Genomic DNA, 122,104 nt, shown 5'->3' with positions numbered 1-122,104 from the left:
TGTCCGTCCGTCAGTACGTCCATCTGTCACAAATCCCTCAGGGCTATATCTCAGATATGGGACAAGATTTCAACGTGAAACTTTCATTAGTGCATCGAAATCAAAGAAAAGCTAAAACGCCACTACCTTAAGGAGGCGGGGCATTTATCAGGGTAAATATATAGAGTGAAAAGCACAGTGTTAAATTCTACTCCAGTCGAAACCCCGTAATAAACGTATTGAAAACGAAATCAACACCAAAACTACGGTTAGGCAAATAATATATGATTGTCACTTGGTAAGACAATATGAAGCCTTTTTTTCGGCATATAACATCGATATAAAGTAATTGGCTTTGTCAAGTCATTAGATAAGGCTAAGTAAATAAAAAAAAGCTTGGGTCTCGGTCTCATGGGGACTCTAAAAGTCGCAGAGCCCATTGGACAGTTGCCTACTTTGCCTACTGAGTAATCCGGGACTGCATAACACAATGGATTTCAATAAGGAGAAGTGACGCATAATACTGAAATACCACGCGTTCTTAAATAAAATTGTTTGCCCTTTGTTGTGTTTGTATGATGTTACTTTTCAGGGCTGTATCTCAGATAGCATACACGATTTCAACATGAAACTCAATGGGTGTAAAGCCATAGCTACCAATTAGGATAAGTGGCCTGCATAAGAACCATAACCGTACACTTTCTTAATTTAAAATTACTGCCCCTTTTTTTGGTAGATGTAACTTTTCAGGGCAATACTAGTATCTCGGTTATAATACAAGATTTCAACATGAAACTTCATATGTATAGGTATCGACGAGCATAAACGGCATTGCAAAGCATCAGAGCAATAACCATACACTTTTGTTATTTTAAAGTTATTTCTCTGTTCAAAAAAGAAATACAGGCTTATCAGAAAATCAATAATCAAAATAAATGTTGTATGCAAGTATTGCAGTACGTACTCCATATTTTTTTACGCAAAGTAATTGTATTCTACTCTCCAACCAGAATTAATGGAGATGTAAATTTAATTATTGGTCCTGACAAAATCTGTGGTTTCCTTAACGGTAAAAGAAAACAACATAGCAGAAGGATAATGTGCTATAGTAAAATTCTACAAAGGCTTGTACATTATCATATGGGACAGTGTCCATTATAAATATGAGTGCCAAGATGGCCCTAGTTTGCTTACCTGAGAAGAGTGTGTTCTTTGATAAATTCCATTTTTGATTGATTTAATAAGAAAATTCTATCAACTTGACCATTATATTGTTTCATGATCCTAGGTGTTAGCTTTCTTGAGTTATCATCCAAAAACCATTTTACTGTGTCAAGTAACCATGACCTTGACCTAGTGACCTGAAAGTCAAAACGGGTCATCTGCAAGGTCATGATCAATGTACCTATGAAGTTTCATGATCCTAGGCATAAGCGTTCTTGAGTTATCATCCGGAAACTATTTTACTATTTCGGGTCACCGTGACCTTGACCTTTGACCTAGTGACCTGAAAATCAATAGGGGTCATCTGCCAGCCATTATCAATCTACCTACAAAGTTTCATGATCCTAGGCATAATCGTTCTTAAGTTATCATCCGGAAACCATTTTACTATTTCGGGTCACTGTGACCTTGACCTTTGACCTAGTGACCTGAAAATCAATAGGGGTCATCTGCGAGTCATGATCAATCTACCTATTAAGTTTCATGATCCTTGGCCAAAGCATTCTTGAGTTATCATCCGGAAACCATTTTACTATTTCGGGTCACTGTGACCTTGACCTTTGACCTAGTGACCTGAAAATCTATAGGGGTCATCTGCAAGTCATGATCAGTGTACCTATAAACTTTCATGATAATAGGCATAAGAGTTCTTGAGCTTTCATCCGGAAACCATTTTACTGTTTCGGGTCACCGTGACCTTGACCTTTGATCTAGTGACCTGAAAATCAATAGGGGTCATCTGTGAGTCACGATCAATGTATCTATGAAGTTTCATGATCCTAGGCATAAGCTTTCTTTAGTTATCATCCAGAAACCATTTAACTATTTCGGGTCACATTGACCTTTGACCTAGTGACCTAAAAATCAATAGGGGTCATCTGCGAGTCATAATCAATGTACCTATGAAGTTTCATGATCCTAGGCGTAAGCGTTCTTGAGTTATCATCCGGAAACCATTTTACTATTTCGGGTCACCGTGGCCTTGACCTTTGACCTAGTGACCTCAAAATCAATAGGGTTCATCTGCGAGTCATGATCAATGTACCTTTGAAGTTTCATGATCCTAGGTTTAAGCGTTCTTGACTTAACATTCGGAAATCATCTGGTGGACAGACATACGGACCGGCATGAGCAAAACAATATACCCCCTCTTCTTCGAAGGGGGGCATAAAAATGTGCCTTCAATAGTGTTCGATCACAGGTTTGACCGAAACCACTTTTGAATTCAACTCTTGTATCAAAGAAACTAATGTTCTGACCAAATTTCAATAAAACCAATATTTTGACCAACTTTCATGATGATTGGACAAACATTGTGACTTCTAGAGTGTTTACAAGGTTTCTCTATAGCCAAATAGGGAAAACTGCCAATATATATATATATATATATATATATATATATATATATATATATATATATATATATATATATATATATATATATATATATATACATATAGAGAAAAATGCCATGTTTTTTCACCAATCTGGACCATTTTCGAACTCATCCGAGATATCAATTAAATCAATGTTTTGACCACCTTTCATGATGATTGGGCAAAATATTGTGACTACTACAGTGTTAACAAGGTTTCTCTATAGCCAAATACGGAAAACTGCCCCGCCCACTTGTGGCCATGTTTTTCAACAGACCGGAACCACTTTTGAACTCAATCAAGATATCATTAAGACAAACATTTTGACAAAGTTACATGAAGATTGAATATAAAATGTGACTTCTACAGTGTTTACAAGGTTTTTCTTTTTTTGACCTAGTTTTTGACCCGGCACAACCCAGTTTCGAACTCGGCCGAGATTTTATTATTCATGAAGATGGGACAAGAAATGTGGCCTCTAGAGTGTTTACGGGCAAATGTTAACGGACAGACGGACGGACGGACGGACGACAGACAAAGACCGGTCAGAAAAGCTCACCTTAGCAATCAGGTGAGCTAAAAACAAATAAACATTATTTGCATTTATAACTCTCTGATTATACTCCTTTAATTGACGTTTCGGCATAATGCCTTTATCAAAACAATGGAAATAATAAGTTAACTACATTTTTACGTCTTTTGACTGCACAATTTAAATAACAAAGAAAAATGTTTTTAAACGTCAAATGACGTTGTAAATGATGACGTCATAAATGGCGTTATATAAAATGGCCCCAAAAAATGTAAAAATTCGCCAAAAATGAAATGAATAAGACCATCAACACTGAAGCGGTGATTGAAATGATTGAAACTGTTTTAGAAAATAATGTGATCGAATTTTGTGGACAAGAATACAGACAAAAAGAGGGAGTAGCTATAGGATCAAAACTTGGGAGAAATTATGCCTGTTGTTACATGAGAAAATGGGATGAACAATTATCTGAATACAATAAACAACCAATATTCTATAAACGTTTCATAGATGATGGGTTTGGACTATGGACACATGGAATTGACGAACTCCTGAAATTTTTCAACTATGCTAACAAAATACATGAAAACATCAAAGTAGAATTAAGATGGAACACAACACAGATAGACTTCTTAGACACAAAAATTCAACTAGAAGATTTTACAAGAGGGCCATGATGGCCCTGAATCGCTCACCTGACTCATTAAGATCAGATGAAAACTATGACCTCTATTGTCTACACAATGTTTTTCTATGATTTGACCTAGTGACCTAGTTCCTGACTCTAGATGACCCAAATACAATCCCAATCCAGATTTCATCAAGATAAACATTCTGACCACAGTTCATAAATATTGGATGAAAACTGTGACCTCTATTGTCAACACAAGGTTTTTCTATTTATTTGACCTAGATTTTTACCCCAGATGACCCAAATACAATCCCACCCAGATTTCATCAAGAATTCTGACCAAATTTCATAAAGGTTGGATGAAAACTGTGATCTCTAATGTCTACACAAGGTTTTTCTAATATTTGACCTAGTGACCTAGTTTTTGACCCCAGATGACTCAAATAAAATCCCAACCCAGATTTCATCAAGATAAACATTCTGACCAAATTTCATAAAGATTGGATGAAAACTGTGACCTCTATTGTCTACAGACGGTTGTTCTATTATTTGACCTAGTGACCTTGTTTTTGACCCCAGATGACCCAAATACAATCCCAAACCGGATTTCATCAAGATAAACATTTTGACCAAATTTCATCAAGATTGGATGCAAACTGTGACCTCTACTGTCTACACAAACAAATTGTTGACGGACGGACGCACGGACAAACGCAGGCACGCACAACGGACGCCGGACATCACACGATCACATAAGCTCACCGTGTCACTTCATGACAGGTGACCTAAAAATATGTGTCGGAGATAAACATGAACAGTTGTGGTTAAAATCCCATAGAAACAAGGGCTGTTTGTAAAACATGCATGCCCCCCTATATGGGCTATAAGTTGTAGTAGCAGCCATTGTGTGAATACGTTTTTTGTCACTGTGAATGGTGGTGGTGGTGGTGGTGGTGGTGGTGGTGGTGGTGTAGTAGTAGTAGTAGTAGTAGTAGTAGTAGTAGTAGTAGTAGTAGTAGTAGTAGTAGTGGTAGTAGTAGTAGTAGTAGTAGTAGTAGTAGTAGTAGTAATAGTAGTTGTAGTAGTAGTAGTAGTAGTAGTAGTAGTAGTAGTAGTAGTAGTAGTAGAAGTAGTAGTAGTAGTAGTGGTAGTAGTAGAAGTAGTAGTAGTAGTAGTAGTAGTAGTAGTAGTAGTAGTAGTAGTAGTGGTAGTAGTAGTAGTAGTAGTAGTAGTAGTAGTGGTAAAAGTAGTAGTAGTAGTGGCAGTAGTAGTAGAAGTAGTAAAAGTAGACGTGGTGGTGGTGGTGGTGGTGGTGGTGGTGGTGGTGGTGGTGGTGGTGGTGGTGATAGTAGTAGTACTAGTAGTAGTAGTACTAGTAGTAGTAGTAGAAGTAGTAGTAGTAGTAGTAGTAGTAGTAGTAGTAGAAGTAGTAGTAGTAGTAGTAGTAGTAGTAGTAGTAGTAGTAGTAGTAGTAGTAGTAGTAGCAGTAGCAGTAGCAGATGCAGTAGCAGCATTACAAGACCAATACTTAAGAATGATCAAATGGGAAAAGGTAACCTAGCACTGGCAGTAAATATGGGGCTCATTTACAGGTCAGATTTGGAATCTCTGCTGTAAAATGAGATTTTGAATGAATTAAAGGGAGGCAAATCTGTAATAAAAAGAACATGCATAAACCGTAGTTGTTTCCCTTGTTTGAACCATGCTAAATCCTTACAAGTTTGGAAAGAATTGGATGAAAAATTTGGACTTCATTGCATAAACACCATTTTCTCAATTCAAGGGGAGGTAATTCTGTACTTCATGGACCAATAATGCTCATTTTTTGTAGGGTTTGTGTCCTCATTGATATAAAGACACTGTGCAAATTTGGAAAGGATCGGACAAAAAATGTGGAAGATTTTTGAAAGTTTTCACAAAATAGGCAAAAACGAATAAACATGCAAAGTTCAACGAGCTTCTGCGGCCATGTTTTTTGACGAATCAAATTTCTTTGAACAACTTTTTCAGGGGAGCCCTCAAAGGTCATCCCTGTGAAATTTTTTGAAAATCTGATGAAGGTTTTTACCATATATGGTCATGGTGGCCATCTTGGTTATGCGATCAAATTTTTTTTAACAATTCTTTTGTCCCATGACCTAGGGATGCTCCACATGAAATTAAGTTGAAATTGGCTCAATGGTTTAGTAGAAGAAGATGTTTACAAATTGTTTACAGACAGACAGACGGACGGACGGACGGACGCCGGACGCTGAGTGATCACAATAGCTCACCTCGAGCTATCGCTCAGGTGAGCTAAAAATAACAACTGATTTATACTCAAAGCCAACCGATAAGCATCAATATGTCCAATATGACTCAGACCATCCAACAAATGTGAAGAAAGCAATACCTTATGGATTAGGAATACGTTTAAAAAGAATATGTTCTGACGAAAACAAATACAGACATCGGAAAAAAGAACTAAAACAGAATCTACAGAAAAGAGGATATCCAAATAAATTTGTTAACCATGAATTATCCCGAGTTGATAATTTAAATAGGAAAGACTTACTTAAGAAGAAAGAAACAAATAAAACAGCCAACAAGAGAGTACCACTAGCTATAACTTATTCTAACAACCTTCCAAATATCCACTCAATAATTCGAAAACATACCGACAAACTATATAAATCAGACAGGATGAAAAAAATATATTTCCAGACGTACCAATAGTTGCATACAGACGAGATAGAAATATCGGTGACATTTTAGTTCATGGAAAAACAAATAAAGAGATAAACAAACGTTTTCAACTAATACCACAATCGTGTAAGACTAATTGTATAGTCTGTAAAATGTTGAAAAGAGGTTTTCATAACAACCCAAAAAGTGAAATTCAAAACGAAGCAATAAAACAGAACTGTAACATTTATAACTTGGTGTATGGTATATTTTGTATTAAATGCCAAAAGATGGTATACGTCAGAGAGACAAGCAGATCATTAAAGGAACGTGCCAAAGAACACGAGGCTGACGTGCGACTACGAAGAGATAAACCAATCTCAGAACATTTCAATGGTGTGGGCCACAGAGTGCAGGATATGGGTGTATCAGTGTTAACACAAATAAGAGACAGTTCCCATTATTACAGACTTATTAAAGAATTGGAATTCATAAAGAAGTTTCAAACGCAATCACCAAATGGACTAAATACAAAAAATCAACTTGATGTCCTGCTACGGGAAACTATCTTGTAAAAAAGATATGTGAAAAACATTTTATATTAATCATCAACATAAATGAATGTAAAAATAATAGTACTTTATGCAATTTATCTTGTCCATAATGTGTATATGATATATAGAATAGCAAGTATGTATGATTATTTAATCAAATATCATTATAATATTTACATAGATATGGATTGAAATAATTAGTCATTAAATAAGTTTACCCTATTTAATTTATGATAATAAGTTTAGGTAGATTATAATTACATATGATGATGATTGTTTTATTGTAAAATATCAATTTCTTAAATATATAAAGCACACATTTAACATAAGATTAAGACACAATATGTAGGTGTTTAACGTCATTTCATTTTTGGCGAATTTTTACATTTTTTGGCGCCATTTTATATAACGCCATTTATGACGTCATCATGTACAACGTCATTTGACGTTTAAAAACATTTTTCTTTGTTATTTAAATTGTGCAGTCAAAAGACGTAAAAATGTAGTTAACATATTATTTCCATTGTTTTGATAAAGGCATTATGCCGAAACGTCAATTAAAGGAGTATAATCAGAGAGTTATAATTATTTAATATCCCTTCGGATAATTCAACTGAGCTTATTTGCATTTAGTTTAAGTTCTTTATTTACGTTGATTCATCACAAAATAATGTTAATCAATGATTAAAATAAACATTACACACACCTTTCAACGAATATTCATGTGTATCGATATAAATAAAGCTGGCAACTTTATCATTACAATTAGCTCTGTAAACAACAATATTATTATGTGAACAAATATTTAAAACAATAGAAAATTGTTCAATTCCACTTCATGCATACCGAAAGGTATGTACCGTAAAAGTAAGTACAACAGAAGGTATTAACAATGTATGACATAAATATATTAAATAAATTAAACGATTATACTGAAATCAAACATAAACATACAAATAATGATGTTCAGATAATAAAGACAAATTTTTGTGAACTTAAAACTTCACAGTCTGACTGAAACAATCACGCACAGCGAATAGATAGGAAGAATACACACATTTTAGCGAGAAACATAATTTTATGGACATTTAAAGTCGCAACGTCAGTCAGTCACGTGAGGTACAATAAAAAGTGATGCACCAAATGGGAATAGGAGATTATCACAAAAAGCATGCTATCATAACTGCACGACTAGATTTGAAATAAATACACATGTTTACCAGTAACAGTGACCGTTCATACTAGGAGAACACAAGTCAACAAACTTAACCCTTTGCATGCTGGGAAATTTGTCGTCTGCTAAAATGTCGTCTGCTGAATTTGTAAAATAAGCATTTTCTTCATTTTTTTTCAAAGAATACTATCAGAATAGCAAACAGTTTGGATCCATATGAGACGCCACGTTCTGTGGCGTCTCATCTGGATCCAAACTGTTTGCAAAGGCCTTTAAAATTCGGTTCCCGCACTGAAAGGGTTAAAGGTGTGCAATTCAAAGTTAACCCATTTATGCCTAGCATCTAGAAAAAAGGCCTTTGCAAACAGCGTAGACCCAGATGAGACACCGCATGATGCGTCTCATCAGGGTCTGCGCTGTTTGCTTAAATAAAATTTCTGTAAAAAATATTCTAAATATAGAAATAAATATACTAGACATCCCTAATTTTGGAAATAAATTGATCCAATTTAGAAGGATGGGTGAGTCCACCAGGCATAAATGGGTTAATGAGGTCCGGCCAGTCGTTAGGCTGCATTATGTGACGAACAAGAGTGTGTCCCACTAGACTGTATGCAAAATTAAACTAATGGTAACTAGAACTTGATTACTTTGGTAAATTTACAATTCGGCCGTGCTCCGTGAAAAGTGGTTTTAATGCATGTGTGTAAATTTTCGTCCCAAATTAGCCTGTGCAGTGCACACAGGCTAATCAGGGACGACACTTTCCGCTTTTTTGCTTAAAGAAAGTCTCTTCATAGCAAAAATCCAGTTTACTGGTAGCCAGAAAGTGTCCCCCCTGATTAGCCTGTGGGGACTGAACATGCATTAAACCCCGTTTTCCCACAGCGTGGCTCAATTTTAAAAGTGTGTTCACCTGATTAATAACATAGGTCACATGTAGTGAATATGATAGCAAATACATGTAATACGAAAAACAGCATACAAAATATTCATGATTTGCGTAGTATGAATACGAATAATACAGATACTATTTTATGTAACACTTTTTTATTCCTTAAAAATACATTTATTGCATAAATTTTACTGCACAACCTGCATATTAATGTAAAGTCTGTATTCATAACATGCATTTATGAATGTCAAGTTTATTATAAACCCATTTATGCCTAGCATCTAGAAAAAAGGCCTTGGCAAACAGCATAGACCTAGATGAGACGCTGCATGATGCAGCGTCTCATCAGGTGGGTCTACGCTGTTTGCTGAAAGGAATATCTGCAAGAAATATTCTAAATATAGAAATAAATATACTAGACATCCATTATTTTGGAAATAAATTGATCCAATTTAGAAGGATGGGAGAGTCCACTAGGCATAAATGGGTTAATAAAGCAATGAGGATGGAAATCCAACAATTCCTGATCAACTTACAACAAAACAAAATACAAGCTAATAGTACTGTGTATTTAATAACCAGTAAAGTTGGAGTAATGAAGTTTAAAAAAATGTTCATCAGGCACAAAAATAAATTGCGTATACATGTAAAATGCCAAGTACATAGGACAGTATTAAGAACATTCAATTGTACATATCCACAAACATTTTATTCTCACACAATGCAAACAATATATTACATTATTATGATAAAATGACACTGAACTTTTTGTTAATCAAGTCTACTGCATAAATAACAAGTTTGCTCTTTTATCGACAAAGACCATTCTATACAGATTGCAACAAAAGATTGTGACTAAGTCTGATGCAGTCCATCAGTACTTAATAATTGTGTGACCAAATTTGTTATCAGAGATGTTTCAATGACAACCCTTTTAAAGATGATTTCAGAAGATCCTGCAATTAACCTGAGGTGTAGAAACCTTTTCTGCTCTGGGCAATAGCACTATTTGTCATTATTTACTTGTTCAGTCTTTAAGTATCAGCTGTTTTAACCCTTTGCATGCTGGGAAATTTGTTGTCTGCTAAAATGTCTTCTGCTGAATTTCTAAAATTAGCATTTTCTTCGATTTTTTTCAAAGAATACTATCAGAATAGCAAACAGTTTGGATTCTGATGAGACGCCACATTCTGTGGCGTCTCATCTGGATCCAAACTGTTTGCAAAGGCCTTTAAAATTCGGTTCCCGCACTGAAAGGGTTAACTTAGGGCAATATCACAACCAATCTCAGAAAACCTCCTGATTACGGTAACAGAAGTTTATTGTGCGACATGTAATTTCACAAAACATCAAAATGTTTCAGATGACTGTTTTATAAGCAAACAACAGATAATTTGGCTAATTCAATTTCACATGATTTAAGACAATAAGAGTTGACAGACGTATAAGCAACAGTTTGGTGGCCATAGAAAATTACACACAATTTTATCCTGATATGAGCCTTAATCGAGCACTATTTTATACAAGTGTCCCATAAATTTGCATATTATTGTGATATGGGCGATATCACACATCACACAGATATCACACATTTTGAGGCGATGAGTTATCAGACTCTTGCACAAGCAGTTTTTAGTCCCACAGCAATAACAAACAACAACTCTCAAAATAGCCCTAGGTTTTCATGGCAAAAGGATTGATGTTTTTAATTGCAGGCAACGTGATGGGCTTCTCCCGTTTGCCAAGTTTAGATCTAGGCGTGAGTGTATTGTCAGTATTCTGTCCATCCAGGGGCGGACTTGTTCGACGCACAGCTTTGGGATCCTGGAAATAGAACACAATTAAATTAGCCTGGCTGTGGTGAAAAAGGGGCTTAATTCTTGTGCGTCTAGTGTAGTTCCCAATAAGCCTGTGCAGTCCACACGCTTTTCACTGATGACACATTCCACTGTTATCGTATTTTTTGTTTAAGGGCAGTCTCTTTTTTGAGAAAATCCAGTTTAGGCAGAAAGTTTTGTCCCTGATTAGCCTATGCAGACTTTACAGGCTAATCTGGGATGACACTTTATGCAATTGCTTTAAACAGGCTAATCTGGGATGACACTATGCACTTGCTTTAAACAGGCTAATCTGGGATGACACTATGCTCTTGCTTTCAACCCTGCTTTCTCAGAGAGAGACTCAAATGATTATTGCCTATAAATAGTTGTGAAGGTTGTATGAATTAATGACTTCTTTTTGTGTTTCCTTATTCAAATCATATAGACAATGAGTACTAGCATAATATTGCTTTCAATATAAAAAGTGTGTATACTGCTAAACGTCATCATCTATACACTCTCTATTTCAGGGTGACATACCGTACAGTCTCTATCCAAGTAAATCAAATATTGTGAACTCAATGGCTCCACATTGACATTTGTCTCGACATTGCACTTATGTCAAAACAAGCTGTTTTAGGGTACAATGTGATTTTTGACTTCAAAGTATGACAATCACATTTGAGGATGTTTCCATTTATGATAAATTATTTAAAAAATCCCTCAATATATGGTTAAGATATAGGTGAAATAGGAATTGTAAGGAAGTTTTATGGCCAAATTTGACTTTTGACCAGTCAAAGTATGACATTAACCTTTGACTTTTGCGGTGAGGAGATGCATGTTACAGGCTACATGCCATCTGAAATCATTTGTCATTCTAGAATTGCATGATGAATGACAAAGTTATAGTCTAGACAAATTTTATGATTGCCACGTTTGACTTTTTGTTGAGACCTTGACCTTTTAGACAAGGAGATGGATGCTACATGCAAAAAATGGTCCCATAATGGTTTACATTTGTGTCAAGTTATTTAAAAAAAGTAAGCTATATATGGCAAAGGTATGGCTGAGCAAGAATTTTCAAGTTGTTTTATGACTTTATGTGAAAATTGACTTGTATGTGTGACCTTGGCTATTAAGGTAAGGAGATGGTTGTTATATGAGACACATTTTCTTATGATGGTTGACACTTGTGCCTTATCATATAAATATTTGTCTATATATGGCAAAAGTATGACTAAGACAGAACGTTTTGCTCAAGCAGTCCCATGAAATGGGTATAAAAATCATAAACAAACTTCTACTACTAAAAGTCATGCCTAGTATCTGTTACTGCAGGTCCAGTATGGTGTACTTACAGTCATGCCCAGAATCTAAGTCTGCAGGTCCAGGATGGTGTACTTTCAGTCATGCCTAGTAGCTGTGACTGCAGGTCCAGGATAGTGTACTTACAGTCATGCCCAGAATCTGAGTCTGCAGGTCCAGTATGGTGTACTTACAGTCATGCCCAGAATCTGAGTCTGCAGGTCTAGTACAGTGTACTTACAGTCAAGCCCAGTATCTGTGACTGCAGGTCCAGGATAGTGTACTTACAGTCATGCCCAGAATCTGAGTCTGCAGGTCTAGTACAGTGTACTTACAGTCAAGCCCAGTATCTGTGACTGCAGGTCCAGGATAGTGTACTTACAGTCATACCCAGAATCTGAGTCTGCAGATCCAGGATAGTGTACTTACAGTCATCAGTGCCCCAGATAATTATTTCGGTAATAGGGTTTTCACCCACTGATTTTGAAAAATAGGGTGATTTCATTCTTGGAATAGGGTGAAATGAGTTATAAGATGCATACAGTAAAACCATTGCTGCTTTACTTCTGTTGAAGCTGCACACAATTGTATTGATTCAATAAAACTGTAAACTAATATAATTAACTTTAATAAACTGATGTTTCATAACATCTTTAATCCTTAAAACTGTCAATAATATAAACTTTAAACTTAAAAAAAATCGATAACACGAATGATTCGGCACTTATTGACTCTTGCTTTCTTGGTTCGATAAAGTTAGCGATCGACACATATTTTGGCGCAACAATTGCGGACGTCTTTCTCTTAGACATTTTTATTTCGCATCGTATTAGAAACTGAAAGTACAGACACTTTACAAATATTTGCACAATGAACGACGGATTAAGTCAGATTGAAAACGCATGTATGTCGTCGTAAATAATTTTGCCAGCCGCTTTATTTAACTATGAAATCTAGTCCGCAGAGCGTTTGAATAGCTTTGACTGTTTTATTGCCCCGTCATCCAGGCGCTTGCTGAATAAAAGCGTCGCCGCGTAACGAAAATAATCACAAAAAATACCGAAAATGAGCAAAGTTTTTTCGATCAAAGCTATTGTATCGTACGCATCAAATAAGACGAATGTGCGTAAAAGGCAAATCGGGTGCGTTTTCAATACGCATGATATTGTATTTCTTTGCGTTTTTAAACATTTTAATAGGGTGAAAGACGCAGATACGCAGCTTATCTGGGGCACTGCAGTCATGTCCAGTATCTGTGACTGCAGGTCCAGGATGGGTGTACTTACAGTCATGCCTAGTATCTGAGTCTGCAGGTCCAGGATAGTGTACTTACAGTCATGCCCAGAATCTGAGTCTGCAGATCCAGGATAGTGTACTTACAGTCATGTCCAGTATCTTTGACTGCAGGTCCAGGATGGGTGTACTTACAGTCATGCCTAGCATTTGAGACTGAAAGTCCAGGAGGGTGAAATTACAGTCATTCCTAGTATCTGTGACTGCAGGTCCAGGATGGTGTACTTACAGTCATGCCCAGTATCTGAGACTGCAGGTCCAGGATGGTGTACTTACAGTCATGCCCAATATCTGTGACTACAGGTCTAGTATGGTGTACTTACAGTCATGCCCAGTATCTGTGAATACAGGTCTAGTATTGTGTACTTACAGTCATTCCCAGTATCTGTGACTACATTTCTAAAATGGTATACTTACAGTCATGCCTAGTATTGTAGACTGCAGGTCTAGTATGGTGTACTTTCAGTCATGCCCAGTATCTGTGACTACAGGTTTAGTATGGTGTACTTACAGTCATGCCCAGTACTGTGACTACAGGTCCAGTATGGTGTACTTACAGTCATGCCCAATATCTGTGACTACAGGTATAGTATGGTGTAATTACAGTCATGCCTAGTATCTGAGACTGCAGGTCCAGTATGGTGTACTTACAGTCATGCCCAGTATCTGTAACTTCAGGTCTAGTATGGTGTACTTACAGTAATGCCCAGTATATGTGACTAAAAGTCTAGTATGGTGTACTTACAGTCATGCCCAGTATATGTGACTGCAGGTCCAGGATGGTGTACTTCATTCATGCCCAGTATCTGAGTCTGCGAGTCTAGTATGGTGTACTTACAGTCATGCCCAGTATATGAGACTGCAGGTCCATGATGGTCTACTTACAGTCATGACCAGTATCTGTGACTGCAGGTCCAGGATGGTGCACTTACAGTCATGCCCAGTATCTAATGCGTTTACAGTCATGCCCAGTATCTGAGACTGCAGGTCCAGGATGGTGTACTTACAGTAATGCCAAGTATTTGAGACTGCAGGGCCAAGATGGTGTACTAACTGTCATGTCCAGTATCTGAGTCTGAAGGTCTAGTATGGTGTACTTACGGTCATGCCCAGTACTAGTATCTGAGACTGCAGGTCCAGGATAGTGTACTTACAGTAATGCCCAGTGTCTGTGATTGCAGGTTCAGGATGGTGTACTTACAGTCATGCCCAGTATCTGTGACTGAAGGTCCAGGATAGTGTACTTAAAGTCATTCCAATTATCTGTGACTGCAGGTCCAGGAGGATGTACTTCCAGTCATGCCCAGTATCTGGGTCTGCATGTCTAGTATTGTTTACTTACAGTAATGCCTAGTATCTGAGTGTGCAGGTCCAGGATGGTGTACTTACAGTTATGCCCAGTATATGTGACTGCAGGTCCAGGATGGTGTATTTACAGTCATGCCTAGTATCGGTGACTGCAGGTCCAGGATGGTGTACTTACAGTCATGTCCAGTATCTGTGACTGCAGTTCCAGGATGGGTGTACTTACAGTCATGCCTAGTATCTGAGACTGAAAGTCTGGGAGGGTGAAATTACAGTCATTCCTAGTTTCTGTGACTGCAGGTCCAGGATGGTGTACTTACAGTCATGCCCAGTTTCTGTGACTGCAGGTCAAGGATGGTGTACTTACAGTCATGCCCAGTATATGTGACTGAAGGTCCAGGATGGTGTACTTACAGTCATACCAATTATCAGTGACTGCAGGTCCAGGATGGTTTACTTAGAGTCAAGCCCAGTATCTGGGTCTGCATGTCTAGTATTGTTTACTTACAGTCATGCCCAGTATCTGTGTCTGCAGGTCAAGGATGGTGTACTAACAGTCATGTCCAGTATCTGTGACTGCAGGTCCAGGATGATGTACTTACAGTCATGTCCAGTATCTGTGACTGCAGTTCCAGGATGGTGTTCTTACAGTCATGCCCAGTATCTTTGACTGCAGGTCCAGGATGGTGTACTTACAGTCATGCCTAGCACCATCCTGGAACTGCAGTCACAGATACTGGACATGTCCAGTATGGTGTACTTACAGTCATGCCCAGTATCTGTGACTGCAGGTCCAGGATGGTGTACTTACAGTCATGCCCAGTATCTGAGACTGCAGGTCCAAGATGGTGTACTTACAGTCATTCCCAGTATCTGTGACTGCAGGTCCAGGATGGTGTACTTACAGTCATACCCAGTATCTGTGACTGCAGGTCCAGGATTGTGTACTTACAGTCATACCCAGTATCTGAGACTACAGTTTCAGAGTGGTGTACTTACAGTCATGCCCAGTATTTGAGACTGCAGGTCCAGTATGATGTACTTACCGTCATAGCCAATATCTGGGACTTCAGGTCCAGAATGGTGTATTTACAGTCATGTCCTGTATCTGAGACTGCAGGTTTATGATGGTGTACTTACAGTCAGGCCCAGTATCTGTGACTGCAGGTCCAGGATGCTGTACTAACAGTCATGCCCAGTATATGTGACGGCAGGTCCAGGATGGTGTACTTACAGTCATACCAATTATCTGTGACTGTAGGTCCAGGAGGGTGTACTTACAGTCATGCCCAGTATCTGGGTCTGCATGTCTAGTATTGTTTACTTACAGTCATGCCCAGTATCTGTGTCTGCAGGTCCAGGATGGTGTTCTTACAGTCATACCCAGTATATGTGACTGCAGGTCCAGGATGGTGTACTTACAGTCATGCCCCGTATCTGTGACTGCAGGTCCAGGATGGTGTACTTACAGTCATACCCAGTATCTGTGACTGCAGGTCCAGGATGGTGTACTTACAGTCATGCCCAGTATCTGAGACTGCAGGTCCAGGATGGTGTACTTACAGTCATACCCAGTATATGTGACTGCATGTCCAGTATGGTGTACTTACAGTCATGCCCAGTATCTGTGACTGCAGGTCCAGGGTGGTGTACTTACAGTCATGCCTAGTATCTATGACAGCAGGTCCAGGATGGTGTACTTACAGTCATGCCCAGTATCTGTGACTGCAGATCCAGTATGGTGTACTTACAGTCATGCCCAGTATCTTTGACTGCAGGTCCAGGATGGTGTACTTACAGTCTTGCCAAGTATCTGTGACTGCATGTCCAGTATGTTGTACTTACAGTCATGGCCAATATATGAGACATCAGGTCCAGGATGGTGTACTTACAGTCATGCCAAGTATCTGTGACTACATGTCCCGTATGGTGTACTTATAGTCATGCCCAGTAGCTGTGACTGCAGGTCCAGGGTGGTGTACTTACAGTCATGCCCAGTATCTGTGACTGCAGGTCCAGGATGGTCTACTTACAGTTATGCCCAGTATCTGTGACTGCAGGTCCAGTATGGTGTACTTACAGTCATGCCCAGTATGTTTGACTGCAGGTCCAGGATGGTGTACTTACAGTCTTGCCAAGTATCTGTGACTGCATGTCCAGTATGGTATACTTACAGTCATGGCCAATATATGAGACATCAGGTCCAGGATGGTGTACTAACAGTCATGCCAAGTATCTGTGACTACATGTCCAGTATGGTGTACTAACAGTCATGCGCAGTATCTGAGTCTGCAAGTCCAGGGTGGTGTACTTACAGTCATACCCAGTATCTGAGTCTTTAAGGCAAGGATGGTGTACTTACAGTCATGCCCAATATCTCAGTCTGCAGGTCCAGGATGGTGTAGTTCTCCAGGTTTTTCTCCAGCTCCTCCTCTTGAATCTGATGTTGTTCTGCATCCTCCAGAAGCTTGGCCCCAGCCTTTACATGCACCATGATGTCTGCGCGTTTGATCAGTGTGGTCTGGCGCGACTTGGTTCCCGGAGTGTGGAGTTGGGCAAAGTTGATGAGTTGTGGATCTGTGCCATTGGTAGGGTGACGCTTTGCGTCGACTGAAAGTGGTTCCAAAATAGCCCTCAAATGCCTAACTACTATAAGAATTGAATCTGGGCTCTCTTGGTTCCAAGGGAGACATTCTACGGCATTGCTATAAAAGCTAGCTTATCAAGCACCGCAATAGAAGTGCTTCTTATCCCTTTCACCCATAAGAAACAAAGTGAAAATGGCTTTTGAAACCAGCATAAAACCAGAAAAGCCTGCGAGTAACTTGCAGACTGTACAGGTTTTATGCTGTTTGCTTCTCATCATTATCTAAGGGTTGGAAATGAAGCCTTTAAAACTTGAATCTAGTAAGAAATGCACTAAATTAAGTTTAACTTTCTAACGGACTACAAATGCATAAGTGGTAAAAAGTTAAATATGTATCAAAGTGGTAAAGGGTTAAATATGTATCTAAGTGGTAAAACCTTAAATATTTATCTAAGTGGTAACGGGTTAAATATGTATCTTAGTGGTAAAGCATTTAATATGTATCTAAGTGGTAAAGTGTTAAATATGTATCAAAGTGGTAAAGCGTTAAATATGTATTTAAGTGGTAATGGGTAAAATATGTATCTTAGTGGTAAAGCATTAAATATGTATCTTAGTGGTAAAGCATTAAATATGTATCTTAGTGGTAAAGTGTTAAATATGTATCTTAGTGGTAAAGGGTTAAATATGTATATAAGTGGTAAAGCATTAAATATGTATCTTAGTGGCAAAGCATTAAATATGTATCTTAGTGGTAAAGTGTTAAATATGTATCTTAGTGGTAAAGCATTAAATATGTATCTTAGTGGTAATGGGTAAAATATGTATCTTAGTGGTAAAGCATTAAATATGTATCTAAGTGGTAAAGTGTTAAATATGTATCTTAGTGGTAAAGCATTAAATATGTATCTTAGTGGTAAAGGGTTAAATATGTATCTAAGTGGTAAAGCATTAAATATGTATCTAAGTGGTAAAGGGTTGAATATGTATCTTAGTGGTAAAGTGTTAAACATGTATTTAAGTGGTAATGGGTAAAATATGAATCTTAGTGGCAAAGCATTAAATATGTATCTTAGTGGTAAAGCATTAAATATGTATCTGTGTTGTAAAGGGTTAAATATGTATCTAAGTGGTAAAGGGTTAAATATGTATCTAAGTGGTAAAGCATTAAATATGTATCTTAGTGGTAAAGCATTAAATATGTATCTAAGTGGTAAAGGGTTAAATATGTATCTAAGTGGTAAAGCATTAAATATGCATCTAAGTGGTAATGGGTTAAATATGTATCTTAGTGGTAAAGCATTAAATATGTATCTAAGTGGTAAAGGGTTAAATATGTATCTAAGTGGTAAAGGGTTAAATATGTATCTTAGTGGTAAAGCGTTAAATACAGTCAAACCTGAGAACAGCGGTAAGTCGAGGGAAATGACCAAAGTCACTGTTGTCCACAGGTGACCGTTGCTTTCAGATCACAATTTTAAGATGCTTGGTCAGTTGGTAGTATTGTTACGTCGTTACCCTACCCAGTCATTTGCATACAGTGTAAAACAAAGGGTCATTGCCAATAACTAAGCATAATAACATAATTAATTTACATTGAATAAAACAGAATAATATCTTATAGATTGATTTAATTTCATATTGTTAAACAAAATCAATGTATTTATCAACGCTAGTATAATTGTTTATGCATGCATCTCCTTCATTCAGTAAATAAAGCTTGTCACGTGCCTTGACGTCACGTCCAAACAAGTCTAAACAGCGGATTCGCTGTCATAAACCGATAGTACAGTGTAACTGCACCGTTCTCATTCAAAGAAAAATACGCAAATTTTGTCAAAATTTATTCGTTCACAAACATCACACAAACAGCATTTTCATTCAACAACCTCATACAAAATACATACATTCATTCATTCTTTATCAAAAAAACATAGCACATCATGAACAAAAAACATAATAACTTATCACGCAAAAAACTTCAAAACAAACACAACCATTCTCACTCGCAACAATCAAAACAATTCACTCCACGCTAAAATAACTCGCTAATCTTCTTTTGAATACTAGAACACTTGACCTGGTGTGCACAGAATTCGTCTTTACCATTCATTATTATCCCATGATTTATTTTTCCGATTGGTTTTAAAAGTGTTGTGTATGCTAGAAATATCTTTTAAAGAATGATTCAAAAACATTATTTTTAAATATATACTCAAGGTTGAAAGTACAATGTACTAATTAGCAGTCATTTAATTAGCGATAATTACTGTAAACGTGTCACAAACTCTGAGATATTTTATTTTGTAGATACCCCGCATAATTATCCCCGGAAAACAAACTTTCTCAACACCCTATTATTTGTTTACTCGCAGCGAGCCGCTTTTATCATGTCAAAGGCAATAACCCCTATCAGACGCTTTACCCGCAAAATAGGTGGACAAATAATGTGCTGTGTTTTTAATTTTTGCAACTCGAAACGACTGACGCGTGATCTTTGTTTTCAGTTCAAACATGAATTTCTGAGATGAATATAGTAGCCGTTGGCCGTTATGGACAGGTGACCGTTATTCTTAAGTGTAATATCCTTTAGGCACCTGGTCGATTTTTGTAGCGAAACGCTGTAGCGTATTGAAGCGTATACAATTTTTCTCTTCTCAGAACTGGGGCTTTTTAAAGGTAACACCTACAACGTTGTTAAACCTGCACACTTTTCACAATTTTTAATATGTACTGTAACGGATTTTCACGTTTTTTTAAATACATTTTACGGTTCACAACAAAAATCTGGCATAAAATAAGTTTTTACCTGTCACAGTTGTTTATCGTCAAACAGTTATCTGCTTAAATATGTTATAATTTGTTTTAGAAAGGGATGCACCATAGCGGTTTCTATCGTATTTTTACGCTTTTATACAACTGAAAAATAGAGTGCATGAGAATACTAAGAAGAACTGTAACGTATTTTTTACGAACAATAAATAGCAAATTAACCTCTGTAAAATATAAACACGTATTTGTGAAAAAATCAATACAGATCAATAAACAATATAACACATGATCTGTTGTATGAGTTGATATTTTTTGCCAAACGTTGTCATATAAACATTCAAAATGCAGAACTTTCTTAAGTTTATAACACAAAAATGACAGAAAATCATTGTTTTCAAAATACCACTCATATGCTTTTTTAAGATAAATTTTGAGCATTTAATTATTTATTGATTTTAACTCTCAATTATTAACAATAAATGGTCTAAAATATATTTTACAAGTTTATAGTCAACAGACTGTATATTGAACATTCAAACGGCGCAGTCTTATTTTATTGTTTTGTTCTCTATTAAGTTTCAGTTCATAAACAAACACTGATACTTGTATTTTTTAAGAAAAAAAGTGTCAGGGTTCCTACGCTTAATAGGGGTCAGGTTTTGAAACAACGAAATTTGTATGCATTCTATAACGTTGTAGTCGTTCACTGTAAAAATCGCCCCGGTTTTGAGGAGAGAAAAAACGTGTATGTTCTAATACGTTACAGGTGTGCAAAGGATATAGAGTGATTTTCGTCTGGGGGGAATCCAGACTGACCTTTGTCTGCAGGTGACCGTTATTCTCAGGTGGCTGTAAGGTCAGTTTCGAGTGTATGTATCTAAGTGGTAATGGGTTAAATATGTATATTAGTGGCAAAGGGTTATACCTCACCTCATTACACAAACCACCTTCATTTTTTAAATTGTTTTACAGATTCTCTAATGCCATGAAATCAGCAGGGTGTCATTCAGACAAATTACCATACTGCTCCCATGGTGCAAAAAGATACCATGTGACATGGAAATTAGAAGGCACATGGTACATTTTGCACCAAGGGGCGATATGTGGGTCATATGTCATATTTGATGCAAATGAAATCTCGCTACAAAAATCCCACACTACAATGGGATTGAACCTGGCTGTCCCGATTCCAAGGAAGTTCCTCATCCGTGTTGCTTTAAAAGTTAGCTCATAGTGCAAGACAGTTCAATACCTCATAATATTAATATGGACAAAAAAGACAAAGGGCCATTATTCATGCAATACTAGTTGCAGCCTTTATTCCTTCTTTAAAAGCGCCTTTTCACAGATTTTGGCATGTTTTGAAGTTTGTCATTGAATGCTTTATATTGATAAATATAAACATTATATCTTAAAAGCTCCAGTAAAAAATCAAAAATGAAATTTAAAAAAGGAAAAAAAAAGTAACCCGCAGCAGGGCTCAAACTGGTGACCCCCGGAACCCTGAAGTAAAAACGCATTAGCCAACTGAGCTATCCTGCCAAGCATACATATAATGCATATTTTATACCTTATATAAGCAATCTTCGTAGTTTCACAAATTTAAACGACAACAACAGAACTCTCCAAGTTATTCAATCGTTTCGTGTTGCAATGCTTTATAATTTTTAGGTTTTTAAATCATCAAAAGACGCATGTAATGGCTATATTAGACCATGGCAAATGTTCAGTAATACTGTGTCCTCACAAATATCATAATTAAACCGAAAATGAAAATTTGCGAATCTGAAACAACTTTTTTCAATTTTGTCAATTCACCAAACCGTGAAAAGATCTCTTTAAAACCATCTACTTAGTAAGGTCATTAAACTGTAAAAGATCGAGCGCAATTCTAAGAGTTGTAACAGAGGATTTCATGACAAATACATTGGGACATAAGTACTTACAGACAAGTGCAATACTTAATGCTTCCCCAGTGGATTTTTTCACCATTTTGGGAATAGGGCCGGGTCCCTTTGGATTGGAAAATTTGTGGCATTTAGACTAAAATTGGGATATTAGTGTTGTTGTTGTTTTGCTTAAAAAAAATCTTCAAAATTGAGAAAACAAGTGTTTTTTGTATTATATTTTCTAAAGTTGAACTTATATGGATGGGAGATGAACACAATATTGAGACCTAAAAAAACATTTTTTTTTTCTTGGAAGCCTTCCTTTGGCAATTATTAGCGCCCATTTGGGGAAAAATATATACTTTTTATCCATTTGGAATGGAGCCGATTACCGGACCCGATTTTTAATGAAAAAAACCCACTGCTCCCACTATGTGAAGAAACAGAATAGTTTGCAAGTACATTATTTTAATATTGATAGTGTTATCATAAAACTTTCTATTGACAGATTAAATAATAAAGTTTATTTGTTGTGTAATGCAATATAAATGGGAAAACCATTGATTATCATTGATGAGCTCAAAAATATGTTGAAATAGTTTGTTTGTACACAGTAGACTATGTAGTTAACTTTCTGAACATCAATATTCCATTTCCCAACTAATCTAAATCTGGTGTAAACGGTAAATGTTCACATGGCTACGAGAGCATTTGGTCTAAATATGTTCAACTGCATATTATTCAATATTAAAAAAAATCACCCTCACACCCCCAGGCCAATTTTGACACAAGGGGCATGATTTGTACAAACTTACAAGAGGATCACTAAAAGATATCAATTTTTTTAAAGCAAAATTGTGTCTGTTTCTCAGAAAACAAAAAACAATCGACTGTCTGCCCCTACCTGTGTCCGAGGTGTCGTCGCTGGTTGACAGGGCGATGAGGCCCTTACGGGGCACCACAGCCACGCCCAGTTTCATCTCCTGCTTCTGCCCTGATGTGGGGGCCGGGCCGCCCTCAAGCTTCTCCCTGTCACCCAGGCTGTTGTGGAACAGTGGCGATTTCTGAGAACAGACAATGTCACCAGCTTTAGATAAGTTGAAACCTATTAAATTATGCTCAATCCAAAGCCCAGGGATTATTGAAACACTTAAGTCCATTTCCCGGGTAGAACCAATACATGGTGTCTTTTGGGGAGGTATAAAAATGCTCCCGCAGTGGGGATCAAACCATTGCATTGTCATATTCTCCTGCTGCTATAACTTGCCAAAATTAACCTTTATTAATGATTATATTTAAGTATTTTAAGAAAGAACAAATAAGTTTTGAAACTGCTGGCAATTTAAGAAACAATACATGAGTATCATTTATACTCATAGAGTTCAATATGGGTGCCAAGTTTATGTGGCAGATCTATACCTTAAACAATGACATTTGTAGAATCATGAAGATTTCTGCACATTGCAAAAGCATGGTCAGATTTCAGGGAAAAATTATAATAGACTAACAGATTATGCAAACATATACAAAGCATCATAGTCAAAGTTCATTGGTGCACCCCACGCTTAAAACTCTTATATACAGATTGTTTAGAATTGTGGCAATTTTGCAAACATATGTACCATTATGGTCATATGGCAAGCGAAAATTTTACCAAGACTGTTGTAGAATAGGGGCCATTTCTGCAAACAATCTTTACAAAAATCTCTTACACCTTTTAAAGCTGAATGTTTTGGAGGTAAAATAACCTTTGCCAAAAAGCAGGGGGGGGGGGGGGCGGTACAGTACCCTTTAGTATATTAACTTATCTGGTACCCTGTATGCAGATATAAAACCTCCTTTTCAGACAGTTTATTTCTGTAACCATAGCAACCTTTTTTTTACAGAACCCTTTAGTGAATAAACTTATCTGGAGCCCTGTATGCAGATATCGTTTTACCCTCTCTGACATTTTCACTTATTTCTGTAACCATAGCAACCACATTTTTGGTACATTACCCTTAAATGTAAAAACTCATTTGTAGCCCTGGCCAGTTTCTTCTGACTTCTGTATTCATAGAAAACACAAACAGTACTGGTATTGAACATCCTTTCCAGACAATTTTACCTATTTATGTAACCTTATTCTGTAACCATAGCAACCCTATTTTTTAATAGTATTCTTAAGCTTATAAAGTAACCTCCTTGAAGAAAGCTCCGCCAATCAGCCCCATTCCACTGATATCTTTGGTCTGGTCCCTTGAGACGTCTAGGTCTGACTTGGACCTCTGCATGCGCAGCACGTTAATAGTCCTCTTCAGCTTCTCTTCAGATTCCTTGAAATTGTTGATAAAACTACTGTATGAGAAATTGAAAAGTTAAGCAGATACACAATTATTGCGAACAAACCTTTAGTTGTAATGTATTGTAATTAATCAAAGCTCTACTTCCAAAAACTGGAAAACTATGAAAGTCATTGAAATTTGGTCTCAATTGAAAATGTTTTCAAATGAAAGTGCTTGGTACAATTAAAATGTTTATTTCATATTTATAACTTGAATACATTGATCAAGACTAACAGGAAAGGCAAGAATGTTTGTAGTTGTTCAGAAAGGTATCAATAAACAGAATAATGAAAAGTCCCAAAAACATGTATATTGCAGGTGTTGAGAAAGGTATTGAATCAAAAGTATACTGACTAGTTCTAAAAATCATGTATTTGTAGTTGCTGGGAAAAGTATCAAATGAACAGAATACTGAATAGCCCCATAAACCTCTATTTGTAGTTGTTGAGAAAGGTATCGAATAAACAGAATAAAGTTCCAAAAACATGTATTTGAAGTTGTTGGGAAAAGTATCAAATGAACAGAATAAAGTTCATAAAACCTCTATTTGTAGTTGTTGAGAAAGGTATCGAATAAACAGAATAAAGTTCCAAAAACATGTATTTGAAGTTGTTGGGAAAAGTATCAAATGAACAGAATAAAGTTCCAAAAACATCTATTTGTAGTTGTTGAGAAAGGTATCGAATAAACAGAATAAAGTTCCAAAAACATGTATTTGAAGGTGTTGGGAAAAGTATCAAATGAACAGAATAAAGTTCCAAAAACATGTATTTGTAGTTGCTGAGACAGATGTCTAATCAACAGAATACTAAGTAGTTTCAAAAACATGTATTTGTAGTTGTTGGGAAAAGTCTCAAATAAAGAGAATACTGAATGGTCCCCAAAAACATGTATTTGTAGTTGCAGAGAAAGGTATCAAATAAAGAGAATACTAAATGGTCCCCAAAAACATGTATTTGTAGTTGTTGGGAAAAGTCTCAAATAAAGAGAATACTGAATGGTCCCAAAAACATGTATTTGTAGTTGCAGAGAAAGGTATCAAATAAAGAGAATACTAAATGGCCCCCAAAACATGTATTTGTAGTTGCAGAGAAAGGTATCAAATAAAGAGAATACTAATTGGCCCCAAAAACATGTATTTGTAGTTGCAGAGAAAGGTATCAAATAAAGAGAATACTAAATGGTCCCAAAAACATGTATTTGTAGTTGCAGAGAAAGGTATCAAATAAAGAGAATACTAAATGGTCCCAAAAACATGTATTTGTAGTTGCAAAGAAAGGTATCAAATAAAGAGAATACTAAATGGCCCCAAAAACATGTATTTGTAGTTACAGAGAAAGGTATCAAATAAAGAGAATACTAAATGGTCCCAAAAACATGTATTTGTAGTTGCAGAGAAAGGTATCAAATAAAGAGAATACTAAATGGTCCCAAAAACATGTATTTGTAGTTGCAGAGAAAGGTATCAAATAAAGAGAATACTAAATGGTCCCAAAAACATGTATTTGTAGTTGCAGAGAAAGGTATCAAATAAAGAGAATACTAAATGGTCCCAAAAACATGTATTTGTAGTTGCAGAGAAAGGTATCAAATAAAGAGAATACTAAATGGTCCCAAAAACATGTATTTGTAGTTGCAGAGAAAGGTATCAAATAAAGAGAATACTAAATGGTCCCAAAAACATTGTAGTTGCAGAGAAAGGTATCAAATAAAGAGAATACTGAATAGTCTCCAAAACATATATTTTTAGTTGTTGAGAAAGGTGTCAAACAGAATAGTTCCAAAACATGTATGTTTAATTGTTGAGAAAGGTATCAAGTAAACAAACCACTGAATACTGTCCGCAAAACATGCATTTTTAGTTGTTGAGAAAGGTATCAAAATAAACAGAATAGTTCCAAAAACATGTATGTTTAATTGTTGAGAAAGGTATCAAGTAAACAAACCACTGAATACTGTCCGCAAAACATGCATTTTTAGTTGTTGAGAAAGGTATCAAAATAAACAGAATAGTTCCAAAAACATGCATGTTTAATTGTTGAGAAAGGTATCAAGTAAAACAGATTACTGAATAGTTCCAAAAACTTGTATTTGTAGTTGTTTGGAAATGTGTCAAATGAACAAAATACTGAATAGTCACCAAAACATGCATTTGTAGTTGTTGACAAAGGTATCGAATAAACAGAATACTGAATAATGTCAAAAACATGTATGTTTAATTGTTGAGAAAGGTGTCAAGTAAAGAGACTCACTGAAAAGTTCCAAAAACTTGTATTTGTAGTTGTTGGGCAAGGTATCAAAGGTAACAGATTATTTCCAAGGTATCCAATACACTGAATACTGAATAGTCAACAAAAGCACGTATTTTTGTTGTTGAAAAATGTATCAAATAAATAGAAAAGTTACCAAGACATGTTTTGCAGTTGTTGAGAAACTATCAAATAAACAGATTAGTTCCAGAAACATGACTTTGTAGTGGCTGGCAAAGGTGTCAAATAAACAATAGGAATACTGAAAAGTCCCCAAAACTTGTATTTGTAGTTGTTGAGAAAGGTATCAAATAAACAGATTAGTTCCAAAAACATGACATTGTAGTGGTTGGAAAAAGTATTAAATAAACAGAATACTGAATAGTTCCAAAAACATATATTTGTAGGTGTTGAGAGAGGTATAAAATTAACATAACAGTTCCAATAACATGTATTTGTACTTGTTGAGGAAGGTTTTGAATAAACACAATAGTTCCAAATACAATGAAGAATGCAAGAAAAACAAACAGCAAGAGGAGTTCCCATGTGGATATCAAAGGAATTCAACAGAAAGATAATAACGATGCCATGGAAGAAAACATTTTTCTGTATGTCTGATTGCGTCTTCATTTGAAATGTGTTTTACTATTAGTAAAAAAGCACAACTGGACATACTTAACTGACAGGGCTTCCCCTGGCTCAAAAATTTCTTTAGCCAAATTCGCCTTGCTATGGCAAAATTCTTCTATTTTTGGCTATTTGATAAGTTTTAATGAAGAAACAGTTGTAGCCAAATTTAATTTCATTAAGCCAAATTTATAGCCATTGGCTAATTTGGCGAATGGCAGAGTAAGCCCTGTTAACAGACAGAAGAGAATATCAAAGCGGACAACAGAGAGCCCGAGCACAAAGAACACGCCACATATCAAGCTTGTACAAACACAAGAACAAAACACCACACGGAGAAGGCTGCAATGTCAATGGATCAAAACAAAGGAGCCAGAAAGAATATTAGTGCCAAAATAACAGAGCAAGCAAGAAACAGTTGGTCATAATAAAACAAGTGGATCAATAAGGGAAAACCAGAGGGCATGGACAAAAAACAGAATAGCAAATTGTACAGTCACTCATAATAGATAACATGTGCATGACATCAAAATATACAATAATACAACAGAAACTTAAGATTGATTTCAAGAAACCCTGGCGCAGTACAATGACCATTCCCAATTTTTTACCTCAACTCAGAAGATAAGATTTGAATATCCACTCAGCTGAGTATTGAGAAAGTCGGTCAGTGCACAAACATTCTCAAATCTCATCTTTAACCCTTTCAGTGCGGGAACCGAATTTTGAAGGCCTTTGCAAACAGTTTGGATCCAGATGAGATGCCACAGAACGTGGCGTCTCATCAAGATCCAAACTGTTTGCTATTCTGATAGTATTCTTTGAAAAAAATCAAAGAAAATGCTAATTTTAGAAATTCAGCAGACGACATTTTAGCAGACGACAAATTTCCCAGCATGCAAAGGGTTAAGAGTGTGCACATATTCCTCCTAGAACTCAGGGTTGAGTTAGACCCAAATGGAAAAACCTTCTGTGAACACAAAATTGAGCAAGATGATCAAATTCATCTCAAAATTTGAGAAAAAAAACTAAAGTTGAGTTTGAATATTGACTTAAGTAAGTTTGTGATACTGGGCCCATACCTTATTGCTAAGCTGCAGATAGTGTATATAGTGAGTGGTGCTTGACTCCACAAAGCGTTTTTTCGGTTTATAGACCTGCTGCTTCTCCAAACTCGACACTTGTGCCAGTAGAGTTGTGTGGCAGCGACGGAGGCCAGACTTTGGCAAGGGCAGCGGCGTAATCACCGGAATGTTTACCGAATAACGCCCATACCCTTGTGTGGCTTTCGTCATTGGCCTCGGAACAATCACAGAGGTTTTCGTGTCGTAACGAGACCAACTGTTCACAGCCGCCCAGTCGTGCATTGTGTCAGAGGTTTCAGGCTTGTTCACACTTTTTATCTATTTATATCCTATGGCAGTCACACATCACACTATTTTCTTGAAATATAGTCGTGTCAAAAATTCATTAAAGGCTTCTCACAATATTTATGCACAGTTATATTTAGGACAGTCACAGCAGCTGCCCGCCTAATCAAACGTTCATTCTCTTTTCATATGTTCAGTTTCCATTCAAACAATTGATTTCCATTAAAACATCGTTTTTTGTTAAAATTCATAATATCTTCGGAATAAATTTTAAACAATCAATTATTTTTCTTGTTTTACAGTGCCCTGAATACCAAACATTTTATGCCATGGTCTCTTAACACTTTGTCACCTTCAAACACTTTGTCACCTTCGCAAGATTTTCATTATAATGTGTTCTTAAAATGATGAGGTGTTTGTCACGAGAACTGATATGTCTAACTAAAATACACAAGAAATGTCTTTTCTTTTATATATCACTCGAATATTATGGCACTTGTTTGCTATTATTGAAAAATTCTTGGTAAGAAGCCAACATTTCTATTTTCATTTAATTTCCGTTTAATCAGAAAGACATTGGCACTTCGAATGGTAAATCCATAGAAACCCATGTCAACTTTCATTTCCTGTAAAATATTAACAACATAAGAATTGATGTTATAAAATATGTTCATACCATGTAATTATTAAAAAATAATTAACCCAAAGGTGTTAAATTTTCTGTTATATTTCACTTAAAAATTTCTTTTTGATTAAGAAATACCTCTTATTTCCTAATAATAAATCTTTGCAGGTATATATATTTTTTCCATTTAGTCTGTGACAAGTTAATATTTGTTCAGCAGGTAAATTAATTAAATTAGTTTCCACACAAGTTGTGTCACTCAATAAAATAACCAAATAAAAGATTACGGGGAAATCTTTTTCGGAAGAGAAACATTCAGGTTTAGTCTAAATGAAAAACATAGATTAAGTGCTTTCGACAATCTTGCTGCACATACTAATATCCTTTTTGATAATAAAAATTGAACAACGTTACAGTAAAAATATCGACAAAGTATTAAAAAAACAAAGACTGAACAATTGGAAAATATTTATTGAAGAATTTTCAATAAAAGCCATTTTATTTGCTTTAGCCAAAGTTCGATCAATTCGATATCTATATATGCTTAAAACTAAAATAGTCATGTTATATTTTAAAAGTAGTAAAATACTTTTCTTATGTACATTTAATTCATTCTGGTACCACATAACAACATGTACTCTGACATTCTATACTACAACAGATTATACATGTTTTACAATAAATTAAAATTGTTTAAAAAACTATTATGAGCTTTGTTCATGGAAAAAAGGCTTTATGCATGTGCGTACAGTGTCATCCCAGATAAGCCTGTCCAGTAGCCACAGGATCATTAGGGACACCACTTTCCTCTTTTTGGTATTTTTTTGTTTCAAGGAAGGCCATTCTTAGCAAAATCAAGGGAAAGTGTCTGTGCACACTGCACAGGCTTATCTGGGATGACACTTTACTCAAATGCATTAAGCCTTTTGTCCACGAACAAGGATGACACTTTACCCACCGGCTTTAAACCCTTGTTTTCCAAATAATAAGGCTCGTATTTAAAAGCCTCAATTTCATACATCTTTAATATTATCTCATTTAGGATTCTTTAATATTATCTCATTTAGGATGTCCACCTTTTTAGACTGTTTTATATCCAAAGCACTCACTTTCACAAAGATGTAAAGACAGCATTATAAGCGGCTGTTTGATTGGCTCTTTACCCAACTAATGGACACTGTGACCCAATGATGGACTCTTTAATTATTTATACAAAGATGTGTGCAACACATCAACTATTTACAACAATTGGGCCTTACAATCCATCAATTACAAGATCTCCATCACTTTCTATACTAAAGGGACAGAAGCACTTTCAATACTAAAGGGACGGTAGTGTACACTTCTATATTTCATGTCCAAACTCAATTTGAGGCGTGTTCTGGAATAACAGAGCTTAATGCATTTGCTTATTGTGTCATCCCAAATTAGCCTCGTTGTGGGATAACTGGGCTAGATGCATGAATCAAGTGTTGTCCCAGATTAGCCTGTGCAGTCCTCACAGGCTAATCAAGGACAATGCCTAAAATAGATTTCTTGTAATAGAAACTTCCTTTGAACAAAAAATTACATAAAAACAAAATGTGTTGTCCTTGATTAAAGCCTATGCGCAATTAAGGTACATGCATGTAGCCCAGTTTTTCCCACAACGAAGCGTATAATTAGGACAACTTTCTTTTTTAAATATGAAGAGAATCTTGAATAGTTACTGCTTTTATTTTTGGCTGATATTTTGTGAATACCTTGATGTGCCATTTATATTTTGTGCACAAACTTTCATTGTTCTAATTTTACCCATTTATTTTTCTGTGGATCTTCAGAAATTGTTGCTTCAAAAGCTCTCTTTAGTTTGAGTGTCCTGTTTGTTGCATGAGGCCAGAAATAACAAGAAATATCTTTAAAAAAGATATACGGCGTTGATTGTGGTTGCAGTTAATGAAAAGTAAAGACTTCAATGAATGAGATCAAAGATAGCGAATGTCTTTTTCTGTGAAGTTCTTAGCTGCAGCAAACGCAGTACGGGATGATACGCGGAGTTTTCGGCTTATTTTACATTATTACAAATTGCTGGTCATAAACGCATAGATACAAAACAGAAAACCAAAAGAAGAATGGAAGTGAAATTAAAACATATGAGTCAACTGGCCACACGCGAAATCCGTACATATTTTAAATATTTATAAGCGCGTTCTTCGAACCAGGGACCTATACAAACTATGTTTGTATAGGTCCCTGTTCGAACAAACCTGTTTTAGTGGTTTGTCTGGCGTTGCTATTTGATTCGATTATTAACAGTATCGAGAATCATTGCGCTCATGCTTAATTCATTAGTCAATATGATGGCATAATTCTTGTTAAATTAATTAAAAAATAATATTTATTATGGTATTGTTGTAAAACACATTAAGTATTATTGACATACAATATGATATCGCTGGATATCTTCATTTAACATCTGTCTGGTCTAATTCCAGTTCACCTAGTTCACGCTATAGCGTCTTTAGCGTCTTTATTATGTAACGATTATTTTCCTAGCCGCGAACTCCGATCAGCACATAGGGTAGAGACGCAGCGATGACCTGTACGTAAACTCTGACATTCACTCACAGTGGCCGCAAATTGACCCGATATACCTTGCGAGTTGAAATGCAATGCATTAAAGTGAGTCTTCGCTTCCACTGCTCTCTATACTTTAACATGTTAACATGTTGACAGTAATATGGAAGTTAGAACTAAATATGAAAACATAGCCTTTTAAGTGCAAACGTTCTCGCGCTGAAAATCTTCTGAAAATAAAAGGTGGACGCACAAACTGTATTGATGTCTAGATTGAGTGTAAAACTGTTCTATCTATTAAGCCTTTTCATTAGATATAAAATTGTTTCATGCTGAACACGCAGTAAAACAGTGTTACAAAGACGCGGACATGTTTCCAATGTTCTGGTCGTATTCTCAAATCAGCCAATGCAGTCAATGAAGTGTATTCATCTGTACTTGGCCGCGGGAAGTTTTATTTGAATTCTATTGGACGCTAACAAAGGTCAGGCTAAGGTGAAAAGCTGGCTTAATACAGCTTACGCCGAAAAAAAAACAGTCTCCCCTCTCACAACTGGCCCAAGCGAACTCCAGCAACCCCAATAAGCAATATGTTTCTACAATTCTTTGAAATTCGCTGGTCAAAAACTTTGCGAAACTTGTTCTTTATTGAGAAAAAATCTCAGAGACGCTTAAAACTTAAGTCTGTTATAAAACATACAAACAAATACTAAATGATAAAATTGGAATGAAAGTATGCTTAATGTGTTATGATAAATATAAAAATAACATAAAATAACATCAAAAATAACATAAAATTTTCCAACCACCTTATATTATACCCACCTTTATTTTGTATGGGAAACAAAATATCTTTTATTCTGGCCTAACTTTACTGGATAATTATATTTGAAACGCTCTTTTGTTTTATGCTCTTGAAGCACCTTACATATAACTGAGTGTCGTCTTGTTGTGTATAATCGTATATTGGTGTGTTCTTTAAGGATCACTGATTTTTAAGAGCTACACTTATTGAAATTCAAGTATTCCTTTAATTTTCGTCCAAGATCTTTTAGTTCAATTACCTTATTTTGCAGACCAGTCATAAATAATTAGAATTCATTAAAGACAGAATCAACAAAGCCGTAATGAACCACTGCAGTATTTAGAAGCATTCCCAGCTGCCATTGTTTATTTTGTGATGTAATTAAAGCTTCACTAATTCACTCACCATACAAATTTAGATTTATTTCCTCAAAACACCTGCGACAAACGATTGTTTTTATGAAACATGAGACAATTAGGTCTGCATGATTGCTTTAAATGAACTATTCCTATAATTATTGACATTACATGCAATAATAAACACTTAGAAGCTTCATAAACAAAACCCATGGTAACTACAGCTATGTGATACTCACAAGTAGACATGGTAACTACAGCTATGTGATACACACAAGTAGACATGGTAACTACAGCTATGTGATACACACAAGTAGACATGGTAACTACAGCTATGTGATACTCACAAGTAGACATGGTAACTACAGCTATGTGATACACACAAGTAGACATGGTAACTACAGCTATGTGATACACACAAGTAGACATGGTAACTACAGCTATGTGATACACACAAGTAGACATGGTAACTACAGCTATGTGATACACACAAGTAGACATGGTAACTACAGCTATGTGATACACACAAGTAGACATGGTAACTACAGCAATGTGATACACACAAGTAGACATGGTAACTACAGCTATGTGATACACACAAGTAGACATGGTAACTACAGCTATGTGATACACACAAGTAGACATGGTAACTACAGCTATGTGATACACACAAGTAGACATGGTAACTACAGCTATGTGATACACACAAGTAGACATGGTAACTACAGCTATGTGATACACACAAGTAGACATGGTAACTACAGCTATGTGATACACACAAGTAGACATGGTAACTACAGCTATGTGATACACACAAGTAGACATGGTAACTACAGCTATGTGATACACACAAGTAGACATGGTAACTACAGCTATGTGATACACACAAGTAGACATGGTAACTACAGCTATGTGATACACACAAGTAGACATGGTAACTACAGCTATGTGATACACACAAGTAGACATGGTAACTACAGCTATGTGATACACACAAGTAGACTGGTAACTACAGCTATGTGATACACACAAGTAGACGTTTTGGAACAAAATTCATTATATCCTCGTTCTTGGAAACCATGACTTATATATAATGCATGCATGTGTGGTAAGTGTAATCTGCTTAAATAAATATACTACACATCCCTAATTTTGGAAATAAATTGATCCAATTTAGGAAGATGGGAGAGTCCACTAGGCTTAAATGGGTAACAACGGGAAACTGCCTCATAAATATTTCTGAAATTTAAGAGTTGAAGCTCTTTTACTTAATACTTCAAGGCAATTTAGATAAATGCAAGACACGCTCAACCAAAGGGCAACAAGTCCATATAAATCAATGAGAGATTTAATGGTTCTAATACATTATGCCTTCAATTTCAGTTTCACTAGAATCCTTATGTTAGAAATGTTACAAGTGGACCGGCTTTTCAAATACACCTAGAATGGACCTGACACATTAGAACAAAATCAATGACACCTTTCTACCATGCCATTAAATGCATTAAGCGTAACTATGATATCAATCTGCAATCAATATTAAATGACATCACCATTAATAGCCAGAAGAAATGTTTCCCTAGAAATCAATATATGTTCCGAATCAAAGGAAGAAAGCATTAATAACAGTAAGAATAGATATGAGCATTGTTCTGAGAAAACTGGGCTTAATGCATGTGTGTAAAGTGTTGTCCCAGATTAGCCTGTGCAGTCCGCAAAGGCTAATCGGGGACGACACTTTCCGCCTAAACTTGATTTTGATAAGGAGTTACTTCCTTGAAACTAAAAATATCATAAAAGCGGAAAGTGTCATCCCTGATTAGCCTGTGCAGACTGCACAGACTAATCTGGGACAACACTTTACGCACATGCATTATGTCCAGTTTTCTCAGAAATGACTCATATTAAAACAAGTTGATCACTGAATTAATTCCATACATTCAGTATAAGATGAAGAAATTTGCAAAAACTTCAAAGAATCCCAATCACATTTTTAAAAAGCAGTACAAATTAAAATGCACAACTATCAAATAAATATATTTAAGAACTCAATATGTGTTCTGATTCAAAGGAAGTTAGTATCGATAAAAGTAAGGACATGTGTTTATTGTAAACTGTTAATTACTTAATTTGTTTCAAGGGATCTTTTCACAGTTTGGTAAAATGACAAAATTGAAAAAAGTTGTTTCAGAATCGCAAATTTTTGGTTTAGTTCTGATATTTGTGAGGAAACAGTATAACTGAACATTTGCCATGGTCTAATATAGCCATTATATGCATCTTTTGACGATTTAAAAACCTAAAAATTATAAAGCGTTGCAACGCGAAATGATTGAATAATTTGGAGAGTTCTGTTGTTGTCGTTTAAATTTGTGAAACTATGAAGATTGCTTATATAATGTATAAAATACCCATCTTATGTTTGCTTGGCAGGATAGCTCAGTTGGCTCATGCGTTTTTACTTCAGCAGGTTTCCGGGGGTCACTGGTTCGAGCCCTGCTGCAGCTACTTATCTTTTCCTTTTTTAAATTTTATATTTGATTTTTTACTGGAGCTTTTAAAATTTAATGTTTACATTTATCAATATAAAGCATTTAATGACAAACTTCAAAACATGCCAAAATCTGTGAGAAGGCCCCTTAAATAAAAGCCATTTTAATCAGAAGAATAATGAAAACTTCGCACACAAAACAGCAAAAAAAGTAAAATAAAAAAAGCATTATTGTCAAGTAAATCATCCATTATAGAATGACCATAAAATCCAATAATCACAGTGCACTTTAGATAATCAGATTGCTGTTGTACATCCATAAATTTAGACAAGATCATTACCATTTGCGCTGAACAAACAAAGAAACCATGCAAACACTATACATCCAGCAAAGATCAAACAAATGTAACCACAACACCATAGGGGTAAACATGGCTCATAGGGTCCCATGCATAGGATAGGTAATTAATAATTGTGCATGTCAACATATAACTCAAACATTACTTGACATTAGTTTGTTAGCATTTACCTTGTTTAAAAAAAAATATATATGGGCCTTGCTCTGTGAAAAGAGGGTTTAATGCATGTGTGTAAAGTGTAGTAAGGGATGACACTTTCCGCTTTTTTGATATTTTTTGTTTAAAGAAAGTCTCTTCTTAGCAAAAATCCAGGCAAATCTTGGACAATACTATGCACATGCAGTAAACCCCCTTTTCACAGACTGCGGCTCAATTATGTTGATGTATGATTACAACTATTCTATATATATGTGTCTTGTTCTGAGAAAACTGGGCTTAATTCATGTGCGTAAAGTGTCGTCCCAGATAAGCCTGTGAACTGCACAGGCTAATCTGGGACGACACTTTACGCCTAAACTTGATTTTCGGTAAGGAGGGACTTTATTGAAATTAAAAATACCATTTAAGCGGAAAGTGTCGTCCCTGATTAGCCTGTGTGAACTGCACAGGCTAATCTGGGACGACACTTTACGCACATGAATTAAGCCCAGTTTTCTCAGAACACGACACATATATATATAACGTCCTGTAAGTACATGTACATAAATTACTCTGAATATAACATTAATGTTGCTTATACTCTAAGGTGCAAATAAAATTGTGCACAGAATTTGTGCATATATAGTGTGAATATATCATTATTATTATTATCTATCAACATTATGATTATACAATTATTTATAATGTTATTCATGGTAGACTTTTTTATCAGACAGTTCTTAGTAACTTTCTTTTGTACCAGTTTGTATCACTCTAGTTGCATGTTTTTCATTTGCTTAAATGAACATAAATCATGAATATAACCGCTTTCAAACTTACTATAGCTTTCTGAGTGACTAATCATTGACAAAGGAATCAAACATTTTTTATATATCAAAATCACTAAAAGACCATCAAGTACAATAATTTATTCACACTTCACATTTCACAATTTATATATATTCCAAGACCACAAGTGTTTAATATATCAATACTCTCCATTTAGTAAATCATTCATAAAACTTTATTGCTCCTGGCATATTGCTTGCTCACTAGTATCAAACTATGACAAATTATTGTAGGAACATTTCAAGTTGTATCTAAAGCAGGGCCCAATTTCATAAGTCAATATTTAAAGAGTAAACTCGATATTTACGAAGGTGCTTTAAAACGATACATCCTAAGCAAATGCAAACTTCAACAAATCAAATCAGGGCACAAAATGCTATGTTAATCTTGATGCAAATAAATTAAACTGCAATTATGCAGCAAAAAGCTTACAGAATACTTGATAAATCATTAAGACGTGGGCAAAGGAATCAGTGCAGTGAAAGATACTGGCACAATGCAACAAGTGTCTCATAAACTGTCCTTGCTTTTTTATTATGTTATCTCAGATATTCTAAGTGGTTATATTATGTGGCATGCTTTTTTTCTGTCATATTTAAGTTATCGTCATAATCATTACCATAATCATCATGATCATCATCATCACCATCATCTTCATCATCATCATCATCATCATCATCATCATCATCATCATCATCATTATCATCATCATCATCATCATCATCATCATCATCATCATCATCATCATCATCATCATCATCATCATCATCATCTTCATCTTCATCATCATCATCATCATCATCATCATCATCATCATCATCATCATCATCATCATCATCATCATCTTCATTATTAAATCCGATATGTTGTACATAAATTATTTTTAATTATTGAAATAATGCACAAAATACCACAAAATATTCAAACAATAAAGCAAGCAGAATCTGTTACTGTTATCGGGACTTCTTTAATAACAGATAACTTAAAGCTAAGTCACTGTTACGGAGCGAAATTCACATAAAATCCTACAAGATGAGAAGAATGACTGAATAGGTACGACTGACAGCTTCCCACAGAGTTGAAATGTCAACGCAGAGTTAACAAAAAGTTCATAAATGCCCTATCAATAGCCAATATCTGTGTTGTCCATATCAATATTGAATATCAGGCTGTATTTGTTAGTGCTCAACACCCGATAACCAATTTGACAGGGTGACATAGTATAAATGTACAATGATTTTCGTTTTATTCACTCAAAGGATGAAAAACGCAAACACCCCCCCCCCCCCCCCCCCTGTTGGGAATTTTGAGTGCACCTTTAAAATAATAAATGTAGTGAGTGTTTGTGTGTTGCGATAATATTCCTTCACCTGGGAAAGATTGGAAAAAGATTTAGTATTGAAATTATAAATATCAGTCTCTATTAAGAGATTGGAAAATGATTAATATCTCAATTATAAATATCAGTATCATTACGAGCGATCTGAAAAATTATTAATATCACAATTATATTTATCAGCCTATTTCTGTTTAAACAATATGGGACGTTCCAAGAAAACTGTTGTGGTTGTATATGGTGTTTTATTATTCTTTTATTATCTATAAGAAAAGTATCAAGTTCGCTCATAATATTCAGGCATATCATTGTAGTTTGCTTACAAAATAGTTTGTTTAATTAGTAGGGAGTAATCAATAAATATATTTATTGTATAAATCCAGCTTCCCTTTTATTCTTTTTTGTGCAATTATTTTTAATTTGAATTTGTAGGAATGATATTATGTACAACATAACTAAGAAGTGTGAAAGATATGATACCAAAAAAATAAAAAAATCAAGCATTTAACATTTCTGTAGTGACAAACTCTACTGTTGATATGCAAATTTAATGTTCCAAAATTTGATTAAACAACAACTTTCTGAGGGAGCAATTTATATTTATTAACTTTATTATCACTTAACGGGGACCTCAATGGGAGATAAGGAAAATCCGGTCATAAGTCAACGATCCATAATAATCAACAAACAAATAGGCAGAGATTATGGACGTTGGTCAATTAAGCAATTCAAACACTTGAGGAGCTTCATAAAAATCCAAAATCAACAATAAAACAATTCTGGATGTCACTACATTTATGCAAAAAATGTTCTAACAAAATATCTTCATAAAGTTTTAGGTCCCCTATGAACTATTTTAAAACCTTTTTTTTACACTTTCAAAGAAACCTTAAATCTTAAGGGATCTTCAGATAGTGTTTTCATTTAAACTTTCAAGAGAGGTACAACATTTGCAAATCTTCACAAAGCCTTAAAAATATGCGGGTGATTAAATTAAATTTCAAATGAAATAGAATGTATTCATTTGTTTTTCAAAGTGAACTACTCATAGAAATAAAAGGGATTATTTGAAAAAATATGGTTGAAGCATTTTTGTATGTAAAAACCAACAAAACCAACACAGACTCAAAGTAAAATATTCACGTTTCTTTATTATCTAGTCATCAGTAGAACAATTCTAAATCTGTAAACTTAATTCTTGCAAGAGACAGCGATGTATACCGGTATCCTCCATATAATTTACATTGTGATTATTTTAAATGACAACAAAACACCAGGACATTAGAATTGACATAAAACGATTTCGCAGCATTGATAAACCTTCATTATAAAAGCAATTTGTACAACCGTTTGGACATTAAACAACCCATTTATCAAGTATTTTGTCACACTCTTTTCAAACAACCAACCTTACAGGGAATCAAAGTCTCATAAAAGGAATTTTCACATTATTCGTTCTCATGCCATGGTTTCACTGGAAGATTACAATGTGTCAGGTAATGGAAGGAAATGACAGTTCGATGTTTGCTCAAGAATTCCAAAGTACCCCTTGGCTTCATTTCATAAACTTTATTATTACATGATCAACAACTCCCTTGGAGATAATTATTACAGCAAAATACAGATAACTGATCTAAAGAATTTGAAAAGACTTGTGCGGTTTCATGTTATTAAAAAAATATTTACAATAACTATACAAACTAAAAATGGAAATCATTAAAATTGCAATATGCAACATATAATGATTATTACCCTAATATTCACCGGCACAAATTGACAGGTTTTCATATATTGAACCCTTTCCCACTCAGAAGCAAAGTGAAAACAGCTATGTGCACACAGCATAAAACCATAACAGCCTGTAAGTTACTTGCAGTCTGTTCAGGTTTTATGCTGTTTGCTGTTCATCAGTATCTTAGGGTCGGAAATGAAGCCTTTTAAAATTGAATCTAGGAAAAAATGTTTTTAATTAAATTGAACTTTCTAAGGGACTACACATGTGTCAAGATACGTAATAATCTAATGGGTGTTAGGGTTATGAACTGACTTACAACATTTTAAACGACTGAACTTCTATTTCTAAAGCATCTGGTCAAATATAAATATTCTGTGAGGATGACTTGTCCGATCTCAAACCTTCACCTTGGACACGAAAGTCTTACTTGCTTAGCTATAGAAGCACAAGGGTTAGATATATCTGTGTATTAAGTGCCTAAAAATTATAATTTATAGAGAGCAATGTGGATTCATTTGATTTTGATAATATCAATTTTCTTGGATTTGTTCTGCATGACATGTTGGATCCTAAATTTGCTGGATCTGAAAAATAGTTTACCTTCTGATTTAAGACTTTGGATGTAAACGTTTGTTGACCATTTGACATGGTTAAGCGGACTCATGAAAATCAATGAACACTTTAATTTTGAACAGATAATATTGGTTTCACATACTGTCATTAATGCACATTACAAACAATAGTGCAATTGTCAAAAAGATACATCCTTCAACACAAGTTTTTGTGTCATTTTCAAGTAATTATTGGACAATAACTTTTGATTTCCCTTATTTTACTTTTTAAATTCAATAATGACCCAGACCTAACCATAAGAATGACTAATGGTTCTCACGACTTTGCCTCTTCATCTTAGTTGGCTTTTAACCTTATGAAACTGGGCAGCACTTTGTAAAAAGAGGGTTTAATGCATGTGCGTAAAGTGTCGTCCCAGATTAGCCAGTGCAATCCGCACAGGTTTATCAGGGATGACACTTTCCGCTTTTATTATATTTTTCTTTTAAGACAGTCTCTTCTAAGCAAAATCAAGTTAAGGCAAAAAGTGTTGACCTAATTAGCCTGTGCAGACTGCCCAGGCTAATCTGGGACAACACTTTAAATACGCACATGCATTAAGCCCCCTTTTCACTATTTTTTTTGAATCCAAGTCATGTTTTATATTCATGTACATGTGAACATAAATAACTAAGTTTTTTACCTTAAACCTTGAACTGTGGCCTTGAACTGGGACTTGGTCCTTGATTGAAACACTGTCATATACACGGCCGTTAATCACGCGCGCCACCTCTTTTTCGCGATGCATTAATAAATGAGCCAATGCTACTTCCGAGGTGGCGCTAATTGCCGGATGTTTTGAAAATTTACGGATAATTGTACAAAGTGAGTAGGTTTTATATGTTTTTTCAACATATTTCACATTATTTAAAAAATCGGACAATGTAGTGCGATTCAGCGAAGATTTATTCATCCACAAATGTTCAGAAACATACAATCACAACCCATTTGGAAATGTGAGGACCTTTGTAAGTTGTTGCATGGTGACGTTTTAAAAGAAAATCGATGTATTTTGCCTGTGTAACGAGCAAATGTCTATCCAAAGAAATCTCTAATGGCATCAAACAATTGCTGTGAACATGTACAATTTGTTGCATGCACAAACACACTGGCTTCTTGCCGATCTATTACATAATTTTGCAATTTTCAAAAAGAGATGGCGCCAATGCCAAGGAGGTGGCGCTCAGGACAGGAGGTGGCGCCAATGCACATTTTCAGCCATTTTAAAGTGACCTATTTTATGTCACAGTTTCTGTGTATTATTGTTCTAGGACTGAAAGTAAATGTTCGTAAAATAAAAGCAACTTACAGGCCAAGTAAATATGTTCGTGTTCGTATCTGATGTTTTTTCATTCACTGTTGTTATTTTATTATTTCTAATTTCATGAATGGTTTAAAGAAAGAAACGTGTATTTGGTAAATATTTAAAACTACTTACCAATGCTCGTTGCATATGTTCGATCTGCATTAGTATATAACGCTAAGTTAGAATGTTCGATATATCATTTATTGTGTCACTGGTGATAAATATTTTCCTCTTTTTGCAGGTGGGAGTTTTTAAGAGAAGGAAACGGAAAGCTTGGTCCTTGCCTCACAGAAAAGATAAAGTCTTGGTAAAAAGAGAAAACTGCCTGAATTTCAACAAAGAACATCTGAAAGAAACCCGGGTATGAAACGCATGTTCACGAGTACTCAATGTAAGACAACACATAACAGAAGTATTACCATTTTCAACTCTTAGCTAAATTAAAGAGCAAGATTGGTGTCACCAATCGTACGACAACGCGGTTCCCAGTTTTGTTCCAAAGGTAAAGCAATCAAGAAAATTAGACTTAATGTCAGGAAAGATATGACAGTTTTTGAAAAGAAAATACTAATTCTTCATTAGATGAGACGTACATTTTCTCAAAAACGGCTTTGGAAACTCGCTTTTAATGACGTCTTTGGCGGAAGGTGATGTAACCTCTGAAATGGGTAGCATATCGGTCATTGAAAGAGATAATACGTGTAAGGAATTCACGGCAGATGACACTACGTACACATTATTTAACGACGCTATGAAGATCCTCCTTGAGGAATGTGTCGATGGGTAAATGGTGTCGTTTTTAAATTTAGTATCAATTGGACGATTTCCGTTAGACAATGTTGCATTTCAACTGTAGATGTTGTCAATTGGTTTGACTGTGAAGACGTAAGAACCCTGCGCTATAATGACACAACAATGAAGTTTTTCTGGTTGGGAAAGCTCTTGTTGTGGGGGCTACATCCAAGTTCGTCAAAAATAGACTGTGCATGTCCAAGTACATGTAAAAGTATGTTATCACAGTTTAATCCACTTGGCGTTGAATTAAATTGCGACGTGAGCACCGGCTTATACAAAACTCATTTAGGTACAAATCTCATGAAAGCTATATGCTTAGACAAGATATTGGTTATTTCAGTAAACGCATGGTCATACGTTTATAAGACTAAACCCTAAGCATTGTGAGGGGTGAGCAACCCATGCGAGCACAATACGGATACACGTGGCAAACATGTTGCCTTCTAAACGTATTGGCATGCATGTATATCATGTTGTTGATCGTGACTTTGACAGCAATGCATAAGTGCTGAGCAAATGAAGAGTTATAACTGAAATACGTGTTATGAGCATTGTATGTCGCGCATGATTCATCAAATAGAAAACTGTTGTTCACTGCAGCATTTTTAAAGAACTTTAAGCTGCATATAATATATTTAATAATTTTGTCAGCTGTACACATTTGAAGGTCGTGCTAAAACTGTTTCGTTTATTGTTGTTTTGTGTTCTTTTTGTAGGTTTTTGCCGTTTTAAAAAGTAATACAGATTTATAACGACAGTCAGTTTGGTTTTTCTTTGGTCGTTGACGGCTCAGGTACTACTTAAATTACCCCTGGTAGTCTTGAGTATATTACAATGGATCCCGGATACTGTCATATTCCGGGGTAGCTTTTAGTTTATTTTCGGTACTCCGGATACTCTGTTGTATACTTGTATAAATGGGATACTCTTTAAGTAGTTACTGAGCTGCCAATCACCAATGCGGTTGTCTCGATTGGTTGTTGTTGGCCCAGCGACTATTTAAAAGTACCGCGGGTACTCTTAAAGCGAGATTATACGATTTTGTCAAATATATATTAATTAAAATAAAATGTGTAAAAACTTATTAAACATATTTTTAAATATATTAAATTAAAATAATAGTTAAGAAGAACAAGTGTCGAAAAATGCGAAATAAGCCAGATATTTAATTCTGAAATCGAAAAAGGCTGTACAGTCGAATTCGCCAGCATGTAAATCATGCATGTACGATTTTAATCTTAATTTAGTTTAGCGGTTAATTTTAAATTCCTGCAACGATATCTTTTCATACGACACACGAACACTAACTAAAAAGACGACTGCTTCGGTTATTGTAGGAAAATATGTACGAAATATCTTCGTCACAATCGGCTCGGGGCGCTAATTTGTCTTTGCTGCATTTTATAAAATCTTCTTCAATATATAATTTTTCTTGCCTATTTTGTGTTATTGTTTTATATTTTATCAATATATTACAATTTAACACATATAAAAAATCGTATAATCTCGCTTTAAGTATACTAATTTGTACACCGGGAACGGAAAATACGCTTACAGGCACCGGGATACCCTGGGCTACTTTTTAGTATATTTTCCGTACTCCAAGTCATTTGTAGTATACTTAAGTTACAAGGGGTACTTTAATGTAGTACCTGAGCCGGAAATGACTTATCGAGCGTCAGTTATCATACGCACTCTTTTCCTGGGTTTACCAGTGCGCTTACTAATGCCGTGACGAACAACTGCCCAACTTATATCCGGGATAGAATAAATGAAGAATTAATTGCATGACCAACCACCACAAGTTACGTTTCCGGGCCGGTATGCGAACCACCGATCCTCGAATTTGTAGCCCAATGCACTACTTCTGGGCAAACCGCACGTTCTAACAAAACAATTACATCTCGCAAGGTTTTACTACACAGGCCCGTATTCACCAAAACATTCAAATACTTAAACTAAATATTAAGTATTGTGCTATAAACTGTTTTGTCTCTGCAGTTTGAAAACAAAACGCGTCGTATTGTAATCAAATACTTCATAGTAAACGCCTTACATTTTTTCCGCCTCAGTTTATTCTTTAGTCTCCAATATAAAAATGGGCTGCTGAAAACGGATTTGGATTGTTAATATGCAGAAAAGTATGTTTATACTTTATTTCAGTAACGAAAACAATATTGAGTTACATGTCTCTGCCTAGCAACAATTTGATATCGTAAATAAAAGTGGTAACGATGAGGACTTGTTTCAATTAACATATTTTTACATTTATCAAGTAAATAAACTACGTTTTTAATTCAGTTCAGCGATATGAATGAGCAAACATATATAACGGGATGTTAAGATCTTTACATAATCAAGAACTGAAGGGACACGAACTTATCAAAGCAATATAATGATATGCAAGAAAATATCAAAATATAAAGATGCTTCTCTGACTCTTGTATAAAATATACAGCTGTAATTACAGCTTGATGCAATCACCGTCACTGTGGAAAATAATTCCCTACTTAGGGCAAAAACACATAACATGAATAAACAAATCAACAACCCTGGCAAATTGCTCCTATTAAAAAGTTAATCCTTGTGCACATTTTTCAAGTGCCGAGAAAGTGAGTATTCCTTCTCAAACTTTTCCCGCAAATCTGGCAAATGCAAATGTTCCCCAAGTGTTTAACTCTGGTGTGCATATATAGGGCTCGTTTGGATCTATACATTTTTTGACAAAAATCACATGTATGCAATTTCTTTTGACCCTGACCGCAATGCTGTTCGTAGCGTTTTAGGTTTCGGATATAGCCGAATTCTGCATGGCAAAGTTCACATTTTAGTTTTCTCCCTGCCGTGAAACTGACGACAATGATTACCCAAATCCCTCTTCGTTGAAAATCGTTTCACACATTTACCCGCGTGTACATATGTCTGGTGCACTTGGTGTTCTTTTAAGTTGTACACGGAACTAAACCGACGGCTGCATACCAATCACATTACCGTTTTTGACGTGGAAATTCAGTCTGCTGTTTGTGGTGTATTACTTGTTACACTATTTGCATTCATATCTTATTGTTTAGTTCCTTTATTCATGCCCGTGCTGAAATATAAAAAAGCGTCATTATTTTATGAGAATCAATCGAGCTCTAAACAACGTCGGTGTAATAGAAAAGCAATTGTTCAAAATGATTTAACGTGTAAGTGAATATATGAACAACTTTCGTGACAACATCATACGACTGTTAAATCATATCGTGCATTAGCGCCACCTCCTTTGCATTTGCTCCACCTCTATTGGAAAATTGCAATAAAATATATTATATCTACAAAACGCCAATGCATTTGTGCATGTAGCAACTAGTATATGTTAGACGCAGTCGTTTGATGTCGTTAGCTAGTTAATCGGATGGAAATTTGCTCGTAGCATAGGCAAAGACATCGATTTGATTTCAAAACCCCAATCATGTCAAAACTTATAAAAGTCCTCACGTTTCTAAATGAGTTGTGTTTGTATGTTTCAGTACATTTTTGGATGAATAAATCTTCGCTGAATCGCACTACATTGCCCGATTTTTTAAATAATGTGAATTATGTTGAAAAAACATATAAAACATACTCACCTTGTACAATTATCCGTAAAATTTCAAAACATCCGGTCATTAGCGCCACCTCGGAAGTAGCATTGGCTCATTTATTAATGCATCGCAAAAAAGAGGTGGCGCGCGTGATTAACGGCCGTGATATAATGTCCCTTACTCCTTCCTATTTATTCCAAGTTAAATCGAGGCCAGAATGAAGTAACGCACAAGACTGATTTCTATAAAGCTCGACCCTTTACCCTTTTCCCAAAAAGAAGTCAAATGAAAATGGCTTTTGCAAGTCTACTTGCAGTCTGTTCAGGTTTTATGCTGTTTGCTGCTCATCAGTAACTAAGGGTTGGAAATGAAGCCTTTAAAACGTGAATTTAGTAAGAAAAGTCTAAAGTAATTAAAATGTAACTTTATATGGGTCTACAAATGCATCAAAATAAAGGGTACCGTTAATCTTATTTTCCCATACAGCAATTGTTCAAAGATACAATTTTGGAAATGGATTATGCATTACAAACAAATGAAAGTTCTGTCTATTTTACTTCATTGTTTATGAATAACACATAATTTCAAGTGTGTTTTCACATCGGGCTTGTGAATAATTAACAGTTAAAATTCTTTTTGGCAAATAAAACAAAGTTTTTTCATTAACATATCAGTTAAAATGAACTTTTCACAGATTTTGGCAGTGTATTCAAATTGTCATTAAATGCCATATTGATAAATGTAAACATTGGATCTAAAAAGCTCCAGTAAAAATGTTGAATTGAATTAAAGAAAGAAAAAAAGTAACCCTCAACTGAGCTCTAACCAATGATCCCTGGAGTAAAAGTCTAACGCTTACACCACTCAGCCATCCGTGCTCATTCAAAAAATGATGTATTATATATTTTATTAGCAATCCTTGTATTGGCACAAAATGTAATGACAACATGAGAACTCCCCAGTTTTATTTAATTGTTTCACGTAGCAATGCTTTATCATTTTCAGGTTTTTAATCATCAAAAGATGCATATAATGGATATTTTAGAGCATCATTGGTAAATGTTCAGTATTACCGTTTCCACACCAATATCAACTACAATGAAAACTTGCGAATCTGAAACATTTTTTGTAATATTGTCAATTTACCAAAACGTGTACAGGTCCCTTTAAATCCAAATAAGGTAAATTATTAAATCCAAATAAATGTCCTTGTATAAATACCTCTTTTTTACAAACCAATATCAACCATATGCACCATAGTACGATATGAGGTCATTTAAAATTGCAGATTAAATTATTCAAATTTCTTCTATCAACATGATTTGATGGTAAAAAAACTGTTGTCTCTTTCACAGGACCAATACCATTACTGGATTATATCTGTGCAATGGACGAACAAACTTGCACTGATATTTCTTCCAATTCATTATAATGCCTGCAAACAAATGTTTAATCTGATGTACGTAAAATCAACATTTCATTTATATGTGAACCATAAAAGCAATAATTGAAGGAATATGATGCCTATTGGGCCTACCCATTTGAATTGGAAAATAGGCTACGATTTAAGTGCAACTCATTTTTAAAGCGTAAATGATTACGTTCCATTGATAGCCACTTGGCATCGAGAGATTAAAGACCTCTTATCCGTACTAAAATGTGGGAGCATTTTATTTAAGTATGTGAAAATTAAAAAATAAATCAAACATATTGATGTAACTAACTATCTAGGGCTGAAAACTACGAAATACTGAAACTGGCACACAAAACCTTTGAAAGAATATGATCAATAAGACATTAATACGAAAATGAATCTATAAAGTAATATCTGAATTATCTTCACGCAGAGCATTTGTTGTGAGCATGACAAATGATTGCGCTCCGTCGCTTGGCGTTCCAAATGTTGTAAATATTCCTAATACTGACAATGTCATTGTGATTGGCTACTGTAATCCTTCTGATTGCACTGCTCTCATCTAACAAGAGGGGAATCAAGTGATATTCAAGATGACGACATCTTTGCCGAGAAAGGTATATTTTCCGCTGTTTTACAACTTTTATGACTTTTGTTTAATTTTTAAATGACGCTCACTTTCTAGGAATATCAGTAAGATAGTGATTAGGGTTTAATTCATATTAAAGTAAGTAGGTCATCCCGCTAAGAAATTTATCAGCGAGTTAAGTTGAGTAATAGAGCCAATATTAATACAGTATAAACACTTAAGCCTTATCACTTTCAGGCCCATATGGCAGAAAAGTGAGCAGAATTTTTACAATTAATAAAAGGTATGAAACGGTGAAAAATCCCTGTCTCGGAATGGACGTCTCCATCTTGTTTGTCAGGTGATTAACCCCTCGCCTACCGTCTTTATCCTAATAAACGCTCCCACCCTAATAAACGCGCCCCTATTGTATAATAAAATGAAGGAGTGATCAAAGTTATTATGCTGCCCCCCATTTCTCTGCTGCTAAGGGGTAAAGTAATTGCATTTTATTGACAGACATTTTTATATCAACAAGGTAATTGGCAAGAACCTTAAAGAAATAAAACTTCAATAATAATAACATATATATTTGGAACAGATCAATGTAAAAATTAAACTCCAACATGCAGGTGATTTGATTATTGTATTGGTGTTTTCAGTTTTAAATGTCAAGTTGTTTTTTTTTGACACCGTGCATTTAAAACACGGATCTACCCATGTTGTTCAATATGCGTTACACTGGGCCGAAGCTACCGTAACCATAAACCTTCACTAATTAACACTGTTCATATCTCGGCCACGCGTACTGTTACAGTTCTTACTACGGTCATATCGACAATGGCCCTTTCATTTCGCATGATAATAGGGTGTAGTATTCTTATAAAACTATTTGTGATATGTTTACGATTGCTCAATAAACTCAGAACTTTTTGCAAATACCGGTTAACACATTTTAGGTGTTGGCTCATATTATACCTAAAGGAGGGGAAAATAAACGCGCCCTCTTTGTGATTTGCATCACGCCCGGGCGCGTTTATTAGGATAAAACCGGTAAGCATTTAGTATGTTTCTTGGATGTTGCTGGATCGAGGTGAGAATGTGGCCATAGAGTGACAGGGGTTAACCCTTTTCCACTCAGAAGCAAATCGAAAATGGCTATGTGCTAACAGCATAAAAACCAGAACAGCCATGTGAAACTTGCAGTCTGTTCAGGTTTTATGCTGTTTTTGCTCATCATTATCTAAGGGTTGAAAATGAAGCCTTTACAACTTGAATCTAGTAAGAAAGGTATTTAATTAAATGTAACTTTCTATGGGACTTCGATACGGCACAATATGTATCTATGTGGTTAAAGGTTAAATGGCCAGGGGCTAATATATTTGACCAGAAGTAAAATAAGGGCTCAATCTTTCATGTGTACTCCTTGGTATAATTAAGAATGTCATATGTCTTTCCATAATTAGTTTTTCATCTTCAAAATTTACTTATGAACTCTTAATGCACATTATTTGGTGTAATTTAAGTTTATTAATATTTGTTAAATGTATCTTAATTGGAACACTTGTATTATTTGTTTGCTGTGAACCATCATGTGTTACCTATGCTGAAATACATCTCTCTCTATACCGGTATATTTTTGAAAATCTTAGGTTGTATTACCTTACAATACAGGCATTTGTATGCAAGGTTTCAGATTTTTAAAAACATTTTAAATTCATTTTTGTTCTTTATCTAACAAGAAATCTTCCAAATAAAGCCTTTTTACAAATAAATAATTACAGCATTAAGTTGTTCCATAACCTCAATTAACTGAGTGTGGCGCGTTATCAACATTCTACACTGGATAAAAGCTTTCTTGCTATTAAATAGATACACCTATTTTTCCTATTTAATTATTTTGTATGAAGATTGTTATTAATGTGAATCAAACAACTGTTAAACTATCATTTATAGTGATTCACTATTCAATTCCCAAATTGCACAACCCTTCAAAGAATGTACAGAAAGCATTTTTTATTTGTTTTACAGTTCAAATAATTATCAGCTTTAAATTCTTTGTACATTCGAAACTTAATACAACGAATAGTTAAGGAAAATATGAAATTATTTGTAATGTAACATCTTTTAAACTTTGGCGTATTTCTAATTTGAAGTATTGAAAAACACAAAACATAATATTACTCTGGTGTTATGAAATATTGTTCACAAGTTTTTGTTTACAAATTTAATTGCATTTTACTGCATTTCATCGAGTATGAATTTTTATGAAAATTAAGACAAATTTGCATAAACACCAATTTTTTAGACATTGGATACATCAATGACCTTCAAAACACTGATGTTCACACCAAATTATGATGGAATTTTAGTATGGACAAACAAAGTGCAAAGTCGTTATAATTTACAGAATACAATGGCGTCATTCTTCCACTACTTGTTGACAAAGTAATTTTTGTGATGAATAGTATGAGTAATTTTCAAAAGCTATAGCTTCCAATCTTCATACATTAATTCTATTACTATAATTATTATTAACTGCTTATTAAACAGTGCCCTATAATGACATTGTATAAGTTGAAGTAAAGTTTATTAAGTGTTTTTTTTGTTTTTCCCCTTTTTATGAAAATAAGCTATTGCTTTCAAACTCCAACCAACGCAGGGCAGGGTCAGGTGTGAAATAATACTCAAAAGATGTGAAAAGTCACAATTGCAAGCAATATTAATTGCAACAGATTTGCAATTTGGTTATTTGACGAAAGTATGCAAAATAAAATTATTGTAAAATCACATCTTTTGTTCCATGCAGTTTTTGTTTAATCACATCTTATTTTTGAAAAAAATTTCTAAGGAAATCAGACGTAACTAGCAGCCTTATCGGAAGTATCCTGCCATTTTGTTTTATTGCGCTTTATTTCATCCCAGTTCGATTGTATAATATTCTCTGGGGTAAGAAGCAAACTTCTAGGTCTATGAAAGTATGCAGTATACAGTAACCAGACACATTTTTTCACTTCACAATTGATTAAACTTCATAATATTTCAAATTGTTAAATAAATTTGTTCCAGTATATTATTGATAATACATCATGCCATTTATATTATCACTTTTTTCCCATTTTGTAGATATATGGGACACCAGTAACATGCATTATTGCTCACATAAAAAATAATAATGGTAAATTTATATTCACCTTTGCGCAAAACGTCATAAAATTATTATTTTTTAGGATATCACATTGCCTTGGTCTGGGAAAATGGGGCTTAATGCATGTGTGTAAAATGTCATCCTAGATTAGCCTGTGCAGTCTGAACAGGATTATCAAGAATGACTCTTACTGCTTTTATGGTATTTTTAGTTTAAAGTAAGTCTTTTCTCAGTGAAAATCCAGTTAAGGCAGAAGATGTTGTTTCCTATAAGCCTGTGCTCACTGCACAGACAAATCTGGCATTACATTTGTGCACATGCATTAAGCCCCATTTTCCCAGAGGAAGACCCAACTTTGGATCCTGTATACCATTCTGTATCCAATACCATTCTGTATCCAATACCATTCTGTATCCAATAATAAATAAGGAAAACAGCCAGTAAAAATCATGTTCACATGCTGAAGTTCAAATGAAGAACAGTACTTAAGTATAAATGATACTATATGTATATACTATCAATAACATTTATTACATCAACACTAGTTTCAGAAAGTAAATAATACTGCAGTTATATAGATAATAATTCAAAAAGTACCTTTCAAGATTTCTATAACCAAGAAATAATTCATATTCCACACATATAATTGTCTAAAAGTCAGAAACACCCTTTTACAACTTAAAAAGGTATTAAAACACCATCCACTTTAAGACAGCATAAACACACTGCATCTGAATATCAAATAACCATATTAATTCCTCTGTTAAATAGACGACAGTCTTTTTGATAAGCGTTGATCAATAATAATCGCTACAACAATCTGTTTGTAGGCTGAGGCAAACGATACTGTCATATAAAATCTTCAACACAAACTAGAGTGTCATTAAAAAACCCATGAATGATTGCTACACCACTCCATAAGAAGGGTTAAATCTTGAAATACAAGCCTGCCATGATAAAAGACCTGTTACCTTGCTGAATGATATTTATTGAACTTAATAACAAATGCTGATAATCTACAAAGGAATGATATACTCATTAGTAATTTTGATACAGATTTTGGTGAGTGAGGCAAAGAATATATATTATATAGCCTCGATTGAGGGTTTATAATTTAAAAAGGCCTTTTCACGTTTGGGTAAATTGACAAAATTGAAAAAAGTTGTTTCAGATTTGAAAATTTTCGTTGAAGGTATAATATTTGTGAGGAAACAGTTACAATGAACATTTACCATGCTCTAAAATAGCCATTATATGCATCTTTTGACGATTAAAAATCCTGGAAATTATAAAGCGTTGCAACGTGAAATGATTGAATAATTTGGAGAGTTCTGTTGTTGTTGTTATATTTTGTGAAACTACGAGGGTTGCTTATATAATGTATAAAATACATCCTGCATTGTATGAGGACGGATGGCTGAGTGGTCTAAGTCGTAGATTTAATCCAGGACTCCGAGGCTCAGTGGTTCAAGCCCTGCTGAAGGTTACTTTTTTATCTTTTTTATTATTGTCCCCTACCGGTGAAACCTGAGGGGAGTATGGTTTGCACTCTGTCAGTCAGTCAGTCTGTCACACTTTTCTTGATCCTGCGATAGCTTTAAAAGTTCTTCATATTTTTTCATGAAACATGGATAGATGGCAATATGGAGATTATGCACGTCATTTCATGTTGTTCCTACGTCAAGAATTCTAGTTGCTATGGCAACAAATATATACACACAAAAAATATAACAAGAGCTGTCTCCATCAGAAGACATATGCCCCCAAAACGCTTTTTGAAACCTAAACACAGATTTCGAAACCTAAACGCGGAACCTTAGTTCAAGGTCAAGGTCAAAGGGGTAAATTTTATATGCGTATGGAAAGGACTTGTCCATATACACATGCTTACCAAATATGATGGTTAAATCTGAAGCGACATAGAAGTTATGAGCATGTTTCGAGCGGTAATGCAATTTTTTGATGATTCAAGGGCCGTAACTCAGAAGTGCCTAGGTAAATTTGGCTGATTATTAATCTTAACCTAGATTTTATTGCCTAACACATTTTTATAAAGTAAGGTGAAGATCAAATGACAATTAATGGAGTTATTGAGCAGAAACGAGAAAAAACTCATTTTTTTATGATTCAAGGGCCTTAACTAAGGAGTGTTTGGGTCAATTTGGCCAATTATCCAACTTGACCTAGATCTTATGACCTTACACATTATCATGAAGTATGGCAAAGATCCTTTGACATTTGCTTGAGTTATTTAGCGGAAACAAGAAAAAAAACATTTTTTTTCGATGATTCAAGGGTTGTAACTCAGGAGTGTCTGGGTCAATTTGGCTGATTATCGAACTTGACCTTGGGGTTATTGCTTTACACATTGTTATGAAGTTTGGTGAAGATCTGATGACAATTGCTCGAGTTATTGAGCGGAAACGAGAAAAAAACAAATTTTATGATGAATCAAGGGCCATAACTCAGGAGTGTGTTGGTCAATTTGGCCGATATTAAACTTGACCTAGATGTTATTGCCTTACACATTTTGATGAAGTTTGGTAAAGATCTGGAGACAATTGCTTGACTTATTGAGCGGAAACTAATCCGGACGGACTAACTGACTGACTGACTGACATTGCGATTTTAATATGCCCTCAGAACCTATGTTCTGGGGGCATAAAAATCTGAAAATGCTTGAGTTTCACCAGTAGGGAACCATATTGCTTGCCAATCTTTTGTTTTATTCTTGATGTTTATCTGGAGCTTTTTAGATCCAATGTTTACATTTATCAATATAAAGCATTTAATGACAAACTTCAAAACATGCCAAAATCTCTGAAAAGGCCCCTTTAACTGTACTGGCTAAGAAATCGCTTACAAAACTGCCATATAGAAATATATTGTCATGTGTATATCAAAGACATACCTTAGAAAATGGGAAAACCTGAAAATGCCATTTTGTTTGCCATAAAAACATAATATGCCTTCATTCCAACCCATTATCAGCAACCCTGGGTAGAGGATGGCAAACCATTTTTTAAATCTTGGCCTTATAACTTCAGTTATTTGACTGTCAAAGAATGAGTTTGAACACTTATGCGGTTATAATGGTAAGTTGTTTATATAGGCAACTGGTTTGATAATCCAAAACATTTAATTAAAATTATCAGACAAGCAATCTTGTACAAACTGAAAAACAGAGCAATTGTTATTCGTCTACTGATTTATTGAGATAGTAGAATATTTTGCCTTAAATCTTGAAGATTGTTATTTAATACAAAGTCACAACATTGTAGTGAATGTGGTGGCTGCCATGACGGTTAATCCATTTATGCCTAGCATCTAGAAAAAAGGCCTTGGCAAACAGCGTAGACCCAGATGAGACGCTGCATGATGCGGCCTCTCATCAGGGTCTGCGCTGTTTGCTTAAAGGAATTTCTGTAAGAAATATTCTTAATATAGAAATAAACATACTAGTCATCCCTAATTTTGGAAATAAATTGATCCAATTTAGAAGGATGGGAGAGTCAAAGAGGCATTAATGGGTTAAGGTCTTGGGGTTTGATCCCTACCCTAGAAACATTCTCAAGAACTCTTGATGAACTCAATTATAATAATCATCAACCCATGCGAAAGACGTCAGATCTCAGACATTTCTGATAAAATGTGCTGAGGTCCAGTATTATTCTTGAAACTGTCGGACCGTAAGTCCGACAAAAAAACAATATGTAAAAAAGTGTTTTAGTTCAACATGAAAAGAAACTAGGAAATTTTAAAAAAAGTACAGACTGGTTTATCTTTTTAATACTTTGAATGATTATTGAACTTCAAAATAAAACAGATTTTATCAATCAGTCAAACTTGCTATTTTTGCTGGTGACGTAACAAACTCCAAGTACTATTCTTAGAACCAGTCAAATATTGCACCTGGTTTGTATTGGTCAAAGAGATATTTTCATTTTAAATGAAAGTTTTACTATATGATTTCAAAGAATGGGTTTAAATTTAGTTGTTTTTTCATTGTATTTAGAATTGTAAAACTTGTGAACGTCATTATTAGTAGTAAAATTAAACTCTAAAAAAGGTATTTTCGATTGTTTGTTTAAAGAAGAATCTCACTGGCCCAATATGCAATCCCAAGATAGAGGTATTCACGAATGATTTTAATTTTCAAATTTTTATAAATGTTTTTCAATGCTGACTGGAGTTAATGCCCTTAACCCAATTACCCCATGTTCCCATATTTGAAGCTTTCATTGGCTTAACGACCTTCCTCTGAATCCCAATCTTAATATTAAATCTGGTCAAAGCAATTATATGAAATTTTTCTGCTTAAATTAAAAAATTAGAACAAAAACCGATATTAACGTTGCAGTAAACTGTATTGCACAACCAAATTAAAATGTCACAATTTTCCCCAAAAAGAGAAACTGAGAAGTAAAAATCTCTTTGGTGAATATTGAGCAGTGTGGATCAAAGATATTAAGGGCATGCTCTGTGAACAGGGGGTTTAATGCATGTGCGTAAAGTGTTGTCCCAGATTAGCCTGTGCAGGATTTTCGCAACGAAGAGACTTTCTTGTAACGAAAAATGTCATAAAAGTGGAAAATGTCGTCCCTGATTACTAAAATTTAGCCTGTGTGGACTGTACATGCTTACCTGGGACAACACTTTATGCACATGCATTAAACCCCCTTTTCACAGAGCAAGGATTATTTGTTTAGATAAGGTGAGGTATTAAAATGCATATTAACAAATTGATCAGTATCATTATCACCAATGGAATCAGCTGAATTTGTCTGTCAATAGCTTTTGGAATTCAGTATTCAATTTCAAACAATTAGCATTTACAGTGACATGCATAAAACAGCACTTAAATATGCCCATTTAATTATACAGTATAGTAGTGGTATTACATTTTAAAATTCCATTCAAACTAATTAATTGAATATCTGGCAAAATGCTTATATCAAAATAGGTATCATAAAATAATTATTGCAATTTACTTATAATTATTTCCAAATATTAAATCAGTAATGGCTGTTGGTTATCATGGTCCGAAGCGTAAAATTAGTTACAAACATGATTTAACCCATTTATGCCTAGTGGACTCTCCCATCCTTCTAAATTGGATCAAGTTATTTCCAAAATAAGGGGTGTCTAGTATATTTATTTCTATATTTAGAATATTTCTTACAGAAATTCATTTAAGCAAACAGCGCAGACCCAGATGAGACGCCGCACCAAGGCCTTGTTTCTAGACGCTTAGGCATAAATGATTTAATTGTGTGGGTGTGTTTTGTATTCAGTTCAGCAAAATAGACATTCAGTGATCAAATAAAAGTATTATCAACAATCAACTAATGATAATAAAAGCTGATTAAAAACAGTCATGAAACTGCACTAAATTTTTATGACATATTTACAGTACAACACTGTTTTAAAAAGATTTTAACATAGTCACGTCAAGTTTTTATTCAGAAAACACATCCAAGTTTTGTCATTTAATCGATCAATACCATTATGCTTTTACCCATCCACTAATTTTTAATATTTAAAAAAGGTCTGTTGATAATTTAAAACAATAGTGACAGTTAAGTTCTTTTTCTTGGACAGTTGCGGTGCTTGCAATAGGCAAACTAGGCTCCGTGTTCACAAAACTATTTTGCAATCAAAAATCGATTTTAACTGACATCGATTTACATTTTTGCCTATCAACTTCAAAGGAAATCCATTTTCAATGACAAGCAAAATCCATTGTAAAAACTGTTTTGTGAACACAGCGCCGGCAGTAAGAATTAAGTTGTGAATTCTTTAAAATACTGGGGATTCAATGAAATAGCAAGATAGCTGTCAATAAATTACCAACCAATCAGATACTTTTAAGGGCTGCAACATGGTACAAATACAAACATTGTCAGAGTTTTACAATTTACTCAATACCCAGTGTACTTTCACAATTGTTCTCATGTGATGCACTCCTGTTTCCTTTTAAAGCAACTTTCTTACAACACATTTTCTGACCCCTAAGTATTCAGTACCTTATATTTATTAACACAAAAATCTTTTAAATAGTTTTCAAAAGGAAAAAAAAAACTCAACACGTTTATGTTTGAACTCATCAAAAACTGCATTTAAAATTATTTCTTCAAAATAACATCATGCTGGAAATGGAAGTCATTTTTAATTGTAAAGGCAATCCTTCAATCAATGTAGAATTAAAATTATTTCCATTCAAAAAGGGCAGTAAAAAAATTATCATCAGACAACATATGTATCTGGGACGACCAAGCACTTTACCAACTGAGCAAGCATGGGGCAAGTTGTGTAAACAATGCAGTCATGCAAGCATCATACAACAATGTAATGCAAGCATTCAAAAATCTTAGAAAATGTAATGCAAGCATACAACCATCTTAGAGCAATGTAATGCAAGCCAACAACCATCTTAAAACAATGAAATGCAAGCATACAACCTTCTTAGAACAATGTAATGCAATCATTCAACCATCATTGTAGAACAGTGCAATGCAAGCGTACAACTTCTGAGAATAATTTAATGCAATCAAACAACCATCTTAGAAAAATGTAATGCAAGCATACAACCATCTTAGAACAATGTAATGCAAGCATACAACCATCTTTAAACTATGTAATGCAAGCATATAACCATCTTAGAACTATGTAATGCAATTATTCAATGAAGTCAGAACATTCTAATGTATTCATGCAACAATCTCAGAACAATGTGATGCAGGGGAACAACCATCTCAGAACAATGTGATGCAGGCAAACAACCATCTCAGAACAATGTTATGCAGGCAAACAACCATATCAGAACAATGTGATGCAGGCAATTTATCTCAGAACAATGTAATGCATTCATGCAAGCATCTCAGAACAATGTAATGCAGGCAAACAACCATCTCAGAACAATGTAATGCAGGCAATTTATCTCTGAACAATGTAATGCATTCATACATCAATCTCAGAGCAATGTAGTGCAAGTCAACAACAATCTCAGAACAATGTAGTGCAAGTCAACAACAATCTCAGAACAATGTAGTGCAAGTCAACAACAATCTCAAAACAATGTGATGCAGGCAACAACCATCTTGGAATAATACAATGCAAGCCTAAAGTCACATTAGAACAATTTCAAGAAAGCATGCAACTGTCTGAGAACAATGCAATGCAATCATACAACCATCTCAGAACAATGTTTTACAACCCTCTTAGAAAAATGTAATGGAATGATTAATCATACAACAGTCTTAGAACATAGTAATGCAGTAATACAACCATCTCAGAACGATGTAATCTTTGCATACAACCATTTTGGAACAATAAAATGCAATCGAACAACCATTTCATTAAAATGTTATGCAATCATATGACTATATCAGCATAATGCAATTCAAGCATTCAACCATCTCAGAACCATGAAATGCATTCAAAAAACATCTGAGAATAATGCAATGCAACCAAACAATGATTTATGAACAGTATAATTCAATAAAACAGACACCTTAGAAAAATGTATTGCATTCAATAAACCATCTGAGAACACTGAAACAAAATCAAACATGTTAGAATTGTGTTATACACTCTAGCAACCATCTTAATAATTTAATCTAAAATCACAGATTAAAACACAGAGGTTAACCTGCAACAAGCAAACATTGTACAAAAAGAAACCGAGGCAAACTCCAGCAACATACCTCCTCATCTGAAGCGCTACCCGAATGTTCAGCATGGTTCGAGCCTTTCCGTCTTACTTCACCGCTCAGTATCATCTGTCTGTTTCCAGCAAAAGTGTCTTTGATTTCGGTGCCATAGCTGATACTGAAAACACCAAAATGTCTTGATTATGCATACCGTAATAACTCTGTTTGGGCTTTTGGGTCTTTTTTCTTTTGTGTTCACAAATTTAGAAACACACAAATATTCCCAAAAGTAAATGTATGTACGAAAATTATGAGATACCATTCTAATATACCAATTTCGATATGTTTGATGTAGTTATATGTAAAGATACAACAAATATTATGATTTCAAAAATAAAATGCAAATGTCAAATAAATTAGAATAATTATAATTACAGGAAACTTTGGTGTCCCAATAAATAAGATCCACGGAATGAAAACCTATTGGTAAATGCCATATGTCTTGTACTGTAAAGCCATTAAATTTCGTGTGGTACGAATTTTCGTGGATTTCGTTATTCCACTGAACCACGAATTCAAGTACCAACGATTATTTTTACGTTGTTAATCCGTAATCGGTTCTTTCCGTTTGTCATTTCCGACATTCTCTGTTGTTTTCAGTTATCTGAGATATTTGATTGAGATATGCTAGGTAATACAATATGTTGTTTTCTTGACAAGTGTTTGGTTAATAATACTTTTTAAAGTCTCTATAACGCTCAAAATCAACGAAAATTTCGTTAAGTATTTCGTAAAATAAAGTTAACACCTTAATAATCAGTGTTCATTGTAGCAATAGCCAAAATAGATGTGGTATGATTACATAGATTTTTGTAGATACAAAATGCTCGTTTTTATTTATTTGTGGCCACAATAAATTCCCGCGAATATATCTTTTCATACGACACACGAACACCAAGGTAGTGTTCATGTGTCGTATGAATAGATAATGCAAAACAATAATAAAAACTAGCATTTTGTATCTACAAACATCTATTTTACCAGACCACATCTGGCTTTGAAATTTTGGCAATTGCCATAAGGAACACTGATTTTTAATTGGTTAAGTTTATTTTACGAACAATTGTACGCAATTTTCGTTGATTTTGAGTAGTAATGTTACTTTAAATAAAGCACGGAATTTAAACTGTACATCAACGATTGTTCTCTTTTACGTGACGTCGTCAAATTAACAGTTTGTAGATTTATCACATATGTCAAATAGTGCCAATAAAAGTTAAAAGAGACATAACGGTTTTCACACATGTATTTTGCGGACCTTACTACTCAATTGTTACTACTAGGGGATTGATTGAGCAGAGAATTGCAAATATTGTCAAAACAACATTGATAGCAATTAGCGAGCGGGGACCCACAAGATCGCCGCTTATTCGCTCTTGTCAACAATTATCGGCAACACTTTCATGCTTCAGTGCACATTTACCTTAAGCCTTGCTGTCAACAAAGATTAGCAGATTATTCTTCGTTATTACTCTGGCTGTTTTAAGAAAAGATTAATTATTATGCTTGTCAATCTTCCCCGAAAATTTGAAATCCACGAAATAACGTGTCAACGAATAAGTTGTTTTTTATTAAACCACGAAAAATTTCATACCAACGAATTTCTATACGTTTACAGTATTATGAGACAAAACCACTGAAATACTATGGTGTCCATGATAGAAGGGACATTTTTTAAATATCTAGCCACATGTTTGCAAACCAGAATACGGGTAACAACATTTGCCAGTTTTAATGATTAACAAAGTGTGACTTAATTTTTCATTGCTAAGTACAAACATTTTCACAAAGATTGTAGATTTACAATTATTGTGACTAACAGATTTAAACAGTCATTATAAAGACTGCAAGTTTGAACTCACTTGAAATAAGCTGCCATTAAGCTATCCGGTCCGTAAGATTCATAAATTTTCTTCTTCTGCGCGCGGTCAAACTCGCGCAGGGCACTGACTGGTATCCGCCCCATGAGAATCTCCTTGCGTAGAAGATTGCGCTGCTGGGTGATCTTGAATGAGCGATAGATCGCTTCATACTCGTCGTGCTGAAACATTACATTAAGTTTCAACTTTTTATTTTAGCTTAACTGCATTGCCAAGTATTGAAATGCACTCGAGTCAGATTCTTAAGTAGAACAAGTAACTGGTATATTTTGAGAGATCTAAAGAACCATCCCTCAATTGGGCATTGAACCTGTGATCACATGAGCCTTGTTCTGAGAAAACTGGGCTTAATGCATATGCGTCAAGTGTCATCCCAGATTAGCCTGTGCAGTCTGCACAGGCTTATCAGGGACGACACTTTCCGCTTTTATAGTTTTTTAGTTTCAAGGAAGTCCCTCCTTACCGAAAATCAAGTTTAGGCAGAAAGAGTCCTCCCTGATTAGCCTGTGCGGACTGCACAGGCTAATCTGGGATGACACTTTATGCACATGCATTAAGCCCAGTTGTCTCAGAGCAAGGCTCACATGGTCTCTAGGGGGACACTATTTCCACTGACCAATGGCAACCTTATGAAATTTAAAATTATGACAAATCATTATAGATTTTATGTTTCGATTGATTATATGGATTTAAGGATTTTTGTAAAGATCTTGCCCGCAAATTTTACAATAATTTGTCACATAGTGACAAAAATTATTCCCCCACCCCACGCCGCGTAACTGTAAATTAAGGAAAAATGCTTGCACATGTGAATGTTGTACATTCATAAAATTCCATGATACATTTTTAAGTGCATAATGAAGAAACAAGCCAATACAATGTACCACTGTTTGATTAAAAAAAACTGAAGTAAAAATCAAGATGTTAATGGACAAGTTTGACTTTTGACCTTTAAGTTTGACCTTGACCTTTGAGGTAATGAGTTGGGTGATACACAAGGTAATGAGTCTCCGCATGGCAGTAATTTGTGGTTAACCCATTTATGCCTAGTGGACTCTCCCATCCATCTAAATTGGATCAATTCATTTCCAAAATTAGGGATGTCTTGAATATTTATTTCTTTATTTAGAATATTTTTTACAGAAATTCCTTTAAGCAAACAGCCCAGACCCTGATGAGACGCCACATCATGCGGCATCTTATCTGAGTCTACGCTGTTTGCCAAGGCCTTTTTTCTAGATGCTTAAGGCATTAATTGGTTAGAATAACATGGTTCACCCATTTATGCCAAGTGGACTCTCCCATCCTTCAAAATTGGATCAATTTATTTCCAAAATTAGGGATGTCTAGAATAATTTTATTTCTATATTTAGAATATGTCTTACAGAAATTTCTTTAAGCAAACAGCCCAGACCCTGATGAGACACCGCCAGGGCCCACGTTTTGCACTTTTTACCGCCAAATATCAGCGGCTTCCCCCATGAAAAAAGTATACTTGTTTACCCTATTTCAGCTAAAAATTCCACCCTCCAAAAAACAATAGGGGTCATCTGCCAGTCATGCGGCGTCTCATCAGGATCTGCACTGTTTGCTTAAATGAATTTCTGTACGAAATATTCTAAATATAGAAATAGGTATACTAGACATCCCTTATTTTGGATAAAAATGATCCAATTTAGAAGGATGGGAGAGTCCACTAGGCATAAATGGGTTTATCATAATAATTTATAAAATAAATCTCTCTCAGAAGAGTAAGGCGTACGTGAAGATTTAGGGAGCTGTACAATGTTTCGAATGCCTCTCTCAGTTTGGAAACTGCTGTCTGCCCACAAAAGAACACTTGACTCTTCTTGTGCCTCCATTCCTCTTCTTTGGCATCCTTTGTCTCCTTAAGCTTCTTTTGCTGCTGCTCGAATGTGAACGCTTTCATTGCCTGAATTTTGTTTCCCTTAAATGCAAAATTTGTCATGGCATGAACATTCTAATGCGTCTTGTTCTGAGAAAGCTGGTCATTATGCATGTCCATAAAGTGTCGTCCCAGATTTGCCTGTGCAGTCCGCACAGGCTAATCAGGGATGACACTTTCCGCCTCAACTTGATTTTCAGTAGGGAGGGACATCCTTGAAACTAAAAATACCATTAAAGTGGAAAGTATCGTCCCTGATAAGCCTGTGCGGAGTGCACAGGCTAATCTGGGACAACACTTTACGCACATAAATTAAGCCCAGTTATCTCAGAACAAGACACAAATGTATACAATGGGGCTATGAAACATGTCACTTCTGTGGTATGAGTGCTATATATATAACCTTGTTTAGACTAAACTCGTACCAGGGACTGCATTTTTGGGCTGGTTGTCCTTTGGCACTAAACAAAGTACTTTTTTCCAACATATTTAATCATATATTGAAAAATAATAAGTTAAGGTACACCGAATTGTAACCTTTTTATTTAAAATTACACACTATGAAATAGAATCAGATTTAATAACTTAAACAAAACACAGTGAAATGCATTGTTTATTTAACAAACCCTACTTCCACATACTACAAGTATATACGAATCACAAAAAGACAAATGGATGATAGCTGGAACTTTCGTGCCCTGTTTATACATTAAAGCACTAAGTTTTTTAAACCAGATCTATGCCTTGTATGAAACACTTGAAATGATTTAATTTCCTCGGAGTTTGTTTCCTGTAACAGCAAAATCAAGTCAGTTTATTTGTAAATGCACTGTATTAATTTCCATGTATGCTGTGTATAGCTGTATTTTTAACAATTTTATATCAATTAAATATTTGCAAAATATTAAATTGTTCACTTTTTTTTAATCTTCTTTATTTTTGTGTCCACATGTTTTTAGAATATTAAATACCGTTTATACATTATTTTCCACTATAGTTTAAACAGTTCATCAATTTAATTCTCGATTGACTTATTGAAATAGGAAATAGGAATATTCTAATAGAATAGATTTTGTAGTGTTTGCTTAGTAAAAACATAATTTATTAACACATTTAAGTCGCAAATAAACTCAAGCTACCAACTTGTGTACATAAACTATTTCATTAATCACGGATAGAAACAAAAGTTTGGCTATGACTGCCTACCCCTGTTCCTTCAATTTATTCATGTTCAAGGTACATTAAAGCTTTCTCAGAAAATCTACGGGTCCACCAAAAGTTTTAGAGACCATTCACTAATGTGCTTCTGCTTATGTCCATCCTTAATGATTGTTAAATCATTTATAAATGTATGCATGAAATTTGGAGGTTTAAAAAAAAAAAGACACTTAAATTCATTACTTTCTATTTTGGCAAAACAATGGGTAGCTTTTTGCGTAGGATATTTTTTTAATATGTCTGTGTTTAATTCTTGCATGGGTCAAAACGAGAAATAACAAAATTGAATGTCCCTAGAATATTTTTTTTATGGGTATTATTACCAAAGTGTTATTATTTTACAAAATATTTTTTGTTTCTGGAAGTTTGGTTGTTTACATATACATGTACTATTAAAGTGTGATTGCAGTGTAAGAATTGGCAGATGAGTCCTAGGGTAAAAAAAAGAGCCCTGCTCTTACAAAACAGGGCTTTATGCATGTGTGTAAAGTGTCATCCCAGATGAGCCTGTGCTGTCTGTACAGGCTAATCAGGGAAGCACTTTCCGCACAAACTTTTTTTTTTTCTACGAACATTTTTCCTTTGAACGAAAAATAAAACAAAGCGGAAAGTGCCATACTAGATTAGCCTGTTCAGATGGCACAGGCTAAAGTCCAGGACGCCACTTTATGAACATGCATTAAAATCAGTTTTCTGAGGATCAGAACATGTCCTACCTCTTCATCACCCCTGTCACCCTGCAGTTGTCGGCCCACCTCGGTTATGAACTCCATTATCTCCATAATAAGGGTGTTCAGCTGATGGGGAAGAAAATAGAAGAGATTAGATGCTGCCAAAAAAATATGTATGTCAATGAAATATAAATTTATCGGCAAAATAATCCAATTATCACACTGGGCATTTTGATCTTCAAGAGCATGTGTTTTATGATGAAAAGACATTGTTTGAAACATTTTATATACCAGGCGCTGTCCTGACATCCCTAAGAACTTAAGGGTACTTAGCAGGTACTCTGCACACATGGTTTAACTAAAGATATATAGTATTTAATTTAAAAAAAAAGTATTGTAAATGGCTAAAACCTTGGTTGACAAAGTACGCAAAACGGTAGTAACAACTCAGTCGTTTTTCTCAGAAACAACGTCAGTGCTGTATAGGAAAAATCGCTTTCCCTCTCACATATGGAAAACTGCAACACCCCTTGGCACTTTTTTATACTAGACTAGAGGCTACAAGTCAGTATGTTTTTTGTATTTATCTTCCCTGATTGTGGAGCATCAATTAGATGTCCTATAAGAACAACACAAAATTTCCCTAAGAATCTCTCTGCATACAGGCCCGGCCACTTATCTCTGTGTTGTCGGATATGGTGTCCAGAGGTCATGGATTTGATCCCCATTACCCGAGCCTTCTTTAGATTACGCAAACGACACCAATATTTGTTCTATCCAGTAAACAGGCTCAAGACTGTTTCAATAATCAAAAAATAGGTTTAACCCATTATGCCCAGCGGACTCTGCCATCCTTCTAAATTTGATCAATTCATTTCCAAAATTAGGGATGTCTGGTATATATAATTTTTATTTTAGAATATTTCTCACAGAAATTCTTTTAAGCAAAAAGCGCAGACCCTGATGGGACGCCGCATTATGCTGTGTCGAATCTCGGTCTATGCTGTTTGCCAAGGCCTTTTTCTCTAGACGCTAGGCATAAATGGATTAAACTAAACTCTGGGCCCTGGTACTCACCTTGCCCTGCATGTCCCCTGCCTGGAACAGCTTGAGTTCACGTGACTGCTTGCTGCTCAGCTCATTCCTCACTGCCTCCTCCAGTTGGCTCTCCTCCTGAGGCGCCTGGATTGGGGGCAGCTTCTCTGTGGGCGGTTTCTGAATACAAACCACAGAAGTTTAAACCGTCACAACTTAGATCAGTGTTTTGATGTGTTTGTAGTCCCTTAGAAACCTAAATTAAAGACCCTTCTTACTAGATTTAAGTTTTAAAGGTTTCATTTCCAAGCCTTAGATACTGATGAGCAGCAAACAGCATAAAACCTGAACAGACTGCAAGTTACTGACAGGCTGGTCTGAGTTTATGCTGGTTGCAAAAGCCATTTTCACTTGGCTTCTTATGGGCGAAAAGTTTATGTGAAACACAGGTAAACACAAGCAATTTTTGCACCTTTATTTTAAACCTATTTATTGTAGCTCATTTTTTATTGTATTGTTGCATAGAAAGCCTAAGGTTTATTTGAAACACTCTTGAGTCAAATTCCTGGGATTGAACCAGTACTTGGTGTTTATGGGGAAAATCTGAAGAACTCTCCCATATTAGGGCTCCAACTGGTGACCTCCCTTATGCTAGGTGGACACTACATCCACTTCACCACTGCGATCTTTATTTGCAACAAACAAAAGATAATCTCATTAAAACTGTCAGATGCCCCAGTAATGGTTAGTGTGGGCGGCTGCTGAATACAAAAGGTGGCATGCATTTTGACATGTTTGAAGGTCCTTAGAAAGTACATGTTAAACAGCCTTCCTAAATAGATTCAAGTTTAAAAGGCTTATCTCAAACCCTAAGATAATGATGATAAGCAAAACAGTATAAAATTACTCCCAGGCTGTTCTGGTTTGATGCTGTTTCATTTTCACGTTGCTTCTAAGCGAGAAAGAGGTATTGTTTAAGCGTGGTATTTTTATAGGAGTAACCTAAAATTAAACAAACCTGTTCTAAGTATCTTGCCTTCACTTGCTTGGGCTTAGGTTTCACGCTCATCTTTTGATTTGGTGATTCTTTGGGTTCAATAGTCCCCTGGAGTGCTTGTTGGGCTTGGGGTTGCTTTTCACTGGTCTCCGTCTTAGCTGGCTTAGCTGGTTTTGTTGATTTGACGTCAGACACTGGAACTGTACCTGGAGGTCTTGCCTTCTGCAAGTCAGATAATGTTATAAATTTAAGAACTGTAGTCATTAAAAAGCATTAGTCATAGCTCAGTTTTACAGGATTTGATAATGAATAAGAAATTTTCAAATAGGCATTTTCGTCTGAAAAGAGGAAATGAGAGTAATGTTTATTTGAAGTAGAAAAAAAGGAGATGCATTTTTTTCTTAAATAGAGATTCAAAGTGGACTCTATATATAAGACTCTATATATAATATAGGGGAAAATAGTGGGATATTTTTAAAATCAGAAATACAGGAACATGAAATATCATGTGAAACAGAAACAAAGATGGTATAAATTGTTATGTTTGAAATGAGTAAAGAGAGTATTTTTTTCTGAAATAAAGCATCAGAGGTTGTTTTCTTTATATATATGGAAAAAGGAGAAAAATATTTCTTAATTTCTGAAAGATAAGAAAAAGAGTCATATGTTTGTAATGTTCATGATCTGAAATAGTGAACTATATGGATAGTTTTTTAATCTAAAATAGAGAAAAGGAGAGGAAGCTTTATCTAAAACAGGGGAATTTAGAATGCAATAATTTGAAATTAAGCAACAGTGGGGAAATTATACGTGAAAAAGGGTAGACTATACACAACAGATCGCGGGGTATTGGGAATTTTCTCCCGAAATTCAGTCAAATTAGAGTTCATTACCTCGATGTTCTGGTCCACTTTTGGCGCATGAGCCAGCATGGGATGCGCATCATGGTCCATCATGCGAAGATCCGAAATCTCTCGGAACGCTTCGCTTAGTTTCATCTCTGTTTCGGCCAGCGTACGCTTCAGGTTCTCACATCTGCTCTTCCATTTCTGTACCTCCTTTTCTAAAGCAGCTATCATCTCCTATGGAATATAGAAACTGGTATGGTCTCCAATTAAATGTAAACATGTGTTATTAAATTCCTTTATATAACAAAACTCAAATAATGGGGTTTTGTCCACTATAAAATGAAAGCTGCATGACAGGATTCGTGTATCTAATGGCCCAACAATTTATAGACTTTAAGTTGACATCACTTCTTTATAACTTCACCATGTGTTGCAAATATTGGTGTAGTTCAATATTATGTGTATTTTATCTTCATAATTAATATGTGTTTTTATGTTGGTGGTAATAGAACGTTTGAATGATTGTCCAATGTGACAACAGAACGTAGGTACCAATGTCCAGGATGTCAAAATAACGTAGTAACCAATTTATGTCTGTGTCAAAAACAGCATAATAACCGTTACACATCGTCATAAATGTTCGGGATTCTAAAACTAATAACCTATAGATGGATGGACAGATGGCCATAAGAACTTAAAATAATTTATGTGTTTCTACTAACATCGCCAAAAAGGGTATTAAGGTGTGTTAAACTAAATAATAACATGCTCTAATCCTACAAATATCCTTTGCATGCTTTATCATGAGTTAATTTGATTTAATTTAAAATTAACTCAATTGAGTACGATGAAACATAGCACAATGACAGCACAATTTATAATTATCTACTGAACTATGCAAAAATGATAGAAACCTCAACCTGTCATATAAAAAAAGGGTTTAGTGTTGGCACCAAAAAATAAAGGTCGGTAGGGTGAGTGGAAACAAACAACGCTCATTTGTACGCCTTAAACTTGTCCTTCTCAGAAGCAAAGTGAAAATGGCTATGGGCAACTCGCAGTCTGTTCATGTTTTTTATGCTGTTTGCTGCTCATCAGTATGAACAGGTTGGAGATGAAGCCTTAAAAACTTAAATATCATAAGAAATGTCTGTAATTGACTTGAACTTTCTGAGGGACTACAAGTCAAAATACGTATCTAAGTGGAAAAGGGTTAAACAAGCGAGACACAATATACGCACCTGGTTGAGATCTCCTACTGCAGGACTTCCCGTTTCCTGTTCTTGACCAACCTCATCGACCTCATGAGGACTCTCCAGCGAAATATCAGCAGCTGTTGTCGCTTTCGGAAACTGCACATGCGGCTTCGAACTGAAATCGAAGAAACAGTCATAACGATGCGCGTTTTGAAATGGTTAGCCAGTTTTTTTATAACTTAACAATTTGAACTATCTTGAAGCCGTTTTCAACTTATGAGCAAACTAACAAGGAAGACATCTTTTTTAATTGGAGAAGTCTTGCCTCTTTTAATAAGATGATAATAGGTGTATCATATAATTATGTACTGTACAATATCCACAAAATGCACCCCTACTGATATTAGTATTTTGTTAGGCATATAACTATATTTATTTACAATTGAGTTTTGTTTGACTGAGTGTTTAACAATTGTTGTTATATTATTTATAACATTGTCAGAGATGCATTAATTTTACCCACGTCCTTAACATTCAATTTCTATGGCCGCCATTTTGCAATTTTCAAAGCCTTGAGATGAAACTGTTCTGCCATGTTTTTTAATACATCAATGTTATTAGTCTAGTATTTAAATACATTTGGTAAATTGTCAACCGTGGTCGGTATGTGTTAAATCAATCATTTATGTCAAATCATTTTATAAATTAGCCATTATCTGTTGAAACTGATTAAGAAGTTTCAGTGGATGAACAGTTTCCTTCTGATTTCTGAAAATGAACGTATATATGCAATATTTGTTCCGAAGGTTTATTTTAATGGTATAAATTATAAAAGTCACATGAATACTAAAAGCTTTGAATAGTTGGTACAATATTTCGAAAAAATGAAGTCAACAAAAAAAATCAATGTCCCTTAAAGCATATGCCAACGTTTCAACGCAAGATGTGTTATGGTAACATAGATTTAAAAAGATACAAAATGCTCGTTTTTATTTTTGTGTGGAGCACTCCATTCCATTTTAATTTCCCGCAACGATATCTATTCATACGACACACGAACATTAACTTGGCACATGGAATGTGTTTAATATAATGTTCCGCAAAACACAATTATGATCATTTTGTATCTTGTTAAATGTATATTAGCAGACCACAGCTGGCGTTGAATTTTTTTATGTGTAAACTTTTTTTTCAAAATATTGTTCGAAATATTTGTTGATTTTGAAGGTTTATGGGCTTGTAAGACGTACGCGGCTCTTTGTCGGTCGTTCCGTAGCGTGTGTAAGCTTTTCACGAGTTTGTCGTTTTCCGCCTCAATATTCTCGATGTAGTTTTTCTGTTAATGAGATCAAATGCAGCACATCAGCGCAGAGAATATCTGTGTAATTTCTAATAACTTTTGAAAACTTTTATTTTTTTTAAGGAACATATTGATTAACCCATTTTTGCCTAGCATCTAGAAATAAAGGCCTTGGCAAACAGAGTAGACCCTGATGAGAAGCCGCATGATGCGGCGTCTCATCTGGGTCTGCGCTGTTTGCTTGAAGGAATTTTTGTAAGAAATATTATAAATATAGAAATAAATATACTAGACATCCCTAATTTTGGAAATAAATTGATCCAATTTAGAAGGATGGGAGAGTCCACTAGGCATAAATGGGTAGACCTTATTTTGCTACAATCATACATGTTTGGCCTAGACCAGGATCCCAAAAATCACAAATCATTGAAGTTCTATCAATTTTTTTGAAGTTAACGCTTAGTCCAAGTAATAACAGTTTTCTGTGACTGACTTTGCATTTAAACATATAAAAAAAGAGTTATTAACAGTAACCAAACTTTTAAGTTATGTCTTATTTCAATGATGAATTTCTCTTAATTTGTGTTGTAATGACAGAAGTAAATAAATGAACATGAATGTGCAAATCTTAAAAAATAAAAAGGCCAAATAGTTAATGTTAAGAAGTGAAACTCCAGCTTCTAGAACAGTTTTGCATTCTCATTATATACATTTAGTTAGTCCTTTATTTAAGGCAAGTGACCAAGTGCAAAAACAGTACAAAACAGCACAATACAAAACAACATAAACACATAAGAATAAAGCTGGGGTCACCGCCTTGGAACGATCAATGCAAAGAATTGGGGTTTAAACTGGTTTTAGAGCGCTCAACCTATCACTTGGCCCAGCAATATTTATGATACATATAAGTGTAAATCAAATTTAAGCTCATAGCATTGCAACTCAAATTAAACAATAATAAAATTCCAGATTTTCAACGTTACTAAAAGTTCTGACAAAGGACACAGATCTGTAATCAAAGAAGGTGTCATATTGTCAATACTGCTTGATGATCGCATACATGCCATGGTCATTACCTTCTCAATTAACTCCATCATCAACTCCTCCTTCTCCTCAGCCAGGTTGGAAAACGCCTGAAACAGAAAGAATAGCAATAATGTAAATATGAGCAGCGCTCTGAGAAAACTGGGCATAATGCATGTGCGTAAAGTGTCGTCCCAGATTAGCCTGTGCAGTCCGCACAGGCTAATCAGGGACGACACTTTCCGCTTTTATGGTATTTTTTAGTTTCAAGGTAGTCCCTTCTTACCAAAAATCAAGTTAGGGCAGAAAGTGTTGTCCGTGATTAGCCTGTGCTGACTGCACAGGCTAATCTGGGACGACACTTTACGCACATGCATTATGCCCAGTTTTCTCAGAACAATTATGTACGAAAACACTTTACACATTATTAACATTCAACAATTTGGAAAACAATTAACATGGTATAAGTGGCTCTACCTTTCTGAGCAAGGCCTTTTGTATAAACCATACGGACTAAAATACATGATCCGTTTCTCAAGCTAAGGAACGGTGACCTTAACACCGGCCTTAACATTGATCCAACTAGGCCAAAATGCAATCCGAATTAAAATCGTCGTAACAACAACAATTAAGCTGATTTTTAGCACCATACCTCCACCCCAACTTATTTGTTTTTAACGAAACTAGTTTTCTATCTTAACCCATTTACGCCTAGTGTCTAGAAAAAAGGCCGTGGCAAACAGCGTAGACCCAGATGAGACGCTGCATGATGCGGCGTCTCATCAGGTTCTGTGCTGTTTACTTAAAGGAATTTCCGTAAGAAATATTCTAAATATATAAATAAATATACTAGCCATCCCTAATTTTGGAAATAAATTGATCCAATTTAGGAGGATGGGAGAGTCCACAAGGCTTAAATGGGTTAGGTTACAGTACGTTAGCAGTGCTGTCTCCAAATACAATGTCAATATTGGTCTCAGTATAAGCTTTCGATACCAAACGTTGCATCTAGATTGGTCAATAAAAGTTAGAGTTATTAACCATAAATCACATGTTGTCGTATTTGAAGGTGTAGTGGCATCGACCTGTAGCCGATTTGCCCCAAATGCAGTCCTTATCTAGTTCTACATGCAAGCTACGTACAAAAAAACTTCCAGTGCTATATGTTCATCTTGCTACATCCACATGTTCATCGTTATCGGTCACTCCATAATAAATAAATTGACTTGGGACCACTACTATGACGCTGCTCTAAATTCCCAAATCTTCGTTGAAACCCTGGAAAACATGGCAAATGTATATGATCTCGGCCCTACCTCTCTCAAGCCATCCATAGCTTCCTGATAGGTTCTGATCTGGGTCCGAAGCATTGCTGGGTCGCTAGCCATCTTTTTAACGGGTGTTTCTGGCTCTTCAATCTGTATAAGAAACAATTTAAAGACATAACTCTTAATTGGACTAAGATATCGTAGTCATTAATTTATTTTGAGCACAAACACCATATACGTGGTCAATAAAAAAACAGAAAAATATTTCACTGAAATGTTTTATCAGCCATATTGTCTAGTATTTTTGAACTCTTTCCTTGACCTCTTACCAGTTGTTAATTGGCTTTGTCTGAAACCTCATTGACATTTGAGACGCTTGATATTTTGTCACATAAGCATGATTGTCTGAAAGGTTTTGCAGAGCCTGTGGCGTGATTAAAATTGATTACCTTTGTAAGAAGTTTGGCAATGGATCGTTTTGCAGAGTCTGCGAGATGCTTCACAGTAAACTACATTAGCACAAAATTTAAAAATGGATTGTTTGATGGTTTCTTACCTTTGCATGAAGTTTGGAAATAGATTGCTTTGCAAAGCCTGCAACATGCTTACAATTAATTACCTTTGCAAGAAGTTTGGAAATGGATTGTTTGAGGGTTTCAGGTGCTTGCGGTGGTTCAACTCCCTTTACGTGCGTTTCTTCCTTGAGTAACTGTCCATGAAGCTGACGGATCATCTAAAACAAAGAAACAACAACATTGTATGTGTAGCTGATATGCTGAAGTGATTTATTTACATTTTATAGAGTTATGACATGCACTGAAGAACTTGTTTCATTCTACTCACAACAGGCTATTATTGTTGTATGTGTAGGTTGATTTTGCTATTATATGCTGCAGTGTTTTGTTTTCAGTCTTGTGACTTGCAAAAAGATACCATATGACATTTAATTTCAATATCATATGGTACTTATTTGCGCCAATGGAGCGATATAACATATGTCAAACCATATTTATGATGGGAATTGTCTGCCTCCATGATTCTACACTTGCGCTTAACACGTGTTCGTTCGTTCAGTGCATTAATTATATGTGTCTGTATGTTTGTAGTTAATACAAGTTTTCAGATTTTTATATGAAGGTGCTACTCGACGACCTTGCTGTTAATCCAGAACTTTATTCTTAGATTTGATCGAGATTCCAACTTTTAAACCAATTGTTTGACTCATGAAACGCGAATTCTCAAGGCTTAAAAGACAGGGAAGTATGGTGTCAAGTCAAATGTATTTAACATATACTCACAATATTTAATGTAAGCATTTAACTTAAATGAAAGATCTATAAATAAGCTTATAGGTCTTTGTCTAGCAATTACTAGAACTCGAAAAAAACACAGTATTTTCGATGATTGGGTGTTGTTTGGTGAAATAGTATTTGGACTTGTTTTTCTAAATACTCGGAACGAGGATTGCTTATTTAAAGTATAAAATACGTCTGATATTCTATCAGGAAGGATGACCGAGTGGTCAAAGTGGTAGACTTTTTACCAGAACTCCATGGGTCAGTGGTTCGAGCCCTGCTGAGAGTTATCTTTTTTTAAAATTTTGTTCTTGATTTTTTACTGGAGCTTTTAAGATCAAATCTTTACAATATAAAGCATTTTAATGACAAACTTCAAAACATGCAAAAATCTGTGAAAAGGCCCCTTACAGAATATTAGAACAAACAACTGAACTCTGAACACACCTGCTGGGCATTGCTAAGGTCGTTCTCATATTTGCTTTGACGATAACGGAGAGCAGCGAGATCTTGGGCCATGTCGTTGTTTTCTGCAGTCAGCTTCTGTGCGATTTCTTTCTTCTCTCTCAATTCTGCACTTAAACTGAAAGGTAAAGTGAGATTGATGGCTGAAACGTACTTAAGTGGCATCATAGTTTGAGCATTACAAAAGGGGAAAGCAAGGCTGGACATTATCAGGCGCCTGAATGCAAAAAAAGTGGATAAACCGGCTGCAAAATAATGTAATGGAAAAAATGGAGAGAGAAAAAATGGAAATTAGTTAAAATTGTAACTAGTCAAAATCCACTAAAATTGACTAAAGGGATTAGCCTAAATTAAATAAAGCCAAACATTAGCTATACCTCCTATATATTAGGTTAAATCGTGTTTGTCCTTTGCACACGGGGTATTGGTTGCCCGTCGATAGTGATTACTTGCGAATAGTGATAACCTGTAGATAGTGATAACCTGTAGATAGTGATAACCTGTAGATAGTGATAACGTAAGTATAGTGATAACCTGCGGATAGTGATAACGTAAGTATAGTGATAACCTGCGGATAGTGATAAAGTAAGTATAGTGATTACCTCCGGATAGTGATAACGTGAGGATAGTGATAACCTGTAGATAGTGATAACGTGAGTAAAGTGATTAACTGCGGATGGTGATAACGTGAGTATAGTGATAACCTATGGATAGTGATAACGTGAGGCTAGTGATAACCTGTAGATAGTGATAACGTGAGTATAGTGATAACCTGCGGATCGTGATAACGTGAGTATAGTGATAACCTGCAGATAGTGATAACATGAGTATAGTGATAACCTGTAGACAGTGAAAACGTGAGTATAGTGATAACCTGCGGATCGTGATAACGTGAGTATAGTGATAACCTGTAGATAGTGAAAACGTGAGTATAGTGATTACCTGCAGATGGTGATAACGGGAGTATAGTGATAACATGTAGATAGTGATAACATGAGTATATTGATAACCTGCAGATCGTGATAACATGAGTATAGTGATGACCTGTAGATAGTGATAATGTGAGTATAGTGATTACCTGTGGATAGTGATAACGTGAGTATAATGATAACCTGTAGATAATGATAACGTAAGTATCGTGATTACCTGCAGATCGTGATGACGTGAGTATAGTGATAACCTGTAAATAGTGATAACCTGAGTATAGTGATAATCTGTAGATAGTGATAACGTGAGTATAGTGATAACCTGTAGAAAGTGATAACGTGAGTAGTGATAAACTTAATATAGTGATAACGTGAGTATAGTGATAACCTGTATATAGTGATAACGTGAATATAGTGATAACCTGTAGATAGTGATAACGTGAGTATAGTGATAACCTGTATATAGTGATAATGTGAGTATAGTGATAACCTGTAGATAGTGATAATGTGAAAATAGTAATAACCTGTAGATAGTGATAAAGTGAGTATAGTGATAACCTGCGTATCTTGATAACGTGAGTATAGCAATGACCTGTAGATAGTGATAACGTGAGTATAGTGATAACCTGTAGATAGTGATAACGTGAGTATAGTGAAAATCTGCGGATCGTGATAACGTGAGAATAGTAATAACCTGCGGATAGTGATAACGTGAGTATAGTGATAACCTGCGGATCGTGATAACGTGAGTATAGTGATAACCTGTGGATCGTGATAACGCAAGTATAGTCATAACCTGCATATCTTGATAACGTGAGTATAGTAATTAACTGTAGATAGTGATAACATGAGTATAGTGATAACCTGTAGATAGTGATAACGTGAGTATAGTGAAAACCTGCGGATCGTGATAACGTGAGAATAGTAATAACCTGCGGATAGTGATAATGTGAGTATAGTGATAACCTGCGGATCCTGATAACGTGAGTATAGTAATAACCTGCGGATCGTGATAACGCAAGTATAGTGATTACCTGCGGATCGTGAAAGCCTGCTTGTCCAGCTGATCAAACAAATTTTGCATCTTCTTCGAGATCGCCAGCATCTCTAGAACATTCGGTATCAGATGACATAATCATACAATGAGTCGTGTTCTGAGAAAACTGGGCATAATGCATGTGCGTAATGTGTCGTCCCAGATGAGCCTGTACAACCCGCACAGGCTAATCAAAAACGACACTTTCCGCTTTTATGGTATTTTTAGTTTAAATGAAGTCACTCCTTACCGTTAATTAAGTTAAGGCAAAAAGTGCCATCCATGATAAGCCTGTGCTAACTGCACAGGCTTATCTGGGATGACACTTTACGCACATGCATTAAGCCCAGTTTTCTCAGAACGCGGCTCATTTCAACGGCTATTCTCGACATACATCTGATTCATGTGGGTCAGTTTCGCCAGCAGTAACTAGCAAAGTATGTGAACTTAGTTGTAGATAGCAGGTAGAGCCAGTAGATTTAGTTCACTGACTGTCGTAATATGAATCAAATACTTTAATAATCGGCTAAATAAACAAACAGACATACAACAACTAAACAAACAAACAAACAAAAGACACAATAAATAAGTAAACAAGTATCCAAGGATTTGAGGTGAATCATTTCGAGTATTCAACAAAAGCTAACGTGTGTAATTATTTACCGATGAATATTCAACCATGTGTTATAATTCAACTTTGAGAATCTAATCATGTTTTATGATATACCACCTACTATGTAAAAACGTGTTTTTAACTTTGTGTTATTATTCAACCCTGAGTTTTAAATCACATGTTATCATTCACCAATGAATACGTAGCACTGTATTAGCATTTACCAACCTGTATGTAAAAGTGTATTGTTGTTCACCACCTAGTATGTAACCATATGTTGTTATTCACCACCGAGTATGTAACCATTTGTTGTTGTCCACCACCGAGTATGTAACCATATGTTGTTGTCCACCACCGAGTATGTAGCCATGTGTTGTTGTCCAACACCGAGTATGTAGCCATGTGTTGTTATTCACCACCGAGTATGTAACCATATGTTGTTATTCACCACCGAGTATGTAACCATATGTTGTTGTTCATCACCGTGTATGTAACCATATGTTGTTATTCACCACCGAGTATGTAACCATGTGTTGTTGTCCACCACCGAGTATGTAACCATATATTGTTGTTCACCACCAAGTATGTAAACATATGATGTTGTTCACCACCGAGTATGTAACCATGTGTTGTTATTCACCACCGAGTATGTAATCATGTGTTGTTATTCACCACCGAGTATGTAGCTATGTGTTGTTATTCACCACCGAGTATGTAAGCATGCGTTGTTATTCATAACCGAGTATGTACCATGTGTTGCTATTCATCACAGAGTATGTAACTATATGTTGTTTTTCACCACTGATTATGTAACTATATGTTGTTATTCACCTTCCACTATGTAACCATGTGTAGTTATTCACCACCGAGTATGTTACCACGTGTTTTTATTCACCACTGATTATGTAACTTTGTGTTGTTATTCAACTCCGAGTATGTAACTATGTGTTGTTGTTCACCACCGAGTATGTAACTATGTGTTTTTATTCACCACCGAATATGTAACTATGTGTTGTTATTCACCACCGAATATGTAACTATGTGTTGTTATTCACCTCCGAGTATGTGGCTATGTGGTGTTATTCACCATCGAATAATTATTATTATGTAACTGTGTGTTGTTATTCACCACCGAGTATGTTAGCATTGTAAGCATGTGTAGTTATTCACAAATGATATAAGTCCCCAGGATTGACAATTTTCTGCTGTTATTATAATTATAATTATTATCATTATTATTATTATTATTAGAAATAGTAGTAGTAGTAGTAGTAGTAGTAGTAGTAGTAGTAGTAGTAGTAGTAGTAGTAGTAGTAGTAGTAGTAGTAGTAGTGGTAGTAGTGGTAGTAGTAGTTGATGTTGTTGTGATAATAGTATTAGAAGAAGTAGTAGTATTAGTAGTATTTAAAGTATTATTATTATTAATATTATTATTATTATTGGTAGAAGTAGTAGAAGTAGTAGTAGCAGAAGTAGTAGAAGTAGTAGTAGCAGTAGCAGTAGCAGTCGTAGTCGTAGTCGTAGTAGTAGTAGTAGTAGTTAGTAGTAGTAGTAGTAGTAGTAGTAGTAGTAGTAGTAGTAGTAGTAGTAGTAGTAGTAGTAGTAGTAGTAGTAGTAGTAGTATTAAAGGTAAAAAGAAGAAGAAGAAAAAAAGAAGAAGAAAAAAAGAAGAAAAAGAAGAAGAAAAAGGAGCAGAGGAAAAATGGAGAAGACGATACTGGTTACTGACAATACATATACTAGTATTTGATTACACAGATATTACCGTCTGCTACACAGATATTACCGTCTGCGCTTTCGCTCCGGACATTCTTCAACATGCCGACGATTTCTTTGGCCGCGTCTTTCCATGGGGCGTCGTCTGCTACCTTCAGCTTCATCGTCTGTATGCTCACTATAATGTTTGCTCTATTTTGTTCAGCGACGTTCTGAGAAAACTGGGCGTAATGCATAAGCGTTGAGTGTCGTCCCAGATTAGCCTGTGCAGACCGACTGAGCTTATCTGGGATGACACTTATTAATACGACACTACGATATATGGTATCTATCGTTTAAAGGAAGTTTCTTCTGGGAGGAAATCCAGTAAAGGAGGAAAGAGTCGTCTCCGATTAGCCCGCGCGGACTGCATATACTAATCTGGGACGACACTTTACGCACATGCATTAAGCCCCGTTGTCCCAGAGCGAGGCCTAAATTCTGCATAACAGTTATCGTAGATTTAAGAAATAATTCGTGTACGTTATAGTTTGTTGTCAAATAACCCACGGCCGGTAGTTGAGATGCGCAGGGATTAAATCACGAGTGCGAAGCACGAGTGATGTGAAACCACACATCTAAACTTCAGGCCGTGGGTTATTCGACAACACATTATACCGTTCACGAATTATTTCGATTCTAACACGGTTTTTACTTAAGATTTATGCAATGTATCTTTTTTTCTTGTGTACTATTTTATGTGAAGTTCCGCCCATTAAAATGTATCGACATGTTTTGTTTAGTTACAGCGCGTGCTTTCAGTGCATAGGCTCCGCCCATAATTCTTGCAGAATAACCTATAGATGATGTTCTCCTTTGTTTGTATGAAAATTTACACGCGCCGTGTAGGAATCGGCATTAACTCAGCATTGTTGTTTGTTTACACCTCGACGTAAAATTAAACAATACATTTTTATCTATTAAATCAGTTTGTCACACACATTAACCCATTTATGCCTTGCGTCTAGAAAAAAGGCCTTGGAAAACAGCGTAGACCCAGATGAGACGCCGCATGATCGGCGTCTCATCAGGGTCTACGCTGTTTGCGTAAAGGAATTTCTGTGAGAAATATTCTAAATATATAAATAAATATACTTGACATCCCTAATTTTGGAAATAAATTGATTCCATTAAGAAGGATGGGAAAGTCCACTTGCCATAAATGGGTTGAGTACAACAAATATACCGTGGATCACAGCCGTTTTTAGACCTAACAAAAATTAAACAAATACATATTTTTCTTCATTATAATTTGATCCGTTTGAATTGAACTTTGATTTTTACATGACTCCTTTACCATCAGGGCATAAGTTTAGCGGGACAAAGCAAAAGGATGCAAAATCATACAAAATAATCGATATTTATCGCGGTTAGATTTCAACGTTTCAAACAACGATTGGTGAATTTTTAATCACTAATATTTTACACTAAAATCACATGACAGCATGCAATGTACAGTAAACTTACTGTCTTTCATCACCCGAAACTTGTCGACCACACTGTTCTCTATTTCCACCTTTTTCCTGAAATATATAATCCGACACAGTGGAGAAATGACCTTAAAGGTAATTAATTTTCTCTTTTCTTATATACTAGAATTAGGCGAAAAAAATTGTTTCTACTAACCCGACCGATTCTGTTTTTTCGATGCCGACCCTAAACAGTTTTGATTAGTCTAGAATGAGTATTTGATAATTGTTCGATAGTTTGTTCATATTCCCTGAATAACCGTTACTGTCACATCTAATAACAAAAGTTGAATAGAGATTTATCAGAGGTCTGCACTTAAAGCGAGATTATACGATTTTTTAAATGTATTAAATTGTAATATATTGATAAAATATGTTACAATAACACAAAGTAGGCAAGAAAATCATACCTTATATGCGAATTTCATAAAATGCAGCAAAGACAAATTAGCGCCCCGAGCCGCTTTAACGAACATATTTTCCTACAATAACTGAAGCATTCGTCTTTTTATTAAGACCACAGTGAGTGTTCGTGTGTCGTATGAATATAGTTACAGGAATTTAAAATGAACCGTAAACGGATAAAATAGTTTGGCCGACTTGCCTCCCCTTAATGAAACAAGCGACATATTTTGATGTACAAACACAATTTTGCATGATTTTTTTATCGATGCATGTCGGCAATTTTGCAATGAAAACTATAACACACGCGAATAGTTAAAGTTGAAATGCGTTTACATGTTTCAAGTTAAAGTTGAAATGCGTTCACAAGTTTCAAGTTAAAGTTGAAATGCGTTCACATGTTTTAAGTTAAAGTTGAAATGCGTTCACATGTTTCAAGCAGAATGTGCATCTTTTATTGCAAAGCTTTATAAAGATCCATAAACACTGCCCGATACTATTATGCTATTATTATTAATCGGATGCAAAATATAAATGAGCCATGCTCTGTGAAAAGGGGGTTTACTGCATCTGCAATGTGCGTAAAGTGTCGTCCCAGATTTGCCTGTGAAGTCCGCGCAGGCTAATCAGGGACGACACTTTCCTCTTTTATGATCTTTTTTGTTTAAAGAAAGTCTCTTCTTAGCAAAAATCCAGTTAATGCGGAAAGTGTCGCCCCCGATTTGCCTGTGCGAATTGCACAGGCTAGTCTGGGACGAGACTTTACGCACATGCAGTAAACAATCTTTCCACAGAGCCCGGCACAAATGTATCTGATAGTAACTATACGGTGTGTACTCACGCCTGAAGTTTCTTTGTTGGTTTGCCGCTCTTGCTGTTCTTGTTAATCTGCTGCTGAAGATTCTTCAACTTCTCGAAGTTCGTCACCGTGTCGAAATAGCTTTGTCTAGGAAAATTGAATCATAAACATGTATCAAGTAAAGACTTGCTTTGAAGCAAATTTGGATTAAATGACTCCTTCAATTTTGTCTCAACATATTTAACATCCCACCTTTAATTTCTCTGAATACGTAACAGCGTCAAAAGACCTCTGTTTGCGTCGAGAAATTTAAACAAGGTGTCTAAAGAAAGAAAAAAAAGTCTTTCATTCAATTACATTGGCATTGCCATAATACTTATCTTCGTCAATACTTTTATTGACACGATTATTTGCATGCAAGTTTATGTTAAATCTTGTAATGCGTGATGCAACGCCGCGTTCGTACGTCAACGCATATAAGTGTGCAAAAGTTTTCATACGAAATTAACCCATTTATTAGTCTAGGAAAAGGCCTTGGCAAACAGCGTAGACCGAGATGAGAGGCCGCATGATGCGGCGTCTCACCAGGGTCTGCGCTGTTTGCTTAAAGGAATTTCTGTAAAAAAATATTATAAATATAGAAATATGTATACTAGACATCCCTAATTTTGGAAATAAATTGATCCAATTTAGAAGGATGTGAGAGTCCACTAGGCATAAATGGGTTACAGTGAACAAAGTGGGCGCTCCTTACTTGATGTTTGCCTCCTCAGTCTCGTCCACAGAAAGTTTGATCTCCGCCTGGGATAAAAAAAAACACACGACTTTGTGAAGAATCGTTTAAAAGTTTGTGTTAAGATTAATGATAAGTATCGTGTTACGATTGGTGTGACGATTGGTGTGACGATTGGTGTGACGATTGGTGTGACGATTGGTGTGACGATTGGTGTGACGATTGGTGGGAAGACTTTTTGACAATTTGTGTTAAGCTGTGATTGAAGATTTGTGTGAAAATATGTGCAAAGGTTGGTGTGAATGTTTAATCTTTTACTATTTCGATGTTTTCTGTAAAGAGTGAACAGTGTTAAACGTGGTTTTAATACAGCAAAACAATACAACACGAAACATTAATTTAAATAATTTCGCTAGCATCACCATAAATCTGATTGGGGATATATTTTTTTTTCCCCTATACAAAAAATATTTTCACATTCATAAGCAATTCAGTGATAGAACTAAAAACTGAGGATCCGAACATGATGCTCAGAAAAAAAGATTTATAAGAAAATGCTACACTCGAGCCTATCTCTGTTAAATGGGGGTTTAATTCATGTGCGTTAATTGTCGGCCTACATTAGCCTGCACGGACTACACAGGCTAATCTGGGGCGACACTACGCACAGGCTAATCTGGGACGACCCACATCTTTACAGAGCGAGACTAATATATCATATTATGAAATGTTAATACATTTCAAGAAATTAGCATTCCATTTTCTAAACAAATGTCTTATTAAAAAATTGTAAACATATTAAATATAACGCATAAGTTGTTTTACTCACCAAATCCAAGTGGTCCAGTGTAAACCACTGCAAAATAAAACGTGTTTTTACAATGTAATTTTTAAAGAGATTTGTAAGAGATAGATTAATTTGGTAAAGTATTTACTTAAAGTAATATGCCAAACAATATTGTTACGTATATCGACCGAACGTCGTTATTTATAACCAATCATGGCCCATTATGGTATTCTTTTAAAGTACATTGAGATGACGTCATGGCGGCTGCATGCTTTCTGCTAATAAACATGTATCTTTTACCCACGACAAAAGACGAAACCCAACAAAATGGCATCAAATGACAAATTGCTTGATTGTTTGTTGTTGCTATAATTTAAAAATTCCGCTTGAAATGACAGATCTATTATGTGTGTGTTTGTTGTAAATCAACAGGGTATATATTAATTGAAAACATTGAAAGCACTTCGACAAATCCGTAATAAAAATAACGTTATCGAAATCATCATAAGCACTCTTCATATTTCTTAAGTACTTATATGCCGATAACAAATGTCAGTTTATATATGAAACTACATGTCGCATATGTCAATAAGAAAGAAATTTCTTTAAGCGCTAATAAATTTTTCTGAAAATAGAACGAAAAAAAAACACTACATACATCAGCGAGCTGTAACAGCATCTGGAATGATACAAGCAAACAACTATAAATCTATACATGAAGATACACATGTATTTGTATCAACCACGATATGATCTCACACGATTTGTAATTTTATACCATAATGTATTGAACAAACGTTTAGGGATGGAATGTGTATAACATGCATATGTTGGGACACATACATTTGAGTTGTTAAATGTACAAAACGATTAAGTAATGCGTTTTACACCTTGCTGTGTTTTATAAATTGTGCAAACTTTACTTATGGTCGGATTAACCGATTACGGTCGGGCGGGTTGGTCAGGTGATGATGAAACAAATGCTTGCGCTTTGGGAAACTGGGCTTAATTCATGTTCGTAAATTGCCGTCCCAGATAAGCCAGTTCAATCAGGCACGACACTTTCAGTTCAATCAGGCACGACACTTTCAGTTCAATCAGGCACGACACTTTCAGTTCAATCAGGCACGACACTTTCCGCGTTAACTGGACTTTCTGTGAGAAGAGACTTACTTTAAACAAAAAATACAAACAAATACTTAAGCACGTGAATTTAGCCCCGTTTTCACAGAGAGAGAGAGAGAGAGAGAGAGAGAGAGAGAGAGAGAAAGAGAGAGAGAGAGAGAGAGAGAGAGAATAGAGAAGAGAGATAGAGAGAGAAATAAATTAGAGATAGAGAGAGGGTTTGGAGAGAGAGAGAGCGAGAGAGGGAGAGAGGAGCTCCTGGCGCGAGCTCTCTCGAGAGCTCTCTCGATCGTCTCTAGAGCTCTCTCTATCTCTCTCGACGCTAGCCTCTGCGCGCTCGAGTCTCTGCCTCTCTCGCTCTCTTCTCTCTCGCTCCTCTCTCTCTGCTCTCTCGCTCTCTCTCTCTTCTCTATCGCGTCTCGGCTCTCCTCTCTCTCTCTCTCGCGCTCTTCCTTCTCTCTCTCGTCCTCATCTTCTTTCTCCTCTCGCTCCTCTCTCTCGCTCTCTCTGCTCTCTCTCCTCTTCCTCTCTCTCCCTCCTCGCTCTCTGTCTCGCTCTCTCTCTCCGCTACTCTCTGCTCTCTCTCTTCTCTCTCTCTCTCTCGCTCCGTCTCTCTCGCGCTCCCGCTCGCTCTCTCCTCTCTCCCTCGGCTCTTCTCGTCTCTCTCTGCTCTCTCGCTCTCTCTCTCTCTCTCTCTGCTCTCTCTCTCTTGCTCTGCTCCTAGATCTCTCGCGGCGCCTCTTCGCTATTCCTTCGCGCTTAGAGAGAGAGCACTCCCTTATTTGTATTTGTGTACTTGTCTTGTTCTTTCTTTCTTTCCCCTTTTTAATCCAATAAACAGTATCCAACTTATAACCATCCTCGCTGTATACAAAAGCTGCCTTTGACATATTGATGATGTTTGCTTTACTCGAGACCCAATCCGTATGTGTAAATGAACTTTGTTGTCAAAAATATGTTAATTTGAAATAATATCGACTTAAACAATAAAACATTGTTTAACTAAACCAAGACTGAGTATGTACGGGTGAAGGTATGATTTTCATATGATTTGCATATGTACGATCATATTTATGAACTGCGGGTATACGGACGCAATACGAAATGCGTATTAACAACGTAACTACAGTTGCAGGTAAGAAATGTAATTGTACGAGAAAAATACATGTGCGAAATAAATATGCACGGATTTTGGTAAAGAAGTCCTTTTTCCGCGAAGGCTAATCAGAAACGACCCTTTCCGTTTTCATGAAATTGTTCGTTTACATTAGGTACCTTCTATATGAAAATCCATTATAGACGGAAAGTGTCGTCCCTGATAGCTTATGCGGACATTCCATAAAAGCGGACGTTGTCATCCCGAAAAGGCCTGTGTTGACTGCACAGGCTTATTTGGGACGACGCTTTATTCGATGACTTAAGACCCGTTTTGCGAGAGCGCGGCTCACATATATGTAAACGATACTCGGATACTTGGCTTACCTCGTCTCTGTCCCTGTACGCTGCGTTCACCTGCTCACTCATGTGATTGTACTGATCCATTACAGTCGCGAGTGCATGTCGTACCTGGGGTAGTACGAAAAAGTACGAAATACGAAAACGTAGGAAGTACGAAAACAATTAGATAAAATCTGCCGGAAAGCAACGCAGTCATAAAACACACCAACCAAACAAAACATCAGCCCTAGACATTATGGATTGGTTGCCTAATTTTACATGCTGTCGTACTGGGAAAGTACGAAAACATTGTAAAACTTTTTGGAAATCAGCAGAGGCTCAAACAAACAAATTTATCAAAATGTAACGAATATACTTTATGGAACTCCAATCCTACAGCCTTATTCAACCCTTTCCTACTCAGAAGCAAAGTGAAAATGGCTATGTGCAAACAGCATAACACCAGATTAGCCTGCGAGTAACTCGCAGTCTGTTCAGGTTTTTAGTTGGTCGCGTTAGCAGCCGACGAAATTTACAGAGCATATTTTGCAAATCAGTATGTGCTTAGAAGCCTTAGCTACGGTAAGAACCGCAACTCACTTTGCTAGGAACTATTACCGCTGCCTGTCTGAACTGCAGAAGACAAATGCTTCTGCTCTACTTCTGCAGTGAGTGTATATACCAGCTTGTAAGACGACATTGGCCAGTCTAGTGTTTATCATTGAAATCTGTACATATTGGCTGCTTTCAGAGAAAACGGGGTTTAATGCATGTCAAATAAGATTAGCCTGTGCACAATGATTAGCCTGTGCAATGCACACAAGCTAATCGACGACGAAAACAGCGAACAACTTCAGTGCCTTCAGCGCTTTGATTATGTTATTTGCTACTTATCAGTTCCTAAGGGGTGGAATTGGAGCCTTTCAAACTTGACGATAATAAGCAAGGACTTAAATTTAATTTAAATTTCCAGAGTACTTTAAATGCGTTAAAGGGCGTGTCTGGGTGGTAAAGAGTTAAGATGTTAATCAGCTAACATATATTGCCTGTTAACAACGAAACAACTTAATATAAAATTTACTTCATAATCCTGATTGGTGGACCATAGAATAATCTCTTTATGATGCTTCTTCACCCAGGATCACAGAAGATTCGCCTATTCAAAACTTGAAGGGTCTATATAATTTAAAATGGCTCAAAAACGGAAACTTCTTAAATAATCATCTGAATTTGAATCATTGTTGAATTAATTAAAGGACACAATTTGTTGTATAACGAAAATCAAGTCTAAGCGGAAAGTGTCGTCCCATGATTGAACATGCCGATCTGGGACGACAATTTACGCAAATGCACTAAGCCCTGTTTGGCCAGAACCCGTATCATTTAGGATGATAGTCAAACTAACAAGTCATACAAAAACGAACCCGATCACCCAGGGTTTTCTGTGCTTTTCGCATAAGATCAACTGTGATCATTACATATGATTTAAGATTACAAAAAAAATCCGGGTCGCTGTGACTCACGTTCGAGTCCGCTATCGAGTCCATCTGCTTTTTCATCATGGTCACCAAGGGATCTTCAACCGTAACTTCCAACTCGGTCTCCTCGAAAGTGTACAGCGTCTGCGAAATATGAGGAAAGTGTACAGCGTCTGCGAAATATGATAATTGAAACATGCGGAGCCTTTCCGATTGGAAACTCTGTTGTAACAATGTCTCAATCCAGTATGCCTCATTACAGGTTACCTCTAAATATATATATATATATATATATATATATATATATATATATATATATATATATATATATAGCAAGGAAAAGAAACACGCAATTAAACAAACAAATATTATCCACCTTGTAGACATTCTCGTATGATTTATGATTCCCAACTTACGTCGTGTAGTTTCTGAGTGATGTCTCCTAGTTGTGCTTTGATTCTTTCGTTGGTTGATGTCTTCGGTACATACAAGGGGCCGACAAGCAGACTGGGGTCAAACGTCAAGCCGTCGCTACGGAGCGCCTTTGAGGCATTCCCTGAGAAACGATGAACATGGTTAAGGGTTAAGGGTGAACGTTTGTTATCGCAAAATTACGTGATTGTTTTCATCATCATGATCATCATCATGATCATCATGATCATCATCATCATTATGATCATCATCATCATCATCATCATCATCATCATCATCATCATCATCATTATCATCACTATAATCGTACTTAACACAGTCACATTCATCCACATCATTTTCGTCGCTCAGCGCAAACCTGAGCGTGGTGAGCTATTTAGTGAACGCTCAGACTTTTCGGACACATAACAACATTAAAACCGATTACAACTGTGTATAAATGTGGTAAAACGGTGTTTGATGCGCGCGCATTAAATGTACTCCAAGATAAGCAAGAGCAGTCCGCACAAGCTAATCAATGAGTACACTTTCCGCTTTTAGTGTAATTTACTCTTAGAGAAAGTCAAGTTTAGGCGAAAAGTGTCGTAGCTGATAAGCCTGTGCAGACTGCACAAGCTAATCTGGGACGGTACTCAACACATATTTATAAACCATGTTATCCTAGAGCGGAATCGATTCTGTTGAAAATGGCAAAGACTCACCGTCTTTGGACGGGTCCACCATCTCGCCATAAAGTCCAGACGACGTAAGCGGCTCATGATCCTGCGTGGAGAAAACATTTTGGAGCATAATTATAAAATCAACATATTGCTTGTTTTCTGTCTGGACTAAAGGGGATATATATATTTTAAATTTCATTATAGATTGCCTCGCACTTCCAAGTTTTGGCTACTATAAGTTATATTGATATGTATAAAGAACCCATTCTAAAGCTAACAATACCAAAAGTAATATAGGTAGGTCGGACACACGAAAAAATAAATAAGAAAAAGTAGTTACCAAAAGCTTTAACTTAGAAGCTATTTAATTCATTTGATGATGAAAATATGAAAAAAATCCTAAATTCACAATCAGATAACGAACATGTTTGATAGCTTTATATGGTCGAAACAATCTTTTGTAGTCGGCTCAAATGAAATTGAATATACTCGAAGTCTTTTACAATTACGCTTCAAATAATGTTTATCTGGAAATAAAACGTGCAAAAACAAAGTCATACCTTTGCCGCTGTTGCAACTGGCATTTTTTTCTTCGTCCCAACGGGCGCTACTTGCGGAGGTTTGCGGCCGCGGTCCATTTTACAGGCAGTCGGAGCAGACGACGCAAGGGTCGTGCTCGATTCACTGTACCGGGACCTCCGCGGGAAATCGAATTCGTCTCTTTACAAACTTATTAAATATGTTATTTTGTCGTAAATCCAAATGTAGAAATAAACACGTCCACTTTTACTGCTGACTGATTGACGATGTTTTGTCTTAGTACCGACGTCAAGTATGTACTTAAATTGACGTCACAATCATTGTAGCGTTATCTGACGTCATAACGCTTTGCCACTATTGTCGTCTGCTTTTTAGAAGCCTTTCACTAATGATATATAAATAATGAATTCCTGACATAAACATCTGACAATTAATAACTACCTACAATATCTATATATAATAAATACATGGAGACTTCACGCTAAATTGCTCGATTGGTCAGAGTCGGCTCAGGTTAATACCAAAGCAAATACAGGTTATAAGAAAGGAGCTTTTTCATACCATAGCATGAATATCTGGAACAGTATACCAATTAGAATAAGAATGGCATGCTCTATCTCTGCTTTTAAAAGGCAATATAAAGCACATCTATTTTCTAATCAATGATATGTCATGTTATTTTCTAATCAATGTTATTTCATGTGTGTCTGTCTAAAAGACAAAATGTGTGTTATGTATAGGTGTAAGAAAATATTGTTTGAATGTTTTACTTGTTATAGACCTATTTGTGTATGTTATTTTAAGAAGGCCACATTGTAAACAAGTATTTATTCATCTGCATAATATGTATAATGTGTCATTGTCTTAATGTGTAACCTTCTGTAAATAAAGCGATTATTATTATTATTATTATTATTATTATTATAATTATTATTATTATTATTATTATTATTAGGTACTTCTTTAATGTTCATCGGGTATTTTTAAGTATACTTAAATGTATCCCAGGTACGGAAAACGTACCCGGCAAATTTAGACTGTACCCGAGTTTTATTCCCGCCGAAAATCCGATGTCGTAAAAAGCCCTACGGATGACAAAACGTAATTCTCTTTGAGCAAAACTGGCTTTTATGAGTATGAGTTTCGATAATATAGAGGGCATTTTACAAAATTTTGACATAAATATGAACATAATTAATTTGAAAAAAAGCCGACAACGACCAATATAGCGTTAGAATCCACGGATACGTTTAAGAATATTTTCCGTACTCGGGGTGCATTTAAGTAGTTCTCGAACCGACAATGACCAATCAAGCCTTACTTATACAGTATTCAACAGCGAATTTTGTATTTCTGGTTCACTAAAAAGATCAAAGTACTGACAGTACTGGTGTGACGAAGCTTTTGAAGAGGATGTTAATAAAAGCATCAATTTAAGTTTATCTACATCACCACAATTGTTTATGTGGGTACGAAAAAAATTGGGTACGAACATTTTGGGTACAAAAATTATGCCAAAAATAAATTGGGTACAAAAAAAATTTGGTTACGAAAAAAAAATTTGAGAACGAAAACAAAATTGGGTACGAAAAAAAAAATTGGGGTACGAAAAATAATTGGGTACGAATTTTTTTTTTTTGGGGAGGGGGGGTACGGGGAAGTAGTACCCGTGGGGAACTTTACCCATTCAGCGAAACTTGGAGGCGGGTAACATTCTCGATCAAATATAACAAGAAATATCTTTAACAAGATATTCGACGTCTATTTTCTGTACCACTTATCTTAAAAAAACGTTCTGTTACAGTAAAACGTTTGTGGGTTATAACAATACGTTACGTAGCAGATATATTCAAAACTTAACATGCTCTTTAATTACACCATGCTCTTTAATTTCTTTATCTATATCATACCAATCTTTATTTTTCGTTGTTTCCTTTCCTAAGTTAATGATGTTATGTGTACGGACGTGATTTCACATGCCCATGTGCATGAACATATAATTTTTCTCTTTTGATTATTGTTTTATCTCTAATTCAATAAGCATAGGCATGTTTGTTCGTTAAGTACGGCAATAATTCCATGATGATTTCCGAAAGTAGGTATGAGCACATAGTCGAATACGACTTGAATACGTGTGTTCGCCCATGGTAAGGTAAACTAAATCTCCGCGATATGACCTAATATGTGTTTAAAACAGCAATCAATGTCCAACAAACGAATGAATTATCAAACATAGTGTGTGCACTGATGTGGCTCTGTAATTTATGTTTGAAAAGTTTATTAAATATGCAAAATGTGAGAGCACGCAGAAGAGCGAGTCTCATAAAAATGTCGTACGGCTATTAAGCCGTTTATCTACCATACTCGCTATAACGTTTACAAATGGCAGGTTCGAAATAATTCGTTTTCTTTACACTCATGATCGCGTTTAACGTTAATTATACACGTTTTTATTCGCAATATATTTACAGAATCACGACAAATATAAAATACAATACAGAAAATGCATAGTTGTTTCATTGATCTATAAACATATAATGGATTGAATATAACTCATTTAAAATTAACGTTTTTAAACTATTATTAAATCTTTTTTCCCAGAATATGCTGTCCTATTTATAGCTGAACTTCCTTTACCTTTATCAATGATAATCAGCGAGGTATGCCGATTAGAAAAATCGAGCTATCTTAATATTTTATCTAAAGAATCTACGCAGTGATATTCAGCTTGAACTGAATGTGCACCGTCACATAGTTATGTCAAGTTGTTATGTAATTGGGGCTCGTTTTTTCACTGATTTTTTTTCAATTTCAAAAGTATTTTTATCAGCGCCATCTCTAATTCTTTTGAAAAACAATATTGATTATGGGATACATGTTCGACGAACAAATACGTATGCATTGGTATGTTCTTATCAATCTTGGCGATTTCGGAAACGAATTCGTGTTTCTGGATCGAACGGTTCGCATGATACAAAAGCGTATGGTTTTGATAATGGTAAAGGAATTGCAAATCTCCTTGGTGTATATTTAGCAACAAAAACACACAGTGTATTCGACATAAATATCATCAGACGCTTACGGTAATGTTTATTATCAAATTTAGTTTGGTTTTCAGTTGATCTTTTCAGCTCCAGACGAGGGTGACATTGTATGAATGGGAGACATGCTCATCATACTTTATTCCATTACGATTTGAGCAACAGATCACACTGTTGCCCTTAATTCTGACCGAAAAGGATTTTAGAGACAATTCCAAGATGAAAATCAAATATATGTGTTCTCGATTGCCGATACAAGTGGATTCTGGATGCGAGGGTGAAACGATTGGTCTTCTGAATAGCCTCCAGCTGTCCGTACACCGTTTCTTGCATACTCAAATATTCTTGTCATACATTTCTATATGGGGTGTTGTAGTTCATGCATTCCTGAAGAATGTGTTCAGACGTTTTTGTAGGCTTCTCCACAGGGGCACCTGGAGACGGCACGAGGTGAAATCTCTGGCAAATGTGGTAGTTTAGTTATGTGTGTCCTTAACGCTGAAGTCGGATGATAATAAAATTTGTAAGTCTGGTAACTGTCCTTTGACTGTTCAGTTCTAAACAGGCTCTTCATGCTGTGGTTAATATCTTATAGACCGACTTTGATCTCCTGTTGGTCCTCTTTTGCTTCAAGCTTTACCATTCTGTATGTCTCATAATTTCCGTGTATTCCCTAGTCAGAGGGCATCAACTGGAATCCAATGATCTTACGCATTTGATGTTTAATAGTGCTGCTGTCAGGCAAGACAGTTTGTTTGCGGTTGCTTCTTCTAGGACTCACAAATCATCGGTTACCAGCGCGCTGACTTTGTTGGGGCTTTTGTGTTAGAGCCATAATTTTATCATCATCATTTTTGATCATAACAGAATTGGAATGTTTACATTTCTGATGGAATTGTTTAAGCCAGGAAAAAAACAAAAGACATTAATATTTTACTAGATGACGAACAATTAAATTAAAACAAAATAAATCAAATGAAACATAGAGATGAATCAATAAATAGAGAAATGTTTAGCGTTGTATTTAATACATACATGAGCAGTTTATACCTCAGTACTTTTTTTATCTTTTTCAATGCTTTGTTATGCTACCTTGCGCAATATTGCAAGTTGTTGTCTCTTTCCGCCCAAGTTGGTATTTATAGCACATGTATGCGAAAATCTATCGAAAAACACATAAGTTATACCGGAACGTTTATAGTTTCCCCTGATAATGTCTTTCGGCGAGAAATCTTCGCCTGCAGTTTGTTACTAATGCACACAATCGCTAGTGCAACACATGCAGTACCAAACGCCGCAAGAAGAGGCAGCTTATAACCGGATGTGACGTCACGAACGTAACCTGCAAAAATCTGTTTATTTAAAGAAATAAAATGCATATTTATGCATGTTTTCATATAGAAAGTTAGTTATAAGGTATGTGTTACTGAATTTAAAGCTATGTTCACAACAACTTGCACAATTTATTTGCATGCATACCGTACACACATATTCCCAAATATTTGTGCTATCATTACCAGCCACAGGACTCGATATTGCATTTCCGATCCCGTTCATTGTACAAATGATTCCTATGGCGTTTCCCAAATGTTTTGTTCCAACAAGACTCGCAGTTGTCACATTGATCGATGCGACCAGTATTCCAATTGCAAAACCTATCACACAAGATGACAAAATCAACAGATTTATGCCAGGTACGAGCACAGCGCACAGAATACCTATACCGAGTAGAACACAGACAATGATTGGAACACCAAGGGTAGTCATTCCTGGTATTTTCATTATGAAGCCGGGACTCAATCGGCCGAGACCGCCACACACATTGAGTGCGATAAGGCCAAAAGAAGCTTCTTTCTTAGTGGAACCTCTGTCTTGATATAAATCAACGATGAAAACAGTTAAGATGTTAATGATAGGCAATGAAAATGCCAAACCAGCCACAAAGACCATAAACACTCTGTTCCGAAAAAGACAATGCATACTGCTACGTAGTGTTAGGTCAGTTGATTTGGGTCCGGTTAGAACATTATTATTGAGGCACTCCACTGTCTGCCTATTGCCATTGACACCTGCATTTGAACTTGTTTCTGTGCGTGTCTGGTTATCTGCTCGATCTGATGCAATGTCGTCAATTTTGAATTTGGAGTTGTCGTAGGCGACCCTGATATCGGGCACTGTAACAACACTGACGTTTATACGATTGATCTCTTTGTGATGACCGGTGGTAGCAGTTTGTTTAGTTTTAACGCTTGGTTGTTCTACAGGTGCCCAAAGTATGACCAACGCAAATGTATTCGATGACACGGCACCACAAATCAAGAAAATTCCTGGATATCCATAGAGGTCGCTGAAATTTAACAGGTGAATCTCATATTTGTATGTAGGTAATTAGTTATCACACACAATTTGAATCTTAATTGTGCGAAATATATAATTGTGTTTTAGTAAAAACAAAAAAATAGGTAAACTTACTTGACCTGTGTTATAACATTTAATACCTACTTACTCTAACCAAGGAATAATGAAAGGGTAGATAGATCCTCCCGTTGCTGACCCCGTCGATAAAACTGACAAAATGACAAGCAATTGTCCATGACCATCAAAATGTTTGGCCGTTACCGAAACGGACGATATAAGCAGCGGCGACATTCCCAAACCTGAAATTAAGTTAGACGCATTGACTAACATGTATATAATATCGCCCCATTGGTGCAAAAAGGTACCATGAGCCTTCTAATTTCAATATTACATGGTACCTTTTTGCACAAATGGGGCGATATGATGTTTTTGGTTTTAATTCTAATATGTTATCACGTCTAGAGAAATGTTCATATGATGATTTTGTTCCCAATTACACACGAAGTGAAACTTCTGCTGCACAACGCGGCACATTATTTATGGCGATAAACCAAATGTCAAACAGTGATAAACAAAACAAATGCACTTGATAAAACACACGCGTACATAAAAACGCACAACCATGAAAAACTGGGCCATCGACTCGGAACGGTCAATGCAAAAATCATTTGAATACACGCATATGACTGTTTTTGTTGCCTGTAATTTTGTGTGTTGTGTCTAGTGCTTTTGTATTGTGTCTTTTTGGCTCTTTTTCACTTGCCATAAATAAAGCCTCTTGGGCTATAATAAGGGTTCTCTCCTGCTGTTTCAAAGCTTAACTTTATATTTAGGCCATGCTCTGTGAGAAGGGAGTTTAAGGCATGTGCATAAAGTGCCGCACAGTCCGCACATGCTTATCAGAGACGACACTTTCCGCCTAAACTGGATTTTTGCTAAAAAGAGCCTTTCTTTAAACAAAAAATACCATAAAAACGGAAAGTGTTGTCCCTGATTAGCCTGTGCGGACGGAACAGGCTAATCTGGGACAACACTAACGAACATACATTAAACCCCATTTTCACATACCACGGTACATTTGTTACATGTAAAAATGTAATTTATGTTCAGCTGACTATACACATAAATACCATAACATAATATACTTAATGTATTTTCTTTAAAGAGTTAATGCGCATACATTCAACATCAAGTGCTATATAACATTATAGCCAGTAATGTAAGTCACACCGTTTACAATTTCTCAATCACTTACCGACAATGACACCTAACGTAACAATAAGCACAGACGGTGATGTCACGAACGCAGAAGACACAAATCCAACAAACACCATCAAAGACCCAAACAGGGACACGGCACGGACACTTGTCTTGTGAATAAGAGCACCGAAAAATATGCCTGAAAACAAATAAAATTATTTTTGATTAGAAAGTTATAAAGGGTAAGGGTTTAATTATGATACAAACTAGTGTTAGGAAAGTATAAAAATCTCTATATCTGTTTTGTACATTCACTCAAAACATCGTTCAAGCACATAATATTGAAAATTGCACACGAATATTTCAAGGAAAGACATTTTAGAAAAGTATTCTAGCAACACAAATACATGAATACTTTGATATAGAAAACAAGAAACATCATCAGGAGAAACATTAAAAACAAAGCATGAAAGACCACAAACATCATAAATGCTGAAGTCACCGACTTTAAACGGTCAATGTTAAGCATTTGGGGCTTAAAACCGGTTTACAGGAGAGCCGAACCTTGTGCTTAGCACAGAATTACTCGAAAATCATATCGTAAATCAATATTGACTGCATATCAATGCAATTGAATTAAAGGGGCATTTTCACAGATTTTGGCATGTTTTGAAGTTTGCCATTAAATGCTTTATATTGATAAATGTAAACATTGGGTCTAAAAATCTCTAGTAAAAAAAAACAAGAATACAATTAAAGAATTTAAAAAAAAGTAACCCTCAATGGGGCTCGAACCACTGACTCCTGGTGCTTGGGAGCTAAAGTCTACAGCTCTATCCACTAGACTATCCGCTCTTATACCAAATTTTAATGTATTTTTTACCTAATATATGCAATCCTCGCAGTATAAAAAATACGACATCAACAGAATTCTCCAAATTATTCAATCGTTTCGCGTTGCAACGCTTTATAATTTTCAGGTTTTTAAATCGTCAAAAGATGCACATAATGGATATTTTAGAGCATGGTAAATGTTCAGTATTACTGTTTCCTAACAAATATTATAACTACAAGAAAAAATTGCGAATCTGAAACAAATGTTTTTCAATTTTGTCAATTTACCAAAGCGTGAAAAGGCCCCTTTAAAAAGCTACACAATAATTGCAAATTTAGTATCCATACGGTAAAATTATAAACAGAGCAACAACATTGCAATTTGCTGATGCGATTGTCTATTTATCAACATTTCGTAATTATATATTGGTACCCGAGCACAACAAAACTCCTCCCAGCGTTGACTGAATTGTTGCCGCTTCTGCTCTGGTGGTGTTGAATCGCCGAACGATGATCACAAACAGAGACCCGACCGAGAAGGCAAAGCCAATATTGATCACCACCACCAGGTATGAGGACATGAACACCAACCAGCGATGAACACTACTACCATTCTGTATTTCAGTCCTTAAACACATGTGATTGATAAGCATTACAATTTAAAACTTGATACATTTGAACGTCATATATAAGCTGGAATGTGAAAACGACAATATATTCCATTAATTTAACCGTTCCTCACTGGGATGTAAGATTTGTGATTGGCGCAATCCAGTGTATATTACATTAATTGAATGGTTTCAATGTTCCTGTAGAATTATGTTAATGGTAGCTGTTCTAGAAACAAAACAACACGAGTGACAAAAAACACATTAAACCGGATTAATTATAGCGACAACTAATACAAATACCGGTAATACAGGTGATCAATAAAAAGTAAAGTACGTGTAAAATTTAATACATACATGTATTCGTATGACATTATTTATTTGCGTTCATACCATAAAAAATGTACCTGATGTGTAACAATATGTCAAATACAAATATAATTTAACTTAATATAACAAAATATTAATGGTAAAATACCTTTTGTTGCTATTATTTTGTCCGTTCATTTTTGTCAGTTAACGCAGCGGTAGTGAACAGTAAAGGTTATCTATTTATATACATATACCGTTGAGAGAAGCTGCATGTAATGAAGCCCATTGCAGAGATGCATAATAGATAAAATGAACGACTCATTTGGCGACGCGTTATGCCACAACAGTTCTGTATCAATTAGTCATTCGGTTTGGTTGCGTAGAAAATTAAAGTAACATTACTACTCTAAATCAACGAAAATTTCGTTCAATATTTCGTAAAATAAAGCTAAACAATTAAAAATCATGGTCCCTTATGGCCATTGTCGAAATTTCAACGGCAGATGTGGTCTGGTAAAATAGATGTTTGTGGATACAAAATGCTCGTTTTCATTATTGTTTTGCATATCTATTTATATGACACATGAACACTAAAATGGTGTCCGTGTGTCGTATGAATAGATATATTCGCGGGAATTAATTGTGGCCACAAATAAATAAAAACGAGCATTTTGTATCTACAAAAATCTATGTAATCATACCACATTTAGCGTTGACATTTTGGCTATTGCTATAAAGAACACTGATTGTTAAGGTGTTAACTTGATATTACGAAATACTTAACGAAATTTTCGTTGATTTTGAGCGTTATAGATTATGATATCGTTTGCTGTCGCTAAAAATATCGTGTGTTTTTCATTCCATAAATAAATTTAAAATTCAATATACTATTATGCATGGCAAATAAAAGACTAAACATGAACAGGATTGTGTTACAACTTGGCATAAAAAATAAATGTCTGAACATGTATATTGATATAGTACACATTCGAATTGATTGTATTGGAAAAGAAGATAATTTGTGATAATAAAGAATTATTATTTTTTTGCTATGATTCATGCGGTCCTAAAATTTTCGTTGATTTGCGTAAAGCACTTTGTTTTCCGTTTAAAGAAGATTCATGTCATTAAGGGATTGTGCACAGAGGTGAATGTTTAAAGCAATAAACGTCATCTTTGCAACGAGATTTGCTTGTTGTTGTTGTTTTCTTCGAAATATGTTTGATGTTATCAAAGATCAAAAATAAAGCTTATATTGAGAGAAGTACAAATAGATTTTTTTCAAGTTTCACCACAATATTTAAATTCGACTTGGATCTATCTGTTGAACCCGTTCGTATGAATTAATAAAGTGTATTATGACTGAAATGATGAAATCATGTTCATATGTTCTATATATGTCGGGGCACGTCTATGTTCTATTAGGTCGGGACACGCTGTTCGTTTTTAATTAATACGAACGTGTTGGAGAACATGATTTTCGATCTGTTTATTGCGCCAATTGTAGCTGTGATATTGTAATGCAGCATTTTTTATGTAAATAGAATATGAAAAAAGCGGCGCCTCGAAAGCAAAAACTAGACAGGATTATTGCCCAATGTCACTGAATGTTTCAAGTCACACAATTATATGTGAAGTCATTTGAAATTCTTTTTTTTATTCACAAGTGTAATGAGTAGCGCATGTTCAGTTTTATGCAAATCGTGCCAACAGGATAAACGATTTACTTTCGAAATCGCCACTATTTGTCACACCGCATCTTTTAATCGTTAGTTGTTATTAAAGTATCCGATTATCAATATTGCTTTCCAAAAGATTTTTTTGACACCGCTGATAAAATATAACCCGATTAACGAACGAATTAACACAGCACACCGTTGTGTAATAATGATTGTGAAACGGTTTGTTGGGGTGTTCGTTGTCATAAAATAAATACCCCATCCCATAAAGGATGATACGACGTATTGTCTGTTCATATAACCATCCTCGAGTTGATACCTTTTATTATATACCTGTTTAATGCTTTTAACAAAATACTGATTGTATCAATCGTTGGAATAAATCCCGTATTATGCTACTCGCTGTTTTCCGATTCCGTATAACCATATTAGCCGGACTACTTTCTTCGACCCATTTAATGAGGTCACATTACAGGCACCGAAAATAGGAAACCCCTATTTCATATTACGAAATATAGTACATATATATATTACGTAGTACATCGTGGGACGTCATTTCTGTGACGAAACATAATAGTTTTATTTAAACTCTCATGAATTTAAGTACATGTCGACATGTCGGACGTGGTGTTTTTTAACAGTAAACAATTTGTTTAAAACATCGAACGAATGCAAAACGTATTTCGGAGTGTGTGTTTATCATGCATAAATGTAAATGTCGATCGGAATACAATAAAATAGTGTGGTTTCAACTAAGTTTCGATAAAGACATGAAAGAACAGAAGTGGAAGTGCATATCGTTTCGACGTTTTTGTTATACATATTTGATTAAAGTTGTCAACTTAATAGTTATTAACATTGGATTAACGATGTCATTAAGGTAAGCGTGTCGGAAACCTGTGTTTTCCCGGTTCAAATGTTTACATGTTAATTTACATAAACTGTATTCATACGCGTCTTAAATAAACTATGGCTTACCGTTTAGTCATTGTAATGTCTGTTTTGCTAAAGCAAAAAAAAATACAATTGTTACCGTAACTGTTTTCGTTAGTTGTTGTATATAATAAAAGGAATATTACGCTAGTCAATTGTTCCAAGAGTTTGTATCAGTCGAGTGGCTTCTGTGATGACGTATCACACGATAGGCGGATGTGTGTATCCCCTTCTATACATTTGAGCCTCGCTCTGTGAAAAGGGGGTTTAATGCATGTGCGTAAATTGTCGTCCCAGATTAGCCTGTGCAGTCCGTACAGGCTAATCAGGGACGATACTTTCCAGCGAAACTGTATTTCTGCTAAGAAGAGACTTTCTTTAAACAGAAAATATCATAAAAGCGGATTATCAATGATAATCAGCGAGGTATGCCGATAGGAAAAATCGAGTAATCTCAATCGGACTGGCTCGGTCTTTTACATAGGTCGCCATTGTGAAGAAGTTTTTCATGGCAGCATCGTCAAATCAAAGTACCGACAGTACTGGTGTGACGATGCTTTTGAAGAGGATTGATATAAAAGCATCTATTTAAGTTTATCTACATCACCACAATTGCGTATGTGGGTACGAAAATTTTGGGTAGGAACAAAATGGGTACGAAAGTTGTGGGTACACAAATTATGCAAAAAAAAGTTGGGTACGACAAAAGATTTGGTTACGAAAAAAAAATTTGGTATGATAAAAAAATGGCTACGAAATAAAATGTGGGTACAAGTAAAAATAAGGGTACGAAAAAAAATGGGTACGAAAAAAAATGGGCACGAAATATGTAGGGTACAAAAAAAAATGGGGGTACGGGAAAGTATTACCATTGGGGAACTTGATCCATTCAGCGAAATTGGGAGGTGGGTTACATTTTCGATCAAATATAACAAGAAATATCTTTAAAAAAAGATATTCGACGTGTATTTTATGAACCACTCATCTAAAAAAAAACGTTTTGTTACAGTAAAACGTTTGTGGGTTATAACATTACGTTTCAGCATATAAATTCAAAACTTGACATGCTCTTTAATTACACCATGCTCTTTAATTTCACATGTATATCATACCAAACTTTATATATTGTAGTTTCCTTTCCTAACTTAATGATGCAATGTGTACGGACGTGATTTCACATGCCAATGTGCATGAACATATAATATTTCTTGTTTGATTATTGTTTTTTTCTCTAATCCAATAAGCTTAGGCATGTTGTATGTTAAAAACGGCAATAATTCCATGATGATTCCCGAAATTAGGTATGAGCACATAGTCGTAAGAGCAATTGAAGAGGTGGGTTCGCCCATGAACACATGGTAAGGTTCACTAAATCTGCGAGATATGACCTAAAACATTATGTGTTTAAAACAGCAAACAATATCCAACAAACGAATGAATTATCAAACATAGTATGTGCACTGATGTGGCTCTGTAATTTCTGTTTGAAAAGTTCATTAAATATGCAAAATGTGAGAGCACGCATAAGAGCGAGTTTCACAGATGTCAATCGGCTATTATGCTGTCATATACCATACCACAACGTTTAAATGTGGCAGGTTCGGAATAATTCGTTTTCTTTGAATTCATGATCGCGTTGAAAGTTCAGTATACACCTTTTAATTCGCAATTTATTTACTGAATCACGACAAATGTAAAATACAATACAGAAAATGCATAGTTATTTCATTGATCTATAAACATATCATGGATTAATATAACTGGTTTAAAAGTAATGTTTTTCAAACTATTATTAAATCTTTTTTCACATAATATGCTGTCCTATTTATAGCTGAGCTTCTTTTACCTTTATCAATGATAATCAGCAAGGTATGAATTAGAAAAATTGAGCTATCTTAATCGGACTGGCTCGGTCTTTTACATAGGTCGCCATCGTGAAGAATTTTACCATGGTATGATAAGTTTGACAAGCTGCTTCACAGCATCATCAAAAATGTATATGTATCAAATGACCGACTTTAAAATAATGTTACAAGTTGTCATTCATATGTTCGCAATGCATTATAATGCTTCTTAAATAATTTCATATGGCCTTTTGCCATAGCCATGTGCTATCCAAGACATACTATCCACCAGTGTTATCAACGGGACCATAATATAAGATCCTATATGTATACATATGTACTTAATATTTGTTTCACTTTGATAGCACGCATATTTGTATATATCCGACCATTAATAATAAAGTTAACGTAGTTTAAGTATCAGCGATGCTATTTGTGTAGATTTTGTGGTATTAATAAGTGTATCTGTCAAGTAGATGTGGAAGTTTCTCAGTAACAAATCTGTGAACATAATAAATGCAATTGATTTTCAATTATAATGTAATTAACTGTTGAACACATATGGCGTAAATGCAATTCATTGTCAATTAAAATGTTATTAACTGTTTAGCAGATGTGACTTTATCTCATAAATTATCTTCGAACTAAATGAATGCAATTAGTATCTATATTTTTGTCATGCTGACGCAAAGCATTACGCACAAATGTTGCCCAAGCTGTTGATGTAATTTTGAAACTTCCTATGTTCAGATACATGATGTTGTAATCGCTTTGCACATGCGCACTTAAATATTTTACGGGTCTTGCAGATTTTACGCTAAAACGGAAATGACCGAAAACGGAAGTTTAAGAATTGTAATTACCTCCAAAAACAAGAACCTTAAGAAAAGGTTTGGTTACATACTACGGAAAAAAAAACGGGTACGAACAAATGTGGGTACTTGAAAAAAAATTTGGGTATGAAAAAAATGGGTACACAAAAATGGGTACGAACAATTTTGGGTACGAAAAAAAAACATTTGAAGGTATGGGGAAGTAGTACCCGTGGACCTCTCGATAAATTTGAAAGAGGACGGGAACCAAGCTGCCTTTACCTTTATCAATGGCCCTGGGGTGGGTAATGTGGACATGGATGGTCAAGATAGACCGTGTTGTCATAAGAGATGGTCAGTATTAAATTGAAGTCAATTGGTGAATAAATGAAGAAGTTATGTTAAAACAAAACTGTGATTGGGCGTGGTTGTCCTCTTTTTCCTCCTACACTATTAGCACTAGAACCTTAGAAGTTACACATATGGTATCTATGAGCATATGTGCGACACTGCACAATTTGGAATTTTGATCTGAACCCTGGGTCAAATATTATTATCTTGTGCGTCGCATGTTGTTAGTAAAATGAGTTTTTTTTACCCATTTTACTCATTTATTTACCCATAACTTCTGACCCAGGAGTCAGATCAACATTCCAAATAGTGCACCGTTATAGCTACCATGTGTGTAAGTTTCAAGGTTCTAGTGCTAATAGTGTAGGAGGAGATAGTGGCCAGGACAGACGGCCAGAAACGGATAGACACAGTTTTGCTTTCAAGATGAGAAATCAAACATTTCCGAAATAGTTTAGTGTCACGATAAGAGCAAAATCGTTTAATTATCCAACCACAAATGTTTGCCGTACTCGGTCAGCACGTCTGAAAATCGTTCCTGAACGTCTGAATAGGCTGCCCTTATTAACAAGTTTCATACTTTGCATTCAATTTTGTATATTAAAGAATTGTGCTAAAATGTGTCATTTACAATTTGCAATGAGATTTTTAATGACCCTCGTCATGCGAAAATGGGTCTTATTCCATATACGCCCATCATATGTATATCCCACTAAGGCGGAGCATCTCTCAGTCTGGTCAGGAGATACATAATGACACCATAACACATTGAGTGATTTTATAGCGAATAGTATCACCTCTGACCAGACTGCGCACATGCACAGGTTGGGCATAAGGTACGAAACGCATAAAACCCATTTTCGCATGACGCGGCTATGAAAGTGTGATCTAAATGTGTCGAAAGAAAGCTGCGTGTAAATCAAATATTAACATACGATATATTTCGATGGTGAAGAACTACACTCATAATAAGACATGTGTAGGAACATATGATGGCACTCCCGTGCACATCACGGGCTAATTTTTATCTACTCACACTTATCAGCTGTTTGAAAATGATAACATACATTCCATGCGGTGAATATGCGAATAACAAGTGAGAAAAAAACACAAAAGTTAAACTTTTGTTTTCTGTTTAATAATTGAGAAACGTAAATTTCAAACTTAATTTTAAAGTCAGCTTTTTCGCCGACCACCCTTTTATAAGATATATCTTGTTATATTTAGTTGGTTTTTATATTCGGTTTTAGCGATTAATCAAAGTGTTGACAGTACTGGTGTGACATGCTTTTGAGAGGATGGATATAAAAGCATCAAGTTAAGTTTATCTACATCACCACAATCACCACAATTGTGTATGTTGGTACGAAAAAAACATTTGGTACAAAAATTTTGCGAAAAAAATTTGGGTATGAAAACAAATTTGGGTACGAAAAAATATTTGGGAACAAAAAAATTGGGACCGAAAAAAAATTGGGTACGAAAAATTTTAGGTACGGAAAAAATTGGGGGAAAGGGAAAGTAGTTACCTGTGAGAAACTTGATCCACACTCGCACATTTTCGGCCATTTCCGTCAAACACCAGATAAGTTCCTCGAATATACACATTTCGGAAGCGGTAATGCGGTCCTACCTACGCGCGTCAAAATGTAAGCGAAATATGTACACAAGTCTGTCAGGAATGATTGAATTAACGAAGAAAATCATGTATTGATGTAAGTTTTTTTAAGGAATGTGCAGAAAATATATTAAACAAGAGCAGTGTTTGTGAAACACAATTCCCCTGCTGCGCAGCTTTGAAGCCATATATTTTACCTTTGACCTTGAAGGATGACCTTTACCTTTCACCACTCAAAATGTGCAGCCCCATGACATACACATGCATGCCGAATATGGAGTTGCTATCTTCAATATTTCAAAATTTGACCTTTGACCTTGACCTTGAAGGATGACCTTGACCTTTCACCAATCAATGTGTGTAGCTCTATGAGATACGCATGCACGCCAATATTGAAAAAGTTAGGGCGAATGTTAAAGTTTTCGGACAGACAGACAGACGCTTTATATTTGACATTTTACCTTGAAGGATGACCTTCACCTTTCACAACTGAAAATGTGCAGCTCCATGAGATGCACATGTATGCCAAATATCAAGTTGCTATGTTCAATATTAAAAAAGTTATGGCCATTAAAGTTTTCGGACGGACGGACAGACTGAAACACTGACTGACTGACTGACAGTTCAACTGATATAGGCCACCCTACCGGGGGCATAAAAAGCAATGGCGATATTTTTCTCAGCCACGTAATTGTTAATAGTTTGATATCACAAAATGAAAGTGAAAGTAGAACTGTCAAAAATGACAACCTGTCAACGTATTGTTTTTGCTGGCACGAGAGAGCGATTACACTCAATGTGTTCACATTTTGACCATAGGCTTTGTCAATGACCTTTATAGTATGGGTAGCTTTGATATTATTTATTGCTATCATGTAACTGCATGATTGTGTATATGTTTACAATACACAAAACATAAATAATGATCTAAATATACTGATTGAGCTTATAATAATCTGAGAACTATAGCCAGGTCAATTAAGGACTTAAAATACAATTTTGTGTCCTTATTTCATGAAGAAATGACCATGCATGTCCTAGATTTCAAATTCAATGCCCTGGTGTGACACATTGGTAGCATTACCGTTAAACTGTTACCAGGCTTATGAAATTAGTTTTTATTGAACTATCTAAGGAAATCTAAATCAGGCACTGATTTTTCTTGTTTCAATACAGTCATAGATCAGTTGTGGCCTCTGGGTAATGACCAATTTTTGATTACTTGTCACACCCTTAACATTCTTCACATGTCTATACTAGCAAATCTGGATTTAGGTGATCTTCAATGGTACATTTAAACTTTAGCTTTGTTACAAGAGTGCTGGTGAAGTCCAGTCACATATTTAAATCTAGGCCATGTCAAAATCAAAGTGTCAAAGACAAATGAAAGATGCGTTCATTAATTATAGTCCAGTTGTTTACTACTGCTGTAAGTTTTTATATAATATGACTGATGAACATCATGTGAGAAAAAATTCACATTATCATTGTATATCAGGTTTAGCAGCCTTTTAGATAACATAGTATGCTAGTTTTCAATGTCGCATCTGGGGATCAAACCCGTAGGGCTTTTAGGAAGATTCTGAAATTTTCGATCCCTCGAGAGCAACCAAACCAAAAATTAAGTCAAATATTGCCGACTCGTTTTTTTGAGTCGGTTCATGAGGGATAATGGAGCTTGATTGGTCATTGTCGGCTCTGGTACTACTTACATGTACACCGGGTACTCTTAAGTATACTTACATGTACCCTGGGTACTCTAAGTATACTTACATGTACCCCAGGTACGGTAAATAAACGTAATTGTACTCGGTCCATATTAGACTGTACCCGAGTTGTATTTTCGCCCAAAATCCGATGTCGTAAAACGCACAACCGATTATTTAAAACACACTTCTCTTCAAAAAACACTGCATCAACATGCTTTTTGAGTATGCGTTCCGATAATATAGAGGCCATTCTACAGAAAATTGACATAAATGTGTAATTACAAAAAAAAATAGTCGACAACGATTGATTTAGGGTTAAATTTCCCGGGTACATTTTAGTGTATTTACCGTACCCGGGATACATGTAAGTATACTTAAGAGTACCCGGGGTACATGTACGTAGTACACGAGCCGACAATGAACAATCGAGCGATAATGGAAGGTGCAACATCTCTCACGCTCCCTAGCATCGCCTTTAGCAGTATTCAATTCTCAACAGGAAAGTGCTGGAGTCATTGAATCCCGAGGGACAAGAAAAACAATTGATTAATGTTCGAAATAAATAATTTGATTAATGACAATTCTATTATTTGAGCCAGGTCACAGCAAAAGCGCAGTCAAATCAGTATCCAATTAAATTATTTGTTATTGTCAGAAAAACGCTTTTAAGCAAACAGCTTTCAAGCGACTGCAGGCTGATCTAGATCCAAACTGGCCACAATCGCCTTAATGTCTCTTTTACTGTGACACAGTTCATTTAACTTTTAAATGATAAAAAGTACTAACACTAAGAAAGAGTACGAACCAGTAAAGAGTTTGAAATCAATGTTGAATTTCAGGACAGCTTGGTGATCTGCAAATCCCCGATGAAATGTTGATATCGGGTATCATAGTCATTCAATAAGTCGCAAAATGCTCGAATACAATTTATAAAGCACAATGTGACTTATATTGATAACTAAAAATACCAGTATGCCAGTTTTGCCGTGTCAAGCTGTTACGATCCAGAAAGTCCTTCATTCACATCGAGTATATATCCTTCGAATTCCAACTATTGTTGTCATAAGCGGAGATTTAGTGAATAAATAATTCATATATCCTAAATGACAGCTTCTAAATAGCGAAACATTGTCAAGCCAATTTATGCAGTAAGAAAGTTTTGAATCGAGACTCTCATGTGGGCGGCCATTGTTGAATGTTGAAACACGAACGACAACTCTGCTAGGAGAATGTTATCAATGACGAGCAATCTCCTACGCAGTGGCGAATGCAAAATGGAAGTAACTGAAAAATCGAGTTATCTCAATCGGACTGGCTCGGTCTTTTACATAGGTCGCCATTGTGATTTTTTTTCATGGTTATGATACCTTGGACGATGCTGTTCCAGCATCATCAAAAAGAGTGTGCATTAATTGTTGGTAAAAAGTGTCGGGTTATTAAGAACATAAGTTAAATTGTCTCGATATGATCTGTTAAAGACGTGGCAATGTAATTGTGGCATCCGAATTCGTAAGCATTTGAATTGCCTAACAGAGGTAAGTACACTCACAAATTAAACATATTGTTATAGTTATAGACATATTGATATTGAAATTCGAACAGTAGAAACGTTTTTAAGAAAGCTTTTTAGTACCACTTAAACTTTACATTAAAAGAATACAAAGCCTTATTAAAGCCGGGTTCCCACTGCCGATCAGTTCAACTCGACCAAGCCCGACCAAGCGGTCGGGTACTGGCCTGGTTCGGTTGGCATGATTGGTCGGGTGCGGTCGGGTAGGTCGGCATTGGTCGGGCTTCCTACCCGATATTTTTTTACATGTCAAAAATATCGAGTAGCGGTCGAGTAGGAAACGGATCGAGAAGCGCTCGGTAAGTGGTCGTGTATTAGTCGAGTAGAAGATCGAGTTGATCGTGAAGCCATCGTGTGGCGATCGGATTGAAATCTTTTACACTATCTGTACCAGATCCGCTCGACCTCTACCCGAGTTATTTTAAATCGCAACACGTGTTAAGAGTTGGCCAGTTCAATACGAAGGCACGAGATATGCGTCATTAATTGTATTTGCTGACGTTTCTCGATATTAATTCTTCCATACACAAAATGCCACACAAATGCCACACTCTTAAAACAATTTAAACTTAACAGATATTTACGTAGAATAACAATGGATAAATGACGTCGGATGCGTATATATATATATATTTCGCGCCAACGTTATAATTGAATTTCCCGAACGGCGTTAACAGAAACATAAGAGCGTAGGTTCTTATAACACGATCCACTCGACCTCTATTCGATTTGATGTACAGATTTACTAGACTGCTACCCGACGGCTACTCGACCGTAACGATCACTTCCCGATTGATATTCGACCATACACGAGCTCTGTACCCGATCCGCTCGACCTCTACCCGAGTTATTTTAGATCGCTTTGTACGAATGTAGTACGACCATCACGATCTGGTCGTGTAAAGATCTGGTGGCGATCGAGCTGAGGTCCACTTGGTCGAGCTCAGATCGTATAGGGCTCGCGTATAGGTCGAGATGATCGAGCGGTAATCGGAAAGATGGTTGAGTGGACGTCGTGAATGAGTCGTGTGGGGGTCGTGTGTTATCGACAAGAGGTCGAGAAGAAGTCGTGTATACCCTTTCTAGTCGAGCTTGGTCGGGTTTGGTCGGGAAATTTCGGTGATCGGGATGATCGAGTTGATCGGATCGACAGTGGGAACCCACCTTAATGCCAAAATGCTTTTCTTTGCAAATAAATACATAATAACGAAAAAGCTCACGCATTATACGCATAATAACACGTAATAAAAACATGACCAAACAATACGAAAACTAAACCATTCATCGGCCAAACAACGTTACGTGTCTAAAAACCCAATCAAGGAACCATCAATGCAAAAACAAAACATTTGAAGAACTCACCTCTCGCGCGTGGCTTTTGTGTTATTGAAGTGCCACCCTTTTATCAAAATGTGGGATGACAGGCGTGATATTGACAATTAATTCTTTTTCAAAAGGAGTACTCGTAATTAGCGTCATTTGGCCCTTAATACACATTGTTCTTAACAATCATGGTAGAAAAGTTTATGTTTGATAATGCTATGTAAAAGTTTTTATTGAATCTCAACTTCAGTAGAAAATAAAGTTTCCATCAGTATCAAATGTAAATTATTTGGCTATTCATTGTTTTCGGAACGTTTTGTATAGACTGCTAGTGTACGTCCGGGGAAGTGTGGAAGGACGTATAAATACGAACACTGCCGGGCGGTTATTTTTCTGAGCAAGCCGGATCTCACTTGCTTGATTTCGCGGTGGTAAAATGTTAACCTACATTAAAGGGATCTTTTCACGCTTTGGTAAATTGACAAAATTGAAAAAAGGTTGTTTCAGATTCGCAAATTTTCGTTTTAGTTATGATATTTGTGAGGAAACAGTAATACTGAACATTTACCATGGTCTAATATAGCCATTATATGCTTCCTTTGACGATTTTAAAACCTAAAAATTATAAAGCGTTGCAACGCGAAACGATTGAATAATTTGGAGAGTTCTGTTTTTGTCGTTAAATTTTGTGAAACTACGAAGATTGCTTATATAAGGTATAAAATACTTCCCGTATGTGTAATCGGCGGAATAGCTCAGTAGGCTTAAGCGTTTTTACTTCTGGACTCTGGCAGGACTCCAGGGGTCACTGGTTCGAAACCTGGTCCGGGCAATATTCTTTTCCTTTTTTTAAATTTTATTCTTGATTTTTTACTGGAGCTTTTACGATCCAATGTTTACATTTATCGATATAAAGCATTTAATGAATAAGTTAAAAAATGCCAAAATCTGTGAAAAGACCCCTTTAACTAGTGGGCTGGGTTTATCTGCCAGTGATTTGCTGATTACATTGGAGTGTTTATAAACAGAAACACGTGTTTGAGCAGACAGCAATTTGGTATAGTGTTCAATATATAGTTACATGTAAACTTGATTTGAGTCATCCGCTAGCTATTGGCTGAGAGAAGTTCATAACCTTTTAAAGGGATCTTTTCACGCTTTGGTAAATTGACAACATTGAAAAAAGTTGTTTCAGATTCGTAAGTTTTCGTTTTAGTTATGATATTTGTGAGGAAACAGTAATACTGAACATTAACCATGCTCTAATATAGCCATTATATGCATCTTTTGACGATTTTAAAACCTAAAAATTATAAAGCATTGCAACGCGAAACGATTGAATAATTTGGAGAGTTCTGTTTTTGTCGTTAAATTTTGTGAAACTACGAAGATTGCTTTTATAAGGTATAAAATACGTCAAGGCGTATAGGCGTTATTATCCCTATAGTGTTCTGAGATGTTTTAGGAAATAGAGAAAAATGCAATTTACTCCCTACACTCTGTCGGAATGAATCAAAATAGAAACTGCTCTCTTAAAGTTTCAGCTATACTTCTGTAAGCTTGAGTACACCAACAAACATGCAGTATCGCAGATCAAAACGCTATTGCAATATATGTGACTATACGCACAGGTGGTTTGCGTGTGGCTATGATATTAATTGGAAAAAACAACGTTTTGAATAAAAAATAAATGCAAAAAATCATTTTGACTAAAAAATAAATATAATTATAACAAAAACTCAACCCATCTGAAGACTCTATTTCAAATATATAGATATATATTTGATAGTGATTTTTTTTTCAGATAAGTTGATTTTTCGTTATTCATGTAATTTGATAATTTTTCATTCAAAATGATGATTTTACTAATTAATAGCGAACTCGCTGAGCCGCCGTAGGCGGCTCGAGAGCTCGCATTACGTTAATACGTGTATTGGACTATAGATCTTCACAGGTTGTTGTTTTGAAAAGTTTGGTAGCTGCGCGCGCACCCGAACCTGATATCCGGAATATGCGAAACCGGAACTGGAAATTTTTAAAGTAAATAACCAGCGTCTGCTGATTGATCATAACGCTAAAATAGACAAAATGATCAAATTTACGGCTTTTAAATATGTTAAAATTCTTATCTCTATTTATTGTTACTATATTTCGAATAAAGCATCAGCATTCTTCCTGTAAAACATTTGTCTTCATTCCGGGACTTCTCCGTTCGATGACGTCATCACAAAATTTATCCAAGTAACGAATGACATCACCGTTTTGTGTGTACATAGCAAGTGTCAACACCGACCGCTACTCGCATTTATTATTAAAATGATGAAAAAAACAAGTAAGTGCTATTATTTATTGGACGATTGCCATTTAGGAACAAACACACGATTGGTTCGGCATGTACTCAGGTACTAAACTTTTTCAAACAACAACCGGTTAGTGTTATATGCAGACGCGCATAACAGTATGAATTCAGAAAACAGATTGTTTGTGCAGATTGTGTATCACGTGTTGAACAGTGGGAGGTGTATATTTTTCGGTTGATGTTATGTGCAGATGTGCATAACTGATCGTATAGAGCAGACTGTCATTGCGTGTATATCCCAGTGTGTATGCATCATCGGAAATTGAGTATTTTCAGTTTGTATGCAGGTGTATTCTCCGGAACAGATCTATATAGATGCCGACTACAACTATTAATTGTTTGAATTTTATTTAATTAACATTTAATAAACATTATATGTCTGCTTATGGTATGATGTTTATTTAATAAACTATATTTATATACATCCGTACAACCTTCAGATGTTTCAATATGTTTTTAAATTGCAATTGATAACAAATGAAGCCCTATAATCTGCACCCAGTTGACATTCCCGTATTCTTATACGGTCTTTATGCTATATTAAAAGATATTATAAACTAATGCTTATACGGGCTTTATTCCATTAAATGCGATATGAACACCTTATTTACGTCTAAACAATCTAAGAAGATTCTTTGAATTATATGTGGTTGATTTCGACGGAAAACTATTGCAGACCTATCAATCTGCATGTGTTCCGACAGCATTGAAGATTTATAAGTGTTTTATCCCGTGTGCTATAATCTCTTAATTGCATTTAAAACGTAGTGAGTCCCTAATCATCTGCGTCCAGGTCCAAAGTCTGAGCAGGTTCCGATTTTGGTTTCATGCTACGGATAACTACTGCAGCCCGAACAATCTGCATGCGTCCGATAAACTTTACACAAGGCATATCTCAGGTTTTTATATGTGATTAATTTGCGAAAGAAAAATAATAAAGCCCTATAAATCTGCTGGCGTTTCGACAACATTCACATGGCATGTCTAAGATTCTCATAAAGTTTACTTGCGACGGACAACCAATGAAACCCTATAAATCTGCATGCGTTTCAACGCATCCTTTCAGATTCTCATATGGATCTAATCTAACGGGGAACTTGTGATACGCTATTAATCTTATGCATGCCAACAACCTTCACAGTGTATTTCACAGGTTTTTATATGGATTTTAAATTCGACGGAAAACTAATAAGTCCTATTAATCTGCATGCGTTACGACAGCACTCACAGGGCGCGTATTCGGTTACAATCGGGGATTGTACGGGATTTTTCCATATACATTTGCGCTCAGTCGACACCAACATCTTAATTTATGGCATTAAATAAGTATTGCAATCATTATCCATGTGCGTTCTTATACTGCTTTAATTGCGACTAAAGTATTTTTATTTTAATTAAAATCGCGATCCATGTAATGGAAATTAAACATGCAAGAGTAAGTGTAAAATGTATTCAGTTGTGACGTAAAACGGTCCGTGAACAACCTTAGTTTGATGGTATACGCACGATGTAATCGTTGTCTATACGCAGATTAATAGACGTTCATAAGTTCCACAACGCTTTTTAATACGTCTCAAACCATGCGAAAATTGTATGGACGCAGATAAATATAATGTCATTAGTTATTTAATACAATTCTAGCGAATAAGCCACCTTAATATATCGACTCGATGCACATTGATAGGGTTCCTTTAGCTCTGTAATGCAAGTAAGACCGTATATATGCGCATGTGAATGTTAACTGGGTGCAGATCAACAGAAACTCATCATTATTAAACCTGAATGTGGCATAAACCCGGTCAACCCCGAACAAGCTACGGTTTATCCAGATGAAGCCCCGACAGAGCCCAGGTTGTCGCCGGTAATGCCCAGGTGGAGCCCCTGTAAAAGCCGGCAACGTTCCGGCAAAGCCCCGGTCTACCGTAACTCCGCCGAGACTCGCCGGGGCTATCCTGGCAACAGACCCCGGGAGAGCTACGGCAACGCCCCGGTTTAATCGCGGTCGTCGCCGGTAATGACCAAGCGGAGCCCCGGTCAATGCCTGGCTATACCGGGACGCTGCCGGCATTCACCAGGGTTCCACCTGGGCACCACCGGCGACAACCGGGGCGTTGCTGTTGCTCTTCCGGGGTCTGTATGGGCCCCGGTGGAGCAACGGTTAGTGTTATATGCAGACGCGCATAACAGTATGAATTCAGAAAACAGATTGTTTGTGCAGATTGTGTATCACGTGATGAACAGTGGGAGGTGTATATTTTTCGGCAGTATTAGAATTTGTAATACAGATTTTTACTGCAGATTATGATGAAACCATATTCGTCTGCGTCAATAATTTGTCGTAGAATTGTGGTTTATAATAGCGTTAGAAAAAAAGATTGAGTTCTGAATACAGATTTATAGTGCAGATTGTGTAACTTCTATTTGCATGTAAGCGTTAGATGTAGACGTGCACAACAGATTGAGTTCTGAATACAGATTTATAGTGCATTGTGTAACTTCTATTTACATGCTTTTATACGATCTTCGCAAGTTTTATACGCGTGGTATAGCGTTGGGGAACAAATGAGCACCTATAAATCTGTATCCAGATAACTTTCACATCGTGCTTATACGATTTAATTCTGGATTATACGAGATTGTTGCCTATTGATCTGTGTTACATTGAAATGCGCGTATACGGCCTTAAGGCCCACTCTCACTATGATGCCGTAGGAGCCCCGGTGCGTGATCCGGGATGAACCGGGGACGACAGGGATGAACCGGGGACAACTGGGGCTCCACGCTCCACCGGATAAGTATTAAAATGTTTAATACCTGCGGGATGAACCGGTAGTTACCGTGAAGGACCGGCATCGACCGGCGCGGCACCGGGAACAACCGGGACGGCACCGGGAACAACCCGGACGACACCGTTGCTCCACCGGGGCCCATACAGACCCCGGAAGCGCTACAAGCAACGCCCCGGTTGTCGCAGGTGGTGCCCAGGTGGAGCCCTGGTGAATGTAGGCAGAGTCCCGGTATAGCCAGGCATTCACCGGGGCTCCTCTTGGTCATTACCGGCGACGACCGCGATTAAACCGGGGCGTTGCCGTAGCTCTGCCGGGGTCTGTTGCCAGGATAGCCCCGGCGAGTCTCGGCGGAGTTACGGTAGACCGGGGCTTTGCCGGAACGCTGCCGGCTTTTACCGGGGCTCCACCTGGGCATTACCGGCGACAACCTGGGCTCTGTCGGGGCTTCATCGGGATAAACCGTAGCTTGTTCGGGGTTGACCGGGTTTCTGCCACATTCAGGTTTAATAATGATGAGTATCTGTTGATCTGCACCCAGTTAACATTCACATGCGCATATATACGGTCTTACTTGCATTACAGAGCTAAAGGAACCCTATCAATGTGCATCGAGTCGATATATTAAGGTAGCTTATTCGCTAGAATTGTATTAAATAACTAATGACATTATATTTATCTGCGTCCATACAATTTTCGCATGGTTTGAGACGTATTAAAAAGCGTTGTGGAACTTATGAACGTCTATTAATCTGCGTATAGACAACGATTACATCGTTCGTATACAATCAAACTAAGTTTTTTCACGGACCGTTTTACGTCACAACTGAATACATTTTACACTTACTCTTGCATGTTTAATTTCCATTACATGGATCGCGATTTTAATTAAAATAAAAATACTTTAGTCGCAATTAAAGCAGTATAAGAACGCACATGGATAATGATTGCAATACTTATTTAATGCCATAAATTAAGATGTTGGTGTCGACTGAGCGCAAATGTATATGGAAAATCCCGTACAATCCCCGATTGTAACCGTATACGCGCCCTGTGAGTGCTGTCGTAACGCATGCAGATTAATAGGACTTATTAGTTTTCCGTCGAATTTAAAATCCATATAAAAACCTGTGAAATATACTGTGAAGGTTGTTGGCATGCATAAGGATTAATAGCGTATCACAAGTTCCCCGTTGAAATTAGATCCATATACGAATCTGATAGGATGCGTTGAAACGCATGCAGATTTATAGGGTTTCATTGGTTGTCCGTCGCAAGTAAACTTTATGAGAATCTTAGAAATGCCATGTGAATGTTGTCGAAACGCCAGCAGATTTATAGGGCTTTATTATTTTTCTTTCGCAAATTAATCACATATAAAAACCTGAGATATGCCTTGTGTAAAGTTTATCGGACGCATGCAGATTGTTCGGGCTGCAGTAGTTATCCGTAGCATGAAACCAAAATCGGAACCTGCTCAGACTTTGGACCTGGACGCAGATGATTAGGGACTCACTACGTTTTAAATGCAATTAAGAGATTATAGCACACGGGATAAAACACTTATAAATCTTCAATGCTGTCGGAACAAATGCAGATTGATAGGGCTGCAATAGTTTTCCGTCGAAATCAACCACATATAATTCAAAGAATCTTCTTAGATTGTTTAGACGTAAATAAGGTGTTCATATCGTATTAAATGGAATAAAACCCGTATAAGCATTAGCTTAATAATATCTTTTAATATAGCATAAAGACCGTATAAGAATACGGGAATGTCAACTGGGTGCAGATTATAGGGCTTCATTTGTTATCAATTGCAATTTAAAAACATATTGAAACATCTGAAGGTTGTACGGATGTATATAAATATAGTTTATTAAATAAACATCATACCATAAGCAGACATATAATGTTTATTAAATGTTAATTAAATAAAATTCAAACAATTAATAGTTGTAGTCGGCATCTATATAGATCTGTTCCGGAGAATACACCTTGCATACAAACTGAAAAATACTCAATTTCCGATGATGCATACACACTGGGATATACACGCAATGACAGTCTGCTCTATACGATCTGTTATGCACGTCTGCACATAACATCAACCACAACAACCTGCACAGTCAAATAATCGATTTCACACACACACATATATATATATATATATATATATATATATATATATATATATATATATATATATATATATATATATATAGTGTTTTTCTTTCATTGTCTAAGTCATGCATTACATTTAAATTTAAAGGTGGTTAATCACATTTGAGTATCATTTCAACATGACCAAACTTTATTATCTCATATTCTAGATATCTATTATCTTCTATTGAAAAAAATACAAGAATTTATCTTAATTTTTATGCCTCACAAAATGGCATGATTCAAACAAATATTGCTACCTTTGACAATATCTCATAGTGAGGGAGATAGTGCTCTTATTGACATCTGAGCTAACCTTTCTGGTAAAGAACATTCTAAATTAATTATTTGATAATTACTACAAATAGTGCAATGTTTATAGATACTATAAAATGTGATGGATTTAAGCAATCAATAGATGTGATCAAATGTGATTAACCATATTTAAAACATAAATTCAAATAAGATATAAATAACTTTGAGGTGGGTAACGTAACAGTCGCTACCTTTAGTACGTTGGCTGACTTGACAGTCTCTACCTTGAGTACGGTGGGTAACTTGATAGTCGCTACCTTGAGTACGGTGGGTGACGTGACAGTCGCTAACCTAACCAAAGTGACTTTTAAACAGTAGTTAGGAATATACAAATTAATTAAATCCTTGTATTTTGGTACTTAAAAAAATATATACTTACAAGTGTAAAATTATCAAAGTGTTATATCAATGGTATTTAATAACATGTTTTGGTGGCTTGCATAATTATCGCTGACCTACCTTGCATTTATTCCTCAATTATGGTAATTTGAAATTACTTTGACTTTAAATGCTCAAAAATGAAAATAAAACAAATATGCTGGCTGGCCCTTGTGAAATCTAAGTACAGTACGCAACATTGAGAAATCATTGCTGATGCCAGTGAGAATTATATTTGAGAAGGTAGCAACAGTTGGCTGTTCTAAACTTTTACATTTTAGGTTCTAGTTGATTGTTTAGTGTTTTAAGGAGGTAATGCCAAGGACATACATACTAGATTTATATATTTATCCTTGGTATATACAAATCTTTGTTTGCTGCACATTTTTTTATAGTTTCATGTGTTACGCAACTTTCATCTTCGATATATATCTTCTCTTCAGGTATACATAATTATCGTAGTATGGGTCACTTTATGGTTTAGATAATTACTTATTAAAATATTAGAGTTATTTAGTTACAAAGACGGTTCTGTTGCTCTTATCCACAGTTGGTATTCGAACCATATATATTTAACCAGATTTGTGCAAAATAAGGTGATTTTATCTCAACTATACACAGTCGGCAAATTAATTAGCACCATTTTTACAAACAGAAGCTTTTGTGGGCTTTTCAAACATTAACTCATGTGAGATTTTGAACTGACAATATACTGTTCTAAATCATAACAGAATATCAATTAAATGTATTTCTTTGTAAAATTTTACTAAGCAAGGTAATCATGCTATTAAACAGCATTGCAGTTTACCTATATTTTTTTCAAAAGGTCAGATAGCTTAATTGGAAGAGCAACCTAGGCCAATATCAAATGATCAATATTATCAGATGGCTCATGAGTGGATTCGGGTTCGAATCCCGATCTGACCTTCGTAGGTAATCCTGTGGTTGCAAGGCTGGCAACTGATACTGTGACAATCTCTTTTGAGCGAGGTTTTGGGTCAACAGTTCTGTTCATTAGGTCACATGAAACCCTTTAATATGGTCCGTTTGTTGTTTAATTGCTGATTAACATAATAATTAAAAGTTCATTTCCATTATTTATTTTTATACCAGTGCCTATAGTATATTATTTCCAGTCTTTAAGAACTCCACGTTCGTTCTTCTGTTAGGATGTGCCTATACAATTTTTATTTAAAAATCATCTTTATTAAAGTTTTTTGTTAGTTTCTTCTATTAAACATTAATCGAGCTCGCTTTGATGCATGATAAGTTGGCTCCTTTTTCCTAGTTCCTTATTCCATATTCGAATAAGGAACTGCTCCTTTTTCCTTATTCACGCGTAACATATGTCTTATAGGGTTTAAAAGAACAATAATACAAACATTTCTGAAGTAAATAAAAACCAAATAACTTGAATACATTTACTTTATGTATTACGTTACATATTCATGTTTCATCTTCGCGCTTGCATAGGATTTCGTGTTTAAACCGAACCGATATTTTCTAATTCGAATACTAACTTCATATCAACAAAACCCAAAGCATATACTATTATTTTACATGTCTGTGATAAAAAAATAAAACTTGTACATTTAAACATGTTTTTATTAATCTATAATCCAGTTCCTTATTCGAGGCTGAATAAGGAAAAAGGAACCAGTTCCTTATTCCTCATTCAAGCCGAATAAGGACTGGCATTTTCTTTCTTAAACATCAATGAAATTGATCCAAAATTAACCACATATAAATGAACATATTATTTATGTATTGGTTGTATATGTAAAATTCTAATTGCAATACATTTCTACTAAGTTTTAAGTGATGATTATCCAGTTCTTTATTCAGTGTGAATAAGGAATAAGGAACTGGTTCCTTATTCCTTATGCAAATCGAATAAGGAACTGGAATTTTCTTTGTATAAATTATAAGTCGAAATGAACCAACGAGACGAATAACTCAACGAAAATTATTGTAAATGTATGTCGGGTGTAAAAATTATTGATTGCAGTACATTTCTACTTTGTTTAATAGTAACATAATTCCGTATTCGGGTTGAATAAGGAATAAGGGACTGGTTCCTTATTCCTTATTCAAATCGAATAAGGAACTGGAATTTTCATACTGAACAAAATATTGAAATGAACAAAAGGGACTAATAAATCAATGAACATCATTGTAAATGTAGGTTGGGTATCAACAAACATTAATTGCAGTACATCTCTATTAAGTTTCATAATAACATAGTTCCTTATTCGGGTTGAAACAGGAAAAAGGAACTGGTTTCTTAATTTTTATTCCAATCGAATAAGGAACTGGCATTTTCCCACTAAAAAAACTATTTAAATGAACCAAAGAGATCAATAAATAAATGAAAATCATTTTTAATGTAGGTTGGGTATAAAAAACGCATTAAAATCGCTTTGCATCCCTTATCATATCCCCTTGTTACTGTATAGGTATAAGAACGGAATGGGATAGCTAAATCATGACCGGTATTCGGAAATCGGAAAGTCTTCTCAAGAAGTTGGGGTCAGAAAAAACTTCAAGAACTGTATCAGACATACAAATTAAAAAAATCTTACATTAAAAATAGCTCATAATAACTAATATATAGCTGTGCTATTCTAGAATGATCCGAATTTAAATATCCGAAAGTATGGCCTCTGAATAAGGAATTGGCGTAAAGGTAGTTCCTTATTCGGAAGCATGTATTTCTGAAAATCACTTTCGGATATGTTATATTTAAGATGTAGTGTGGGTTATTTAAGCATGATTATGTTATATGGACGGATTCTGTCACATTTCTTTTTTATATTTTATGTCACTATTCACGCTGAAAACAAGTATTATGAAGAGGAAAATTAGGATATGGTATTGCCTTTCTCAAACATAAATTAAAATTAACCAAATAATATTAACAGTCGATGAAAATCGTGGTATATGTAGGTTTGAAGTTAAAAATATTTATTGCAATATATTTGTACCTAGTATTATTTAATAATAACACAGTTCCTTATTCAGTGCGAATAAGGAATAAGGAACTGGTTCCTTATTCCTTATTCAAATCGAATAAGGAACTGTCTTTTTCATACTAAACAAACTATTAAAATGAACCAAAGAGACCAATAAATCAATGAAAATCATTGTAAATTAAGGTTTGGTATCAAAAACATTAGTTGCAGTATATCACTTGAAGTCTTCTATGTTTCATTTAATGATAACCTTGTTCCTTATTCGGATTGAAAAAGGAATAAGGAACTGGTTCCTTATTCCTTATTTAGATCGAATAAGGAACTGGCATTTTCATACTTCATAAAATATTAAAATGAATTAATGAGATCAATAAATCAACTAAAGCATTATAAATGTATGTTGGTTATCAAAAAACCTCAATTGCAGTACATCTCTATTAAGTTTCATTTAAAGTCACTATCACGCTCACCAATACATACGGCTACTGTATTATGCTATATAAAAACATTCGACAACAAGTAGTACCATACGATGGTTAATTACAATAGGAAGACCCTAAAAACAAGGACCATTGATGTAAAAACGTTATATTACAAGCATTCGGCAAGTTTTAAGCATCTAATTATCTAAATATAGTTTCACGATGTACACTACTTTCGCTTTCGAGTCAGGATCGGATTCATTCGGGTTGCGTTCATTTGCATAATTTATACAAGCCATTTTTTCATTCGCTAAGTTCCAGTTACCCAGAATTCATTTGGATTTCACAGAATGATTATTCATGAGAGCTACGTCATGCTTCCGACGCTTACCGTATCCAATCTCGTGTTCGCCCGTAAATGTTCGGATATTTAACGGGACATATAAATGGAATTATTTGTGGCCACAAAAAAATTAAAAACGAACATTTTGTATCTCGTTAAATCAATTCTACCAGACAACATCTAACGTTGAAATTTTGCATTTTGCTAAAAGGAACATTGATTGTTTTATGGATTAGCTTTATTTAACGAAATATTCGATATTTTTGAGCGCGATTGTTACTTTAATGATAGCCTAGTTCCTTATTCGGATTGCATTCGAATCGAATAAGGAACTGGCGTTTTCATACTAAATAAAATATTAAAATAAACCAAAGAGACCAATAAATCAATGAAAATAATTGTAAATTTAGTTTTGATATAAAAACATTATTTGCAGTACATATTTACTATGTTTCATGTAATCATAACCTAGTTCCTTATTCGGATTGAAAAAGGAATAAGGAACTGGCTCTTTATTCCTTATTCAAATCGAATAAGGAACTGGCATTTTCTTACTTAAACATCAATGAAATTGATCCAATATTTACCACATATAAATGGACATATTATTTATATATTGGTTTGTATATGTAAAATTCTAATTGCAAAACATTTCTTTTAAGTTTAAGTGATGACTATCCAGTTCCTTATTCAGTTTTGAATAAGGAATAAGAAACTATTCCTTATTCAAATCGAATAAGGAACTGCTACGTTGATATTGACCTGCTACAAAGGTGTCTGATACATAGATTATATCTGTTTAACAGGCTTTAACATCAGTCAATGATAAGGGGTTCGTCTTATTACTGGGGACCAACTATAAAGTCACCTTTTTCGGTGAAAACAAATCAAGATGCACACGATACACAACAATTCATAGCAATCTGAAATTAATTTTAATACAAAGCAACAAAACTGCAAAACAACATATGTTTCAAATATTAAGTGAAAGTGCTCATGATTTACATGTGAAATGTCGTAAACATGTGCATTCCTGTGAAAAATGCGTTTCAGTGATAACTCGATTATAATTTAGTATTTGAGAGAGAATGGGGGCATGCAGGTATGATGAAACACGACAGGTTAATGCCTAACATATTAAATATGTAAGGTTCAGCACGAATAAAATAATTGCTCAGAAAGTATTGATGTTAATTTATTCCAGGCCTACAAAACGATAGGGCACATTCCTATGGAAGACGTACGAGTATACAATAAATTCCGTACATATAAGTCACTTAACATATCAAATAAAGTTGGTTATACTTGACTAGTAATAACAATATATTAACAGAGATCAGTATTTGTTATTTAATATGTTTGAGAGGACATGGTCTACAAACGTTCAGTAAATTGTCTATTTTTGTAGTAATGTTCTTGAGCATAAACATTGACTATACAAATACTGTGGTTCACATACATTTTGTTATAGTTTAAAATAATGCTCTTGGTTACGAATTTTATTAAATTATGGCACAACAGTACTCTCATTTAAATGCACGTGTTAATTATTTCACTCTCCTATATAACATTCCTCATTATCATCTTCTCATTCAACATTAGAATCACCATCATCACTAATCATCACGTAAACATTATAACATCTTTAGTATTATGATCAAATGTACGCAAACAAAACAATTTAAAACAAAAGCTTTGCCAAAGACATCATATAGTGCTCTATCAAGAGAGTTAGAACAGAATCTCCATAAGGTTCATTAAACTAACTAAAGTATGTTAATCTCATGACAATTTCTCGACATAAGTCTTAAATTATGTCTGCAACCATAGAAATCACGAAAAACATGACGAAATAATGTGCATAGAAACCATACGGTCCCCTATCCATATTCTTATTTTTAATAAACATAGATTAAGTAATTGTGGAGTATTGCAGG

General features: G+C 35.5%; 1 protein-coding gene across 5 annotated transcripts; it reads right to left on the bottom strand.

The window, feature by feature from the left end:
• Positions 1-10,332: 10,332 nt before the first annotated feature.
• Positions 10,333-88,541, bottom strand: LOC127872725 (optineurin-like). 5 transcript variants are annotated; one of them, XM_052416085.1, is made up of 29 exons: positions 88,258-88,541; positions 87,740-87,800; positions 87,023-87,162; positions 86,652-86,750; positions 85,174-85,257; positions 83,225-83,245; positions 82,609-82,635; positions 81,801-81,847; positions 81,089-81,193; positions 79,844-79,899; positions 78,408-78,515; positions 76,007-76,079; positions 74,029-74,164; positions 72,906-73,019; positions 72,335-72,436; positions 71,072-71,128; positions 69,946-70,031; positions 68,741-68,870; positions 67,545-67,733; positions 66,673-66,873; positions 65,697-65,834; positions 64,665-64,745; positions 62,587-62,772; positions 60,807-60,985; positions 58,939-59,062; positions 24,184-24,318; positions 22,908-23,067; positions 17,118-17,365; positions 10,333-10,853 (listed from the first exon to the last, which is right to left on the bottom strand). In XM_052416085.1, exons 1-29 carry the CDS (start codon positions 88,333-88,335, stop codon positions 10,704-10,706), a joined length of 3,315 nt encoding a protein of 1,104 aa, XP_052272045.1. In that variant the 5' UTR covers positions 88,336-88,541; the 3' UTR covers positions 10,333-10,703. The 5 variants fall into 5 exon arrangements, with proteins under 5 accessions (XP_052272045.1, XP_052272046.1, XP_052272047.1 ...); XM_052416086.1 differs by lacking the exon at positions 85,174-85,257; XM_052416087.1 differs by lacking the exons at positions 87,740-87,800; positions 88,258-88,541 and having other exon boundaries at positions 86,652-86,779.
• Positions 88,542-122,104: the final 33,563 nt, after the last annotated feature.

Source organism: Dreissena polymorpha, chromosome 3 (genome assembly GCF_020536995.1).
Source record: "Dreissena polymorpha isolate Duluth1 chromosome 3, UMN_Dpol_1.0, whole genome shotgun sequence".
Classification (NCBI taxonomy): domain Eukaryota; kingdom Metazoa; phylum Mollusca; class Bivalvia; order Myida; family Dreissenidae; genus Dreissena; species Dreissena polymorpha.
The sequence above is the reverse complement of the archived record's forward strand: the minus strand, read 5'-3'. Positions and strand labels throughout refer to the sequence as shown.

Coding starts and splice junctions, on each gene's coding strand:
- LOC127872725 (XM_052416085.1), bottom strand. CDS start 88,335: ATGGACCGCGGCCGCAAACCTCCGCAAGTAGCGCCCGTTGGGACGAAG. Junction 76,080..78,407: donor CCGGAGCGAAAGCGCAGACG/GTAATATCTGTG, acceptor CGAATGTTCTAG/AGATGCTGGCGATCTCGAAG. Junction 62,773..64,664: donor GTGACAGGGGTGATGAAGAG/GTAGGACATGTT, acceptor TTTGCATTTAAG/GGAAACAAAATTCAGGCAAT.